The sequence below is a fragment of the Salminus brasiliensis genome, chromosome 2 (genome assembly GCF_030463535.1).
Source record: "Salminus brasiliensis chromosome 2, fSalBra1.hap2, whole genome shotgun sequence".
Lineage (NCBI taxonomy): Eukaryota > Metazoa > Chordata > Actinopteri > Characiformes > Bryconidae > Salminus > Salminus brasiliensis.
In genome coordinates this window covers 12,343,836-12,465,731 of record NC_132879.1, presented here as the reverse complement: position 1 = coordinate 12,465,731, position 121,896 = coordinate 12,343,836, and the positions used below count along the sequence as shown (strand labels likewise).

At 40.9% G+C, this 121,896-nt stretch overlaps 2 protein-coding genes across 5 annotated transcripts; one reads left to right on the top strand and one right to left on the bottom strand.

Annotated features, from left to right (window-relative positions):
- Window positions 1-418: 418 nt before the first annotated feature.
- On the top strand, window positions 419-64,780 carry LOC140544271 (sodium bicarbonate cotransporter 3-like). 4 transcript variants are annotated; one of them, XM_072667732.1, is made up of 26 exons: window positions 419-807; window positions 21,673-21,754; window positions 25,189-25,338; window positions 27,386-27,521; window positions 31,473-31,633; window positions 31,785-31,937; window positions 35,666-35,971; window positions 41,898-42,010; window positions 42,206-42,363; window positions 42,595-42,682; window positions 42,999-43,145; window positions 44,101-44,204; window positions 48,179-48,353; window positions 48,702-48,835; window positions 50,676-50,921; window positions 51,433-51,538; window positions 52,749-52,910; window positions 53,074-53,187; window positions 54,536-54,697; window positions 55,244-55,495; window positions 56,292-56,360; window positions 56,477-56,650; window positions 57,594-57,728; window positions 57,912-58,015; window positions 59,691-59,783; window positions 61,995-64,780. In XM_072667732.1, the coding sequence occupies exons 1-26, from the start codon at window positions 727-729 to the stop codon at window positions 62,077-62,079; spliced, it is 3,690 nt and encodes a 1,229-aa protein (XP_072523833.1). In that variant the 5' UTR covers window positions 419-726; the 3' UTR covers window positions 62,080-64,780. The 4 variants fall into 4 exon arrangements, with proteins under 4 accessions (XP_072523833.1, XP_072523825.1, XP_072523851.1 ...); XM_072667724.1 differs by having other exon boundaries at window positions 31,785-31,976; XM_072667750.1 differs by lacking the exon at window positions 53,074-53,187 and having other exon boundaries at window positions 31,785-31,976.
- Window positions 64,781-67,657: 2,877 nt separating this feature from the next.
- LOC140549814 (homocysteine-responsive endoplasmic reticulum-resident ubiquitin-like domain member 2 protein) lies at window positions 67,658-82,163 on the bottom strand. The gene is made up of 9 exons (XM_072673555.1): window positions 82,010-82,163; window positions 77,698-77,906; window positions 75,067-75,144; window positions 73,516-73,614; window positions 72,089-72,210; window positions 71,163-71,288; window positions 70,271-70,534; window positions 69,923-70,034; window positions 67,658-68,506 (listed from the first exon to the last, which is right to left on the bottom strand). Exons 2-9 carry the CDS (start codon window positions 77,842-77,844, stop codon window positions 68,339-68,341), a joined length of 1,116 nt encoding a protein of 371 aa, XP_072529656.1. The 5' UTR covers window positions 77,845-77,906; window positions 82,010-82,163; the 3' UTR covers window positions 67,658-68,338.
- Window positions 82,164-121,896: the final 39,733 nt, after the last annotated feature.

The window sequence follows — 121,896 nt, the reverse complement described above, 5'->3', positions numbered from 1 at the left end:
CTGACCCGACCTTAAAACTGTCCTCTAGAAGCCTTTTGCCGTTGCCCATGTGGTCAGCTGAAAATTCTAGTCCTGCTAGAAGGTGTTGATTTTGGTGCCTGTAGACACTAACACAAACATGTGTCCAGCCTGTGGTGTTTGGTGGTTCTGTGTGTGTGTGTGTGTGTGTGTGTGTGTGTGTGTGTGTGTGTTCTCTGTATATTTGTCAGTGGGGGAGACTTCACTTCATCCAGTGCAACACTGTGTGCATATGTGCATCGCTATGCGTCTGTTTTGGCACACGTGCCACCGGCCAGGAGAATGAAATATAGCCACGCGCAGTGATTGGCTGGTGAAGGGAGAGAGAGGGGAGGCGGAAAGGGGATGTACAAACCCACAAAGAGATGTTCCAGCATCCCACAGAGACTCTCCACTCTCTCACACACTCACCCTTTTCCTGCTCTGTTGCTCCCAAAGCATCTCTCTCTCTCTCTCTCTGTCTCTCTCTCTCTCTCTCTCTCTCTCTCTCTCTCTCTCTCTCTCTGTCTCTCTCTCTCTCTCTCTCTCTGTCTCTCTCTCTCTCTGTCTGTCTCATGCGCACATGCACTAATTCTCCCTCTCTCTCTCTCTCTCTCTCTCTCTCTCTCTCTCTCTCTCACTCTCTCTCTCACACACACACACACACACACACACACTCACACACGCGCGTGCACACAAAAATACACACTCACACGAGACTAGCAGGGCATGGAGGCAGCTGCTGCCTCCACTAGTGCCGTTTTAACTGTCATGGACGAGCGGCATGAAGAAGGAGAGCACGTGCTGACGGTAGGACTGTGTACCTGTGTGTGTGTGTGTGTGTGTGTGTGTGTGCGTGCATGTACGTGATTCTGTATGATAAGGTCAGGGAGACCTGCTGTGTGTGTGTGTGTGTGTGTGTGTGTGTGTGTGTGTGATTTTGGATTTGTGTTATGGTTATATACCTGTGAGTGTGTGTGTGTGTGTGTGTGTGTGTGTGTGTGTGCATGTACATGGCTGTGTGTAAAGGTTGGGCAGATGAGTGTGTGCCTGTATGTGTTCTGTAAGAATTGGGGATTTGGGATTTCTATTTTTCTGATTATTTACCTGTGTGTGTGTGTGTGTGTGTGTGTGTGTGTGTGTGTGTTCTGTTTAGTTTTGTTAGTATACCTGATGGGGTACACACAGTACACACATACACACAACTCTATAACTGTGTGTGTGAATTCAGTTTGTGTCTGTTTGTTTATTTATTTATTTATTTATTTATTTTATTTAGTCTGTGTACTTTGTCTAATATTAATAAATATCCTGATCATTTAAATGAGTTTCGCTTGTTAATTGTTATGCAAATTACACTGGCAGTGGTTGCAGTGGTGGTTCAGCAGTTAGCGCTCTGGGCTATTGATGACAGGGTTGTGGGTTCGATACCCGGGCTCGGCAAGCTGCCACTGTTGGGCTCTTGAGCAAAGCCCTTTACACTCTCTTGCCCTCTGCTTTGGGTGTGTGTGTGCTCACTGCCCCTAGATCACTAGTGTGTGTGTGTTCACTACCACAGATGGCTCAAATGCAGAGGACACTTTTCGCTGTACATAATACAGTGACAAATACTTGCACCTTAAAATGATTGCTCTTTTATTCTTTCACACCACATGTGATTTTTTTCACTTTGCTATTTTAACCATTTTCTTTGTACCACCAGTCCCGTTTATGATTAGCTTCTAATTATACGACACACAAGAAAAAGATTGGACTCAAAGCAACATTATGCAGCAATTTTACCATAAACAGCTTCAGAATCATGCTGATGCTCCACTGACTGTAATAGAGAGAATGGTGTCTCTGCTATTGCCACTACAGATTGGAACGCTGCTACTGCACTATATAACACGGTGTAACCCGAATCATGTTTGTGTAAAATCCTGTAATATTGCTCAGCCAAGGTTTGTGAAGTGAGTTTGGGACCAGAAGGTCACTGGTTTGATCCCCAGGACCGGCATTCATGACTGAGGTGCCCTTGAGTAAGACTTCTGACCTCCGACTGCTCTGTGGGCACTGAGGTGGCTGCCCACTTCTCTGGAGGTGTGTTCTCACTGCCCTATTCATGAGTGTGTTATTCTTGTTGACAGATGCATGAATAGGGCTGTCTATGGAGGGGTGTGATTTGTATTTATGGCAGTGAGGAAAAATGATTTACACTCCACACCTGTAGGGGGAGCCCAGTAGCAAAATGCTTCTTTTGTTGGTTATACCAACTAATTAACTCCACACTTGCACTGCAGATCCAGACTATAATGTACACTACCAGTCAAAAGTTTTAGAACACCCCCCTTTTTTAATTTTTCGATTGTTATTTAGGTACTTCAGATCCAGAGTGGTAAACTTGCAGAGGGTCAGGGTGACTATACAATGAAATACATTGCAAGGTTCCCTATTTTTAGGGACGAGGTCATTGGTTAACAACTTACTTATGAAGTAAATGAAGCTTTTGCTGATTTCTTACAAGCCCTTTTGCCTGTGTAATAGCAGTGCTGGAACAGACTACTGCAGTATTTACACAGCATGGCACGTCTGGATAGCTACCATAATGTCTAAGAAAAGACACTCAACAAAGAAAGCAAGTGAGACCAGTATAGCTCGTAAAAGTGGAGCTCTGTCCTTTAGAGAAATTACAAATACAAAACTGAAGAGGTCTGACAGACTCAAATCCACAACAGCATGAGAAGACAAGTTTCTGAGAGTCAACACCTGCTATGATTGACGGCAGCTTTTCCACTGCTGTGGTCTTTGCCATTGGTTTATTCAAGCGATACACAGACAGTACAGGTATTTTGCTATATTTTTCATTGGCCATACCTCCAAAGTGACATCACTCTCCTCTGGTTTGTCAGTGGTGAGCAAAGTTTGTCTTTTTTTTGTGGCTTTTTTGCTGGTCTGAAACATGATCCGATCTATGACTGACCTATTATTAATTGAGTATGTTGACGCTGCAGGGGCGAGCGGTTCTGAGCACGGAGGGTAAGCCTTGACACAGAATGTTTTCTCAGCATAGTTAGCGAACCGTGGGGTCACAGAACCATTCAGTCGGAGGGCTTAATGCTGCAGAGAGCCGCTGATTTGCTCCTCATTTGCTTCACCTTTATGCCGCAAGATCCGGCGTCCTAATACTTTTAATACAGAAAATGACAGAGATCGTATCTTATCGTTTAACCTGTTTCTGCTGTTCCGGACTTGCTAACTACGTGAAATTAGGGTGGGAATGTGAGACTGGACACATCCAATAACAACAAACTGTTGCTTAATTGTTACGAGACCCTGTGCACTTCCTGATCCTGATTTAACAACACAGCAAACAGGTCCTTACCATTTACCATTTGCCATTTTTCTAGCCTTTGTGTGTGCCGGTTCTATGGTTATGGATTTCTTTGTGCATGTATGCTTGCACATGTGTATTGGGTGCTTTACTGTCTATGGCACACAGGCATACACACTGTGTCTAAGCATTCACAGTGAGTGCACGAGTGTATATGTAGTGAGCTTATAATGTGTATGTAATGGAGTTTTGGGTACATGGGTTTCTGACCTAACTGACCGCATACTGGAGTCATTACAGGTAATTCAGAAAACTGTACCTTAGGACTGATTTGTGTAATCCTGTGTACAGGATTAACTGGTGTATTCCCCCCTGTTCTGTGAGTGTGTGTGTGTGTGTTTTGTGAGTGTGTACGGTAGAATCACACATTATATGTCTTGGATCAGTTTTGCGGAGAGATTTTGTTGGTACGAGTAGGGAAAGTCTTTTGTGAACCAGTGGAGTCGCAGGCTTCTCAGGGAAGTGGGACAGAAAGGGGGGATACTGTAAATAGTCCTGTTATTCTATATGGAAATAGCTGTGCTTGTTTTAGTTGTGTGTGTGTGTGTGTGTGTGTTTGTGTGGGGATGTGTGTGGGTGTGTTTAGGACACCTGCCTGCAGAAATGCTGCTCCCTTCCTGTCTTTAACTCAAAGCCTAACTGTCAAACAGAGCAGTGAGTCACAGATAGGCAGGAGTAATGAGGATCTGGCACCCGGCCTCGTCCCCCAACAGCACGGATATGTTCTGAAAATGTTCTACTTGGTTTGATGAAACTGTGTGCTGTGTGTATCTGTGGCAGCAACTCTCTCAACCTCTGAATTAGTGGGAACGGTTTATTTTGGGGCATCAGTGGCTTTCATGGACATATATGGGGTATGTCTAACTTGTGTAGTGGCCAGTTTTGGGAGAACCTTCTGTGCCATACACACTTAAAGCTGCATGGAAAATCTGCTACTGCAGAACCTTCTTGTGAAGGAAGAGAGAATCAAGGACACACGTTATAAGCAGGCCCAGTGCTATGATAGTGATTTTCATTAAAACACTGATGTGTATTAGATTATATATTCATACACACAACCCATACACACAACCCTATAACCACACAGCATACAACACCTGCGGTAAAACAAGCCTCACAGGTCCAGGGCAAAACCAGCAAAACAGACTCCAGGCACTAAACTAATATTGTATTGGCTGGCTGAATACATTTGGGGTTTGGGAATTCACTATAGGGCCTATAAACTGTGCCATACTGTTGTTCTTTAAAGCAGGACCACATATGCTATTACTATGTCCAGATGTTTGTGGACACCCCTTCTAATGAATGCATTCAGCAACTTTGAGTTGCACCTAATGATGACACATATGTACAAATGCACAAACACACACACACACACACAGCTTGTCTAGTACTTGTAGAGCAGTGTTTCTCAAGGCACCCTGCCCCGCACATATTAGTGGACTCCCTGCTTTACCACCTCACCACAATTCTGTTAATGTTAATGAGCTGAATCAGTTAAATCAGGTGTGTTGGGAGCAGGAAAAGCACTATAGTATGCAGGGCAGGGTGCATTTCAGGACCAGGGTTCAGACACACTGTATGTCCAATAGAATAGGAAGCTCTGGAGCATGCCTAAAGCCAGACATGGGCTGGAGGGCTATAACCCCACTCCAGCATTGAGCTGTGGAGCAGTGGAACTGTGTTCTCTGGATTGATGGATGGTGCCCTGTCCAATACTTTTGTGATGAGCGGAGGATTTGGGGGTAAGATGGAGTGGTGATCATTGAACATCCGGGCGGTCACACTAACGCTTATGTCGCTGAATGCAATCAAATGCTTCAGTGTGCTTCTGCTACATATGTACAAAAGTCTTGCTGCTGCCGCTGCTTCAGAATTTAATGAAATGTCATGAAATTGCAATTACGCATCTCTACAGGGGGCTTGTAATTTCAAACGACGGATACAGGAAGTAGAGACCCAGTCTTTCAGTCTCTAAGCACCTGTCCAGATGGAAGCAGAAATAAGAAAGACGTGATAGAGACACGAGAGAGCTGTAGAATAAACTAGCCAACATTAAGTCAAATAGGTTTAACAGTTGAAAAGACTAGAAGCCGCTGTTTATATAATGCTGACAACGTGCCACTCAGCAACATGACTGTACGACAGTACATTAAAGCCATATTGAGACCACAGAAAGCCACAGTAGATCACATGTGAATTGAAATTCACAGAGAAAGGCAGCCAGACGTTTGGCAAACAAGCAAATGCTAAGGCCATCTCATGCTAAGGTTACCTCAGCAAGCATTACTATCCAAGCCCTGATTCTGACTCTGATGCTGAAGAAAAATCCTAGAGGAAACACTGAAGTCCCCACAGCAATGTCCCAAAAATTCATAGAAAATCTTCTAGACAGTTACTCCAACAAAAGCAGGATCAGCTCTTTTTTTAAAAAAAACCCTTTATTTCAGAAGAAGCGCTGAATTAACAGGTGCCCCAATATGCAAAAATATGCCATAGATCTGTGGTGGGCAATATGACAATATTTTACTGTACTGTGATAAATAGTTTAGGTTATAATGATACACATATGCTTCTCTGAGCATATTGTGGATGCTGTTAGTACTCAACAACAACAAAAAAAAAAAATTACAAAGAGTGTAATTGGTCCTGTGTAATTGGATGGAGTGCAGCAAATAGTAAATAAACATTACTGTACTAAGTAAGGGATGGTGTTTGGATACTCAGTTACAGTGAATGCCGTCTACACAATTAGTAGTAAGTTCTGCACTCCTACCACTTCCAGCTACATATTTAACTTCTTAAATCAGTGGTTGGTACTGGAACAATTTCTTTTTATTTGTAGCAGAGGCGTTTAGGATGACTTTATAAAAAATGGGAATCTTGCTGAGGTACTTTTTTAAAGTATTAGGCTGTTCTCTCTACTGCATCTTCTGTAGATCTTTTGAAAGACCACAGCTAAATGTATCGTTGCTGTTTTTAGAGCAGGTCAAGGCTGCTGAATTTGGTTGTGCTAGAATGTGTGTGTGTGTGTGTGTGTGTGTGTGTGTGTGTGTGTGTGTGTGTGTGTAATGCTACAGGTGTCTCCTTTTGGAGTGTGTGTGTTGTAGTCTGCTTTCAATCTCAGATTGAAATCTGCAGTTTGAGCAGATTTAAATAAAATAAAAGGCCCATATTTCACATTTGTCTTTGGTCCACTCATAACCGTTGTCCAACCTTTTAAGGGCTCTTTTTCAACTACCTTGTCTGGTTCAAACAAATCAAGTTTTTCTGCTACCTGCCCTCCACCCGTACTCGAGCAGGTAACAGTTAACTGCAGATTTGGATTTGCTTAAGGAGAACCCTGACTGAATTTGCTACTGGTGGGCACAAATTTCTATGGTGGTCTGCACTGAACAAAGGAACTGAACATTAGAGCATTTTTTCTCTTCTTCTAACAACTCGTCCGCACTGTACTGTTTGCATAATCTGCCCGTTTTAACATCTGACTCTTGGCAAACACTGGTATCGATTCTGCAGCACAAGCTGCTGCTGCTGCAGCAGATGAGCAAAACCAAACCGAACCAGTGTGTTTGATTGTTACTACAATTGTTACTTGTTCTACATTTACACTTACAGCATTTAGCAGACACTCTTATCCAGAGCGACTTACAAAAGTGCTTCGTTATTTAAGAATACCCTTAGCTAGCTTAAATAGACTAAAATTCAAAGATACCGCTAAGTTTAGACACTACTAAACACAAGTCGATAAGGAGACCATAATACTCTACTCTTCTCCCAAGTACTCTCTGAAGAGGTGAGTCTATGTTTGAAGACAGCGAGCGACCCTGCTGTTCAGACACCCAGGGGAAGTTCTTTCCACCACTTCAGGACAGAAAAAAGTGTGGACGCTTGTCTTCCGTGGATCTTAAAGGATGGCGGGTCGAGCCGAGCCGTACTCAAAGCTCGAAGGGTTCTAGGTGCGGATCGGCTTTTGACCATCGGCATCAAGTATGGAGGGGCTGGTCCAGTCTTGGTTTTGTAGGCCAGCATCAGGGTTTTGAATCTGATGCGGGCAGCAGCTACAGGAAGCCAGTGAAGAAAACGCAGCAGCGGCAGTTCTAAGACGGAGGGCATCTGAAATATTGTTGATAGATAGAGAGATAGATAGATAGATAGATAGATAGATAGATAGAAATTTGGAAATTAGGAAATTTGGCAGTCAGTAGCCAGTTGTTCTCTCTCTGGCCCCAGCTGCTGATGGAAGGCAGCATGACCCGGAATTCAAACCTGCGATCCTCAGACTGATAAACACTGTACAAAGTTAAGTCTCTGATTCCCCCCTACGTCATGCTTCCAGAGTCTTCTTTTATTAAACCAAACCAAAACACCTGAGGAGAACTAGAGAACTAAACTAAAGACAAAACACACGCTAACAAACAGGCCAGACACGTCCCTGAAGGCATCAGGGACATCAGGTGGCATCGTACACACCAGACACATGAGCACAAGCACAAGACTCCACAAGAACTGAGCGAAACAATAGGCTACAGAGTCAGAGACAGAACAATGAACACCTGGCAACGATAACAAGAGCAGAGGAGCTAGATACTGTTAACACCTGGACACCAAAAAGGAGGGCAGTGGGGCTGGACGAGGCACAGAACACGTAGATGTTAACGGAGAGATGAAATTATTGACATGAGGGCGGACATTAGGGTAAGCCAGGCTGTTACCGACACCCCTCCTCTACTACTACTTCTCAGTGGGAGACCTAATCAGGGTGCCTGCTGAGACAAGGTTAATTCACCCACACAGTGACATTATGATATTCTTGTTGTGATATGCAAATATCACCATTCCTAATTTCTTTCTGTAGGCACCTGTGTCGATCACGGCAAGAAGCCGCACTGGGTAATTTCCTATGTCGTTCATATCTATCCATTGAATCCGCAACTGGTGAAAAAACTAAATGAATTAGAGGAATCAGCTGTAAAAACAGACTAAGACTGCTCTGATTGGCTGTTCTGATTCTGGCTGAAACCCTTTTTTCGTACCTTAAATGGGCGGGGCTACACTGCTATAAGCTTAATAGGCAGATATATGCAAATGTGTGTTGTTCTTTTTTTGCTGTTTAATTTCCATATATGGACCTTAGGCTGGAAAGTGAACAGCAGGGCAGTAGGCTTTGATGTTAACATCGAATTACCATGATATGAAACCTTTAAAGTGCGTGTGTGGTGTGTGTGTATTTGTGTGCCAAGGCTCCATTTCATTGACGCTCAATAAGAGTGAAGGCTCCTTTTCACACATTTGTGTGTGTGTGTGTAATCCCTGAGGGCTGTATGTTGGCACTGCCAGTGTAGCGTTGGCATGGCTACAGGCGTGCTGGTGAGTGTGTGTGGGGGGGTCGGGGACAGCTTATCCTGTGCCACGCGGGCATCACATTCTGCCACCTCCCAGACAGGTGACACGCAGGACTGTTATAGAACAGTACCACACATACGCAAACAGTCTGCCTGCTGTGAAATGTTCCAGTGTGTATTGCAGATGCCCTTTCCTTGAAAGGGGAGTGTTTGAGGGTGTGTGTGTGTGTGTGTGTGAGTGAGTTCACTTACAACCAAGGGTGACCTTACTGTTTGCAGCCCAACCCCCTTACCCATGCACAAACACACACTAGCCATCTATTTCGAGACACCTGTGGTGTATTTTGGTAGAAAACACTATGGTGTATGTGTTGCGTCACTATGTTGATAAAGTAGTCCCAGTGAAGACAGTAAGCTCATCCACATCTTTAACTATGAGCACTGCAGACTCGGAGTGATTGCCTTTAATTGAATGCAACAATTAATTAGTAACAAGTAAGAAAGAATGAATATGTTACTAATAACATAATAATAGATGTAATACTTGAATACAGGGCTGCACAGTATTGGAAGAAACGGACATTGTGATATTATTTGAGATATGTATTGTGATATTTAAAAATATAGGAATTTTCACTGGATTTCTCCAGAAGTCAATGATCCAACGTGTCATGATATTAATAATGCCCTCTGTGTTTCCAATATTGGATGGAGGAAAGTACATTATATGGAGCAGATATAATCTGCCTTTGTGATCGAAAATGAGACCAGTGTTACATCAAGTTTGAGAAATTTGCCTTATATGACATATTGCACATGCGCACATTGTGATAATGATGCTGAAATTATATACCGCGCAGCCCTACTTCAATATACATATTTTTGCATTCAGAACATTTGGCAAGTTACTTAAGTGTATATTTGGAGTGAAATGAAGTAAACCCAATGGGCCTCTTTCATGAAACCTGATCAAATTAACCTTCCCAAGAACGTCACACCAGATTTACAAACGCTGCATACACACCAGATTAAGTATGTTAATGAATTGCAATGATTCACAAACTGGGCTGGCGTGTAGGCCTGCTCTTTTTTAGGACAATACATTGCTCCAAAAATAATTACAATAAACGATAATATTTATTAATTTTCAGTCATTTTAAAAGCATTTAATGTCACTAATACATTAATAATATAATATCGTATGTCATATTAATAATATGAATGTAGTTGCACTGTTTTAAGGAAACTTTAATTATTAAAAAGATTCAGAGATTGGAATTAAAATATAAAAAGTAAACATAAATAAAACATAAATAAAAATATAAATAGCCATAGTGTTATCATAAACCACACCCATGACCTACAAATGACCACCATATTAAGCAGCTCTTGGATTGAGGAATCACAGCAAAAGGCCAGCCTGTAGAACTGTACCTGCTCTGCAAGAGCTCAAATTTGCATGTGCATGACCACATGCAGCAGCATTTTGGTGCATGTGCCTTTGCACCAGTTGCAATGCCTCAAGTATAAACATAGCTTTAAACTGGGAGGATGCTGGGATGATTGAAATTCCTGACCTGACCTGATCTCCTGCTGGAATGTTCTGGTTTCCAAGAAGCAAAACACGAACAGCACCTGTACAGATACAGGAATAGCTTAGAATCTGTGGGACTCTCCTTGTTTCATTGTTGAGTGGTATTTATGTTTGATTTTATGAATATTTTTTAAATTCTTTAGTTGATATGTTTTAATGAATTGTTATTAAAGTGCAGTCATATCACATGGCAATTTCAGACATAACACATACTTTATGTGTGGTCTGGAGCAGGTGTAAATTTCATATGCATCAACATTTTGAGACTACTTTTAAAGAATGAAGATTTTTGTATTTAAAAATATTTCTTTACGTTCTGCACACATTTCATGAATGATCTCCAATGTCTGCAGCAAACTATAAAAAAACAACAACATTGTAACATTTGGCATGTGTTCACCCTACTAACTCCCAACTATTCAGCGGATTTCACTTTGCTCCATAGTATGTCTAGCAAGATCTTCAGTGATGAACTGTGAGTACCACTGCAAAAGCTCATGTTGGATTTTGAGGGATGTTTTGTATCATTGTCTTGATGTAGAGACTTGTCTCTTTTCATGTTTAGTCCCTTGTCTGACTGTCACAGCTGCTTCCAGAATTCACTGGTATTTGGTGGAATTGTTTTCTGGACCTCTGGCTGCTACACAACCCCAAAGCAAACAAGATCCACCTCATACCGAACAGTTGGCACAAGCTTCCTTTCATCAAACGCTGCTTTTTTCTCCAGATGTTGTGATCTGTTGTGACTGTAGCCAGGTCACCACTCCATAGCACTTGTTTCCAGAATGCCTCTGACTGATCTACAGGTTGTTTGGGGTACTTCACACAATGACTTTTGTGATGTGGCTGCAGGGAAGGTAGCTTCTGATGACTCAGTTTATGCAGATCATGTTGCAAAAGCAATCAGTGCTTTGCAGAAATACGCACCACCACTCCTATGCCAGCTACAGCAGGTGCTTTGCTTTGATTTGGGGGGTTACTTTTCCTTTGTTGTACTTGAGAGATTTCTTGGTTGTCCAGGTCCTGCCTTGTCTAGATCCTCCACAGTTCCTATTAATTGCCGTCTCTAAATGACAGTTTGGACAGTGGAAACTGTGAGCTGGTAGTGCTATATCTATTTATAGCTTTATGTGCCCTGCTTTGTAGGTATCAGTTAGCGTTGTTTTCAAATTTCCAGACAGACACAATGGTTCTTCAATTTCCACATGTCATAATTACTCCATTAAATACCATTAAATCTTTTTACTCAACAAAATATATTATTCCTTTACATACACCTATAACTATAAAGTCTTTTTTTAATATAAGAATACAAATAAATGAAACTACAGTATATTGTATTTAATATTTTAGTATTAATATTAGTATTCATTTAGTATCAGTATTAATATCTAAATAATAAAACATCGATACTGCTATAGTGGAGTTATCTCTATGAACTACTCTGTGCTCAGTCAAAGCTGTACCAGTAAAATATGAACCTACAGTCTTGGTCTTTTACCGTATTATGTCATAAGGCATGGGTTACAATACACTGCACTGTGTGTGTTCAGCTGCATTCAAATAATAAGCTGGCTTCAGACCGTACCTTGGAGACAACAGAACACACCAACACACCCTTTTCCTGAACCATTTTCTAAGACTCCAAGGAAACAAATGCCCTGAAGGCTCTGAAGGACGTGAGCTGTGTGTGTGTGCGCATGTGTGTGTGTGTGTGTGTGTGTGTGTGTGTGTGTGCTCTGCATCAAAAGTGAGGAGCTGTGACGTGATCGTGATCATGTTGGCTCAGTTGGAGTTCCACAGAAGCTCTGCCCTTTGGGGATCATGTTCATGTCATCCCATTGTAATGTTGACTTGGCTTCCTTCGTGACTGATTAGCACTATGTTTAAAACAGCACCCTCTCTGCTATTAATAGACTATAGCTGCTGTTGCCACCTTTAGACTTTTAAATACCAAAAAGCACCAGCGCTACAAGGTTACATTCTATCAGTCTTGTCCTCACCCACCTTACAGCCAATAATGAACGGCTGTGATGACTGCTGATTTTAAGAATGAACTGATGAATTTGCTTAGCGATTATTAACCATTTAAATGTTGAAGAGGGAAGCCGCAGTTCATTATAATATTTAAAAAAATGTGTGCTAAATTCAATATCACCAACAATCTATTCCGATTTCTCACATTTTGACATTAGGCTTGGCCTGGGTGATAGCTAAAAGTAATTATTGCATTATTTTCTTGTTTGAATTGCATTGTTGAAATATTGACCAATCTGGTGAGATCTTTAATGAGCCTATGTATAGGACATACAGTCATGCCCGAAAGTATTCATACCCCTGGCAAAGTTTGACTTAAATTTACTTTTATTTAACCAGAAGTTATATTTTTGCCTTGAAACGACACAGGCATCTCCCAGGAGATAACACGATGATGTACAAGAGGCATCATTGTGGGAAAAAGTATTTCTCAGCTTTTATACACATTTGAACAAAAAGTGGCATGTCCAAAATTATTCATACCCTTTGAAAACTGTCACAGTATATGGGAAAATCCAAAGTTCTATACCATTCCAAATAGTCCAAGCTGTTTTAAAGCATCCTAATTACCCTGATTCATTGGGAACAGCTGTTTTAATCAACTCAACAGGAGAAAAACAGCAGCTCTCTGCAGTTGGTTTGTGGACAGTCATGGCTAAGATAAAGGAGCTCACTAAGGACCTGCGGCTGTGCATTGTGGCCGCTCACAAGTCAGGAAAGGGCTATAAAGCCATATCAAAATGTTTTGAAGTTCCAGTGGCTACAGTGCAAAGTATTATTAAAAAATACAAGAAGTTCCGCACTGTGGAAAATCTCAGAAGATGTGGTCGGAAACCAAAAGTGACACCTGTGCTGGCCAGGTGAATAGTGAGAGAGGTGAAGAAAAATCCAAGGATCACCACCAAGGCCATCCTGGTGAATCTGGACTCTGCTGGTGGCGACATCTCAAGGCAGACAGTTCAACGGACACTGCACACTGCTGGGTTCCACGGACGCAGGCCAAGGAGGACACCACTTCTCCAGAAAAGGCACACAAAAGCCCGCTTGACCTTTGCAAATGCTCATCTGGACAAAGAAGAAGACTTCTGGTGTTCTGTTTTATGGTCAGATGAAACAAAAATTGAATTGTTTGGCCACAATGATGTGTGCACCATTTGGCGTCAAAAAGGAGAAGCCTTCAACCCTAAGAACACCATCCCCACTGTCAAACATGGTGGTGGGAACCTAATGTTTTGGGGGTGTTTTTCAGCCAATGGACCAGGGAACTTGATCGCAGTAAATGGCACCATGAAAAAAGAGCAATACATCAAGATTCTCAACAACAACATCAGGCAGTCTGCAGAGAAACTTGGCCTTGGGAACCGGTGGACATTTCAGCATGACAACGACCCAAAACACACAGCCAAAGTGGTGAAGAAATGGTTAGCAGACAAAAACATTAATGTTTTGCAGTGGCCCAGCCAGAGTCCTGACTTGAATCCAATTGAGAATCTGTGGAGGGAGCTAAAGATCAGGGTGATGGCAAGGAGACCCTCGAACCTCAAAGAGTTGGAGCTCATCACTAAAGATGAATGGGCAAAAATACCAGTGGAGACATGCAAAAAGCTGGTCAGCAATTACAGGAAGCGTTTGATTGCTGTAATAGCCAATAAAGGCTTTTCTATTAATTATTGAGAAGGGTATGAATAATTTTGGACATGCCACTTTTTATTCAAATGTGTATAAAAGCTGAGAAATATTTTTTCCCACAATGATGCCTCTTGTACATCATCGTGTTATCTCCTGGGAGATGCCTGTGTCATTTCCAGGCAAAAATATAATTTCTGGTTAAATAAAAGTAAATTTAAGTCAAACTTTGACAGGGGTATGAATACTTTCGGGCATGACTGTATATGTATAGGATATTAATCAAATCAATGCCACAATAACTATACTTATTTCATATTATTGACAAACAGGATTCTGTATCAGTATTATTTGAGATTTATTTTAATAAACTACTGTAAAGACAGAACACTATGCCCCCTATCTTACACCCTGCGCAAGGCGCTTCACAATGCTTATTGCTGTCTTACTATGCAAACCATGCAAACTTTTACAATAACAATAACAATAACAATGAAGTTATAAAGTTATTTAAAATTTTTTTTTAATAAAATAACATTATTCTAGAGACGAGGCGCTCCACCGCTTCAGCAAGTCTTCCCAGACCGTGTGCGATGCGCCATTGAAATAGCTATCCGCCAAAGTCAGGGTGAGCATTAAGGGGCATGCACTAGGCTGACACTAGCTGATGCCAGCTTTTGCCATCTCTTCTTTCCATCATCTACTCCCTTGAAAGCAAACTGGACTACCTCAGCTGACAACAAAACTAAAGCTATACACACATCAGGAGGGAAAGTACTGGCTTATTATTTTTTACAGGTAAGTTCTGATTAAGCCAAACCTGGGGAAGCGAGTGGGAGCAAGGCTAAAAGCTGACTGTTTACTCACAGCCTCCATCAACACAACAGGAGATAGAGAGGTGGATGAGGTTTGGACCTCTGCAGTTTCATAAGACTTCTGTTGCCGTACCTCTAGTCATGAGATTCAGTGTGCTCAAAATAGTAGAGAGAAATCAGTAGAACTAGAGCTAACCACTGACAGAGTGGATGCGAATGAGGGATCATCACCTACATTATGACCAATTAATGGGAGTAACCACCCTTGACTCAGACGACACTATCGAGACATCGTGGCATCGACTGTATTAGGTGACAGAAGGTGTTCATTATAGAGATCAACTGGTCCACAGTGACACATCAATTGCTCTGTACCACTTAAGTTGTTGTTGTTTCCCTCTGGCATCAATGGTCCGTAGGGTAGCATTGTTATGCTAATGGAAGGCACTCGATGTGTGAGAAGTCCATTCTTGGTACACCTTTACTATGATGGCTCTAGAACATCCCATGAAGTTGGCATTATGCAAGATGCTGCCACCCTTCACCCACTGTCACAGTCCTATCAGAATATCTTGACCTCCCCCGGTTTGGAATGAACTCGGCTCAGCGTGTCATGGATGCCAGGACAGTGTTTGCTGCAGGTATAAATATGCGAGCACACCAGTCAGTTGTAGCAAAATGCAAAACGATCGTAATGGGCAAAAGACGCTATTTGACTGATGAGATAGATTGACAGACAGGTGTATAGCTAGATAGACAGATAGATAGATAGACAGAGAGACAGACAAATGTATAGACATACAGATAGATACATAGATAGATAGATAGATAGATAGACAGACAGGTGTATAGCTAGATGGACAAATAGATAGATAGACAGAGAGACAGACAAATGTATAGACATACATATAGATAGATAGACAGACAGGTGTATAGCTAGATGGACAGATACATAGATACAAAGATAAGATACAAAGATACAAAGATAAAAGATTTATCTTCAAACTACGCAGAAGTAAGATATGGAGTTCCGCAAGGCTCAATTTTAGGACCGCTATTATTTACATTATACATGTTACCACTGGGCTCAGTTATAAGCAGACATGGCGTTAATTTCCATTTCTATGCAGATGACACACAGCTCTATATATCAGCTAAACCTGACGATAAATTTAGATTACAGAAAATGGAGGACTGTGTAAAGGATATAAAACTCTGGATGTCACATAACTTCCTTCTTCTCAACAGTGACAAAACCGAAGTTCTCCTTTTAGGTCCAAAAGACTCTAGAAATAAACTATCAGACTTAATGTTAGACTTGGCTGATTCTTCCATCATTCCTGGTTTAGCAGCTAAAAATTTTGGCGTCACATTCGACTCAGATTTATCATTTGAGCAACATATAGCTAATATTAGTAGAACAGCCTTTATGCAGCTTAGGAACATCTCCAAACTAAGAAACTCCTTATCACTACAAGACGCAGAAAAGCTAGTACATGCTTTTATTACCTCAAGGCTAGATTATTGTAACGCACTACTGTCAGGTTGTTCCAGCAGGAACCTCAATAAACTTCAGCTGGTGCAAAATGCTGCAGCCAGGGTCCTTACTAAAACTAGAAAATTTGACCATATCAGTCCAGTTCTATCAGCACTTCATTGGCTCCCAGTTAAATTCCGTATCGAATACAAAATTCTTCTATTAACATATAAAGCCCTACATGGCCTCGCTCCTGAGTACCTGCAGGATCTTATAGTATATTACGAACCATCAAGACTACTTAGATCTCAGGGTGCTGGCCTCTTACTCGTTCCCAAAATTCAGAAAACCTCAGCAGGGGGAAGAGCCTTTTCTTGGCCTGTTTGGTGGCCGTGCTGAAACCTAGATGGACTCGTGTCTGTCTGACACTATTAATATCACCACTATCAACTTTCTGTTGTATCTGATTTGGTAATTTTTATCATTAATGTTTAAATAGTCTGGCCAGAGGAGGATGGGTCCCCCTTGTGAGTCTTGGTTCCTCCCAAGGTTTCTTCCTCCAGCTCTGAGGGAGTTTTTCCTTGCCACTGTCGCCGACGGCTTGCTCACGGGGGTCTTTGACCCTTCATGTTATTCCTTCTTTCTTCTCTGTCTCTGTCCTTTATTAAGTACTAATTATGTAAAGCTGCTTTGTGACGACAACAGTTGTAAAAAGCGCTATACAAATAAATTTGACTTGACTTGACTTGATAGACAGAGAGACAGACAAATGTATTGAAATACAGATAGATAGATAGACAGACAGGTGTATAGCTAAATGGACAGATACATAGATAGAGAGACAGACAAATGTATAGACAAACAGATAGATAGACAGACAGGTGTATAGCTAGATGGAAAGATAGATAGACAGAGAGACAGACAAATGTATAGACAAACAGATAGATAGACAGACAGGTGTATAGCTAGATGGACAGATAGATTGATAGACAAAGAGACAGACAGACAAAGTCTGATGCACTAACATATTTTGCATTGTTATATCATAGACAGATAGATAGATAAAATCTAATCATTTGCACAATATCTTTACACATTCAAGCTGTGGCAGCTAAATATATATATATTATATAATATAATCTCCACAGTGACAAAGGTACATATTTTATTCATTTTCATTAGGTTTCAAGCTGGTTTTGACTCTCTGGTGCTTTCCCTTTTGCTCTCTTCTTGCTCTTCTTGTAGTTGTATTTAGTAGGTATTATCAAAAGTTATGTGTTTGTACTACAAGTGTACAAATGATCCTGGATCATAATGTCATGTTTATTTAGCATGTTTATCACTGTCCCTGCTGTTAGTAACAGCTGTATCCTTCTAATGTTGGTCTGCATGTTATTCTGTAATGAGAATCAGTGATACAGACTTTCAGGTCACTGAAAATGCACTCTGAAGGCACCTTCTACCTCAGCATCTCAAATGCTTGAAGAAATGAACCCAGCCCCTTCTTTAATCCTCACTTTCATGTTCATTTCAGGTCAAAGAAAATATGGCCTGAAAGCACCTTCCACCTCAGCGGTGTAACAAATGCCTCAGTAACTAGACTGAGCCATCAAAGCCTTGTGAACTGAGAGAGTGGTCAGAGCACTTTGGCTGTTCTCAGGCTGTTAAGAGCTGGTGTTTGAGTGCTAGTGATGTAACAGGCCGTATAATGCTTTCACTGGCCAGATTATTAGAAATCTTGTTAGTGTACAGGTTGAGACTGTAGTCATTTGTTTTGGCCATCCTCCAGCCCTTCTTCACTGGTGAGAACTTCTTTAGGCTGGATGTTTTTGTGCCTACACCACACATACACATTACTATGCAAGTATCACTGCAGTGCACCTAAATAAAAGCTGGTCAGCAGTGTTCTTGTGGTCAGAAACCGATCAATGATGACTGTAGTAAAAGGGATGCTGATGATGATACAGTCTATAATTGTATAATGCATGTGTTTAAAATAAAGTGGCCAGTGAGAGAAAGTGAATGGTAGGGGTTCCTAATAAAGGAGGAGGGCAGTGTAATATTGATGCTGTGACCTGATATAGCCTGCAGCGCAAGACCGGACACTGGCAGACTGAGAATAGGCACAACAGCCACAGGCAGGTTGGACATGGGCAGATCCAACACAGCCAGTTGCAGAAGAGGTAGGTCCAGCATAGGCAGGCTGGGCCAAGGTAAGTCGAGTAGCACAGGCAGGTTGGCCACAGGAAGACTAACACAAATGCCTTAGTGGCAGCCTAAGAATAGGCTGTCATGCAGGCAAAGGCAGGTTGGACAAAGGCGGGTCCAGCACAGCTAGTGCCAGCAGAGGCAGGTCCAGCACAGGCAGGCCCAAGCCCAAGCAAGTAAAGTGTCAAGAGGCTGGCTGGGCCCAGGCAGGCAAGGCACAGGCAGATCGGATATAAGCAGGCTGGCCACAGGCAGGCTAGGCAAAAGCAGGTCGGACATAGGAAGGCTGGGTACAGGCAAGTCGGCCACAAGCAGGTTGAGCACAGGCAGGTCTACCCAGGCATGCTGAGCACTGGCAGGTTGTGGGTTAAGCTAGCTAGTACTTGCATGTGTGCAGTATGTGTGTAAAGGAAATGGGTGGTGAGGAATGATACGAATTAATGAATGACAGGATGTTGAGAGAATCAGCAGGAGAAAAGGAGTGAGAGAAAGTGAGTGAGTGTGTTACGTTTAGGCTCGTTGTGATACAGCTTTAAAAAACGCTATATTCAGACCCCATGCATGTATGCAGTCACTATGAAAAGGGGGAAAGGGCGCGTGATTGGGTGTTGTGCAGTTGGTATTTTTGGATGCGGATGTAATTATTATGAGCTTCCTGTTGTTTTCTGATACCCAACATGCCATGGGAGTGTATAAAAGACTGTGTGGGTGTGTGTGTATGTGTGTGGGAGAGAGAGTCCTTGGGCTCACTGCTCTGAATGTCTCTGGAACACCCAAAAGCATGTGATGCTAAAATAGGATACAATTGTTTTACATTATAGATCTTAGATTTAATTGATCAGTTTAAAAGACTTAATAAGGGTGAATCCACCTTAAATCACCATAATCTAGACATATATTATGACTGACTTTACTGTAGGGGTGTAACGGTACATGAAAGTTCACACCAAAGTTTGGACATCATGTTTTGGTACAAGTGTGGTACAACAGGAAAAAGAAAACCCTTTTTATTTATTGTGAACAGAACGTCATGCAAGTTTCCAATTGACCCTGTTCACACCTGGTAACTTCATCCCTTTCGAGTAACAGGATTATATCTGAATAAGACCAAGCCACGAAAAAATTCAGGTGTTAACACACCCAGGACTCTAAACCAGATACAAATCCCCATCACTCAAAACACTTTAGGAGGAGGTCTGAGACACATTTGAGCCACATACGTCTCTCCAAGACACATTTTGCAACCGAAACCCTCCCAGTACAAACGAAACACCAGTAATAATTGCAGTGCAGTGAGCAAATGTGCCTTTTGTGTCCAACACACGCAATCGGATTGTAGTGTAAATGCCCAGTTTAAATGCATGTGGCTAAAATCCAATCCATATACTAGTCACAAGAAGTGACTAGGTGTAAACGTGGTCTTGGTTCCACCTGATGTCTTATAGTGCTCCCTTGATGTAGTCGATATAGCCTGTAGTGTGTAACCATTAGCATGTTGGATGTGTTTTAAGACCAGACACTGGCAGACTGAGAATAGGCACAGCCACAGGCAGGTTGGACATGGGCAGGTCCAGTGCAGCCAGTGCCAGAAGAGGTAGGTCCAGCATAGGCAGGCTGGGCCAAGGTAATTTGAGTAGAGGCTGGCTGGACAGCACAGGCAGGCTAAGCACAGGCAGGTTGGCCACAGGAAGACTAAGACAAATGCCTCAGTGGCAGACTAAGAATAGGCATGACAGCCAAAGGCAGGTTAAACTTAGCCGGGTCCAGCACAGCTAGTGCCAGCAGAGGTAGGTCCAGCACAGGCAGGCCCAAGCCCAAGCAAGTCAAGTGTCAAGAGGCTGGCTGGGCCCAGGCAGCCAAGGGCCCAGGCAGATCGGATATAAGCAGGCTGGTCAAAGGCATCAGATCTCATCAGATCCATCACAACGTCATGAGTGGAAATAAGGGCTTAAGGGCTTAAGCACTGTTGGTGCAAGTTCCACTTCCAGCATCAACATTTAAAGAGTAATAGCTTGTAGTATCATTTTCAGTAACATACACCTTTAATAGTCTCCAATATCACAGAAAGAAAAATCGATTTGCCAATTATGACAGTTCATTGGCCAGTTCAGAGATTTTATATGAACTGACCGTTAAAGCTTTCCCTGCCAGACGAGTCCAGAGATGCTGAGCTTGTTGCCAGGCTTCACTGGAGGTCAGTCACACTTTGACTAAGCCTGTCTCAGCTTACTGACTGTAACACATTGGGGCTACACCAGGCTGGGTTGTCTCAGGTGACTTATCCACTCAGGCTGTGCAACATCATTCCAAATCAAACTACTGAAAGATAAAAGGTGTGTGTAGGTGTGTGATACAAAAATACATATATGGCATGATGTGACAACTTATAAATTATAGTACACACAAGTGCAAATATATAACCTTTACATGAATGAAGACAACTGCTTACATATTGTCGCTGTCACACAGAGTTTTTTACAGGAGAAGGGAATCTTCTTAACTTTTAATGAAGGTCAGTGTAAAACATTTTGAGGCATTTGGAGCAACTGCCAGATTAAAAGCCTATATCACCTTTAGACATTATGTCGAAAATGTAAATGTGTGAGTAAATCAGTAAGGTAAATCAGGCTAAATATTCTGTGGAATGAACAAAATAGGAACAAATACAAAAATAAAACAATTAACGTAACTTAAAAGTAAAGGATGGGAAGAATTGTAAGGCATTAATTCTATATAAAGACTTCTCTAGCTTTATGAGTCTATATGTGTATGTTTGAAAGTGCAGTTGCTGAAGGTATAGTACCTCTATCAGAGCAATAGCACCATCACCTTTACCCACTCCAAAGTGCATGCAGCATCAATTATTCACTCTGCCCTACATTACTGAATGAATATGTGTGTTGGCGTGGGTGTTTTCTTTATAACTGTGTCTGTGGAGGGGTGTCTTTAAGTGCATGGCTGTGTTTGTGTCTTAGTAGGTTAGAGGAAAGGCCCAGTCAGTATGACTGCTACTGGTAGAACATCAATTTGGTTAAAGTATCCAGTAACTCCAGTAAAGACTTTCTGAATTTTGGCAGGTAGAGTCTGCAGTTGGGGTCTACAGAGGTGTCTGAACTGAACTGTCTATTACTTTGTGATATCTGAAGAATATTTCAGTGTGATACTAACTCTCTCTCTCTCTAACTCTGTATGTGTCCTAGAATAACAGTGAAGAGGCTATTGTTGACCATGGCAAGACCAGCTCAGCTACACACACCAACTTTGAGAAAGAAGAACTAGAGAGTAAGTATGTCCATGTTCATGTATGTTTTCCTTCCACCAATCAGTCGTCCTGTCAGTCCACCCATTTATCCATCCATCCACACAGTAAGCCATCCATTTATCCATGCGTCCATCCAAACATATGCTTATCAATTCACCCAATAATCGATCCATACATTTCTGCATCAATTCACCCAGCAGTTGATCCATTCAAATATCCATCAATCCGAACAGTACACCGTCCATTCACATAGCCATCAATCCACCCATCCAAATATCTGTCCATTAGTCTGCCCATTTATCCAACCATCCAATGATCTATCCATCAATCCACCCAGTACCCCATCCATTCATATAGCTATGAATTCATCCATCTATTAGCCCACCTATTTATCATCCTTCAGTCCACCCAGTACTCCATTCATTCATATAGTCATAAATCCATCCATCTATTAGATCTATTAGAATCCATCCAAAGATCTTTCCAACCAATCTATACCCCAAACCATTCCATTCATTTATCCATCAATTCATCTGTCTATCTTTCCATTGATTCATCCATTTGTCAATTTATTTCCTCCATCCATCCAGCCATCCATTCTTCTTTAAGCTATCAATCCTTGTCCATCTGTCTGTGTTTTCTGTGGGTGTTTCCTGTATTCAGTGTCTTTTGGTGCATATTTACTTGTTTGCTTGGCCCACTCTTTAATCTGCAGTAATTATGAAGGATTTATGTACTGAACCCAAAACTAAACCTTTGGCAGACAAACCAGAACAGACAAATAGGTCATATTTAGCACACTGAGGTACTATGTACACAAGCCTCAATATCTAGGGGATATGATATGAATTCATATTGGAGCAGAAAACAGGATTCGGCAGGGGTCTACTTGCTTTAGGGACTTTTAAGGGGCAGACTATCTGGACAGCTTCTGCTGACAGTGATGGAAGCAATAACAAGCAATCAGATCTCCAATCTGTAGTAACAGAGTTATAGTGACAGTCTCAGAGGAGCACTGATGAAGTACCATTCTGTCACTGTCCCCCAACAACGTATATACGATAAACCTTGTATAGGAGAGGGAAATCATCTTCTTAGCTTTAATGGAAGTGAATGTATAAAGCTTTTAAGCTGTTAATGAAGTTATTTCTTTAACATTTTCATTGATTAATTCATGATTACGCATTATAATTCATGAGTCATTACACATTATAAAAAACTGCCAAATTCACCTTATAGAAAAAATGTTTTTGCATGACAGTGATTATTTATTAATGCAGATTATTAGTGCACTGTATTCATAAATGCATTTAACCTGTTTGTTACACAGATATTATACTGTGATAATATATTTCAGTTCCTCAAAGCCCTTTTTACCATTTTACATTCTGTATTTGCAAGACTATTGATCAAAGCTTTCAGCACCTCGTCATGAATCCATTATTACATTATTCATTATTCATATCTCCAAACCTAAATTAGCTCTATTGAAATGTATTACCTCAACAAGTCACACAGTTTGCTGACAGACTCCACCTGTGTGGAAAATTAATGGATCACCTGCTGTGAGATCATCTGTGAGGATAACTACACCTCTCCCTCTGTCAGATCCCACAGTGTAATCAGGATTTAGCAAAGGACATATTCAAAACGAAGATAAAAGAGAAGAATCCCAGGGTCAGATTATACAGAGAGGCACTCTGCTGAAAGGGTCATCATTATTATTTCTGAGATGTTGAACATGTTAGGTTTGATATGAGTACAGGAAATGTTCAGTCAGAGCACAAACAGTATTTGCAAAGGATAGAGCTAGAGAGAAAATGCTTGGGGAAGAATACTGCTGTTGTTTCAGAATGGAAGGCTTGTTTAGAGGACACTGTGAGATACAGTGTGAGGAACACCTGACTGTAATTTTAACACAGCAACAGAAATTCCTAAATGAAACTCCTCCCTGTCGCTGGAACTGCAATGCACTTTACCCATTGAATGCTTAAAGGTTTACTCTGTTTGGTTAAATGGTTCTTTACATACAAGGAAAACCTCTTGTAGGTGTTTTTAAGGTGCACCCATTGCACTCATACACAGCTTGTATAATCTCTGTAGAAAAGCACTGCTAGTAGAACAGGACTCTCTGGAGCTGCCACACATGACCTTAAGGCCACCGGGCCCAGTTTCAGAGCATAGGTTAGAGGGGGATAATGCTGCGTTCCATTTGAACTGGGATGTTGACATTTCTAAGTTCCAAGTAGGACATTTTAACTGGAATGCCCCAGAAAGTCAGATTTCCTACTCAGAAAGTCAGAGAGCCTCAACAACCCATAGATCAAAACCCAAGAAGGCAGCGCCACACATCAACAGTAGTAAAATCAGGAGTCTTATACAGTTTATTAGCACTTCTATCTATTTCCGTCTCATTAAATCAGTCATACATACGTACAACTCTGTTTTTTAGACGTTTGGATGCGCAAAATAATGCATTACCAACTGGTATTAGTGGTCTTACAGTGCTAATCTCAGACAATGCTAACAATGATAGACTGGAACATACTTTGGATATATTGGATTCCTCATGTAGCACTGATAGATGATTGTCAGATCAGTCTTAGCTTAGTCTTTTGAAATAGTATGTAATTCTCTAAAAGTTTAACTGGAATGTGGTCCACTCGGGTGTGCTGGAGTTCTTTGGAGTGATGGAGCTCCATCTAATATATTTGGGATGAGTTGACCCCAGTGTGACTGGATGCAGTCAAAGGGGAGCTCAGACAGGTCAGACATCTGTGCTAGGCTAAAAGCTACCGCTAACCAAGTGATATAATAAGGTGGCTCTACCAATGCTTGTCAATGTGTTTTAGTGAAGTTTGTGTTTTGATGTTACTGGATTGGACTTCAGTTAGGGCTATATATATATATATATATATATATATATATATATATATATATATATATATCAGGCGATATGGTAATCCTATATCATGATATTTAAAGACTTTCTTTGCAATAAACAATATTTATCATAAATAGATTAAATAATCAAAGATTAAATACATTAGTAGCGACAGATTAAAAACTACGATTCAGATCCTTTCCCGTACTGAATCGAGTTATTTTCATTCAACATCTGCTGCTCTTCATCTAATTAAACCAGTCTAATTACACTGTTTGAAATGAAACCTGCAGCTTACAGTATCTTTGATATGCTTGAAAACGATAACAGAATTTATCACAATACCATAAGATAATATCATATTGCCCAGCACACCTTCAGTATTTAGCATGTTTTCCAAAAAAACCTGTTTATTCCACCACGGTGGCTTGATTGTAAAAGTTGGGAAACTTGGGCTGGAGGTGTAAGTTCAAATGCAGCATGAAGCAGTGTAAAGAACACCTGATCATTGCTTTAATGCACAGTGTGGAAAACTTGGCTATAGCTCTGACTATGCTCTCTCTCTCCCAGGCCACAGGGCTGTCTATGTAGGGGTCCATGTCCCTCTGGGGAAGGAAAGCAGACGCAGACACAGACACCGAGGACACAGGCACCACCGCAAGAGAAACAAAGAGAGAGACTCTGACCAGGAGGCCGGAGAGAGAGAATCTCCCACTTATGGTAAATCTCATCTGCACGCAGTCTTTCACAACAGACTGGCCCTGGATACTAACTCTTTAAGACTTAATGATAAATAGCTACAACTGTCTTTAAGTAACTACCTTGCAAGTTATGTAGTTAGAAGAGTAAAGACTTGGAATTAGGCTCATATGTGGGTTCTAGAGGTGTAAAGGGAAACTGCATCAGGCTTTGATAGTTACATAGCTGATAGCTAAATCACACCATCACCTGGACTGCAAATGAAGTAACACAGTTATCATCTGTAGAAAAACCACCATAAACTGTGTTATTGTGATCTAAATTAAGTGGCGAAACACCACAAGTGAGTACAAGTATCTTACACATTGTTCTCTAATGGTAACATAATTACTATAATTCTAATTACTACCTCACCTCATTAATTTCTATTACTGTTTTATTCATTTATAATAATAACTGAATTCATCTAACAATGTTAACATCCAGAGGTTCGTTCGCTGTCTTCAAACGCAGACTAAAGACCCACCTCTTCCGAGAGTACTTGGACGAAGTGTAGTGTTGAGTATTGTGGTCTCCATACTGACTTTTGTGTTTAGTAGTATTTAAGCTTAGAAGTATCTTTGGATCCTAGCCAATACAAACTAGCTAAGGGTATTTCTCTGAGTAAACAGCGAAGCACTTTTGTAAGTCGCTCTGGAGAACAGCGTCTGCTAAATGCTTTAATGGTAAATGCAAATCAGTCCACTTCACTCTTCTTCTTGGATGTGCTTTTTTCTTAACTTTATGCTTAAGTAAATTGTTATCCTTCTAAACTCTTCGTAAAACTTTCTTAGTTTTTTCTCTTAATCAGCATTTTTTTTTAATTTTCTTAAATATTTTCTAAACTTTACGACAGCCTCACATTAAGACCATGCCCAGATTGTTCTCAGAAAGGTCTGAATGAGTAAACTTTGGTGATTTTTGATGTGTGTTTTATTGTATTTCTGCTTTACTTAACACCCAAGTTTAGTATTTTACAAATTAATCAATATTAAAACGTGTTCCCAGGAACTTTACAATGCAGAATGCTTCTCAGCTCTGCTCTTATAATGATGGATCCCATTGTACATGTAAATTTAACAAATCCTACATAAGAAAAACACTGATGAATGTCAGGATCTTGGTGAAAACTGAATAAGTGGGTTTTAAGAGATTTCCGTTTAACCCCTTAAAAAGCCAATGTCCCGTCTGCAGGCTGAAAGTGTTATTACAAACTTCTGTTACCAAAGAATAGCCTGTCCAGTTTGTACAGTTTGAGGTCCCTGTAGTTACTGAGTAACACACTTTAGTGTGTAATTAGCCTTCCTGTGTTAATGGGTTAGGAACAGTTGATGAGGCCCATTCTTATGAATTTCTCAGTACGTTTCTTAAGATACCAGTCCCAGATCTCATGAGTTTCTTTGTATCAGTTAACAGCCCTAACAGGTACTGAAAATAAGTCGAATCAAACCTGCTTTATTGATATGACTAGAGTAAGCCACCTTTGTTGCCAAAGCTGTACTATAATTGATGTTGACTGTGAAGGATGTTCTTTTCTACAGGCTTACAGCTGGCTTATTGGTTCATTGCTTGTTGAAAACACATCCTTTTTTTAGTGGAATTATAGCTAAAAGCTAAAAAAAGCTAAAAGGTGAAAGCTTATTAAGATTTTGAACTGGATTCTGGATTCAAACATCATACCGGTTCAGCCTCAGATTAGCTGTGTTAAATCTAACATTTGACCCATAGTTCCTTCATCAAAATCCACTTCTAGACAATGGTGGTGTTCAGAAAACCTGCCGTTTTCCTTTTTTGTTAGCACCTTCCAGACTAGCAGACTTGGGTTGAGCTCAAGTCAGTGTGTGTGAGAGAGAGTGAGAAACCTGTGAAAGAGTCTGTTAATGGAAAACCTGGAGAGTCTCTGGAGGTAGCCAGGGCCTTGAATAAGACAAAATGAGTCACACAGGACATTCACACATACATACATACACACACACACACAAACGAAAACACACATCCACACTCATGTCTCTCTGCTTTTTCCCTGTAGACACACCGTCTCAGCGGGTGCAGTGCATTCTGGGTACTGAGGACGGTGATGTGGAGCATGTTCCTCATGAGCTTTTCACCGAACTGGATGAACTGTCTGTTCGCCACGGAAACACTGAGTGGAGAGAGACTGCCCGGTGTGTATTGCTTTGATAGCCCAGGCTAATTGACAGTGTGCAAAGGCCAACCTCAGCTCACTGCCAGCCTCATCATCATCCATCCGGCCAATTAGTTCACTTACAGGAAGGGTCAACACTATGAGAGACAGCAGGGATATGACGTTTAGCATGCACCTATTGCTGACACAGATGTGCAAATACACACACAGCCTGTCTAGTCCCCATAGAGAAGTATTGCACTTGAATAGGACTCTCTGGAACAGATAAACATATACCTATTAGCACCTTGCCTAATGCCAGGTGTGGGCTAGAGAGGGTATAATGCCCTTCAGCATTGAGCTGTGGAGCAGTGGAACTGTGTTCTCTGGAATGATGGTGCTCATTTTCAATATTTTTGGTTTGTATTAGGGAGTTAGGGACAAGGTGGGGTATCACTGTCTTATTATACGTTTATTTCAGTTTCTCTATTGTCTTTCAAAGGTACCAGAGGATGCATTTATTATTTGTAATTTAGAGTATGGTATGTGACTAGGTTGGTTGGTAAAAATGCTCAGATGTGGCTTTACAAGCCTGTTTACCACCCTGTTATATAAAACACAGGGGTTTTTCCTTTTATGGAGGGCTTGTGAAAATCATTGCTATGCTCCAGGTTGGGTTTAGGGCACGAAGAAGGCTAACAGTAGCCACATAGCACAGCCTAGCCAAGAATAGCTTAGAAAGACAAATTCAAACAAACATATTTTTGTTATTATTCCTGAGTCTTAACAGAGACAGTGTTGCTGTCCTCTTTGGGTCCTCTCGGTGTCCAGTCAGCACAGTGCATGGGTTAATTAGCTGAAGAGCTTTGGGCCTACATTCACAGAGGCAAACACAGGTGCTACAGAGGGTCCTTTGCGGCCATAGAAGAAACACATTGTAAAGGAGATTAGTGAATGCAAATAACCTTTTAAAGGCTTTTAAGGCTTTATATTCTTCACCAGTATAAGGGATCTTCACACTCTCATCACACCTACTTTTTTTTTTTTTTACAAAAACGATTCTTCATGGAACCCTATAGGGGTTCTTCTGCGGTATTGCTCAAAAACCCTTTGTAGCACCTTTATTTATAAGGAGTGTAGCATATGCTTTTAGCTATTTCAGCAGCTTCAGATGCTTTTGTTAATGGACCTTCATTTACCACACACACACACACACAAAGGTATTCTTAATTATATGCACTTAGAAGAAGACGAACATCAAACCCAGAACCACTGTAAGTCTGTTATTAGTGTGTTTTGGGGTTATTTTGCTAATGGAAACGTCTCAAAATGATTGTCTGCGGTAAGCAGCCATACTGTTTCTTCTCCTTCTTTTGGGCCTTAGCGACGATGTGCAACTTGTAACGTTGTGCGTTCGAATCACTCCTGGTGTGGACTGAAGTTTCTTGTGCACAAGAACTGCTTAATTACACATTGAAGGGACAACCAAGGCCTTAAAGCATCACAACCTCTCCCTGGACACTGAGGTGGCTGCCCACCTTTCTGTGTGCGTATGTTCTCATTGTCCTCATCACCAAACTCCAGCTAACAATCGAAGGTGTTCTCTGCTGTCTGAGGCAGTCTCAGGCCTGGGTGAACATTGCTGTTGTAGTGAAGATAGCGCCCAGCTGGGCACCACTCTCTTGGGCAGGACAGAAGAGTGCTTTAGGCTGAGTGTGGTGTTTTGGCGGAGTGTAGACTGCACCTGCAGTACAATGGTGAGTCATAAGACTGATGTTTTCTCTCTGCCTGCAGAAAACTGGGATGGGGTACTAAACAGCCTTGTGTACTGCCACTGTTACTATTTCCATGACTTAGGTGTCTGCACTGAGAGGCTTGTGTGTGTGTGTGAGAGAGAGAGCTTACCTGTGTCTGATTGTGATGGCTGAACCAGACTCTGGAATAGAACATTTTCTTTATCTATCATTCAGGCCATTCATTACACTGCTAGCACACACACATGTACACACACACACACACACACACACACACACAGACCATACACACATAATTCACTGTACTCTCACAGCTTAGAGCTTAGAGGTTGCAGAGTGCAGTCTATGGCAAATTGCACCTATTAGAGAAAGATCAGAAAATTTAGAAACTCTCTCTCTCTCTCTCGTTCTCTCTGTGTGCTCTTCTGGGTGAGAACACATTGATTTCACACTTAAAGCAAGATCATCGTACTGAACAAGACGTGACGGATGCATGGTTAAATTATGTGGACTTACTAAAGCTTTCTGTGGAGGTTATAATAGTGCCCTCTAACATAAAGATTAGTTTTAATCTCTCTCTCTCTCTCTCTCTCTCTCTCTCTCTCTCTCTCTCTCTTTCTCACTGGTCCTCACTCTCTTTCTCTCTCACTTTCATGGGCTCTCGCTCTCACTGTCTCTCGCTGTCTTGCTCTCGCTCCCTTTTTCTCTGGCTCTCACTCTCTTTCTCTCTCGCTTTCATTGGCTCTCGCTCTCACTGTCTCTCGCTGTCTTGCTCTCGCTCCCTTTTTCTCTGGCTCTCACTCTCTTTCTCTCTCGCTTTCATTGGCTCTCGCTCTCACTGTCTCTCGCTGCCGTGCTCTGGCTCTCTTTCTCTCTGACTCTCGCTCTCTTTTTCTCTCGCTTTCATTGGCTCTCGCTCTCACTGTCTCTCGCTGTCTTGCTCTCGCTGTCTTTCTCACTGGTCCTCACTCTCTTTCTCTCTCGCTTTCATGGGCTCTCGCTCTCACTGTCTCTCGCTGTCTGGCTCTCACTCTCTTTCTCACTGGTCCTCACTCTCTTTCTCTCTCGCTTTCATGGGCTCTCGCTCTCACTGTCTCTCGCTGTCTGGCTCTCACTCTCTTTCTCACTGGTCCTCACTCTCTTTCTCTCTCGCTTTCATGGGCTCTCGCTCTCACTGTCTCTCGCTGTCTGGCTCTCACTCTCTTTCTCACTGGTCCTCACTCTCTTTCTCTCTCGCTTTCATGGGCTCTCGCTCTCACTGTCTCTCGCTGTCTGGCTCTCACTCTCTTTCTCACTGGTCCTCACTCTCTTTCTCTCTCGCTTTCATGGGCTCTCGCTCTCACTGTCTCTCGCTGCCGTGCTCTGGCTCTCTTTCTCTCTGGCTCTCGCTCTCTTTTTCTCTCGCTTTCATTGGCTCTTGCTCTCACTGTCTCTCGCTGTCTTGCTCTGGCTCTCTTTCTCTCTGGCTCTCGCTCTCTTTCTCTCTGGCTCTCGCTCTCTTTCTCTCTGGCTCTCCCTGTCTACACTAATAAATTAAGTTTACGCCTCAAATGAATTGTTTTCGAACTCCTCAGTAGTTTGTTGTTAAAAACACATGAACTCTTGTTAAAAACAGATGTTTCTACATTACTTTTCTATTAAAACAGCTGAGTTAACTCTGCCATAACTCAACCATGCATTTTTGCTTTATTTTTTCGGGGGTCCGTATGAACTTTCTTCCAAACCTTGAGCCAATAATCCTGCGGTAGCTCAAACATGAACACCACAGCACGTATTGGTTGAGTTAGGATTTAGGGTTGATCCAAGGGTAAGGTTAAGGTTGGGGTTGGGGTTAAGTTTAGGGTTACATTCAATAGATGGTTATTTACATTGAACATAGTGTTCAGTTGTATTTAATACATATTCAGTTAAATGTTAGTTTGATAGTCACGTGAGCATCTACAGGGCATCTACAATGGCCCATTCAAGTAAAGTTCTACCATTCTTGATTCTTGATTGAACTCAAAGATCCCATCTGAATGTACAAAATGACCACAAGGGTTCACCTAACTCAAAACATTTGAGGAATTTGTGGGAATATCCAGTTTTCCCAACAACAGACTTCATTTATTTGAGTTGAAATAACTTGTGGATTAACTGTATACTTCCTTATTCTCTCTCTCTCTCTCTCTCTCTCTCTCTCTCTCTCTCTCTCTCTCTCTCTCTCTTTCTCTCTTTCTCTATGTCTCTCTCTGTAGATGGCTGAAGTTTGAGGAGGATGTGGAGGATGGTGGAGAGAGGTGGAGTAAGCCTTATGTTGCCACTCTCTCCCTGCACAGCCTGTTTGAGCTGCGCAGCTGCATTCTGAATGGCACTGTGCTTCTGGACATGAGAGCCGACTCCATAGAGGACATCGCAGGTGCGTGAGTGCGCCGCATCTGGGCTTTTCAAATCACAGCTTTTTCATAAGGGGCTCTGAAAGCGCTAAATAAATCTGAGATTCAATGAGGATAAGTATCGGGCTTGTTTTGTCATCATATCTCCTCTCTCTCTCCTCTCTATCTGTGTAGATATGGTAATAGACAGTATGGTGGCGTCCGGTCAATTGGAGGACTCTTTGAGGCTGAAGGTGCGGGAGGCGGTGCTAAAGCGTCATCACCACCAGAACGAGAAGAAGCTGAGCAACCGCTTCCCGTTGGCCGTGCGTTCACTGGCTGATATAGGCAAGAAACACTCCGACCCGCTCTTGCTGGAGCGCAGTGGTGAGAACCCTCTCCGCACCCCCTGCCTCGCCCAGCGTTTTAATCTTGAAGTGTAAAACAACACCAGAGAACAGATGCGGTTTTATAATAGCACCTTGTCTAGTGCGTCCACAGCCATGGAAATGCATGATGCAGTATAATTAAAGGGACTATTTAATGCTGTTCTAATTGTATAGTATTACTCTCACATCTCAAGTCCACAGAGTCAGTGAAGATGTAATCTTAAAAGCTGAGTTATAAATGTATGTGTTTTATTCTGAGGAAAGTGGTCTCCAGGGGAAGAGTACTATGTAGTGAACTGTAGAAAATGGGCCGTTTAACCCTTTCACAGGTGAGTCATCTGCAGAACCAAAGTGGGGGTTGTTCACGACTTCCATGCTTTCAGTCACTGGAACTGACTGATTTGAAGTCTTTTAAAATATCATTGTAAAGAGTTAAAGGCACAGAACGTTTGCCATACGCTTATCTAGCAGCATTAAGCTGAACTTCTGGTGCCTGTAACTTCTGCACCATTTAAGGTGGAACGCACAGACAGGCTTTAACAAGCAGGGTAACAGTGTGCAGCCAGTTTGACTGGGAAATTTGCGCAGATTTACACTGATTACCAGTGTCACTCTGTTTTGGCAGTGTTTTATCGACACACTGTTGGCTGGGGGAAAAAGACAGACTAGATAAGACAGTTGACTTAGATCTGATTGGTGCGTCATGTTCGAAGTGAAATGTTCTGAACCAGAGCCGACCCAAGGCATACTCGAATTACATCGCCGCTTAGGGCCCCAATTCCACAAGGCGGCCCCTACTAGCATCAAGATATCATGATAAAAAATTATATTTTAAAAATAACAATGAATAATAAAATGAAATGGTATTACACGGGTAACAATTTTTATATTATAATTTTTTTATAGTTGGCACAGCAATACATGGTTAATCAATTCCTGCTGTGAGAGCCAGTATGATGTAAGCTAATTACAAATAATGCTAATGATAGTGTGCATGTTACACACACACAGTGTAGCCTATGGAAGCATGTGGTGCTGAGGTGGTGGTATGGGGGGCCCCAAAAGAAAATCTGCTTAGGGCCCTGTGAAGGCTTGGTCCGGCCCTGTTATGAACCTTCCAATTGCACGGGTGGGACCATGCCAAAACGTGGCAAATTCCATTGGTTGGACCACACTTGTGAAAGGGTTAACCCAACCACAATCACTTTATCTAGAAATATCTACAATATCTATTCTCCCATTCTATTGCTTCTTCATCCAGACCACCCACTGCATTCTGTTCTCTTAGACCATGCTTTCATTTAATTGAATCATCCCTTTAATTGCTTATTATTTTATATTCCCAAGTCTTTAAGAGAGTGTATGGGCAGTAGCTGGGATAACGTGGAGTCTCATGACCTCAGCTGTGATTGCTCACAGTAACGTGGCTGTACCACTCAGGCCTTAAAAAGTAAGTCGAGTGTGTGCCAGTGGGAAAGCTTAGGCTAGTCGATGCCGGCGTCCCCTGTGGGTGCGGATAGAGCTGCTCTGTACTGATGCCTTCTCTGCTGTTTGCCTGCACTGAAAAGCTTTGAGGTGGATTGGTGGAGTGATTAGCTTGGGGCTGACTTGATTCTCTACAGTGCATGGTTCAAGTGCAGTTCAGATTAGCATAACTTTCAATTAGCTTATGCTTAATATGATTAAGATCATTTCTGTCTGACTGTCTGTGCATGGTGTGTTCTTCTAAAATGAACATTTCATTTATGTAATTGCTCTGATTATGATTAGCAAGCTGTAATTAATGGGGCAGTAGGGGCATTTTATTTTTTCAATTATGACTAACACATGTATCTCTCTGTTTTATCAGCATCCCAGCCAATGAGATTCCTTTGTCTCTTTACCCAAAATGATGTGATCAGCATGTATGCGACTGGTTATGAGGATTTTGTTTGATATAGAAAGAAGCCAGTCTTTTGGCCCCTTTCCCTGCATGGCATACTTTCTATACCCAGGAGAGACATTGCAGTCTTTTTCTGTCTTGCTGTCTGTAGGCCATCTCTGCTTCCCATACTCAGAAACACAACAACACACTTCTTCATAACACTGCTAGTCGTCTGCATGACTCTGAATCCCTACGGACTTCCCTGAATTGACCTATCCATGTGTCTGTCTATAGGGATGTGTTCTTTTGTAGCTACCATTGTGAGGAAAAACAAGCCTTATTGAACACTGGCAAATAATCCATTTAACCTAATATAGATAATATAGAGATATTTAATGCATATATGGGTTCAGATCACATTCAGATTTCTCCTTTTACCACATGAAAAGTCAGGTGTAAACATGCCCAGGACAGATTGTAATCGGAATATGATCATATCACACCACATTCAGAGGTGGTCAGAGACACATTTACCAGAAGTGAAAGCGGAATGTGTTTTCCTCACCCGGATTCAGTTAGGCAAGCAGAAATGCGTCTGTCAAATAAGTGACCTGGGTATTGTTTTCTCTCTCTATCTCTCTCGCTCTGTGTGTGCACATGCTTATTTACCGGTAGAATATGGCCAAAATAGATCCAGATACTATCCAGGTATGAAACGCATGTTAGTGCCAGGTGTAAACAGCCTAGGAATACCAATTCTGTACAAGAGACTTAAAACACTTTATGTCACATTTGTAAGTCTAAGTTGTAAGTTTTAATGTTAATAGCTTCTTTTCAGATCAGTCCATAGCTCTTATATTCATTTATACAGTATATATACTGCAGATGTAACCAAGTCATAACATTTCCATCTCATATTAGCATTTTCCATGAACTTTCATGGAACAATTTAGTCAAATATGCCAAAATATGCATTAAAAAGGTGTACCATTTGCTGTTTTCATGTTACTAACACCTTTGCTAAGTTAAAGGTGGTCTTGACTAGTCTAGATTAGTTGAATAATGAGAGTTTAGTACATGAAAGTGACTAACTGTAAACCTCAGTCTTGACTATTATATGTGTGCCCCCAGACTTTACATAAACCCAGCCCACTAGTGAAAGCCTTTTGGGGCTCATCACAACAGCTACTTCAGGAAATATTTTAGCAAAGCTAAAAAGGCTAAAAAATAAAGCTAGGCCGAACAGAAAAGGGAGAAGTGCCGACCAGAGGAAGCGCTGCTGCAAGTTTCCACCAAAGTTGAGGGCTAACTCTAACTCAAGCTAACTCTAGCCCATCCGTAGCAAGATGGTGAAGCCAAAGCAAAACCCAGCCAACTGGATATAATCTCTTCAGCTCGCTAACCACACACAACACTGAGAGGACAGGAACATCATCCGGATCATTTTGTAATTAGCAGTAATAATTGCAAAGAATAATTTGCTCTTGCGACAGTGCTGAGCTAAGCTATGCTGGGTGTATACTGTACTATTTAATGCGGCTACTGTGATCTGTAAACCAGCCAATAAAAGCAACACGGCCAAAGCTGCTGCTGTTGCACACAATATGCTTCCTTGGCCTGTATAAATAAGTGAAAACGCTCATTGGGGTGAATGGGATTTTTTGCCAGCATTCTGTAAGGCTCGTGCAACCTAGCAACAGTACCTTTAAAAGAATTCAGCGTGGATAGATCAATTCTCAGTTCCCTGATCCATTCCTTTTATTCATCCTCCTGCCTCTCTCTCTACCTCCTTCCTACCTTCCCTCTCTTCTTTCATCCCATAGGTGAGGGGTTGTCTGCCTCCCGCAATTCCCTTCTTAAACTGGGTGGCTCCATTTCAAACCTGTCACAGAGACGCGAGTCCCGCGTCTCCATGCTCCTGAACCACCTCCTTCCTGGTCCCGCCCACGGCCATTCCCCCAGCCCCTCCCCCCAGAACACCCCACCATCCTCTCGACGCTCCGGTTCAGCCCACAGATCTCCGGTCCACCTGGACATCCCCTCGGTCGTGGTGTCGCCTCCGGCGGAAGACGAGGAAACAGAGGGAATTTCTGCTGAGGAAGACACACTGGACTTCACAGCTTGTGAAGGCAAATATCTGTGTAGCCTCGCCAGTGTGAGTGATGGCCAGAACAGAGACACGAGAGCACCTGCCAGCATGCTGCTATCACTCTTTCATCAGCATTGATTCATCTGTCCATTCAAATCATCACTTCTCCATTCTGGCCATGTGATTAAGCATTTCCTTTGCCACTTTTTTCTGTCCATACATATGTCCATTGGTCGACTCATCCAATTCATTCATTTTTCTGCCTCATTGGCTTTTTCCTTTGACCTTCTTGCATGCCCTGCATATATGACCTGCATGCTACCTATTCGCATGCTCTACATCATTCACACATTGTTCCATTTGTCCATCCAACCTACCATCCATCCAGCCATCCATCTATTCTTCATCCACATATTGTTCCATCCATCCTTCCATCATCCACCCATTGTTCCATTTGTCCACCTAATCTGGCATGCAAGCATCCAACCATTACATACATTACTTTGTTTATCCATGCTCTATGTATCCCTCTCCTCTCATTTTTCCATAAATGTGCTATACTCTGTTTGTGTGTGTGTGTGTGTGTGTGTGCGTGGGTACATTACTGTTTATGAGTCTGTGGCCCTCAGGCCCTGCTGTGTTTACTTGGTGATGCAGTAAACGTTCCCTTCGAAACTACAGTGAGAGATTCCCACTGTTACACTTATTTATTCCTACTTGGCATTTTTCACTTGCAGTCAGGGCCTGTTGTCCCAAGAGAGTGCTTAGAACAGAACTATGTTTACATTTAGAAAGTAAAAGCCTTGTAGAAGTAGAGGGTTCACACAGGGGAACTACTCACCTCACACAAATGGTCATTTTTTTACAGAAACCTCCCATTACTAAAATGGAAGTACACATTCACCAAGCATTTTATTATTAAGAATATACCAATACTAGGCAGAGCCTCCTTTTGCTGTCAAAACAAGTTCAGTTCTTCATGGCATTGATTCTGTATGTTGGAAACAAAGCTATGAGATCTGATCTACCACATCCCAAAGATGTTCGGCTGGATTCAAGGCCAGTGGCTGGGAAGGCCGCTGAAGAATGCTGAATTTATTTTCATGGTTATGAAAGCAGTTTGAGATGACTTTTGTTTATATGACATGGTGTATCGTCATGCTGGAAGTAGCCGTTAGAAGATAAATGGCCATGAGGGGATGCACATGGTCAGCAATAATACTCCTCCACCAGCCTGGACTGTTGACACAAGGCAGGTTGGTTCCATGGCTTTATGCTGTTGGTGGCACATTCTGACCCTGCCTGTGTGACCAGATTATTGTTTTCCAGTCTTTAGCTGTCCAGTTTTGGTGAGCCTGTGCCCACTACAGCCTCAGCTTTCTGTTCTTGGTTGAGTGGTTATCTGAGTTACTGAGTTAGCCTTTTTGTTGTTTCACAGTGAATCTCTCACAGCAACATGGTGTTTCTGTCTGCAGAACTGCTGCTTGGTTGCATTTTCTTTATTACACCATTCTGAGTAAACTCTAGACTGTTGGGCTGATCCCAGGAGATCAGCAGTTCTAAAAAATACCCAAACCAGGGGTAGGATGGAGATCACCCCCCCTTCCCCCCATTCTGAGGTTTTATGTGAACTTTACCTGATGCTCCTGACCTGTATCTGCATGATTTCATATATTGCACTGCTGCTACGTGATTGGCTGATTGGATAACTGTATGAATAAGTGATGAGTGCATATTAATGTAACAGAATTTTTCCCCATGTAATTTAGGGCCTATTCTATTAGTCCATTTGCCATGAAATGTTCACACAGTGGAAAGGGCAGCTGGTGCGGATATGAAGCTTTGATAGGGCAGAGACGATGTACTGTGTAATGACCGTACCTTAGACGACGCTAGACAGACTGGGTTACAGTGTTCTGCTCAACTGCCCTGTTTACTGTAATGGAGTGATGGAATACAGTGTTATCAGTCAGCATATCTGTGGCGCTCTACACAGGAACTATAAATGCTTCTGTTGGGCTGTTTACTGTCAGTAACATAAACAGAAGGAAAATAGCATTTGTCAGTGTGACCTAACAGTATGTCAGGAGACAGGGTGTTTTGGTTTAATGCGGTCATCTCTTTGTCTCTGCTTCATGTGCACTGTTTGGCTGTGACCCATCGTAACTCCAGGGTCTATTCCTGAACAGAACACCCACGTAATATGAGAGAAATGACCTTCCTTATATTGTCATTCTATGTGTGATTTTTTTGCCATATAAATGGTAAGTGTGTGACTTTATTTGAGGCGAAAAAAGTTCAGATGACGCTTAACAAGTCTATTTACAACCCTGTTATTTTACCTCACAATGAAACTTGTGGAAAAAACGACAAAAATAAAAACAGTAAGCTTTGCTTTTATTGGCTGGTTTACGGCACCAGCAAAGCTCACTAAAGCCACATATTATAGCATAGTTTTAACACTGTTAAAACTATCACGAATCTTAAAGGATAGAGTTGCTGTCCTCTCATTTTGTCCTCTCAGTGCAATGGCTGGTTAGCTTTTAGCTGTGCCCCTACTCCACCTTGGGTTTGGTCTTTTTGATTCTTACTGGTAAAAAAAAAGCCTTTCTAATGTGTGTTTAGCTTCAGTTTGGATCAGCTGAGGTAGTCCAGTTTGTTTTTGAGGGAGTGGAGATTGGAGAGTTTACCAAGAGCTGGTAAAAGATGGCTTTTAGCTTAGCATAGATTCTGTTTGCTTTTGCTTTGTCACATGTCAGATTCAAGCGCCCCTTCTGCGAACACTGGCAGAGGGAATATTGAGGCCTGGTTCACTTAGGAACCCCTATTCCTGTAACTAGCAGAGTCTGCAGGTGTTGAGCTGCTTTTTAGTATCAACAACACCACATTCTCCAAGTCGCCATCATGTTTTATCGTTTCTCCAGCTTTTACAGGGGCTTTCTTTAGTGATCAAGGTGTATGTACATTTTGGGGGCATGAATAAAATGTGTCAAGACTGTGGAATTGACCCATTTTCCAGCTCTGTTTTTCTTCTGCTGGATATTCTTCTCAAGGAGGAACAACAGTGTTTGAGGTTCACGGTTTGTCACTTCCATGTACTAAACTCTCGTATTCCACTATGCCAAAGAAAATACAGTTTTCCATTTTACAGCACCTTTAACATATGTTGTGAACTAAGTTTCTCCTATCTAGGCATTTTAGAGAGATATTTTTAGCTGTGGAACTCAGCCTCCTCTCTAAGTCTGTATGTGTTAATTAGCTTGTGTCAGCTTGAGTGCAGTGCATAGAGGACATGCTCTTTGACTAAGGAAGCTGTTATTTGCTAGAAATTTGTAATTAATCTCATGGAGTACTGTATGAGTTTTGGATGGGCTAAGAGTGTGTGTGTGTGTGTGTGTGTGTGTGTGTGTGTGTGTGTGTGATTCTGATGGTCTAGTATATGTGTGTATGCGCGTGTTTAGTTAGTATGCATTCCTGAGTTAATCTCTGAATAAAGGCTTGTTGGTATCTCTGGCATGCATTTTGCCCGTCCTAATCCTGCTCTAATCCCACACTGCTAAGGGCTATCTGAGGAATGCCAACCTGCCCAGGTGCCCATGGGCATCACCTCACATTTATTCCATTTACACCTTGCCAAGTCAGGCATCAGCTAGGTGGGGGTGTCTGTATGTGTGATAGAAAATGCACAAAACTCATAATGCATCTTGAGTCATAATACGGTTAATTTTCATGTCATGTATATTATGGTACGGCAAAGATAAAGACTGGCTCAAAATGTACCTCATGTTAATAATGTTAATGTTTCCATTTGCTGTTTAGTAGAGCATTCAACATTCTAATAGTTCAGTAATTTAAATTTTAGAGTTTTACTCAATTCAAACAGTCTGGTTTCTCAAGCATTGGGTACTCTACACAACTTTTCAAGTCATAGCAAATTATAAAGAGACTGGATCTCTCACATTTCCCCTTTGATGTTTGCTTTTCCTGATTTTACATTTACATTTAAGGCATTTAGTAGACACTCTTATCTAGAGCGACTTACAAAAGTGCTTCATTGTTCACTTAGCTCATTTGTATAGGCTGGAGTCCAAAAGATACCTCAAGCTAGATGCTGCCAAATACAAAAGTCAGTGGGGATACCTAGACACAACACTTAAGATACACAGCACTTCGCCTGAATATCAATATAAATATCAATATCAATCATAAGCCTTAATAAGGGCTAATAAGGATATAAGTACTCTTGGAAGAGATGGGTCTTCAGCGAGTGAGTTTGTTCCAGGTCCAGGTTGTGCCAGGACAGAAAAAAAACAACTGGATTTTACAGTCAAGACAAAGGACACTTGGTGCAGGTCAGGTTTTTGAATCTGAAGTGGGCAGCTACAGTGTAGAGAACGCAGCAAGTTACAGAACAGCAGAAGTTACGTGGCTGAACTTTTGAGACAGTACAGTCATGTCGCCGCATTCTGGATCAGTTGCAGGGGCCTGGTGATGCGCAAAGGAAGACCAGCCAGAAGGGAGCTGCAGTAGTCAAGTCTTGAGATGACAAGAGACTGAACAAGCACCTGGGTCGAATTCACCGGTTGTTGTAAAGGAGAAATCTGGACATCCCCGACTACTCCAGAACTTTATGCTTCTGCAGATGCAGTGACCAATGATTTCTCAAAGGAGATGGAAAGATCATGGTGAAGTCCAGTAGTTCCAGGCATGTACAGCAGCTCAGTTTTGCTGGGCTTGAGCCATCCAAGATGAGACGTGAGCGAGACATGCTGAGCTGCAAGTTGAAACCTGGGTGCCAGAGGGTGGGGAAGAAAGGATTTGAGTGTTGAGGAGTTAAGTGTCATCAACATACTAGTGGTGAGAGAACCCCTGAGAGGATATTTCTTCACCAAGGGAACAGGTGTAGAATAAGAAAAGAGGAGGACCAAGCACTGAGCCTTGTGGAACGCCAGTGGAGAGTCTACTTTCAATACTATCTACATGACTTCGACCTCAAAGGAGATGCAATTTAAACATGGAAGTACAACAGCTTTGCCCTGATCCATAACAAAAGAAATGTAAAAAGTGCTTTGGGATGAGGTCCTGAGTGGAAAGACAGAGTCAGCATGGTCTGCACAGATTTCAGACGTGGAGGTGGAGGTGAGCAGCACAGCACATATTGGAGGCCACCCTACTCATGAGCTAGATGTTGGCTTGGTGCTGCAGTCTTTGCATATGTCCTATTGGAGTGTGAAATCAAAATAAGAAACTGCCAAAATAGAAGCCAAATTAGACTGGCTGTTGATAGGACCTGTGCAGATGAATTACCGACCAGTATACACTCCTAGATTACAGTCAGAGCCGGTTAGACCAGATCACGTGGCTTTATCTGATTTTTGTGGCTTTATGTGTATTTTGATACACAAATGAAGATACACAACATCAGTAGATGGACCAGAGGAGGATGGGATCCTCTTTGGTGTCTTGGTTCCTCTAAAGTTTTTCCTTGCAACTGTCACACTGGCTTGCTGAAAGAGGCTTAGACCAAGATCTCTGTAAAGCTGCTTTGTGATAACGTTTGTTGTGTAAAGAGCTGTCTAAGTGAATCTGAATTGAATGAAACAGATGAGATCAGTGGATGAAGTTCTGAGGTTGCCTACAGTTTGTGTCACATCAGTCTCTGCTTCTCTATTCTTTTGTTTCTGCACTGTGTTTGGCCTTCAGCATGATTTTTCAATTTGATGAAGTTTGAAGAACCGACGCCATGCTGACTTTCTTTGACTGTGCATGTCTTTATTTAAGGTGAAGCTGTTCTCAAATCAGAGGTAGAGAACCATCAGCCAGTGCTCCTACACTTCTGTCTGTGCCGATCTGTTCTGAAGGCCACAGTTTACCGTGTTATTTAGAACAACTGCAACAAAGAGTAGAGTAGTAGTACTCTCAATAGCATCTCTCTCTATCTTTCTATCTGTCTCTGTTTCTCTCAGGTCCGTTGGTGTCTGCTTCTTCTCTCTCAGGCTCTCTGGATGCAGGCAGGCCTTGTGAAAACAGATCATCCAAACCAAACAGCAAAGATGGCAGCACTGTGGACCTTAGTAAGGTAACACACACATAAATCACTCCAGAGGACACTCCTTTACAGCCCAATGCTGGGGATTTTTACACCCCCCTAGCTGACAACTGGCATGGAGCATGGTGGGCTAAGCTGACGTCTCTAGTTGTGTCGCGATACGTTTGGACAGTAATGTATTACACCCTCACTAACACACACAGACTTCTCACCTCCCTCTTTTAGGTGGATATGAACTTCATGAGGAAGATTCCTCCAGGGGCGGAGGCCTCTAATGTGCTGGTAGGTGAAGTGGACTTCCTGGATCGACCAATCATAGCCTTTGTTCGTCTCTCACCTGCTGTATTGCTCACAGGACTCACAGAGGTGCCTGTCCCGACCAGGTAACACACACACACGCACACACACACACACACACACACGTGCACACATTCGATTATTGTAGAGCTCTACTATGTGGGATTGAGGCCAAAAGAAAAAATGATAAGATTATATTAACATAGTTATTCAGTTTAATCTTTACATAATATGTATTTGATAGTTAGATATGTATATCTCTAACTACTGGTAAACATGCCAAAGTGATAAAGTCATTGTGTGTGTGTGTTTGACAGGTTCTTGTTTCTCTTGCTGGGTCCGTATGGAAAAGGTCCTCAGTATCATGAGATTGGCCGCTCCATGGCTACTCTGATGACTGATGAGGTGAGACTTTATTCTAATTATAATGAACCATATGTCAGTTACACAGAGTTCAGTAAACAGTGTGGTGCTCACTGCTGCTGACAATAAGATTAGTGCAGTGCAACGATCGCACAGCATTTTTTTTTATCTCATTTAACCTTCAACATTTTTTCTTCTCTGGTAAGGCTGCCGTATTTGTCCAACAGTGACGACAATTCCATTAAATACTGTACACAGAGAATACTTAACACAGCAGTGTTGAAGTTTTACAAATGATCTGAAATGGTTCTGTTCCTGGTTACACTTCCTGCCTTTCTCTGTCTTCCTGCACTCCCAGATTTTCCATGACGTGGCGTATAAGGCCCGGGACCGAACAGATCTTCTCTCTGGCATTGATGAGTTTTTGGATCAGGTGACCGTTCTCCCTCCTGGAGAGTGGGACCCCACCATCCGCATTGAGCCTCCCAAGAATGTCCCGTCACAGGTGAGGTGGCCCACTGCCAAGTGAACGAATTACTTTTGTCTTGTTTCCATTTTTTCTCATTTATTATAGTATTAATAGTTTTTTATCCTGGGATATTTTTTTTTCAAGCTTGGTTTGAAGGTGATCTAAGTACAAAACACAGCAAAATCTCTTCTATTTAATTATTTTGTTATTGTCAATAAAATGTTCATATTTACATATTTCTTATATATATATTACAGTATTTTTACACAATTGCTGGGTGGCAATATTTGGATGAATTTGTGTCCGAATGCCAGGTTTAAATGCCAGGTTGCTGATATCCAGAGGAATGTACAGTTGGTGGAACCTCCATGTTTGTAAAGGTTAAAGGTATGTTAAGTATATTGTAGGTCATGGACCCACTTCTGCTGAAGAGTCTGTTTGTGTGCGATCATAATGGAAACTGTTTATATATTGGTTTCTGTCTCGACCATATCTCAAACATTAATACAGTATTTCATATTTTATTGATAAAGGCCATGACCGATTGGATCCCTATTTAGGTTCCACACTAATGAGTATGTGAGCCATTTTTCTCGGAGTGTGTAAATCAGAAAGTGGCATTTGAACAAGAATTTAAGGGCACTACAATCTTCCACAATGCACTAGTAATTTATAGTAAACATCGTACCTCACTACATCACCTGAATATGGACCAAAATGAGTCTCGTTACTAAGCAACAAACAGCCTAATTGAGTCGACGTTGTTTGCTCATACAAACAATTTTGATGTTTACAAGGCACTGAACACTGTAAATTTCAGCTATTTTCCTGTGTAGTTTGGTAGGCCTGGTGGGCTTATTCTAAGCAAAAACTTGTTCATTTAGGTGACAAGTGCTGAAGCATAATGATGATGAGGAAGTGTCTGAATCCATTTGTCTTTCTAGGGTTACTTAGTGAACTTATGTGCTCCTCTGTCTCCTCTGTGTTACAGATGAAGAGGAAGAGGCTGTCTCAGGCTAACGGCATGATGTCTTCTGCTGAAACAACCCAAGAAGAGGAACACCACACTGGACCAGAACTGCAGAGAACGGGCAGGTGAGACCACACACACTCACACACACAGAGATACCAACAACTGCAGTCAGTGTGGAGGTGAGGAAGGAACAAGCCCATGCATGCATGTATAAACACATACTACTGTCTCGTTACCTCTTTATTGGATACCTCATATCACTTTAATACTCATGACTGATGGATGGCTAATAATATTGTTCAACCAATAGCCTACATAAATAAATAAAAAAGCAATTTTCATTTTTATTTTTGGTTAAATTTTTGCTTGTGGGCTTGTGCATGTTGTGTGCACACACACACACACACACACACACACACTTTAGAATAATAATGTAGACATTACAACTATGATACAACACATGAATGAATTATGCAGCAAACCAAAGCTCCTATTCTAGATTCTATAGAGTAGCCCATGGATGCATTTATTCATTATACTAAGTTGTTGTTTAGTATATAGGTAGTACGTGGCTTTGGTTGGAGTGAAAAATGCTCCGATTTTTTACTCATTGATAAAAACAATCTGCTCTGGATTATTGGCTGGTTTACGGCCTGACTCACTTCACAGAACCCACATATTACAGCATAGTTTTAAGACTGGAACAAAAAGACTGTAAATATTCTGGATAGTGTTACTGTCCTCTCGTGGTGTCCTCTCAGCGCAATATGCTTTTAGCAAGAAGAGATTGTAGCCAGTTAGTGTTTAGCCATGCCCCCACTCGCTTCCCTAGATTTTTATTTCTCCGCTAAGGTAAATAAGCCGGTGCTTTCCCTGCTAAAGTGTTTAGCTTCAGTTTGGATCAGCTGAGGTAGCCTAGATTGTTTGAAAAGGGGTGGCTGTTTGGGAGAAGAGATTGTAATAGCGAGTGTAGGCTATGATCCTACTTCTCACCCAGATTTCACTTTGTCATGTGTTGACTATGAGCTCCCCTTCTGTAGACACTGAAACAGGAAAAGCTGCGGTCATGAGGTCTGGTTCACGTAGCGACCCCTATTTCCAGCCCTAGCAGAGCCTGGAGGTGATGTGCTGCTCTCTAGTATCAACAACACCATATTCTCACTAGGTCTCCATTACGTTTTGCTGACTTACCAGCTTTGACTAAAGCTTTTAGTAGTGGGCTGGGTGTATGTAAATATTGGGGGTGTAAATATATAGAGTCAAGACTGTTGCATAATAGTTTTGGGGTTTTGGAAACAGCCCTTTTGAGTCCTGCTGCTTTTCCTGGTTTGAGGTTCATGGTTTGTCACTTACTATTCAACCCTTCCAAAGAAGGGTTAAGAATTAAGGTTAAGAAAAACACACAGGTGGGTCCAAAGTCATAGGTCATCTGAAATACCCGGAGGAAAGCACATGTACATGAGCTTAAACCCAACCACTGCCAGTTTCAGCACTATCACTGGGTCCTCTCTGTGCTTCAATTGATCATTTCATTTCAGCTTTACATAAGACATTACATAACTGTAGGAGTGTGGTGAATTAACTAAACGAATGGGCACAGCACTGTCCTTTCATCTGCCTATACTGTTAAATATGAGCACTCCCTGTAGTCGGACGCTCCTGATAAGCCTTTTCATTCCAATTCGTCTCGCTCTGCTGCAGAGGAACACATAGGGTTTTCCCTCACTCTATACAGGCCTGCTGAAGCGAGATAGGGGTGACACACATACACACATGCACATACACCTCCCACAGATGCTGTCTTCCATTATTTACTGCAGTGGGTTCATATTCTTGAAAGCACTTCTTAGCTATGAAACCCCTCCACAGTGCCAGAGGCAGAGGAAGAGGAGGAAGCTAAAGTCTTTTTTCCTTCAGTAATGCACTATTAGCTGTGTGTGTGTGTGTGTGTGTGTGTGTGTGTGTGTGTGTGTGTGTGAGAGAGAGAGAGAGTGCGGAAAGAAACGAGTCCCTCTGCTTCGAATGGGATGAAATATAAATCACAGGCTCAGAAATAAACAAGTAATCAATCTCTTGGCTCTCCCGCCTGCCACTATGGATAAAAAGGCTTCACTTCTACTGTGGAGGAGTTTGAGCAGTGACCGGTTCAGTCATCCTTTACTGTCCTGTCTGCCTTTCCTGTCCTTGTGTGTCTGGCTTTTGTTACAGTATAAATGTTTGGCTAACTCTTAAACTCTTAAAGGCTAACTCTTAAAGCACAGTTTAAGACGCTGTAGCAGGAAGCTGTAATAGAGACAGTGATAAATCATGGGTAGACGTTATTGTTTCATGAAATATGTTGAATTGGGTTTGGAACTGCCCTAGAATTTTCCTGTTGAATAGAAGAAGTTGAATAATGAGAGTTCGGTAAGGATGGAATAGGCATAGTTGAATAATGAGAGTTCAGTACAATAAAGAGACCCTGAACCTCAAACACTGCTGTCCCTAGCAGAACCAAAGCAGAGCTGTATATCATGTCTTTTCCAAAACCCCCAAACTGTTATGTAACAGTCTTGACTCCTTATATTTACACCCCCAGAATTTACATATACCCAGCCCACTACTGAAAGCCCTAGTCAAAGCTAGTAACTAGCCTTTCACACTGCACTTTCACACTGTCAGATCAATGCTACTTACTTACTTACAGGAGACATTCTCCATTAGAATTTTCTGAAAGAGCAAAATTCATGGTTCATCACACTAAGCACACCTAGCAAGGCAACCAAGGACCATAAAAAACGTTCCACTAATTCCTCATCAGTCCACAGAACATTATCCCAGTCTCGTGGGTCGTCTACATGTTTTTGATAAATGTGAGACAAGCTTTTGTGTTCTCTTTGGTCAGCAGTCATTTGCAACTCTCCCATGGATGCCATGTTTGCCCAGCGTCTGTCTCACTGTGGAAACATGTACATTGACCTTAACTGGCAACCGACAAGTGAGGCCTGCAGTTCTTTGGGTTCGTTTGAGACCTCCTGGATGAGTCATTGAAGTGTTCTTGGTGACATTTTGGTTGGCCGGTCACCCCTGAGATGGTTCACCACCATTCCGAGATTTATCCATATGTGGATAATGGCACTCTCTGTGGTTCACTGGAGTCCCAGAGCCTTAGCAGAGGCTTTGTAACCCTTTCCAGACTGGAAACTAGATTTCAATGGGCTTGTTTGTTTCAATTAATCTGTATTTCAATCTCTTTAGAAAGAGATCTTCTAGCCTGCTTCCCATTGCGGGACAGGTTCTATTTAAGTGATTTTTAGATTAATCAGGTCTGGCAGTGATGAGTCCTGAGTGTTGCTAATACAACTGAACCCAATCGTCAATTGAATTTGGTTAACTGGTTGATAGATAGTAACTAAGGGGGCAATTACTTTCTCACATGGGGGATATACAGCAGATTTTGAATAATTATTATAAACTTCTATAAACAAAGAATAACCACGCCAGTTTGTACAGAAGTCCCCGTAGTTACTGAGTAACAGTGTGTAATAAGGCTTGGAATGATAATAAGTTCATAATAATAAGGTTCTTATGTATAAGGCATCAGCCTTTGGAGCTGAGGATTGTGGGTTCGAGTCCCATCTGGGTGGAATTTAGTGGATGGTGTGACGTAACAGATAACCCCCCTACCTGCCAGTGAGCTACCACACCATGTGGGAGACCAGGGTTCGATTCCCGGTCTGGGTGACTATGCTGCGCTACACAATTCCTAACACTACACTGTCCCACCTTACAAGTAACCTTGTACGTCGCTCTGGATGAGAGCGTCAGCTAAATGCCATAAATGTAATGTAAATGTTCATATTAAAATTAGATGGATGATCTGACTTTTTTCACATTGCTGTATGTTTGACCTTGAGGCAGATCTCTGACCGATAGTGGCACACCGCCGTGTACATGTCACCTTGGTGATAGCATTAGTGATCCTTAGGGGCAGTGGTGTTGCCAACTGTCACTATCTACTGTAGTGTTTTTAACATACTCACATACTCACTATAATACTGGCAATGCCTCTCTCTCTCTCTCTCTCTCTCTCTCTCTCTCTCTCTCTGTACTGTAGGGTTTTTGGAGGCTTGGTGAATGATATAAGACGCAAATCTCCCTTCTACTGGAGTGATGTTGTGGATGGGCTCAGTCTGCAGTGTGTGGCCTCTGTACTGTTCCTGTACTGCGCCTGCATGTCTCCAGTCATCACCTTCGGAGGACTGCTGGGAGAAGCCACTAAGAGCAACATTGTGAGTGTTATACACACACATTCACAGACAGACAGTAATTTATGGTAGAGTGAGTGTGTATGTGAGAGAGCTTGTATACACAGCATTGTGTGTGTGCGTGTGTGGACAGTCTGAGAAGTGAGTTATGAGAACTGACGACCTGTGCAGCAGCCTGGAAAAACAAAGCCTATTCACCCTGTGTATCCTGCTGTAAGTGCATGTGTCAGTCAGTGTGTGTGTGTGTGTGTGTGTGTATGAGGGACTGAGAGAAGCGGACCGTCTCCTTGATCATCCTTCAGAATCATTGATTTTTCCCTCCTCTCTGTCTGCCTCTCCCTCTCTCTCTCTCTCTCTCTTTGTCACCCCCAGAGCGCTATAGAGTCGTTATTTGGAGCCTCTCTGACTGGTGTGGCGTTTTCTCTCTTTGCTGGACAGCCTCTGACCATCCTGGGCAGCACAGGGCCTGTGCTTGTCTTTGAGAAAATCCTTTTCAAATTCTGCGAGTGAGTTGGAATTGCTCATGTTAGGCTGTTCCTGTTCCCTTTACAGTGGTGCCATCTAGTGCTGTTTTCAAGAATGAGCAAGGCCTGCACATTCATATTTAATATCAGAATTGCTATTCGGCCAATTTAAAAATTAGGAACATTCTGAATATTCGTTATATTATTAACTGTATAGTAATTAATTTCATAAATTAATAATAATTAATGAGAAGGAACACATAAACTCATGAATTTATTCAGTTCCTGAATCCAGAGTTTCTTGTTTCACCTTTAGAATAGATTTCTAGCTTCCTGATAATTATTTAAATCTTGTAACATTTCACAGCACTGACATATTAGAATTAAAGTAACTGGACTAACCACAGTTATAAATGTCATACGTCTGCCATCTTGAGGGTGTTTTTGATTTGACTAGATGTTGTAGAGGACTTTTCTTTACCAAAGAAAGAATCATCTACTGTTCATCTACTACGTTAGCTGTGATTATTGTCCAATTACTTTTGAACCTGTAATAAAAACAGGGTTAATATCAAAATGTCTGAAATTCCCAAATGATTAAAGCAATTTCTTTTTGGCTAAACCTTTTTTTGTCGCTAAGTCTACACTTTGATCTTACCTTGATTGCTTTATTTTAAATCCACTGAGATTTTATAAAGAGGTAGAATTCCAAAACTCTCACTCTCCAAATAATAATTGATTTTATTTATCTGTCACCATATTTTTGTTTATTACTTTTGTATACTTCTAATATAATATCTAATATGGTGTTCATATTAGATATTTATGCAATAATGCACTGGAGGTTCAAGAGAAAATGCCTCTGGTGTTCTGTGGTCTCAGAAATCAACACACCATTGCCAATATCTCGCATTATAACATGAACCTTGTGTGTGATTGCTTTTACACCACAGTTTCATTATTGCAGTTTATATTCGATTTTAAGATTTGAAACATTCTGCGGGGTGTTAGTTGCACCATGGTCCAGGAGGAACATTGTTTCGTTTCACTGTGTACTCTGTATGTAGCTGAAATGACAATAAAACCCACTTGACTTGACTTGAAATAGTTCAGCCCTGTGAGTCAGTTCAGCCTTGCTGCTAAAACATCATCAGACTGTGCCCTTCAGTCATATCAGTCGAGGAACAGCTCATAATTTCTCAGTCATTACAGGTTACATAATTTTCATGACCACACACACTGCTATACACGCTGCCAGAGCTGGTAAATATTAAGATCATGCTTCCTCTGATCGGCTGATCTAATTCCATGTCTCAAACCACATAATGTAGGGTACCTACCTACATACCTACCTACCTACCTACCTACCTAGCAACACCTCTGATGAGAATACTCTGTTTAAAGACACAGTGTCTGTGTTTAGTGTATTTATGTGCAGTTTGGGATGCCGTACGAATAACAGAGTGATCTCCAGCATGTAGCTTTTGTTTGATTGCTACAATAATGAATGGCGTCAAAAATGCTGTATGATTTACTGTGACAGTCTTTTACTCTACATATATCAACTTATATGTTTAATTATAACATTGCTGCATTGTTATGGCTGGTGTTTTTGTCTTGTAAGCGCCTGCATCGTCGCTAGTTGACTTGTGTATGTAGCGGAATAATACTTGAAGAGCAATTGTTCAATATTGGCACTCTTAGAACGTCTGTCAGCCAATCACATTGTGGGTTTGGATCTACCTGTGGTATACTGCCTGCTAAACCTTTACAGAACATTGCACAATGATATACAGATATATAAATAACTGTTACATAAGTAACTGCCCAAACCTCTACAGCGGCATTACTGGCCTGTCGACTTGTGTTTGTGTTGTATTAGGGATTATGGGATGACGTACCTGTCCCTGCGCTGCAGTATCGGCCTGTGGACGGCCTTCCTCTGCATAGTGCTGGTGGCCACAGATGCCAGCGCACTGGTGTGTTACATCACTCGCTTCACTGAGGAGGCCTTCGCCGCTCTAATCTGCATTATCTTCATCTATGAGGCTCTGGAGAAACTACTGCACCTGGGCGAGCATTACCCTGTCAACACACACAACAACCTGGATAACCTCACACTGTACAAGTAAGCACACACACACTCAAACAAACAGTTACTGGCATAGTCTGGGCACACCTGTCATCTTACCGGGAATAACCTAGTCCTATCCCCAAGGACGTGTCTTTAATCAAAGGGGGCAAGTAGTCAATGAATGGATTAATGGAGGAGGCAGTTAGGGATATGTTTTGCGGTGGGCTTTGCAGTCATCAGATCTCAAGCCATTTGAACACTGGACAATGGGTTAGACGGTGCTCTCCACCATCATCAAAACTCATGGAGGAATGATGTTCTCTGTTAGATGATGTTCCATTCAAGCTGTTCTGGTGACTCTTGGTGGCTCATGTTTTCCTTAATTTGCCACTCAATGGTTCCTCTCACTCAAACGTCTCTATTAAAACCATGGTTCTTTTTATGGCACCCAAAGAACCATTTGAAACACCTTTAATTTAAAGAGTGCACAAATATACCATATAATACCTTAATCTGAGTGGAGTGTAATGTGTGCCATATGTTTGTCTCTCGCCGGCCCCTGTAGCTGTCAGTGTTCAGCTCCAGATGAAGTGTCTAATGAGACGCTGTGGCTGTGGAACAGCACAGGACACAGTGCAGATTCAATACCATGGAATCATCTCAACGTGTCGGTCAGTAGACACACGTACACACACACACAGCTTTTTGCTTATGCTTATGCAGAGTAGGCTAATCACCTTATTCCACTTTTGTGTTAAAATGCCCTGTCATTTCGTGTCAAACGGTTCATGGCCATGTCGTATTCAGAGTGAATGCAGTCTGAAGTGAGCTACTGCTGTGGACTATGATCATAAAGTGGCTCACTATGCTACAGGCTATTTAATGTTATTCAGAGCTGTTTAGAGTAGAGCTGTCTAGCTTTCCAACGCAACACAGAAAGATCTGGAGTGTTGTGGGGCACCATATCCAAAGAAGAAGAGGACCTGTGTCTGTGGTTGAAGTGCTAAATGTAAAACATCCACCCAAACGTCCATACGTCAGCTCTTACCATTTTGTGGAGGGGAAAGTCTGTTATGAAGCTCCAGTGGAACAGATGTGACAGGTGGTAGTGAGGCTGTCAGGAAAGACGATGAGAGCTAACCTAAGAGCCTCACAAGCACCTGACACGTACGCTTCACAAGAGCTTCATAATTGAGCCATTTCTCTGGGTAAGGATGTTCTGGTGGTGGTGTCCCCTCCATAAAATGATAAGAGCTGACGTATGAACGTTTGGGTGGATGTTTTACATTTAGCGCCTCATTTAAGCAAAGGTGTCAAAAGTATTCACATTCGTTACTCAGGTAGAAGTGTAGATACTAGGTTTTAAAAATACTTCTGTAGAAGTTGAAGTATCAACTTCCCAATGTCACAAAAACATTTTTCTAAAAGCCATAATGACGTCATGTTCTATTACAATGTTCATGTTGAAAAATGTTGGGATGCACTAGGCTGCCTGTTCCGGCTGCGTATATAGCCATTGAAAATGAAAGCATTTTAGTAATTATATTAATATTAAAAGTTTTAAATAACCTTTATATTTATTTTAAACCTTTAAATTTATTCTCATCTACCCACAATCAACTTCACACTTTCCGGATGGCGCGATTTATGTGGATAGTTTTTTTTTTTAATGACGAGCCAGAATAAAAACAAACCGAAATGAAATAAGAGTAACGAGGCTATTTTTAAAATGTACAGAGTAGAAAGTACAGATAATTGTGTGAAAAAGTAAGGAGAAGTAAAAAGTCGGCTTTCTACTTAAGTATGGTAACAAAGTATTTGTATTTAGTTACTGTAGACTTAGTAAATGTAGTTTGTGTGTGTGGATGTGTTTGTATGTAGATGTGTAAGCTGCTCCACGGTGAGTTTGTTGGCTCTGCGTGTGGACATCATGGGCCCTTCATCCCAGATGTGCTCTTCTGGTCCATCATCCTCTTCTTCACCACCTTCTTCCTCTCCTCCTTCCTCAAGCAGTTCAAGACAGAGAGATACTTCCCCACCAGGGTGATCACAGCTTATCTCTGCTCAAACAAAGCACTTTATTTTATGCTTTATTTTAATTATACACACACAGACTGACACACAGACTGTGTGTGTTTTTGAGTGTGCTGAGATGCAAATGTTGCTTTGTGTGTGTATTTATTTGTCTGTATTTGTGTGTGTGTAGGTGCGCTCCACCATCAGTGATTTTGCAGTGTTTTTGACCATAATGGTGATGGTGTTGGTGGATTTTTTGGTGGGGATTCCATCCCCCAAACTCAACGTACCTGACCGCTTTGAGGTAGTACATACGCAGTTCTTTAGAATAATACTTTGTAATGTAAATAGTTTATTTAGCAAGTACACAGCCCTGGGTTTTGGCTTTCTCAAGTCTTACAGGAAAACCTGTGTTTATAAGGTCTGGTTCACATGGCAATCTGTATTTCCATAATTAGCCTATTTCTGGAGGTGATGATCTGCTCTCTAGTATCAACAACACCATATTCTCCTGAAAGTGGCGTCACAGTCAAGACTGTTACGTAGCAGTTTTGAGGTTTTGAAAATAGCCCGTTTTACAGCTCTGTTTTGGTTATGATGGATTATGTTTTGAATGCGGACACAGCAGTGGTTGAGGTTCACGATTTGTCATTACTACGTAATGAATCATTCTAAAAAAAGAAAAAACAGGTAGACATTCTAGTGCACCATTACATGTGTACATCATTTTCACACAAATAAAATGATGGTGCGCAAAGGAAGACCAGCCAGAAGGGAGTTACAGTAGTGAAGTCTTGAAGTGACGAGAGACTGAATGAGCACCTGGGTGACTCTCTAGAGAAGAAGGGTCGAATTCTCTGGATGCTGTATAGGAGAAATCTGCATGACCGAGTTACGTTTGCAACATGACTTAAGGACAATAACTGATCATCCATCACTACACCAAGGCTTCGAGCTTCTGTAGATGGAGTGACCAGTGAGTCCTCAAAGGAGATGTCACAATCATGGTGAAGTCCAGCAGTTCCTGTTATGTACCGCAGCTCTGTTTTGCTGGGGTTGAGTTTATGGTGGTGCGCTGCATTCTAAGAAGAGACATCTGCGAGACATACTGAGACACGGATAGAAACCTTTGTGTGTCACATGGTGGGAAAGAAAGGATGTGTTGAGTGTCATCAACGTAGGAGTGGAAAGAGAATCCATGGGAGGGTATTGCTTTACCAAGAGAGCTAGTGTAGAGTGAGAAAAGAAGAGGACCAAGAACCGAGCCTTGTGGAACGCCAGTGGATACATCACATGCACAGCCTCCAGAAGAGGATCCAGCACTATTTGCTGGGTACCTGAGTAACCAAAGGGCTGCTAATGGGCCTGAAACAAACAGAATGGCTACTGCGAGCGCTACTCCAGCAAACTCAGCTTGCATCTGCTCATTCACCCACTGTCAAACCAAAGAAACTGACAAAATGTAAACTTGCAATATAAAATATGTAATCAGCTATCCTATAAAACTTCCACTTATTTCCTGTGCATGAACAGTACATGGCTTTCTGCCAAATTTGTACACAAGACATGGGCAGAATACATCTGATTTGCAGCTAAAACTGGCACAGAAAGCATTATACACCAAACCCCTCTGTGTGTGTTTGTGTGCGTAGCCCACTTCTAAGCACCGTGGCTGGTTGATCTCTCCACTGGACAGTAATCCCTGGTGGACTCTGCTTTTATCTGTCATTCCTGCTCTTCTCTGCACCATCCTCATCTTTATGGACCAGCAGATCACTGCAGTCATCATCAACCGCAAAGAGCACAAGCTCAAGGTAGACTTGAACTGATCATTAATTATATACTAACATTTCAGCACCAGAACCACCAATGAGCTACCTTCAGGCAAAACCTTAAAGTCATAGTTTGTCCCTAGTTAGTATTCTTGTCCATTGGTTGCTTTTGTAGTTTTGCTAACGTAGCTGGTAGCCACCAGTCGGCACTATGCAAACTATGCAGGTGTCCTCCTATACTTGACCAAAACCAAGTTGAGTTGTTGAAATTGAAATCTCTAATAGAGTTGCTTATGTGATATCTGACAATGTATGGAATATAGTTATCTAAAAACAAAAGCATGGTCAGAAGTATGGACATAATTAAGGATTTAGGCTTCAGGATGGTGGCTGCTACTGTTTTTTACCCGTAATTACGTCTACGACTAGTATGGCACCAGTACATGTGAGGTCCTGTGAATTATGTAATTATGCAGTTTACACAATTCTGTTTGGATGCTGTAAGCTGTAAACTTTTTGGCCGTTTTGGCCAAATCCATTGTGTGTGTTGTGTTACTGTGTTTGTCTCACATATTTCTCTCCCTGCAGAAAGGCTGTGGGTATCATCTGGATCTGCTGGTTGTGGCGGTGATGCTGGGTGTGTGTTCAGTGATGGGGTTGCCTTGGTTTGTGGCAGCAACTGTGTTGTCCATCTCCCATGTGAACAGCCTGAAGCTGGAGTCCAGCTGTTCAGCCCCAGGGGAACAGCCCAAGTTCCTAGGCATTAGAGAACAGCGCCTCACTGGAGTCCTGATCTTCACTCTGATGGGATGCTCCGTCTTCATGACCTCAGTGCTAAAGGTCAGAGTTCTGGCGATGCTATGACTTTGAATGTAGTGCACTGGCAGGCACCTAGAAAACATGCACATGTAGGACCTGGTTAGCCCAACTGAGAACCAGAAAGCTTTGTCCATGGATTCCATGTTGGCCCCACATATGGATGCCCACCAGGGTCCCATCGGGGTCAGTAATGGGACCAGGAGGGGCCCCATCTGAGTTGTACCCTCCACATGGTGCCTAAATGAGACCCATGTGAGATAAGGTTGGGCTGTGATGATGAGGCCCATTTAAGAAGCCCAACAGGGTTGCAGTAAAAACACATTAACAAACCCACTCAGAGCCCATGCCCACCTGGAACCAACCTAGCTCACGTTCCACCCATGTGAGCAATTATATGGGTTATTCTAGTTACAGTTATTACCAGCAGTCATGCAGCACTTTGGCTATTGTTGCTCACTTGTTTAGCTAAAACAAGCAAAGAAATTAAATAACAAAATTCTTTAGCCCTTTATGATTGGTCAGTTTCTGACCACAGAGTTGGTCTAGATTGGATATTTGCACCATACTCAACTTAGCATACTCACAAACTGACCAGTGATGGGCAGACAGGTGGGGAACTGATAAGCATAATTGTACCCCTTTACAGTGAACCTGTATGGTAGCTAAAGCTCAAAAAGTGCCTAGCAAATGGAAATACAAAGCATGTAGTGGGGGAGTCTGGGTTTTTAATGATTCTGCATGTTGTGAATGTACATAATGTATATGTATATATAAATCATATCTTGTGTATTTAAAAAGCCTAATGTTTTGCTTCTAGTTTATTCCCATGCCGGTGCTGTACGGAGTCTTTCTCTATATGGGCGTTTCTTCTCTGAAAGGCATACAGGTATGACTGTTGTAGCACATCTGCTGTTCGATTCATTGGTTTTGTCATTGGTCCATAATTCGTTGCTCTTCTCTCTCTCACTCTGTCCCACTTCCCGTATATCCTTGTCTCCTCAGTTCTTTGACAGGATTAAACTGTTTGGCATGCCGGCGAAACACCAGCCGGATCTGATCTACCTGCGTTATGTGCCCTTGTGGAAAGTCCATGTCTTCACGCTGGTGCAGCTCACATGCCTTGTGCTGCTGTGGGTCATCAAAGCTTCCTCTGCCCGTGTCGTCTTCCCTATGATGGTATAGGCGAGCTTTTTACACTCTTGCTAATTCATTATTATCTGTGTGTTAAACTACATATATCAGCAATAAGAGAGTTTTTACAGTTAAATCTCCAGATCACATGCAGGGTCAGGTGCAGGTAAACATTAATACAGTAAAAACAGCCAAGACTTTATCACGCTGAAAAAGGAAGTTGAGAGCTAGTCTGAAGAACAAAGCTTGGTTCCAGATTACTTGTGGACTCCACCTACCAGCACAGCATAGTTGTGTTCAATTCTATCACCAGCTCACCTGATTTACCATCATTAAGCACTGATTTACCAAACCAGTTGTTGGATGATGACTATAAATAATATTAGACTCCCATGAGGAGCAATGAACACACATATATATATATATATATATATATATATATATATATATATATATATATATAGCCAAATTAGAATACCATGACCACCTCAGTGTGTAATTAACTCAACCCTTTATATAGTAGCATTTTGCACTGCAGTGACACTGACATGATGGTGGGGAGTGTGTTAGCAGTGCTGCTACAGTTTTTAAACAGTGCATCCATTCACTGTCCACTCTATTAGACACTCCTACCTAGTTGGTCCACCATGTAGATATAAAGTCAGACTGATGGCTGGATTTTTTTAGTTGGTGGACTATTCTCAGTACAGCAGTGATAGGGGTGTCCAACAGAATGGACAGTGAGTGGACATACCTGTATCATATCTATATCTTTAATTCCAGACTAGACTCCTTTCACCCTGTTCTTTAATGGTCAGGACCTGACAGATGGACCACAGTCTGCAAGTATAGAACTAGTGCTCCTATATGGTCAGTGGAGCTGATATAATGGGCAGAGTTCATGCCAAACCATAATGTTTTGATGTGACTGTGTAGAAACAAAATCATTAGCCTAGCCCTAATCCTCAAGCTTTCCTCAATATCTCAGGTGCTGGCACTGGTGTTTGTCCGGAAGCTTCTGGATTTCTTCTTCACTAAGAGAGAGTTAAGCTGGCTGGATGACCTGATGCCTGAAAGCAAGAAGAAGAAAGAGGATGACAAAAAGAAGAAGAAAGCTAAGCAGGTAAGGGAAAGCAGAGCACAACCTAATGCAGAGAAAAATGTGACATAGACTGTTATATGGATGCAAACCATACTGTGGGTGTAGAATCTAAACATACAAGTGCATCATGCAGGTATTTCCTCTTATACCTTTTCCTCTTATAAAAATGAATTAGTCAGTTTGATCTGGTTCTCCTCTGAAAAGGAGGCTGAGGAGTGTCTGGAGGAGGAAGAAGAGGCAAGACTGTCCTATGCAGGAGGAGGAGGAGGGAATATGCTAAAGATTCCTCTGCAGTCTCATACTGGCAGGTAAGTGAACATGTAAACCAGCCTGTAATATGACACCTACTGTATGTAGGAGAATCACTGACTACTGTAATGCAGCTGAATTAGTATGAGCGTTCAGCATCAGTTTACACACTACACTTTATGAAGACACTGAAGACACTTGGCCTAAAGTTGGCACAAATAGCCCCAGGTTTTTAATGGTGTGTTTATACTTGTCAGCTTTGGTTAGACTAAAATGAACCCTGGTGCAATTGCTATTAGCATGGTTCGTTAGAGTAAGTGTGAATGCTGCCTTCTGAGCTCTGGAGCTCACCAAAGAAGCAGGTGGGTCTTGGCCTGTTTCTAAATGAACTCTGGTGCAGTTCGTTTGAAATATAAACACAATACCAACCAGTTGTGCACAGACACAGGGTCAACCCTGCCCACTCCCTCCACCAAGGCCATGCCGTCCACATCTACCTACGTCATAATGGGGGAGTCTCTGTGCAGAACAGCCCACATTTCTGTGCTTTAACATCTTCTGTCTGACACTTTAGTTTAGCTGGGCTGTGTCCCAAACCACACACTACCACACCATAACACAGTGGTTCACAACTAGCCACCATTAGAACTGCATTCATTGATAACATCAAATTTCACAGCTTTAACGTACGTCGTCCCGTGACCAAATTAGCATGTGTACATTATCAAAATCATGGTTTAATGCTGATATCAAGATGACCTGATTTAACCAGCCAGGTTTATTGACTTAGTGGTGTGATCTTTAAGTTTTTTCCCTACTAGGTATTGTTTAGATCACACAGGACCCGTAACCACCCCCCCACCTTGTGCAGCCCTCTACCTGCAGCCTTCTATAATACATGCATTATGCATCACCTTTTCCCCTTTTGGTTTAATTATGAATACATCAATATAAACATAAAGCAAACCAGGACTGAATTCTAACACAGTATCATATTGTTTCTTGGTCCAGACCAAAGGAACCGAACTACAAGTAGAAACACACCCAAAAACACTGGTTTAAAAGTCATACCGAGCCTTGGTTAATGGTGTTGGTTGTAGAGAGAGAAAGAGAAGGAGGCAGAGAGAGAGAGAGAGAGAGAGAGAGAGAGAGAGAGGAGAGAGAGAGAGAGAGAGAGAGAGAGAGAGAGAGAGAGAGAGAGAGAGAGAGAGAGAGAGAGAGAGAGAGAGAGAGAGAGAGAGAGAGAGAGAGAGAGAGACAGAAAGACAGAGCACTTTCTATATGCAGTACTTCCGCACTCTGTCTTTGCTTCTGCGGCTGCACTACATGCACCTGTTTATCAGGTGTGCTACATGCTACGTTTGTGCAGGTCATACATGCCAGCAGCCTTCTCCTTCAGCGTGGATGAAGAGGAGTCAGAGTTTGGTGTAAGGCAGAACTGAGTGTTGATTTTAACCACAGCTGCCTGGTTTAAACTCACACCGCTGCTGCCAGCCTCACAAAGCCAGCGCTACTTTAACCAAAGCAAAATCAGGGCAAACATGTTTGGCTTTTTAAATGATCCATCCAGCTTTAATGAGCATATCGTGTGTTAGGCATTTCATTCATGCCATTCTGGAATATAATGAGTGTTTTGTGTCTCTTTTTTGTATCACTGCATCTGTTGTTTTTGTTTTATTATTATTGTGTGTGTGTGTGTGTGTGTGTGTGTGTGTGTGTGTGTGCTGCATGCAGTTCTGATCAGTCGGTTGTTAATATAACTGATGAGATGAACAAGAGTTCTGCATGGAAAGCTGTTGCATCAAACACCATGAAGAAGAGTGAGAGGTAGTTTGCCTTCCTAATAAATACTGTGTTCCCTGTTTGACTACAGTCCTATGAAGAAATGAGACATTCTGTATTTCTTAAGCATATTTAAACATATGGACATTTGAACAGTGTTAAGAGATGGAAGTCATGTAACTAAATAAATGAAAGAAAATATCTCTTAAAATTATTTGTAAAATGTACAATTGTTCAAATAATTAAAAATACAAATAATGTAAAATAGAAATTACATTATACATATTTCATGTGTTTAGTTAGAAACAATTGTCCATATTTATGTTTAAATATGTTCAAAAACACAATGGTTTCATAGGGTGTCCTAACTTTTCTACATGTTTATATGATTTGACTTGACTTGATTCTCACAGTACACAATATTTGTCACAAGATTTTGCAGAGCAAATATACTAGTATATCTTATGTTCAGATTATGGTCTCTGTAATGAGACATGCAGTTGTTCAGTGTGATTTAAAAACAATAATAATTATCTACAGTATGCTCAGACAAATTATGAAACATTATTATGATAATGGCAGAATATTGTCATATTGTCCATCATTCAACCCTTCTTTTGTCCGACCAGAATAACATTAGCACCACTGTTAGGTGAGGTGAAAAACATTGATTATTGACAGTGTCATCTGTCAAGGGGTGGATATATTAGGCAGCAAGTGAACAGTCTGTTCTTGAAAGATGTTTTAAAAGCAGAAAAATGATCAAGCATAAGAATCTGAAACAAGAGTGACAGGAGCCAAATTGTCATGCCAATCTCCAAAACATCAGACAGGTCTTGTGGGTTTTTACTGCTATGCAGTTGTCAGTCCCTTCCAAAAGTGTCCCAAGAAAGAACAACTGGTGAACAAGGCTCACTGATGCGATCCATGGAGACCCAACCTCCCAAATTACAAGACTTGCAGGAATGGATCTGCTTCTAATGTCTTGGTGCCAGATACCATAGGACGCCTTCAGAGGAGTCTCATGGAGTCCATGCCTCTAATGGTCAGATCTGTAGTGGCGGCACAAGGGAGGCTACTCAATATTAGGCAGGTGGTACTATTGTTATGGCTAATTGGTGTGTGTGTACACACTGCGTATATTTTTATTAGTCTGCAATAACTAATTTTTAACAAAGACCAGGAGGTATTTCCCCAAATTTCTTGGGGGATTTCTAAGTTTAGCCAGCTAACTAAGGCCAAAGTCTAGCCGGGACCAATAAGATTAGAGCACAGGGACATTCCTTATAGTTCCTGTCAACTTTGGACTTTCTTCATCTGGCTAACTGAGAAATCCAGCCATGTAAAATACCTCCTAGGATTATTTTGAGGGGAAACAGTCACAGAAATAAATAAGTTACAGAGTAACCTATAGAGTTATACAGCAGTCTATGGAACTTGTTTGTAGAGCATGTATAAAAGCCATCTAGATAATCACAACTGTTTTCTGCACACATTCTCCAGTTCAGTGTCTTTACAATTACAGTGGGACGCAAAGTTGGCACCCCTGGCTAAATGGCTACGTCTTTGGTGAAACTTGAAATAAAAAGCATCAAATAAAGTTAAACATTAAACATTATTCTAAAAGATGTATGTATTATGAAAATTATGAAAAAATATAAAATATCTTAATGCACACTTAGTTTACTTTTTATTCATCTTGAAAAAGAGAAAAATAAATGTTGACTGTGAAAAGGCTTGGACACTCTGCTGCTTGAACTCATCCTGCGTTCCATTTTTCTTGGAAGTTGGATGTTAGAGCTGGGATTGACGTCACCCAAGTTGACCGTGGTCCAGTTAAACATTCCTATAATATATACTGTTTAACATTTCCCCAAAAAACAGTTAGCTAAAGACTTCAGGGTGTAAAATGACTGGTTTCCTTTGCCGGTGTTTTATGGTAATTCTAATCAAATTACGTCCCACTATTTATGTCCCAGGTTAGCGATACCAGTTGATAACGCATTATATGGTATCTTGCACATTGAATTTTGAACTCGGGATTGGTGAGGCTCTCCTGACTTTCTGAAGATGAAAGTTAAAATGCCCCACTTTTTTGGAAATCAAACATCCCAGTTCAAATGGAACGCAGCATTTATTTGTAAAGACCTGTTAATATTAAGAATTGTCAGCTGATGATCTCTCTCTCTCTCTCTCTCTCTCTCTCTCTCTCTCTCTCTCTCTCTCTGTTTCTGTCTCTCTCTGTTTGTGGGGCAGTCAGGAGAAGGTGGCGTGTGTTAGGGTGAACATGGAAGGAGCCCAGAATGGGTGCGACAGCACGAATGTAGAGACCGCTCTCTAGTGGAGTTTATTCTACCCTTTTGGTGCAGTGGCAACCCCATCACTGATGCACTCCTGCTGGAGCAGAGCAGCCTGCACTGGGGCCTTGGCCTGGGCTGGACTCAGCAGCGCCCCCGCTGGCCTGGAGCTGAGAGTGACACGCAGATGAACACAAGTATCAACGCCAAACCAACGGGCCATAGGAAAGACCAGCAGACTTGTTCTATCTGATTATTTTGTTTGTTTAAAGTATTACTTTATTTCTGATCTTTATTTGCTGTTACAGCATCTTTTACCTTTCTAATTTAGAAGATTTCTGGGACTTCATTAGTGCAGTTGGCTGGGTGCAGTCACGCACCCCTAAGCAGCTGTACTGATTGCTTCAAATGAATGTGCTTTCACAGAAATTCATAGCTGTGTCTTCTGAATGATGCCATGTTTTACGTTCATACGTGCTGTCGTGTTGGACACCCTTTAAAATGTACAAGTTCTACTTCAGGTTCAATTATGTGTGCCTTGTACAAACGGCTGTTTTCATGTACAGCTATAGAGATTGAGGAGAACAAGCGAAAGAGATTGTTCCCCCAGAAGAGATGATCGTTCCCAAAGACTGTGATGTATCCGTAGTGTCCTGTCCCCTCACACCTCCACAGAAGAGTCCCCCATTCCTCTCTAGCAGTTCTGAAGTTGATCTCTGTATTTGATGCACACCTTTGGGGATTTCGCTGTGAAGTCCCTCACTGTATTCCCACACTGGTGTATGGAAGTGTTTCCCACACATTGCCGAGTCATTTTAAATGTTCTTTATTGAGTAATTGTCATTGGACAGATGTGGATGTACTGTTTTCAGTGTGTATAGTTTGGACTGTTGTGTTAACTGGCACCCACCAACTGTCTGGTCATAGTGCACAAAGTGTGTGTTTTATGTGTATCACTGTAACGTGTAACGGTTTTACTCACTATCACTGCTGTCTTGTGGAGGAGCGGTGTGGGACCCAGTGCCCAATCCAGGAGCCTTGAAGGAACTGAAGAAAAACACTTTGATGTAGTAGAATCTGAACACAAGTTCTAGACTCATGACTGAAGACTGAAATTGTAACTGATGTTTTAGGCGTCTAACTAAAGTTCTATAATCCTGACCGAAGCTCTAGGTCCCTGATTGAAGCTCTAGAATTACAGAGGATGTATAATCCTGACTGAAGCTCTAGGTCCCAGAGTGAAGCTCTAGAATTACAGAGGATGTATAATCCTGACTGAAGCTCTAGGTCCCAGAGTGAAGCTCTAGAATTACAGAGGATGTATAATCCTGACTGAAGCTCTAGGTCCCAGAGTGAAGCTCTAGAATTACAGAGGATGTATAATCCTGACTGAAGCTCTAGACTCATGACTGAGGTTCTGACTAGAATTAGAGCTGATGTTCTGGTATCCGGACTGAAGCTCTAGGATTAGAACTGAAGTTCTTAATTAGAGCTGGTGTTGTAGAATCCAGACTCCAGTTCTAGAACCCTGACTGATGCTCTAGGATGATAGTTGAGGTTCTACATTCTGGTGTGCTGACTGGAATTCTGAATTAGAGCTGGTGACTTTAGATGTAGAAATATAGCTGCTGTTCTGGGGTCCTGACTGAACTGTAATTGATGCTTTAAGCTTCAAAAACTTCCCAAAGGTTCTGGAATCCTGACTGACATTCTATAATCCTGACTGAAACTCTAGGTCCCTGACTGAAGCACTAGAATTTTAGATGATGTATAATCCTGACTGAAGTTCTGACTAGAATTAGAGCTGATGATCTAGAATCCTGACTGAAGCTCTAGTGTTAGAGCTGACTGAAGTTCTATCATCCTGACTGGAGTTTTAGAACCCTGTCTGAAGCTCTAGTGTTAGAGCTGACTGAAGTTCTTAATAAGAGCTGGAGTTTTAGAATCCAGACTGAAGCTCAAGTGTTAGAGCTGACTGAAGTTCTTAATAAGAGCTGGAGTTTTAGAATTCAGACTGAAGCTCAAGTGTTAGAGCTGACAAGTTCTTAATAAGAGCTGGAGTTTTAGAATCCAGACAGAAGCTGGAGACTGAAGACTGAAGCTCTAGAATAAGAACTGAAGTTCTTAATTAGAGCTGGTGTTGTAGAATCCAGACTTAAGCTCTAGTGTTAGAGCTGACTGAAGTTCTATCATCATGGCTGGAGTTTTAGAACCCTGTCTGAAGCTTTAGTGTTAGAGCTGACTGAAGTTCTTAATAAGAGCTGGTGTTGTAGAATCCAGACTGGAGTTCTAGAACCCTGACTGATGCTCTAGGATTACAGTTGAGGTTCTACAATCCTGACTGGCATTCTAGAATCCTGACTGAAGCTCTATAACACCGACTGATGATGTAGAATCTTGACTGAAATTCTAGAATTATAGCTGCTGTTCTGGAATCCTCACCAATGTTCTGGAACCCTGACTGATGCTCTAGGATTACATCTGAGGTTCTAAAATCCTAAAATGACCTAGAATCTAGGTCAGAACTGGTGTTCCAGAGCAGATGAACTGAATCCTGAACTCAACCTTTAGAATTCTTAATCTTGTAAAAGTGGTGGAGTTTGGGTAGTCAGAGCCTCCTGTCCAGGCCTGACATTACTGCTGCAGGGAGAGGAGAAGAGACACACATGTACTGCTATATATTTGTGCAATAAACAGTAATGTTCTATTTTGTAAAAATTATTGACAAAAGCAATAAAACATGTATTCCATGCAACTGAGGAATGTTTATGTACTACTGGAGGAAATGAGGATACTGGTTTTTATGGTCAGACAATATGAAGAAGGTAAAGTACATCACCCCTCACCTCCTCCTGCCAACCTACACCCTGTCCCCCCCACACACACCCACACATACCCACACCCCACCATCTTAATTTCTGTAATTGTACACATTTCAAACATCTCAACAAAGGGACGTCACATCTTACACCACAATCTATTGATGCATTAAAGAGACCTTGAGCAAAAATCACAACAACTTAATAGAAATGTACTAGTTGAGATATTTAACACCCAATACCTCCTGTGTGGAAAAAGTGATTGCTCCATTCAATAGCTGGGCCCTCTATATGTATTATATGCATTTTATAAAATTAAACACTAATTAATTATTCAATTAATGTATTCTAATATGCATAGAAAGCGTTTATACAGTTTAGCTATATGGTCACATCTAAGCCAGATTAGACCTTCATTTTATTCTTGAAATCAGATGCAGATCTCAAAATTGAAGATCTAGAATTACAGCTGATGTTCTATAGTCCTGATCAATGAGCGAAGTTTAGTGAAGTTGTAGAGTCCTTTAGCTGCTGTTCCTACGTTTGTAGTAATATGTGGTGTCCTGGATGAGGATCTCAAATTTAGCTTCTGTTTTAGAATCCTGAATGAAGTTCTAGACTACTTAGATATGTTTTCTGACTGAAGTTGTAGAAATTTAGCTGCTGTTCCTACGTTTGTAGTAATATGTGGTGTCCTGGATGAGGATCTCAAATTTAGCTTCTGTTTTAGAATCCTGAATGAAGTTCTAGACTACTTAGATGTTTTCTGACTGAAGGTGTAGAATTTTGTAGAATTCTGAGATATGGAGTAATCTGAGGTGTCATGGATGAAGATCTCAAATTTAGAGATCTATTTTACAATCCTGGATGAAGTTCTAGACTAAAAACTGTATTAGAGGTTCTGAAATACTCAGTGATTCCGTATCCTTTCTTTAGCTGCTGTTCTAGAGTTCTGACTAAAGTTCTGGAATTATAACTGATTTAGACGTTCTTCAATTCTAGAAATGGGAACGGCTTCGAATGATGCAGCCACCAAAACAATTTCCAAAGTCAACACCCACGTCACTAACTTGTATAACCCTGTTTATACCAACATCTTAACAGGACACAAATCGCAGTGTGGAATTTTCTCAAAATGAACTGCAGGCTGAGCAGACTGATTATAATTTCAGGAAAATGGAGCCATGCATTCAGGTTCAGTTTGACAAAAGCTCTGCTCCTCTGCTGCTCTTTTGCCAGCCTTGTGTGAAAAGCCTTTCTTTACTAGTGTGGATGGGTGCGAAAAACGCCAGCTATTCTCAAAGAGCCTCACTGGGTGATACCTCAATAAAACTACTATGAATCGTCCATCAGCAGGGGTTGTGTAACGAAATGTGGAGTGCAATAAATGACTCATGTAGCATTCATTCATGTAGCACCCACTCAGAGTGTGTTAATAATAATTATTTGTATTACATTCAACAGGAGCGGATAAGCCTACATTTGTCTAACCCATGGCTATTAACTGATAAAGCCTATTATTTCAACATAGGTCAAGTAGCCATGAAAACATATTGATGAGAACATTTATATGCAATATAGGTTCAACAGTGTGTAGACATCTGCTCACCCAACGTTTCTTCCGGGAAGGCTTTACACTAGATGTTGAAACATTGATGTAAAGATTTGATTGTCTTCAGCCATAAAAAGCTAGTTAGATCTAGTGGTGAACAGTTCTTTGAGATTCTAGTGCATCTTAACATGATGGCGTCACACAATTCCCAAAGACTTTTCAGGAGCACCTCATGCTATGATTTCCTGTTCGGTAACATCCCAAAAGTGTGCTGAATTCAGATCCGATAACTGGGAAGATCACTGAAGAACATTGAAATTATTGTCATGTTCAAGAAACCGAGACTTTTGCTTTGTGACATGGTGCATAGCTGTTGGGTAAATTGTGGTCATGAAAGGAGACACAGGGTCAGCAACAATCCTCAAATAGGCTGTGGAATTCAAGCAATGAATGATTGGTATTAACAGACCAAATGTGAGCCACCATTTTCATTTACATTTGCAGCATTTAGCAGATGCTCTTATCCAGAGCGACTTACAAAAGTGCTTTGCTATTTGCCCAAGAAAAACCTCAGCTAGTTTGAATAGACTAATAATTCAAAGATACCTCTAAGCTTAGACACTACTAAACACAAGTCAGTAAGGTAACCACTCTGCTATACGCCCAAGTATTATCAGAAGAGGTGGGTCTTCAGTCTGTGTTTATAGACAGCAAGCGACTCTGCCGTTTGGACACCCAGGGGAAGTTCGTTCCACCACTTTGGTGCCAGGACAGAAAAAAGCCTGGACGCTTGATGTGAACAGTTTCTGAAGCTGCTGACCCACACTATTGGCTAATTAGATAACTGCATGAATGTGTTGGTGTTTAGAGTGTCCAGTTGTGTTGCAACTGCTGTTTTATACAAGATGTGTGTGCAGTACTGTAAAATGGGGTGTCTGAATACTTTGACATTATGAAATCAAATTATGCTTGGAATGAAATTTCAGTCAGTTTTATGAGTTCCCACTTAAAAGTATAAAGCCCACAATGGTTAAAAAGCTTCATCAAAGATAAGAAAGTCTTTGTAATTGGCATGTATGTCCTTCTTCATCATGACTGTTTTCGGACTTTAATGTCCACAGTTCTTTTCATGTGTAGCTGAATTTCAAAGCCTTTCATCATCAAAGAACTGTCGCTTTTTACTGTTGTAAAAGAGTGATTTTTTTTTTTAGCCAAAACTGCAGCATTTCAGAAAAAAGGCAAGTGCTAGTGTTTAAAAGGAAGGAGAGCTGCTTTTATTAAGGTATTTTTTACACACACTCTTTTTATAAAACACAAAGCAAAGACTCCTTATTGTTCTCGGCCAATCGTTGAGGCTGTTTGTAAGAGTCCCCGTTCTGAGTAATAATGTTAAAAGGACAGTTTTACGAAACAGACCTATAAAACATGACTTACAAAGCCGTTTACAGGAATCGCCCGACCAGGCAATGCCAATGTGGCTAACTGTGAACGAAAGCTAGTTTGTGACCAGTTAGAATTATGTTATTTGCATGATGCTAACTGGTGGCTGTTGGTTTCCATGTGTTATTAGCAACATTAACTTTTTTCCTGACCGAGCTAGTTCTTTAAATGAGCTTACGTGGTGACTGAAATATTATAAAGGACCTTAACACTCTGCACTCGTCCAGTGAGGGGCACTGGGAGTCCCAGCAATCTGCTGGTTTAGGATCAGTCCTACAGCTGCATCGGGTGATACTTTGAAGTGTACATACAATACAAACTCACATCAACCTCAAATACTGAATGTGTACTGGATTTGTTTACTGTGTCCCATAACAGACCTGCTTCCAGATATGCTCTTCTCATGTTGAAGTGTTTGTCAGTATTGAAGGACTGTTTTTTTTTTTTACGTGTGGAAGAGCAAACAAGTGTTTCAGAGGCTTGTGATCAGGGTCAGTTCACTGCATTGGGGATGCCCTCAGGAATGAGGGAGGCAAAGAATGTGGTGATGAAAGACCAAGCAGAAGATAAAAAGCCCATGTTCATCCCTCTCTCTGCATCATCATCAGTAACATCTCCTCTCTGCTCATCGTCTTCTTCCCCTTCATCTGCCAGCCTCTCCTAGGGGGAAAGGAAAGAGTGAAAGAGTGTTTAAATGACAGCAGGTGGACCTCATAAATATTTGGGGTCTCTGTTTGAACAAAATTTGAAGGCTCATATCGCAACTACTGCTCAGTGTTTTTTATTTTTTAAATTTTTAATAGAGATTTCTAAAGAAATGTCCAAATGCACCCTTTTTACTGCAAGTCTTCTTGGTGATAAGCCCAGCTGTGAGCCACTGGAACTTCTGTGATGCTGGCAAACAAGCATTGCTCTTTTGCACATGCATGTCAGTTTACGAGCGTAAACTGTTCCGATTATGTCGGATACAGGTCATATTAGAAAGATTGTGTGAACACCCTTTTCTTATTAAACACACGCATGCACGCACACGCACGCATGCACACGCACGCATGCACACACATTGGATTTGTTGAGAAAATTGGATTTTGGGCTACCTAATGCATGGACACTGCCTAAGAGTCACTCTGGATAAGTGTCAGATAAATGCCATAAATTTAAACAAAAGGATAAATAATCTCTGGAAGAACGAAACATGAACCACCTGAACCATACACATACAGTGTACTCAAGTAAGAATACAAAGCACTTTCTGATAAAAAAACTTCATAATGTACCATTCATTCAAAATAGTTACCTAAATAAAGGCAAGAGTAAAGTTTTACAACCCATCTCTGCACAGGTGTTCTTAATAAACTATAAACTCAATGTATAACTAAAAGCATTGTATTATTGTCAATATAATCTTTTAACTTGCACTGCAAGCTATGTTAGATTTAAGTGCTGAGTAGTTAAAGATGTACAGGTAAAGGTAAAGGTACACTATATGTCCAAATGTTTGTGGTTAGTTCTTTCAATGAATGCATTCGGCACCTTTAAGCTGCACCCATTGCTGACACAGCTTGTCTAGTCTCTTGTCCTGTCTAGCAAATAAACATGAACCTATTGGCACGATGCCTAATGCCAGGCATGGGCCAGAGGGGTATAAAGCCCCACAGCATTAAGCTGTGGAGCAGTGGAACTGTGTTGTCTGGAATGATGGTTGGTGCTCCAACCAATACTTCTGGAATTTAGGGAGTTGGGGTTGAGGTGGGGTGATGATGGTAATGCTTTTGCTCTCGTCTCTCAATGCAACCGAATCCTCACAGTAATGTTCCAAAATCTAGAAGAAAGCCTTCCCTGAGACAGTTACTCCAACAAAAAAGCAGAATACACTCTTCTTTTTTTTTTAATACCCTTGATTTCGGAAGAAACAATGAATGAGCAGGTGTCCCGATACTTTTATCCACATAGTGTATGTAGAGACAGTTGGTTAAAGCCATGTATTTAAGGGTTAAGTATGATAAGCCTATTCTGTAGCGCTGGCTAATACTCTTGAGGTCATCTGAAATGCATTAGATGTTTAAAATTAGTTACCATGTCTTGGAGGTCATTTGGATTGTCAGCATTCATCTCATCGTGATTGGCTGGGTCAGCCAGGTCTTGGAGCTCATTCTCCAGGTTAAAGGGCAGCCAGCCTGCCTGATGCCTGTACATGAGTTAGAAGGAGATTATGAAGCACATATTCACTCACTCACACACACACATTCTTGAGAACTGCCTACACAAACAAAACAAAGAAATGCTGGTAAGATCTACATGGTCACTATAAAGAGGAAAAGCATTAAACGCTTTCCCTGTGTATCTGGCTCCACATACTCTGGCTTTAAAGGCCATGAGAAGAGGTTCAACACTGATTTAGTGTGGTGCCCGGTGGTGACTCACAGGTAGAGCAGCAGCATGCCTCCTGTTACCATGATGAAGCGGCTGAAGGACGAATAGAAATACACTATGCTGAGAAGAATCACAGCTCGGGATGCTGTATAGACCCAGTCCAGCCAATCACGGTTCAGATCTTCCTCATTCTGCCCCTCCCCGACTGGGGCATCCTGAGGCTGGTCTCGGACAGGTGCCCGGCCCTCTCTGGGAGGGGTGACTGAAGGTGGAGCGGACTGCAGGGGTGGCCTGTGGGAGCTGGCCCATGCTTGACTGGCAGAAAGAAAGAAAATAAAGTGAAAAAGAATAACAGTGTAGTACTACAGAATAGCACATGACTAAAATATACAGACAGCCCATGAACATCACACACAGTGCAGCTGTAGTACTTTAGCGTAGTAGTAATAAACTCAAATGGTGCTGTCTAGGTATTTATTAGGGTGTCTCAAGAGCTTGCTAAGTTTACGCTACATTCCTGCTATGGTGCTGTTTAATGGTTGCTATAGTTTGCCAGGGGTTGCTAGGGTATTACTAACTACTTATAACTTATTACTTACTACTTAATAACTAATTATTATGGCATCTGTCATTGTTACTTGAGACTTGCTAGGTGGTTGCTGTAAAGCTCCAGGTGCTTTCTAGGTGGTTATTATGGTGCCCAAGGTAGTTGCCATGATTGTTGCTAGAGGGTTGCTATAGCAATCACTCATTAGCACATTACTGTTGAATACACTTGTGTCCAAGGAACCTGCCATATGTATTTATTTAATTTTTATTATAAATGCACATTTTATTGGTTTTCAGTGACTGACTCAAGTGTTTAAACCAAGTTTTAGCCGAATGTATTTCAATCTGTAAAAGAAACCGGTCAAATCATTATTCAAGTCCACAGATTTCTTACTAGTTTATGTGGTAATGCCAGGCGTACAGCTGTTGCCACCAGAGCAGAGTCAGGGGGTTGTACATGGGGTAGTGCGGCATGCTTGCATTGGGCCCTTGCTGACCCAACCACTGGTCCCATGCATACCTGCAAAGAGCGCAAAACACAACACTCAACATAAGCGCCCAGCCTCTGCACACTTACATTCAGTGATAAGCACGGTTCAGAACAGCTGAGAGCATGAAGCATGTATGTGTATGTGGACACGAGATCATCACAGCATTTGTCCACTTAGCAAACACCTCATTCCAAAACAAGGTGTATTAACGAGGAGTTTGTTCTCATTCTCTGCAGTTAGACACTCTACCCTTCTGACATTTTACACTGGATGCTGGAACACTGCAGTGAGGATTTGATTGTATTTAGGCACCGATGTTGAATAGTGAGCCCTAAGTTGCTTTTGACAGTGTCGTTCATCCCAAACGTGATTGGATGGGGTTGAAGTCAGGGCTCTATAAACACCAGTTCAATTCTTCAGCATCAAACTAATCAATAGCCTTCAAGAAAGAACTGCTGCCACATTTCCTAGAATGTGATTTGTGATATTTCCCTTTACTAGAACTAAAGGTCTAATGGCCCAGGACCATGATTCCGTCTGAAGCAAACTCCACAGTTGGACATCAAGATTCCAGGCTCTGGGCATCAATCGTTATTCGTCAGACTGCCATATAGTGAAATATGAATTACACCACTCCAGCTGACACTTGGCTTTCTACACAGTGATCTTTAAGCTTGTGTTAAGCTGCTCAGCCATTGAAACCAAGTTCATGAAGCTTCCAACCCACAATTCTGCTGCTGATGTTGATGGTGTCCTACATACTTGAGGGCATGCATGGCGTTTTTCCATGTGTTAGACCATAAGGACTGAAAAACAAGCTTGTATTTACCCATGTGCAGATGGGTGATTATGGATGGGACCTGAATGCTGGGTCAGTCGATCAGAAGTTTCTTCTGAAGAAGCAGATTGGGTGTTATTAGCAGGGGTGGAACTTCCAGAGTTGTCAGGATTCTGTCAGAGAACAAGCATTGGAAATGAGGTTAGGAAGCCACAAATTAGGTCTGCATGATCTAAGGTGTGTCATACAGTGACAGTGATCTATACAGCAGATCACATTGATTTCGGAGGCTTGTATTCAACTATACAATATGCACAGATTTCAAACAATGCATTCACTATTATTGGGCACACTATAAGTATAATAAAAGTCCATAATGAAGGCAAACAATCCAACAATTGTAAGCGTATATTAGCTCAGAGCTACCATATTAGCTTGGGCTAATTCACTTTGATACAATATAGTACTTCTATAATGTTTTCGAAGTTGAGTGCTCTTAAAGTGAAAATAAAAACATCAGCATACATTTTAAAATACATTTACATCACATACATACTGATACTCTTATCCAGAGTGACTTACATTTGTATCATGTTACACAGGCAGGAAAATGTAGTGTTAGGAGTCTTGCCCAAAGACTCAAGAATCTGACTGTATTGGTGTAGTGTGGTGTGCTTGCCCAGCTAGAGAATGCAACCTTTGTCCACAACAAGTTGTCTGCAATGCAGTGTTGTTACCTACCATACTACACCAATAACATAATAACATCCACTTATAATCAACAATATCAATATCAACTTCTGTATTTTTGGTTTTACAAAATGTACTGAACTCATATTTATACGTAACCAAATAATTAATCTGAATTGTTATACTTCTAGCCTTGTCTTTTATCTTGTACATAACCTCTTTTTGTAATTGCATTGCTATCCTGTATTGATACACACCATTGCAAAATGTAATTAAATATAAATTAAAATCACATTCAATTAAATATTATATATACTTAAAAAAGCTTAGAAACCTAAAAAAACATGTCTGCAATAATTACAGACAAATACAAATTAGAAAGAATTACTTACTTACTTACCAAGAGTTTGCTAGCTCATGATGCTCTCAACACAATACAAAAATACAACACAATACATTGCTGCGGCGCCTAAGGAGCGGAGATGGTTAAGGTCAGCTTGTCGAGTTGAGGTACCAAACCAACAACCCTGTCATCAACAGCCCAAGACTGTAACTGCTGAGCCCCACAATGCATTTAGCTTCTTTAGATTGCACCCATTGCTGACACAGACATGCAAATGCACACACACAGCTTGTTAGGCTGTAGAGACGTACAGTCAATAGAACAGGACTCTTTGGAGCAGATAAACTTGACCCTATTGGCCCCATGCCTAATGCCAGGCGTGTGCTAGAGGGGAAGAAAGTTTTGTCCTTGTCTCTTTAAAACCATGTTTGTAAGAGTGTCTCACCACGGGCTGGTTCTTGTTGCTGTTTCTTCTGCGTGTTGTGGGGGATGGAGGTGGGCTGCGTGAAGCACAAACCAAATGCAGCATGTGGAACTCATCCTGCTGTAGAGGAAAACAAACACTCAGCATGGTTTTTAGGACATGACCAGAGTGCACAGTGATGACCCAGCGGCTGGAGATTTTTAATAAGGCACTTAACATGCTGCCTCGAGGGAACTGGGTCACCATGTTGCTAATGATGACAGGAAAGCCTAGAAACTTCAATAACTATTAAGCTGAGTTCCAGTCTGCTGGTGTTTTTTGCTCTTTTTGTTTACATCCATTAAGACATGTAGCACATCTAACTTAATTCATTTGAGTCTTTAATGAAAGATTTAATGATCCATTTTAATAAATTCTGCATTATAAATATAATACAAGCTGCAAAAACATGTTCTGTGTGGGGAACGTGACATATGTCAGCATTTGCAGTCATTTTCACATTACATTTATAACATCATAGGACAAAAATGACTAAATAACATATTATATATGTTAAATAACATAATATTTTTTTTATAATACTTGGTTACGCGATCACCTGCCTTAATAACTGCATCAGTCCTGTTAAGTAAGGAAAACCCCAGTCTCTGAGAGAGGTTCTGTCCACTGTTCCACTAACTGGGGGCAGGTTTTAGCTAGAGTTCCTGTGCCCCTATTTCAGTAATTCATTGGCTGATCCAGACTGATGATTGGGATTAAGGTCTGATGATTTTGCTGGTCAGTTTAAGTGTCCTAGTGTTCCATCATGTCTGTTGAGCCGGTCATATGTGACATGGCTCAGTGCCTAGTTTTTGTTATCAAGTGGTTTGACACAGGCGTGTTTTTGAAGCTGCAATGTTTTAATAATGCCCCAACACGCTGATGATGTTGTTTTTTTGTCCCCCCCCCAAAATGTAGTAATATAACTTTTTTTTTATATATAATTATTCTACTAATTGTCTGGAGACTTTTAAAAAGATAATTAAAAGCTTTTTGTGTTCATTCATTATTTGTACATACATAGAACAGTAATATATAGTTTAGGAATTACCTGGATATTATCGATATATTATCATGATCATAACATTATCATTATCTAAGTAACAACAACAAACACAATCTAAAATGTCCAATCTCATCTCCGTAATTAAGGTTTAGCCAATTAGCTCTTCTAGAAGTCTAAATTACATAGAGGTTCACTTACTTTTTCTAGCCTGCAGTGTGGATGTTTACTCTATGCATTATCCCGTGACTTTTGTATATCAGTGTAAAACCAAGGTTCCATAATGTTTAGAATGATGATTGTTTTTAAAGCAGGTTTTAGTAGGTTTTTGTTTTTTAAACCCTTATCTATATTGATGAATTGACAGTCAATAGATTAGCAGCAAATTATATTGCAACTTTGTTTGATCTCAGACAACACTAAGTCAGAGTCGAATTCAACTATATTGTTATGTAACTTTAGCACTCATCCCCAATTATGACATACAAAAGGTAATACTGCATCACGCAGCAAGCCAGCAGGTGTAATACCTTTCTGAGCACATCTCTGAGTTTACAGTGATCCTGGAGGAGCTTTCCAGAGTACACCAGCCTCTGATCCTTCGAGCGCTGCAACAAAGAACATTAAGCGATGAATAAACATAAAAACACTCCTTACTGCACAAGAAAAATAATAATAACAAAATATCTGGAAAATGTGTTCATGTTGTGAGTGAAATACAACTTTAAGAAGGGAACTGTGGCACAGCCTGGTTTACAAAAGCATCAACAACAATAATTTAGGTTGACGTATCTTTTTAACATTATTTTTCCATAACTTTAGTTTTTAGGTTTCTAAAAACTGTTCAAATAACAAATGCTTTTCCTCATTGCCACTACGTAACTGCTCCATAAGGTCAGTTGTTCTGCCTCCAGTCCCTTCGGCTCTAATCAACGCTACAAAGCCAAAGGCCAAAATGCTCAATGTTCATATCACAACACTGGCAACTGCGTACTGATGACATTTCATCCACAATTACGTCACTTTGGCCTTTATTAACCATTGGTAGGACAGCTTTTTAATTCTTGTTCTTGTAGCTGCTAAATGTGTGTGTGTGTGTGTTCATGCACTTTGGGCTGGAATGGATATAAACCATATGTAATTACTCTATTCTGTCATTCTGTATTTTATGCACATTTGGCAGCCCTAATCCCACCGTCCTCGTAACTGAACAATCCAAAATAAGAAAACACTGATGAATGTCAGAATCTTCGTAAAAAATGGAGTAAGTGGGTTTTAAGAAGGTATTTCTTCTTAAGCATGTCAAACCACCTTAGGCATGGCTCACAGGCCTCAGACTCTACTATACGCTACTATATTTTGCAATTATCTCTGTACTATAACTGTGACACTGAGGTTTTCAACTTGTGTATCACTGGATACTGCACTGGAACATTTCTTGGGGGTCACTGAATGCATCATAATGACCCAGACCAGTCTATAGACCAGTATTGTGGAACAAGGTTAGAAAGACCAGACTACAGACCTGCATAAAAGCCCAAATATAATGATCTCTTTAAAAACAGCTATGATCTGGGCCCACCTCATGCCCCCATTTTCCTCTTTCATAACTTTTCAGACTCTTTCACAAGCGCTGCACTTAACAAATTCTCACCTACTTTCACAGCCATAGCCCTACACCACTTCTTCACCTGGGGGTGAAAGCCACTGGGACAACAAGACATATAAATGGGACTGCAGTAATAGCTTTCTGGAGAGTGCACTGTGTCCACCAGGTCAACCTCTTTGCCTTGGTCCCTTCTTTCGTTTATCCATGCTGTTAGTTCAAGTGGTTGCTAAGGGTAACCCAGTTTCTTTCTTTGGCCGATGTCTTTGCTCAGGTTTGATCCATTCCGGTTACAATTCTGTTTAATTTCACTCCAGTCTAGCCTTCAAGCTTCATTAGACAGTTACTGGTGGTGTAAAACATTACATTTTATACATTATGCAGTATTTATATACTTCTGCACCTGAAAACACCACATGCAGCCTAGTGTTGAGTGTCTGGCAAGCTACAATATTGGGATGCTTCCTTAGGGAGTCTATAGTCAAACTGGGTGGGGTCTCAGTTTGCTCTCAAAACAGTCTTTGTGGCATGGATTCCACACATTCATTTGAGATTCTGGTCCATGTTGGCTTGACTGCATCCCAAAATTTCTGCAGACTTTTCAGCAGAACTTTAATGCTGTGTATCTTCTGGTCAACCACATCCCAAAAAGAATGTACTGGATTAAGAATCTAGTGGATTAAGATTTAGTGAAAATCACTAAAGAACACTGAACCCACTGTCATGTTTATTGAAAGAGACTATAAGTGCTCTTTGCTTTGTGACATTATGCACGACATGCAGGACGTAGCCATTAGTAAACTGTGGCATGTGAAATAGCACATCCACCTCAAGGTTCAACCTGGTGTCCACAGTGGTCATCTGAGTCACTGCAGACTTTCTGACAACTCGAACCAGTCTTGTCCGTTACTGTTGAACTCTCTCATCAACACGGTGTTTCTATCTGCAGAACTCACTGGATGTGTTTTCTTAATTACAGCATTCTGAGTAGGCTGTAGAGACGGTTGTGCTCAGAATCCCAGAATATCAGCAGGTCTAGAAATACTCAAACCAGCTCGTCTACCACCAACAATCATGCCACACTCAAAATCACTGAAACCACATACTGTCCTTGTTCTGAAAGTTGATATGAACTGTACCTGAAATAACTGCCCTAAATCTGCATGATTTTGTGCACTGCACTGCTGCCACACGATTGGCTTATTTGGGAATTGCATGAATGGGCAGGTGTACAGATGTTCATAAAAAAGGGCTTAGTGAGAATAAATACTCACAGATAATACGAACTGCTTATGAATACACATTCAGCCTTTTGAGCTTTTGAATACACTGCTACTGTATACTGGTTTAGTCTAAACTAAACGTCCTACCTTCAAAACGATTACTGTATATGTTTTCATGGGAGCTAAATGAACAAGCTATTGTTTTCACTTGAGTACGGAACATCTATGAGTTTATTCATCATGAAAATTTCAATGTAAAGACCAGGTCTTTAAGGCTTATGTTTACAAACATGCATAATTACGCACAGCTAACACAGCAGGTGTTTACTCACAGGTTTGCTTGGATAAACCTTGGAAAGGTGCCTCTTCAGTTTTTCCACCGTCCAATTCAGAAAACAGTTGATGGTCTGGTCATCGTACTTCTGATCAGGTGCTTTGATGACCAGGATAACAGGACTGTCCACCACGCCTTGCTCCATCTCGGAAACACACAGCCTCTGTGTGACCGTGTTACTCTCCTCTAGCCTGCTCAGACGACAATCTGGAGAGAACAACAAGAACAAACTGTAGCTGAAGTAAAAGGCCCTTTATAGTGTACAGGCTGCTTTCTTATACCACATGCAGAACTTGTGTGGTGTGATAGATGTGAATAAGAACAGACGTGCACAAGGTATCCTCAGACAATACCCCCTAACAATGATTTAGAAATGACTATAAACATTATTATTATTATTATTATTCTTATTATTATTATATGAACTCTTAGGAACCTCTACATGAGAAAAAAAATAATTAATGGTGTTTGATGTCCAAGGTGTGTTTAAAATAAGATTGCACCAAAATGGAAAAAGATATTATTTAATAATATAAAATATAATATAAACATTTATAAAACATTAGGGCTAGTGTTGCACCGATACCAATACCGTATTGGTATCTGCGTCTATTCTGGCACTTATACACAGTATATAAGACAATAGAGAGCACCAAAACCATGAAGCTTACTGACACCAACTTTATTTATTTATTTTGCAAATAACATTTTTGTTTATATACCTTGTAAACTAATTGTTTAAACCACCAGTAAAAGCCAGTCATAAATAGTACTTATCATTAAACAGACATTTAATGGAACTTTTACATTTACAGCACTTTTTGTTTCCATGTGTTGTTTTTTTGTTCTAAAACCAAAAGCTGAGTTTCAGCAGCGTGTTTAAAAGCCACACACTGAAGTTCAGTAGCTTTTTACACAGAGGTGTGTACCTGAATGTGTAATTGCTGCATAGGCACTTTCTGTTTCTAAACTGCCATTTTTTCAATGCTCTGAAATATGACTTTTAAGCACTTATTAAAATCCAGATTATGCTTCCCTACTTGCATGTGTTTCTGCATTTTGACAATTCTTATTTTTTCATAGCTGAAACTTTTCAAATGTGCAGTTACTCAACCAGTAAACGCTGTTCTTTCAAGCTTAATACATCTTATTTGACATACATTTTTAAAAAGGTGAAACCATTAAAAAGTGGAACACTATAAATATCAGGATTTATAGCAATCTGAGTATTTAAGTTGCTATCAGTACTGTAACTGAAAATCTGTTATCAGTACAGGAAAGGAAAGAGTGGTATTGGTGCATCACTAATTAGGCCTCTTAGGAAATTAGGACTAAGCGTACCTGGATCATCATTACCGTCAATACTACGCTACAACAACCTCTGAATGATCAGTAAATCATCATTTGAGATCAGATACATACATGTACTCTTTCATTTGTCCAGTAACTTACAAAAGTGTCTAATTAGACCCAACAATGTCAAAATATGTAGCAGTTTTAATCTACTGAGCCTAACCCAGAGGTAGAGTCTATTAGAGAGTATTAGAGACAGCTGATCCATCATCAGTGGGGTGATCTTATGTTTACCTCAGATAAATTAAATATCGAGATACTGGCGATGCATACTGTGAAAATGTCTAAAAGTATTAGCTAGCTATACATTATAATATTCATATATTATAGCTCACTTAGTAACGTTACATATGTTGTATTGTTTGCCATATCACCCTCCAATTTGACGTTAATACTGTTATTTAAGTTGCTATCAGTACTGTAACTGAAAATCTGTTATCAGTACAGGAAAGGAGAGAGTGGTATTGGTGCATCACTAATTAGGCCTCTTAGGAAATTAGGACTAAGCGTACCTGGATCATCATTACCGTCAATACTACGCTACAACAACCTCTGAATGATCAGTAAATCATCATTTGAGATCAGATACATACATGTACTCTTTCATTTGTCCAGTAACTTACAAAAGTGTCTAATTAGACCCAACAATGTCAAAATATGTAGCAGTTTTAATCTACTGAGCCTAACCCAGAGGTAGAGTCTATTAGAGAGTATTAGAGACAGCTGATCCATCATCAGTGGGGTGATCTTATGTTTACCTCAGATAAATTAAATATCGAGATACTGGCGATGCATACTGTGAAAATGTCTAAAAGTATTAGCTAGCTATACATTATAATATTCATATATTATAGCTCACTTAGTAACGTTACATATGTTGTATTGTTTGCCATATCACCCTCCAATTTGACGTTAATACTGTTATTTAAGTTGCTATCAGTACTGTAACTGAAAATCTGTTATCAGTACAGGAAAGGAGAGAGTGGTATTGGTGCATCACTAATTAGGCCTCTTAGGAAATTAGGACTAAGCGTACCTGGATCATCATTACCGTCAATACTACGCTACAACAACCTCTGAATGATCAGTAAATCATCATTTGAGATCAGATACATACATCTACTCTTTCATTTGTCCAGTAACTTACAAAAGTGTCTAATTAGACCCAACAATGTCAAAATATGTAGCAGTTTTAATCTACTGAGCCTAACCCAGAGGTAGAGTCTATTAGAGAGTATTAGAGACAGCTGATCCATCATCAGTGGGGTGATCTTATGTTTACCTCAGATAAATTAAATATCGAGATACTGGCGATGCATACTGTGAAAATGTCTAAAAGTATTAGCTAGCTATACATTATAATATTCATATATTATAGCTCACTTAGTAACGTTACATATGTTGTATTGTTTGCCATATCACCCTCCAATTTGACGTTAATACTGTTATTTAAGTTGCTATCAGTACTGTAACTGAAAATCTGTTATCAGTACAGGAAAGGAGAGAGTGGTATTGGTGCATCACTATTTAGGCCTCTTAGGAAATTAGGACTAAGTGTATCTGGATCATCATTACCGTCAATACTACGCTACAACAACCTCTGAATGATCAGTAAATCATCATTTGAGATCAGATACATACATCTACTCTTTCATTTGTCCAGTAACTTACAAAAGTGTCTAATTAAACCCAACAATGTCAAAATATGTAGCAGTTTTAATCTACTGAGCCTAACCCAGAGGTAGAGTCTATTAGAGAGTATTAGAGACAGCTGATCCATCATCAGTGGGTGATCTTATGTTTACCTCAGATAAATTAAATATCGAGATACTGGCGATGCATACTGTGAAAATGTCTAAAAGTATTAGCTAGCTATACATTATAATATTCATATATTATAGCTCACTTAGTAACGTTACATATGTTGTATTGTTTGCCATATCACCCTCCAATTTGACGTTAATACTGTTATTTAAGTTGCTATCAGTACTGTAACTGAAAATCTGTTATCAGTACAGGAAAGGAGAGAGTGGTATTGGTGCATCACTATTTAGGCCTCTTAGGAAATTAGGACTAAGTGTATCTGGATCATCATTACCGTCAATACTACGCTACAACAACCTCTGAATGATCAGTAAATCATCATTTGAGATCAGATACATACATCTACTCTTTCATTTGTCCAGTAACTTACAAAAGTGTCTAATTAAACCCAACAATGTCAAAATATGTAGCAGTTTTAATCTACTGAGCCTAACCCAGAGGTAGAGTCTATTAGAGAGTATTAGAGACAGCTGATCCATCATCAGTGGGGTGATCTTATGTGGGTTAATCCGCTCGATGTCCACTGATTGCCCTTGACTACTGGTGCCTGTTACCACTTATTAAACCTCAGATAAATTACATATCGAGATACTGGCGATGCATACTGTGAAAATGTCTAAAAGTATTAGCTAGCTATACATTATAATACATATGTTGTATTGATTGCCATATCACCCTCCAATATGACGTTAATACTGTTAAAAAATAACAACATAGAGGGGATAGAAATAGACTAAATAAAATATAGCAGTATTATACAATATTTAAAACAGAAACAACAACAACAACAACAGTAGGACTCTGGCACCTGCCTTAGCTAGCTTTAGTGCTATAGCTAGGTACACACCCTTCTAGGGACAAGTTTCATTAGTGTTAAAGCACTGAAAACGAAGCCAGACAGTCATAATAGCCAGACTAAAATAACAATAACTTTACATTTGAACTCAGTTAATAAGCAGCAGCTTATCTGTTTACACCCATCGTGTAGATCAGTAGCGTTAGCTAGCGAGCTAACTAGCTAACCAGCGAGCCGAGCTCAGAGCCTGTGTTGTTAGCCGAGCTGCTAGCCGTCTCCAGCCCGCTACACCCGCTAAGACAACGGGACACAGTCACGTACGAACACAAAAGCATACCTTAATATCCCTGCCTCAAGCTGCTGTGGTGGTACTTTCGCGTCATGTCTCCATTGCCGCTCTTTCAGTCGCCGAAAATCTCCGTTTTCCTCTCGGTCATGTCCACCTCGGCTGACCCGTCAGGAGCTGCTTCCTCGGCTTTCCTGAACGGAACACAGCAGCTCTCGCGCCCTCTGCAGCCCCGGAGAGGGACCTAGAGGCGAGCTAACCTCGAGCTCCTCCAACACACGTCCCCAGTTCAGCTATTAAGATCTAAATGTCAGGATTTATAGGCGTCTAACCAGTATTTAAGTCAGAGCTGGTGTCTGAGCTGAGTCCTCCAGAGCAGGGTGGAGGGGACGGCTCACTGCGGAGAAACCTGTAGGCTACAGTGGGGGTGAAGGGCACCAGGCGTAGCTATGACTGCCACACAACTATAGCCACTTAGGTAGGGTGACCATATTAGGGTTTTTAAATTCTTAAAAATGTTAAATTGCAAGAATTTATCAAATTTAAAAATATAAACAATTATGCATAAACAGCCTTAATAGTTTATATGGCAAATTAATCTCTTTTATTAAATCCTATGTGTCTCACAAGTAAAATTAATAAAAGATATACGTACATATATTTATCTCTGTTTATCTCTCTAATTATGACATCAGTTATAACATAAAAGCTTGTTATCATAAAATAGGCTGTCATAAAAGTGTAATTCTTGCAGTGGTGGCTCAGAGGTTAGAGTGCCGGGATATCGATAACAGGGTTGTGGGTTCGATTGTTGGGCCCTGTAGCAAGGCCCTTTACCCTCTCTGCTCCCCGGGCGCTGGAGTTGGCTGCCCACCGCTCTGGGTGTGTGTGTACTCACTGCCCCTAGTTCACTAGTGTGTGTGTTCACTACCACAGATGGGTTAAATGCGGAGGACACATTTCCCTGTACAGTGACAAATACTTGTGCCTTTTTTTTTTTATTATGAGATAACACATAAAAATAGCATTGTCATAATTATGACATAGAACATCTTGTAAATTATCATGTTAATATGAAATAACATGTAATAACATCTTATTATGAGATACCATATAACACATATAAAACACAGGACTATCTGCATAATTAGGACACTGCTGGCTAAACAAAAGCATTCAGAGTGGTTTGGAGTGAAAGGGTTTATTGTAAGGAAAGGAAAGGATGCAGTTGACCCCATTACTGCAACTGAAATATAGGCATTTTAGTAGGGTGACCATATTGTGTTTTTTTTTTTTCAAAAAAGAGGAAACTAGGAACACACAAGTATCTACTATGGTTAGTATGTTGTGACTGGGGTGCTTCACTAAAACCATGCAGCTATCTTAATAAACATTAATACATACATTTGTACTCATTTACCAACACTAATAAACAGCCTTAACAGCCTATATGACCAAACCATCTCTTCTTAAGTAAAATAAATAATTAAATAAATCATATAACAAATTAATAAAAGGTTGTCATAATTATGAGATGGGCATCTTGTTATTATGAGAAATAATATTGTCATGAAATATCTTATAAAACAACATTTCATAATTATTAAAAAGATATCTTGTCATTATTAGATATATGTTATGGATCAATTGAGAATGATGTTGCTTATTCTTCCAACCACAGATGCTTGTCTTAGAAGATACATGTACATATGATAAGATAAGATAATCCTTTATTAGTCTCACAGTGGGGAAGTTCTCAGTGTCACAGCAGAAAGGGATAGCAAGTTACAAGAAAAATTAGATAAATAATTTACACTATATACACAATATAAATAAGAATTTAAAAAGCAATAACAATATTATTTATATGTAAATATGTAAAAATACGATGTGCAATACCCCCCTTAAGAGTCATTTGCAATAATTTGTAAATAATATTGCTATTGCTTTTTAAATTCTTATTTATATTGTGTATATAGAGTAAATTATTTATAAATTATTTATTTTTTTGTAACTGAGTGTCTTGCTATCCCTTTCTGCTGTGACACTGAGAATTACCCCACTGTGGGACTAATAAAGGGCTATCTTATCTTATCTTATCTTATTTAAGATATGAGTTAACATTAAGGGGAAAGTTACTAACTGTGATTTTGTGTAAAGATACTGTTGTTCAACAGTTCATCACATGGTCTAGTTCTCATACACATAAACACATAAAACCTAATAAAAAAAGACCAAACTGGTCGAACTGTGCACCTTTCCCACTTTCCAGTCCAAGCTGGCAGCCTACAGTTTTACAACCCAGAGTCCAGTTAGATCCTAATCTAATATTCAGAGTCCAGATGCTCCTGAAAGCCTTGGTTATCTGGATCAGGTGTGTTAGATTAGGCCTGGAACTCATTTCTGCAGGGCTGTAGGTGTCCATTAGTGGTGTTTGGGAAGTCCTGCCACATGTCTGTGGTATACAAAAAGTTTCACCAAATATTTCTGTCTCAAAGCAGAACTGGATAATTACTGCGATGGTCTGCACTTTCTTTAGATTGCTCGCTCTGACAGCTGGTGCATAAAGCCTCGGCAGCTGTTTTATGTTACAGAAGTGATTCATCTGTGTTTTCTGCTTTAGACTGAAAATCTATAGTTAGTTATGTTGTTGAATATTTATGTTTTTTATGACATAATTGTTATTTATTTACATCGTTAAAAACAGCTTTGGTGTCAAAAAATAGAAATGTATGGCAAACGAACAAATTAGTCAAAATATTATCCAGTAGTTTAATGAGAGGTTTAATGTGAAATCCTGCTTTTTAGAGAAGCTTACACATCCAGGTGCTCACATTCGTACAATTAGTGCTTACAGTGGTAAAATAGTGGTAAAAAAGGGGGTTATTTGTAATTATACTGACTTCACATTTAATTTAAAGTATGTAAGCACTGTATGATTCTTTATATACTATAAAGTTATTGGCTCCTAACTGGGCTCCTGCATGGTGAAGCTGTCTCAGCTTTACACATCACTATACAAAGACTAGTTGTGAACACTTACCTGAAGACTGATTATCTTTGCTTTGGGGAGCAAAGAGAACTGCGTGGGTTCACCTGTACCTTGTCCACTTGAGGTCGTGAGAGCAACCCGCAACGCTCAACAAAAAGGAGGGTGCGCTCGTTTTTGGGTCTTGTTTTGACCAAGGCAGCAGCATTGACTGATTTAACGTAGAAGGACATGCCACAGAGAGTAAAGTAGACTCAGAAATGTGAAAATGCTTTTAATGAGCCCAAGAATGCACTGTGTGAGGAGTCAGCCCAGACTTTTCAAATCCTTGTATTGTGCAGACAACTGGGTCGGGTTCAGGGCTGGATGCAGTCTTATTACTGTTCCATTAGCAGTAGTATGAAAACATGTGGTGGCACCTAGCTATGCTTTCCCCTGTGATAGGGGAAAGCATAGCTAGGTAGTAAGAACTGGCCATGATCTAATTAGGGAGAAAATTGGTGAACATATATATTGAGGTTTCCTCTTTAATGTTAAACTGAGGCCTACATGTGAACTCTCCAACCCATTAGGTAATTTGCAAGCCCTTCCTTAAGCTGGATCAGGAATGTTTGAGGCAGAGAATATCTGAAAGCACAGGGCAGAGCCGTGGGTCTCCAGGACTCCACTGGTCTAGCTCACTACACTGAGCTTCAGTGAGCAGTTAGACAGGAGCTGGGCACTGTAGGAACTGGCTATTGAGCTTAACGTCTTGTGATTGGTTGTCAAGGTTCCTTTTTCCATCCTTGTGAAGTAGCTCCTCTTAAGGCATGGTCAAGTTGTCTGTTTAAGGATTTGTGAGCTGGTCCCGTCAAGCATTTGCGTTACAAGAGAGAACCAGGCTGTTTGTAATCTTCCCGTGTGTGACGCTCAGATATGAAATGAAGATGAGGTGTTAATTTAGCTGGTTTCATGTTTTTGAATACTACAGAGTGTTTTTGTATGTGTGGTGTGTGTGTGTGTGTGTGTGTGTGGCTACTGATAAATTAGGCGTTTAAATTAATACATCCTGCCGCTCATCCAAAAAGCACCCCCCACACACACTTTGTGCATGGCTGCAGGTTCCCATGACAACAGTGCAACAGTGTTTTTATTCATTCAAACAGATTTAACAACAAATTATAATGTATCTTATAATGTATCTAAGTGTAAGTAGCGGTCATTATTAAAGATCATACCAGGTATCAGTGTCAGGTCATGTGACATCAGGTTGATAATGGTGTGGGCTTGTAGAGAGTAGTCTGAGCTTAAGAGACAACTTTTAGATGCTCATCTTAAAGGATCATTTCTCAATCTGCATAGGTCAATGATTATTGTCCTATTAATGACAGTAATTTTATGGATGCAAATAAGGTCGTTCAGCGTGATAACCGTGTAAATACGTGAATAAATCCTCTACAGGAAGATTAAATATGGCATTATTCTGCACATTTAGACACAACATCTGCTTTAGAAGCATCAAATATATAATTTGAAAAAAAGAACTATCTAAAGAACTATATATATATATATATATATATATATATATATATATATATATATATGTATATGTATATGTGTGTGTGTGTGTGTGTGTGTGTGTGTGTGTTCACTATATGGATGAATAAAGGCAAAGGTGAAATTCATCATAATGATCATAATGATGATAGTGATGATGATTGGTAAAAGTAAAAGTGCCATTTAATTTGCTTGAATTACTTAAGGTTATCTGTTCCAGTTCTTTTTCTCACCTAAACACTGGATGGACTACCACCAAAGATGCTCTGTTCTGATCTGTTTACCACATCTAGATGTAAATATCATGCAAAAAAAGCTGAAATTCTGGTCTATTGCTTCATATCAAACCATGGTGATTTTTGTTTGTTTGTTTTTGAAAGCAATTCATCATTTGTAGTTCTAGACAGTTTTTTTAATAAGGCACAATTGCAGAGCAGCTGATCAGAACAAAGTAACTTACACTGCAGTATTTAATTAACTTTAAAGGATAATGAGAATTTTGAAAGTGGATGTGTAAAATGGATTATGACTGTTTTGCTACATAAAACCACATAATTTTAGAGCATGGGCCACTTGAACAGCTTTGTTATGGCACTCTTTATTGCCTCATGGTCTTTACTTTGAGAGCCCCACAGAAGCAGTCATATTCATTATGGACTAACTGAAGTCGCTATGAGTTCATCCCAGGAGACTGAATAGCTTGTTTTGCAATTTGTTCATGATTATTATTTTATCATCTTAGTTAGTTGTTCAATTTAACTTTTGATTGAACAACTGATTTGTACATGTAAATAAACAAGAGTTTGCTTTGGGCTGTAAAGCAACAAAAGGTAGTTTCACCTACAATGCAGGACATCATACGTTGTCTGTGAAGGCTGTATGTAGGTCAAAAGCAGTGTTATGTGATCCATCACCTTTGTAAACATGAGCTCATACTTACCCTGTTGTGTCATATCCGCTAAACACAGTTTAGTGCTTCGGTCTAGTGGTTGTCACAGTGAGAGGGCCAGTGAGAACTGAACAAAACATCCGGCCAGGGCCAGCTCTAGACTGTAGGGTGCTCTAAGCAAGATATGTAAGAAGTATTTCTTCTATTTTTGCATATTTGTCACAATTAAACGTTTCAGATCATCGAACTAATTTTAAGATTAGATAAATATGAGTAATGACACTCACCATAGAAGAGAAAGATTTATTCCATTCCAACGATTTATTATTATTTTTTTTTACCCATGTGACAAAGTAATAGCCTCCTTAGCTACTAACTATTAACAATTCAATTAATTCAAATTCAATTGACAATTGGGTTCAATTTCATTAGCCACACACAGGCATGGTCACTACCAGACCTGCTGAATCTAAACATCATTTTAATAGAACTTGTCTGGCAATGTGAAGCAGGCTAGAAGTTCTCAAAAAGCTGTGCATGCTGACACTTTCTAAAGAGATTTAAAAACAGAAGTCATCAGTGAATTCTACCTGTCTAGAAATGGTTACAACGCTATTGCTAAGGCTCTGGAACTCCAGTGAACCACAGTGAGCCATTATTGTCCACAAATGGAGAAAATTCGGAACAGTGGTGAAGCTCCCCAGGTGTGGCCAGCCTACTAAAACTCACCAAGAGCACATCAACAACAAAAAGGCATTTCACCTGGGAGGTCACATAAAAACCCAGACAAACATCCAAAGAACTGCAGGCTTGCCTCAGTTAAGGTCAATTTACACATTTCCACAGTAGGAAAAACATTGGGCAATCTATAGTTACAAGGTAAAAACTACTGTGGACCAAAAAGCACATATTAACAACAAAATGTCTAGGCTTTTGAGTTAATATTATGTGGACTGATGTGTCAAAAGTGGGTCCCATTACATCTGATGTAAAAGAACATCAGCCCAAGGTGGTGGTAGTGTGATGGTCTGGGACTGCTTTGCTTCTGCAGTACCTGAATGGCTTGAAATAATTGATGGATCCATGAATTCTGCTCTTTCAGAAGAACTGTGAAATGCCACTAGATAAAACACAGATAAATTTACCTTTCTGTTCTTTCTTGGACACAGATGTATACATGACAGCTCTATAGTGGCACATCTGTCTAACTGCCTGGAAGGCCTCCCCCCATGTGACAAGTGAGGTCCCAACCTGCAGATGAGAATAAACAGTAAACAAATAGAGAGTAAGGAACCCAGATTAAACATCTTACACATTACTTAAGCAAATTATCTTTAGCTCAGTTACTAATGTGTTTAAGGCTCAACTCAATATGTATTGCTGACCAAACTGATAATAATCAAGTACTGAAAGTAATCAGTTACTGTATCATTTTAAATTGGCCTGACTTTAGATTTTTCCAATGGTTGTTGATGTGTCCAATAATAAAATAATACAAATCAGGAGGCTTCTGCCAATGTAGAGACCTTGGCCTACTCTGCCTAGCTGAACTGACCATTTTACAGCAAAAACCCATATGTTCTCAAAGTACCTGGCTTTGGCAGGTAGGTTTAACAGTCTGTGGTATGTTTCACAAAGCTGGATTTTCTGGTGAATGATGACTGTCCAAGTTCAACTGGCTGGCTGTGTTTGGAAAGCAAAATGAGAAAATCACTGGGAAGCAGGTCACCTTGGATCAATCCTAATTATTACTATATCACTAATATTCATGAGTGCAAGAACAGTGAATTACAGCAGCCAGAGGGCACACAGCACTGGTAAAGACAGCTAATCTTCTAAGCAGCTTAATACTGCAGATTGTAGAGGAAGCCAATGGGGGTTTTGCCGTATTGCCCACAATGAAAAATCAGTGCATAGAACCTTGCTGGGTATATCTTCATCATTGCATAAGCCCTCTCACTGGAAGCATTCCTAATGGCTCTCTGCTTTGCATTTCCTCTTTTCATTAGCAGAGGCAGCATACGGTTGTTAGAGCAAGCGAGTGAGAGCGTCTCAGTGGAGTCCAGCATTCACCGCCAAGTCTATCAGGTTTAAGGACCAGCCTTGTGTATTACGGGATGTCCTACTTGGCTCAAGGCACAGTTGTATCACTGCAATTGGTGTGAGGTGAAGGACCTGAGGAAGTTTAAACAGCTAGAAAACTGGGGCAAGTGCAACGTATTCAGAGAATGACAGACAATAGCAGGTCTTTCACAGTTCAGGCTTCAGGTTGCCATATACTTGCTGATAAACACTGTGCATAAAGTGTCATTCAAAACATAGAGTTAAATTCAAGGCATAAAGTTAAAGAAACAATTAGATTATTACAGTTTCAAAATAACGAAATTGGAAAGGGCCTAAAGCAAAAGTTTGCATGGTTAGTACTTAGGCACGTATTACAGCTTCCAAATGCTTTTTGTAACCTCCACTGTTATAATTTAAGAACAATTTAGTAAGTTTACATCGCATTGCATGTAGTTAGTGATTAGTGTTCAAAGTCAGAAGTCTTTTTATTGTTTTTTGGGGGATTTTCACACATTCTTCCTTCCAAAATGCTTCCAGTTCTGTGAGATTCTCCGGCCATCTTGCATGCACTAATCTTTTGAGGTCTATCCACAGATTTCCTATGATGTTTTGGTCAGAGATTGTGAGGGCCATTGATAACCTTCAGCTTACAGCTTGAAGTAGTCCTTTGTGAATTTTGAGGTGTGTTTAGGTTCCATTCTTCAAACTCCCAAACTGTGTTTCCAAACTGTGCCACTGGCCTCCACACAACCAGAAAAGATCTACATCAATGCAACAGTTGGCTAAGGGTTCTTTTTTATTATTGCTTCCAAACATACCTTGGACTGAATGCTCTTTTAGATTCAGCATTTAATTCGAATACAGACAGGGCCTTCTGTCCGTACTCTGCATTAATTTCATCCGTATTTATGCACATTTACTGAAAGCTTACAGATACAGATGGAACGGTGCTGTACTACTGGAAATCGTAGGGGCAGTGTAGCCAATAGTTCAAGAGAAACATGACTACTGCCATACAGACACAACAAAGAAGAAAAGAAAAAGAAAAGAAAGAAAATAGAGACGCGTATGGTATTCAAGCCGCTGCCTCTTTTGCTCTTTTTTGTAGCACGTTATCACAGCCTCCTTCACCACCATCACATTCCTAAACATTTGACCCTGGACTAGCCTCTAATGGATATAATGCTTAACATTCATGTGAGCATAATGGATGCGTAGAGTTGATGGTAAAGTTTCCTTTTGATGACTCTTTCATGCAGATCACGTTTGTGTGGGCAATGCTGCACAAGAGAACGGTGCACCGTCACCTTTCTGCAGGTCCTGTGCTGCCATTTGCCTTTCTAGTGAGCATAAGAGCACAGTTTTCTAGATTTTGCCTTCCACAAGACTTCCAAAAATCTCCTTAACTGCCAGTTAGGTACAAGGTAGGTGTTGCATTTGTGTACAGAAGGTAATAAGAACATATTGGTTGTAGAGTTGGTGTTAGATATTGGGGAATCAGTGTTGGACAGATTGCTACTTGCATTGATAAAGATGATTAATGGTGGAGGACCATAAAGTCCTGCCTAGAACTAATGTAAAGCTTGGTGTAGTACTGTACTACACTGCTGTAACAAAGGGGCATGTGGCAAATCCATACACAACTAAAACAGGGCTGTCGTAAAGGTCATAAAAGGTCATAGAAAGGTAGTTTAAGGCATCTGTAAAGTTTGCATATCACTGTGTTTCTCCAAAAAGGCAGTTTTACAGGAGAAGGAAAAAGATATAATTTCTGATGGAGGTCAATGTAAAAAGACTTAATTCCAAGTCACTTGGGAGCGTTTGTATTGGCCCATTCATCGAGACAAAACAACACAATGAAAAGGAAAGCTGCTAGTTTCAAGTTATGCCTAAAATAAAAAAAAACCAATATGGGATAGCAATATATATAACCAAATCTCTATACTTCCATAACAGTTTCCAGAACAGCGGCGCTCTCTCCTCTCACCCCGCACACACACAGATCCTAATGGCTTCCTGCATTAGCAGGTCTGATGTCCAATTTCCTTCATCTTCGTCTCTCTGCGTGAATACCATTTATTCTCTCTCTCACTCCCTTACAAAGGGCTATTTCAGCTGCCCGCCTCCCAGTGTTACATGACCATTACTGACTTATCACACACTTCCTGTGTGTGTCTGTGTGTTTGATAGAGTGAATTAAGAGGAAAGCATTTTTTCTTTGAAACAGTGATTGAGATGGCGTACCAGAGATGGCGTACCATCGTTTTTACAATGTCTTAATATCTGCTTCAGATCGGAATCAAAAAAAGCATACTGTTAAATGTGGAATAACAACACAACATGTCTTAATTCTAGCTTTTTTAAGCCAATGCCAGGAGAATTGGGGCACTGATAGATTTTGTAGGTGCTGTCCTAGGAAATGATGGGCTCTGGGACATAGCCTACTTATGCAGTAGGAAGTCTCATTGAGCTTAATCTCTTTTGCAGCAGAATCTAACAGTGCAGAGGCTCTATTTCTGTGGTCACAGCACCAGAAGAGCAAGAATAATGCCTAAAAGTAATTGTAGAGCTGGTGCATGTGTATGTGACAAATATATTTTTGGTATTTTAATGACCAGCGTCCAAGGTTTTTTTTACCTGTAAATAGAACTGGAGTTCAAATACATTTATATTACCAGGCATGTTCAGGCAGTCTGGTCTCAATATTAATGTAAACATATGTGACTAAAAGACCATTTTCAGGATTTGTACAATGTTTACCCAATATAGTGTCGTACATATGCACAAAGAACTGATGCAACCCAGACATGCAGAAATCACCCTTACTAAAACATTTGTAATTGTATTATCTGAAACTATGACTAAGCCTAACCTACTACACCTAAACGTAACCTAACACTTACCCTAACCTGTGTAATTGTATTACCTTAACCTATATCTTGGCCTAACCTACTACACCTAAACTTAACCTAACCCTTAATCTAACCTGTGTAATTGTATTACCTGAACCTACACCTAAGCCTAACCTACTACACCTAAACTTAACCTAACCCTTACTCTAACCTGTGTAATTGTATTACCTGAACCTACACCTAAGCCGAACCTACTACACCTAAACTTAACCTACTACACCTAAACTTAACCTAACACTTACCCTAACCTGTGTAATTGTATTACCTGAAACTATGACTAAACCTAACCTACTACACCTAAACGTAACCTAACACTTACCCTAACCTGTGTAATTGTATTATCTGAAACTATGACTAAGCTGAACCTACTACACCTAAACTTAACCTAACCCTTACTCTAACCTGTATAATTGTATTACCCGAACTAACCTACTACACCTAAACTTAACCTAACCCTTACTCTAACCTGTGTAATTGTATTACCTGAACCTACACCTAAGCCGAACCTACTACACCTAAACTTAACCTACTACACCTAAACTTAACCTAACACTTACCCTAACCTGTGTAATTGTATTACCTGAAACTATGACTAAGCCTAACCTACTACACCTAAACGTAACCTAACACTTACCCTAACCTGTGTAATTGTATTATCTGAAACTATGACTAAGCTGAACCTACTACACCTAAACTTAACCTAACCCTTACTCTAACCTGTATAATTGTATTACCCGAACTAACCTACTACACCCAAACGTAACCTAACCCCTACTCTAACCTGTGTAATTGTATTACCTTAACCTACACCTTGGCCTAACCTACTACACCTACACTTAACCTAACCTCTACCCTATCCTGTGTAACTGAATTACCTAAACCTACACCTCAACCTAATCCTAAAACTAACCCTTACCCTAACCTTTAATATAGTAGAATGTGAAATTCTTACCATTTCTGACAGTCATTCCGTTAATTCATTTTTAGAGATCCATCACTGAGAGCTACAGCAACACAGTGTTCGCAGTTCTTCTTTGAGTATACGGCAGACAAGATGTGTATATTTGGCAAAACAGCGCCACCTGTGGACATGAGTTGCAGTGTCATAAAAGTCATTAAATATGTACAAAATGTCTTAGGTACACAGTTAGTCGCATGGTGCGCAGCAGTATCAGCTAATACTGCTAATTAGCTTTATTTTTTTGGCTACTACAAAATTATTTTGCAATATTTCCTTGTCGTACATTTGTCCAAACCTTTGGGTGGATACTCTGTCCATATGGTCAGAGCAATCCACTGTATGTACAGTACAGGATACAACAATAATACAGTGAACTTTATCCATAAAACAAGATTAGCCTGACGCTAATCACATTGTGCTTTAAAGACGACAGGGAAATAACAAATGCCAGATCTCTTCTTTCTGTTTTTGTTTTCCTTTAGACTCTGCCCTAGCCCCGCCTACTTTTTAGTGTTTGCACCTGTGCCTGCTTTGTAATCCTGTCCTCTCATTATCCCTTTCAGGTGTTCCTATTTCTGTTCTCATTAGCCCGGTCCTTTGTCTAGGATTCTGCGTTCTACATGTTGTCACATTGCCGCTTGGTATGCCTCAAGTTGTCTCAGTTGTTCTTCTGCACAGGTTTGTTTTGATCTTGACGTCCTGGTGATTTAGATTTTAATGAATTTTGATACTCACACTTCCACATTCAACAGCCTACCTGCATACTTGGCAATAAGCAGGGCTAAAATGATGTGGGCCAAACAGGCAGTTGTGTTTGGGTAAAGGCATTAGAGTCACAAAATTGGCCATTTTTGCTGCTTAGTTGACATCGCCATTGTCCTGTAAAACCTTGCATCTCCATTTTCTGCTGTTTTTCACTTTTTGACAGCTGTTCTTTACATTCTTTTAAAATTTCAGGATCAATGGACCAACAGAAATGCTCCAAAATGACTTGGAATACAATCTTTTTACACTGTCTTCCATTAAAGGTTTTGTCCTTCTCCTGTAATATTGACATTTTGGTACTGCAAGGTTTTTGCATGAAGTAATTTAACTGAAAGACAGATGTTGACAGTGTTGATGTATTCGTAATTGCTGTATTGTGTCCTTGTACAAATGATGTGCACATCTGAACCCAGCAAATGCAGATGCAATACATCATTTTTATTCAGTGTTTGTTTGGTCCATTGATCAGGACTGTAACGTAAAGCAGTGTGTGCTGCATTATACATGAGCTAGGCTAGTCACGCGCTCTCACATCACACACTGCCGCAGACTTTTAATAACAGGGCCCTTTCACCCGTGGCCTGTTACGTCCACCAGGAGAACACATTCACACATCTCAGCTCAGCCCACGTCAAACGAGCGTCTCTCAGAGTCTGGCCCGAGTTTCTTTTAATAATACATTTCCGCTTGCCCTCTCTCACACTCTCTCCCTCTCTCTGAGCTGATGAGTGCTGGCATGTTGAGTTCTGCAGTTCAGAGAAAACGCAATTCAGAAACCTTTACCTCCTAAAACTGCAGGAGCTGAGCTGAATCTTGTATAGACAACATGAACAACACAGGCTGTAAAGCACTGTGCAAAAGTCAGAGAGCACCCTTTATTTCATTTCATGAATATTTTTATGAATAGCACTGTACGGTATGGGAGTATGCATGTATGCACGCACACGCATTATGCTCACACAAACACTACTTGCATGGTATGGACAATTTACAATAAGGATGTGGACTCACACTGAATGAGAGAGAAAGTATGTGAACGAGCAAGAAAAGAATGTTCCTGAAGACAGCAGAGGCCGGGACCTTTAGGCTTTTCTTGCAGGAAGTATGCATGAATCACATTTCCCACCTGTTATCAGGTACAGAGCAAAACTGTCAACACTGTCTCCTTCAGCTCGGTAACTATACAGATGCAGTCTATCCTGTGCTGATTTTCCAGCAGGAGCCTTCAATAACTATGCCCTCATCCAGCTTCGAGCAGGCTTTACGGCAGTGAAACAGGCTCTCTTTAATCAGGACATAGGACAGAAGCTCGGCTTCCTAAAACCACTTGCCCCTTTCACTGTTTCACTGATTTCATGAAGAGTGGACGGACAGAAATTGCTCAGAATGACTAAATAAAATCGAATAGTTGTAAAGGTGCTCTAGAATGAAAGCTCCATAGTTGAATAATGAGAGTTCAGTAAAGGTGCTGAACCTCCACATTTTACCTATCTGTGGTAGTGAACACACACACACACACACACTAGTGAACTAGGGGCAGTGAGCACAGACACAGCCAGAGCGGGGAGCAAACATGGGGAAGGGCCTTAGCAGCTTGCCGAACCTGGGTATCAAACCCACAACTTTGTCATCTAACTGCTGAGCCACCACTGTACATGGAAGTGAAAAACCTTGAACATGAGACACTGGTTTTCCTCTTTCAGGGTCCAGGAACCCTTTTTTCTTATAGTTTCTTTGTATCAGGGATGATGGATTTTATTACAACAGCACCAGTTACAGGATTAACAGCACTAAACACACTGCATTCGAGCGTGACTATTGACTTATGAGGCAAAACTGCAGAAAACATGAATAATGCATGTGAAAAGTACAGCTGAGGCTGGTTTGAAAAGGCTGTCATCCTCCTCTCCGCATGGGGTGATTTGTACAGTAGCATGTACAGTGACAGCTTCAACTGCCTTAGTGCATTCATTTACACACCCTCTCCACTTTTATCTCCACAATTATGACATGTGACTACAAGAGCTTTTACTCGTACCTCCACCTTGCTGGTGTTCAGCCAGCGACTGTAGCTCATCTCTTGATGCACAGTTTGTGTTAGCCAACCCCCACCTCTTCATCTGTCCTCACTTCTGGCCTGGACTCTCAAACCAACAGTGACACTGACATCTGCAAACCCCCCCTAATACACTCGCACCAGCAGCACACAGTGAGTGACAGCACAAGGTAGATGTTTCTAATAAAGTGGCCCGTGAGTGAAAACTCAAGGTAGGTGTTTCTAATAAAGTGGCCAGTGAGTGGAAGTAAGAGGTAGGTGTTTCCAATAAAGTGGCCAGTGAGTGACAGCACAAGGAAGATGTTTCTAATAAAGTGCCCCGTGAGTGAAAACTCAAGGTAGGTGTTTCTAATAAAGTGGCCAGTGAGTGGAAGTATGAGGTAGGTGTTTCCAATAAAGTGGCCAGTGAGTGGAGGCACAAGGTGGGTGTCTCTAATGAAATGACAAGTGAGTGGAAGTAAGAGGTAGGTGTTTCCAATAAAGTGGCCAGTGAGCGGAAGCTCAAGGTAGGTGTTTCTAATAAAGTGGCCAGGGAGTGGAGGCACAAGCCAGGTGCTTTAGTAAAGTGGCCAGTGAATGAAAGTACAAGGCAAGAGGTAAAATTGGCTAATTAGTAAAAGTCCAAAGTTAGCAGTCCTAAAAAGTTTAACATGCACACTAAAGTAACAGCTTTTACCTGTAAAGAGTATGTATGTATGAAACACTCAGCAATTAAGTGTGTGTGTGTCTGTGTGTGTGTGTGTGTGTGTGTGTGTGTGTGTGTAGATAAAGCATAAGTGAATGTTCAGTATTTGGTCTAATTGCCTTCCTCCGGTCTGACAGAGATAACTACACCAGAGCACAGCTGACCTATCTTAATGCCATGCTTCTTTCTGTTGGAAGCGTTGTCCATTTCAGCCTGGCTCCTAAATTTACACAGCCATTCTTCACCCAGCTTCCTGTGTTCCGCCTATGACGCTGTTTCTGTTCCAGTGAAACTCTGAGCATCTGGACTGATGATACACTGTTTTTTCAAACCCATATAAAAAGAATGAATCCTTACAAGCTATACTTGCTACCGTCATTCGAAAGTAATTACATACAATTACAATTACATACTCAATTACCTAGTTTTGCGATGTGAGAACACAGTCATTCCCTGGTCTCCATCAACTAAGCCAACTGAAACAATACTTAGTAACACCACCTTTGGCAGAAATCACAGCTTGTAAAGTTTTTTTTGTAGCGGCTGAGTATTTTAGTTCCTGTAGTTGAAATTGTTCCCACTCTTCCTGGCAGAAGGCCTCTAGATATTCTCAATCTGCACCTAGACCTAATCTTAACCCACACCTTAATCTGCACCTAGACCTAATATTAACCTACCCATTAATCTACAAATAAACCTAATCTTAACCTACACCTTAATCTACACCTAAACCTAATCATAACCTACACTTTAATCTACACCTAAACCTAATCTCAACCCAATCATAACCCACACCTTAATCTACACCTAAACCTAATCATAACCTACACCTTAATCTACACCTAAACCTAATCTCAACCTAATCATAACCTACACCTTAATCTACAAATGAACCTAATCTTAACCTACACCTTAATCTACAAATGAACCTAATCATAACCTACACCTTAATCTACAAACAAACCTAATCTTAACCTACACCTTAATCTACAAATAAACCCAATCTTAACCTACACCTTAATCTACACCTAAACCTAATCATAACCTACACCTTAATCTACACCTAAACCTAATCATAACCTACACCTTAATCTACACCTTAATCTACAAATAAACCTAATCTTAACCTACACCTTAATCTACACCTAAACCTAATCATAACCTACACTTTAATCTACACCCAAACCTAATCTCAACCTAATCATAACCTACACCTTAATCTACACCTAAACCTAATCTTAACCTACACCTTAATCTGCACCTAAACCTAATCGTAACCTACACCTTAATTTACACCTAAACCTAATCTCAACCTAATCATAACCTACACCTTAATCTACAAATTAACCTAATCTTAACCTACACCCAAACCTAATCTCAACCTAATCATAACCTACACCTTAATCTACACCTAAACCTAATCTCAACCTAATCATAACCTACACCTTAATCTACAAATAAACCTAATCACAACCTACACCTTAATCTACAAATTAACCTAATCACCTTAATCTACACCTGTGTGAGTCGACTCCAGTAGGAGTGTGGACTCATCAAACCCAATGTTACTGTAACCAAGTCAAACCACAAAAGTATCAAATGTTATTAGATTAGAAATCTACACCTAAACCTAATCTTAACCTACAGCTTAATCTACACCTGTGTGAGTCGACTCCAGTAGGAGTGTTGACTCATCAAACCCAATGTTACTGTAACCAAGACAAACCACAAAAATATCAAATGTTATTAGATTAGAAATCTAGACCTAAACCTAATCTTAACCTACACCTTAATCTACACCTAAACCTAGTCATAACCTACACCTTAATCTTAACCTACACCTTAATCTGCACCTAAACCTAATCGTAACCTACATCTTAATCTACACCTAAACCTAATCAAGAACTAACCTTAACATACACCTAAATCTAACCATAACCTACATCCTAATCTACACCTTAATCTACAATTTAGTTTAGCATTAGCCTACACCTTAGTCTACATGTGAATTTACATCTTAATATGCACCTTAATCTACACCTTAAACTAACTATAACCTAACCTTAACCTACACATTAATCTACATTTTAAACTAACTTTAACCTAACCATATTCTACACCTTAATCTACAGTTTAACCTAACATTAGCCTACGTCTTAATCTACATCCTAATCTACACCTTAATCTACACATTAAACTAACCATAACCTAACCTTAATCTACACCCTAATCTACATCCTAAATTAACCTTAACCTAACTTTAATTTACACCTTAACCTAACCGTAACCTAACCATAACCTTACCTTAATCCACACATTGAGCTACATCTTAACCTACACCTTATTCTAACCTTAAGTCTACTGGGAAAACCCTTCCTTTGTGGGTGATTCCATATTAGATCTTTTAGAAAATCACTTAAAGTCAAGTCTCTTTTTTAATACTACAGTTGCAAATTACATTTATTAGCAAAACACGACTAATATAACAAGAGCTTTCTACAAATTCAGTACAAAATTTAAAGAGTCTCAGAATTATCCAACCCCTTCATAACAAGCATCTTTTCTTTGTACTAGCACTTAGTAGAGCACCTTTTTGCTATTAAGACCGGCTGCATAGGCAGACACCAGCTTCTGGCAGCGTTCCTGAGGAATTTTAGCCCATTCTTCATGGGCAGTGGCCTCCAGCTCACTAATATCCTTGATTTGGTTTCTGCTGCAGCCACCAAAGATTTTATATGAGCTTCAAGTCAGGCAACTGTGACAACTAGGACTTCTTCTAAAACCAGGCCTTGTTGGACTTTGAGGTATGCTTGGGATCACTGTCCGGTTGGAAAGTCCAATGATGTCCAAGCTTCTCCTGATACTTGATTGAATCCATATTGCCCTCCACACGCTGCAGGTTCCCAGTGCCTGTGGAAGAAAATCAGCCCCACAACATCACCAAGCCACCACCATCATTGATAGTAGACTGTTTTTTTTCTTCAGCATATTTTTATTTCTTCCTTCTCCAGACAAACCGCTGACCGATAAGCCCGAAAGGTTCCCAAAGGTTTTGGTTTCATCACTCCACAGAACAGAATCCCAAAACAAAATGTGGCTTATTTATTTGGTTTTGAGCAGATTGGAGCTGACTTTTCTTGTGCTTTGGGGTCAGTAGAGTTGTACGGGCATGGATACCCTCAGTGTATAGTAAGCCCCTTACTGTGCACACTGAAACCTCATTGCCTGCTGACTTCAGTTGATCACTTCTGTTGGTTTACAGCAGGTACGGCATTTCATTGCCCAGGGTTTTAAGGAGATGCTGTTTGTTACGTTATGCTTTATTGATTCATTTTTCAATGGAAACTGGTCATTTTGCTCCCCAACAATGCCCAGTCTGAGAGTAGCACAGTGTTGCCAGCAGAGCATCACAGCCGGCCCAGTGAGCACAGAAGCAGGCTGATCAATAAAGATGGATCGATGAAACAGCCAAGCAGGAATATCCAGGCAGTCCTGTGATTCATTCTTACGACTGAGCCATCAGCCACATCATTAAAACTAATCTGCAGTAATTGCAGATTACTGAGTTTCTGTTACCTCCAATGGCACAGAACATGAATTTGGAAACAAGCATTTATTGGTGTATTATGTAGTCCCAAACATTTTGTAAAAATGTCAAAATATGGACATTGCACACCACTGCTCTATCCTGCAGCAACTGTCCAGTGATGAATGAGGTTGAGGGGTCTGGCAAATATTGCTTGACAACACTATACAGTACTGTACATCTGTATTCTAATAAAGCGGCCAGGGAGTCAAAGTACAAGGTAGATGTTTCTAATAAAGTGGCCAATAAGTGGAAGAGCAACATTGATGTTTGTAACAAAGTGGCCAGTGAGTAGACATATAAGGTAGGTGTTTCTAATAAAGTGGACAGTGAGTGAAACTACAAGGTATGGGTTTCTAATAAAGTGGCCAGGGTGTGGAAGTATAAGGTAGGTGTTTCTAATAAAGTGGTCAATGAGTGAAACTACAAGGTACGGATGTTTTAATAAGGTGACCAGTAAGTGAAAGTACAGCAATGGTGTTTCTAATAAAATGGACAGTGGGTGGAAGTATAAGGTTAATGTGTCTAATAAAGTGTCCAGTAGGTGGAACTACAAAATGTGAGTTTCTAATAAAGTGGACAGGTAGTGGAAGTATAAGGTAGGTGTTTCTAATAAAGTGGTCAATGAGTGAAACTACAAGGTATGGGTTTCTAATAAAGTGGACAGGTAGTGGAAGTATAAGGTAGGTGTTTCTAATAAAGTGGACAGTGAGTAGAAGTATAAGGTAGGTGTTTCTAATAAAGTGGCCAATGAGTGAAACTACAAGGTACAAGTGTTCTAATAAAGTGGCCAGTAAGTGAAAGTACAGCAATGGTGTGTCTAATAAAGTGGGCAGTAAGTGAAAGTACAGCAATGGTGTGTCTAATAAAGTGGCCAGTGGGTGGAAGTATAAGGTAGGTGTTTCTAATAATGTGGTCAATGAGTGAAACTACAAAGTATGGGTTTCTAATAAAGTGGCCAGGGTGTGGAAGCCTGAAAATCACGTTTATGTGTTTTGGTGATAACAAACTTGTACTCTGTATCTTTAGAGATATTCCCATGTGTTCATATTTGACACCGAACAAGGCCACATGATATTAAGAACACAAATCCTAGCAATTACATGTTAGTGCTTTGCTCTAAGCTGGTGTTCCCCACTGCACTGCACAATTATTTGTTTTCCCAATAGATTTCTAGCCAATCACATCATCGGCTGGCATGATTGGCCAGGCTGTGTAACAGTGCTCAGTGAAGTCTATAGGTACTTCATACATGTGTGACAAAATTATGATTCTGCATGCAGATACATTTTGCATAACTGCTGCTTTATTATAACGTGGTCTCCATGGCGATGAACGGGGTGGTAAATAAGTGTGCTCTAAGTGGCTCATATCCACTGCGAAATGCTATTAGACTTTAAATGCAATGCCAAGGTACAAGCGTTGCTTTCCAGAAACAAAAAATGGGACACTCTCTTTCTCTCTCTCTCTCTCTCTCTCTCTCTCTCTTTCACACACACACACAAACACACACCATTTCACCTAGGTTATTGGATTCAGGTGGTATTTTCCACATATGGTCTAACTTCCGGTCAGTCCTAAAGTACAGCATCTACCGCAATACTCCATTAGACCACTGGGTGGCAGCACGAGTTTGCTTTGGTGCACCGGAAGTGAGATTCTGCCTACTGTTGAGCTGCCAACTTGTGTGATTTTCTTTCTGGGTTTTTTTTTTTTTTTTTTTTTTGAGCGCTCACATCATTTCATACCCTGCTAAGTTGTTTGATTTTAATTTTCATCCTCTAAAGCCTGGTACACAAAATGTAATTGCCCAAACAGCAAATAATTGGGGGTTGAGGGGTGTGGGGGGGCTTTGCCTAATGGTGTTGATATGGTCCTCTTGAGGCTAATGCTGTGTAGATGTAACTCATAGGCAAAATCAGCATTTTATTGATGACCTTGTGTTTTGTGTGAGCTACAGAGGAGGTTCCAGCGTAGGTGTTCTTTTTCTGTTCCTCTGTCAAAAGGGTCTCGCAGACTCAATCAGCCTGGAGGAACAAATGGAAAAACAGCGAGCAAACAGCCTACCATGAAGCAAAAAAGCGGCCGAGGCAGAAGCTGTGGAACGAGACGATGCGTCTGTCCCACATGCTTTCAGCCCTTAGATGCAGATTTGATGATTGAACCCTTGCTGGGCCGCTAACACTTAAAGCACCTACTTTCTGTAGAGACACTCTGTCAGGTTTATGCAACAGCGTCGATAACAAGGACTCTCTGCAGGCAGCCTTGTTTGAGAAGGTTTCTCGGACATAAGTGGATGCTTATGCATGTACAACATCATGATAATGATCCCTAGTCCTGGAGATCTACCTTCCATTCACAATCTTCTATAACAGCTCTAGCTAGCTTCTTTATAAGTCCATATAAGTCAGATGCATTAGCCTTAGGAAAGCCCTGTCTGGCATGGCAAGGGTGGGGCAAGGGTGTTCTTTCTAATTTCTCAATTTTGCCTTCAAAGAAATGCTTAAATCCTACTAATGCTCTTTTTTGCACATACAGTGGTTTAACCCCTCCCTTCCTTGTAGTAGCCCCTGACACTAAGAAGGTAAGGACCTTGCACATGTCTCGTCCACTACATGCAAAGCCATCCTCCACCTTTTTTTCGGAGGAAAGCACCGGGTCCCCAGCTCCGCCACTCCAGATAACAGAAGTCTGTGATGGCCAACATCACTTTAAGAGTGATACGGGGAGAGAGCGCCATCTACTCACTTGCCATCTACCCATCCAACCACAGCCAATTGTGCTCTCTCAGACTCTGGCTGCTGATGACAAAGTGGGATGCTTTAAGATTTAAACTTGCGGCCTCCCCCCGCCCTGGCCATAGTGGCAGCATATTAGACCGTTAAGCCACTCAGAGCCTCTAAACAACCTTTTTTTAAAATGTTTTTTGACTATATAGAGGTAGCAAAGTGTGTGGCCTTCAACGGGAACCACACTGAAGCAGACTCAGTAGTGACTTTTTTAGATTAAAATTCCTTAACAGAGAGAGTGACCAGCAGCTGAGTTTGAGAGGAGATCCTCTGATGTGAGCTAAATGCATGCGTATCATCACTGTTGGAACAACAATTTCAGCTTTACAGGAGAAGACAATTGGCAGCCAATGTAAAACGATTTTGGAGCTTTTCTATTGGTCCAATATCATGAAATGTTGAAAATGGCAAGAACAACTGCCAGATTCACATTTAAAAAACATGGTAACACACGTTCCTACTACATCATGCTACATTGTCTGAATTGAGCCACTGCAGATATGTAAATCAGCTCATTTTAATCACAATTTTGCAGAGTTCAGTACATGCAGTGCCAGAATTTCATACATGCACATCTGTCAAAAGTATACAATTCTTAGGCAAACTGCAGGGATAAGTGTGGTATATAGGACAAGGCTGTAGATCCAGGAACTAAATTCTACAGAAGTGGCCCACCTTTGCTCTGCAAGAAAACAGATCTCCCAGTTAAAGTGCAGTGATTGATGATGTGTGTAATCAGCCCATTGCTGTGCACATGGAAAGCCTGCAGTATTAACAAATCTCTCTCCATTTGAACTTTGCATGACAAAATGCTTGGGCCACCCTGCATTTTCGAGAAATTATGCATTCACATGCATTTGTATGCATTCACATGCATTCACAATCAAATGTGCAGCATGCAAAGTGCTGTGTCCTTTTTTTCAGAGTCCTTCAGGTCATCACTGAGACGGCTGAGTAGCTTGAGTTTGTTGAAAAGTGGGTGAACTTTTCCTCTACTTTGCAGGTCACTTGCGTCACAGAAAAGGAGAGAGAGAGAATGAGAGAGTGAGGGAAAGTTAAGCTTATATAATGGAGTCTAGTTTTCCTGCGTGTTTTGCAGATAGCCTGACTGCACAGACAGTCAACAGCTGGCAACTGTCTCCATAGCAACAGGTTGGTCTACTCCGCTAACTCCAGCTATGGGTTTCCTGTGAACGAGTGAGAGAGCTTTTTTTCTTCCCTTCTCTCTCTCTGTCTCTCACTCCAGTATATTAGTTAGGCGAGTGATGGGAGGGAGGGGGGTATGATAGAGTGACGGATTGTGAATGAAATTGATTAGAAATGCAGGGAAGGCATTAGGAGAGGCAGATAGTTAATGAAACAAAACAGAAGAGAACAAGAGAGATTACCAGAGAGGAGGGAGAGAGAGGGCGAGAGAGATTGAGAAATGGAGAGAGAGAGAGAACAGTGACAAATCAATACACAATACACTTAACTTTGTTAACCCTTCTGGTGGTGGTGGTGAGGGATGCCATTATCCAGTGGTGTAATGCTGTCTGGATAAGTGGGTACACTGTGTGTTCTTAAGGACCTCACTCTAACTTGTGTTGATTTTTCTACACACTCTGAACACACACCCTTTTTCTTATACAGTCTGTAACTTAAGGACCCTAATCTGAGTTAAACATCAGTAAAGTAAAGATAAAGAAGACATTTTTGTCTCCCCAATTACCCAACCCTTACATATTCGCCCCATCACATGCAATGCTCCCAACACTGGAAGCCTCCTCTGTCACATGGGCAGCCAGCATTGCACTGGAGTGATGTGGGGAGAAAGTGCCATCTACTCACCCTAGAGAGAGCAAGGCCAATTGTGCTCTCTCAGGGGCCCCTGCCCCCGATGGCTAGGGATTTGAACTAGCCATCCTCTGGGCATAGTCACAGCCAAAGAAGCTGTTTACACTTTGTTTTTACACTTTGTACACAATGTGTTTGGAAATTGGATCACTTTCAACCACATAAAAAGCCTAGTGTAAACAGGCCCGGAACACACTGTGATCGGTTTACCATCAGATCACTCATTAGCACATTTGGAGATGACCAGAGATGACCACATCTCTACACAGGAGTGTAAACAGAATTTTCAGTGTCGGGAGACAATTAGGAAAGTGGAAATATGTCTGTCTGAAAAATTAATATGGTAATTATTACTATTATGGATGCTGGTGATTCTCTCTCTTGCGCAATCTGTGTGTGTGTGTGTGTGCACTCATGCTTATTTACCAGTAGATGATCAACCCCGGCTGGTAGTATACCAGAGTTTGTTCTCCAGTGCTTTAAACAGTCCTTAAATGTTTCCATTACAGGAATGTGAGAAGTATCTTTTGTTCCACTGCATGGTGGAACCCACACTGTTCCTCCGTGGAACTGCCCTCAACCACCTTGATGAGAAACCATTTATCATGGGAAGTATAAGGGATCTCATTTGGTCAAACTGGGAATGCATTTTAGTGAAAAGTGGAATCTGGCCAAGGTAGATCCAGATACTATCTGGATATGAACTAGATGGCAGGTGTGAGCAGGCTTAAAGTCAATATAAATGTCATGGAATATCCTACAAGCCAGTGTAATGCTACAAAAATGATTAACTTATTTAACGTGCATTGATTTCTATATTAAGCCAAAATATCAACAAACGTATTAATGAGTGAAGCAAATCAATCATGTACTTTTGTGATTCTGGAGGGCTGGATTCCTCCACAGTTTTGTGCTTTTCCTGAACAAACACACCTGATTCAACTCACTGGTTAATTGCCAGGTTCTGTGCCAGGTCTGTGTGTGTTGGAATAGGGAAATGAGCAATCTGTGCTAGACTCCAGCCCTTGGTTTAAGCACATATTACAGACACACATGCATCTTTGGCTATGTTCAGGTGTGTACACAGAATATCACTCCCCTCATATACATCCATATACCCATGTATATGCAACACCACACTAGTAGCATTATTTCTGACATCAGTCGGTAGGGATTGAGCTGAGATAAACAAATGACCCTACATATAACCCAGCAACACATAATCTCCTACATTACACCTGTAGCCTCCCAGCTGGAAGTCTAGGTGGACATAGAGTGTGAGTCTACAACACTCAGAGCTGGTTTACTCAGCATTCATTTCCAAATCAATTCAATTTATTCATATAGCACTTTCTACAACAGACATTACCCAAAAGAAACTTGTACAGAAATGTCAACCCAGTCTCCATAATGAGCATCACAGAGGGAGACAGGAACAACAGGAGTATGAGGAAGAACCACTGTGAGGAAACAAGTGTCAGAAGGAAACCCTCCATAGGAGCATGAAGAATAACTACTTAGAGAAACCAAGACTCAACAGAAAAACCTTCCTAGGAGCTTGATGAAGAACTACTGCAGAAAACAAGACTCAAAAGTAGAACCTTTTTTAGAGTATAAGAAAGAACCACAGAGAGAAACCACAAAATAAACGGAAAACCTACTTGAAGAACTACTGAAGAGGAACCAAGGCTTAAAAGGGGAACTCTCTAATAACATGAAGAAGAAACTGAGAGAAACCGAGTCGCAGAAAGAGGACCTTCCCTCGAACATGGGGAAGAACTATTAAGAGGAAACAAGTCTCAGGAGGAAATCTTCCCAAGAGCATGAAGCAGAATCTCTGAGAGAACCTCTCTGAGAGCATGAGGAAGAACCACTCAGAGAAACCAAAGCCAGATCCAAAAAGGGAACCAAGACTCAAAAGGACATCCTCTCTACAAGCATGGGGAGGTCAAAAGGATAAAAAAAAGTTAGAGAAGGATTGTATAACTGAGAATACCTGATGAGACAAAGTTCTTCAGGTCCACTGAATGTGTTAGAATAATAACTACGAGAGTGCAGAATGAGTGGCCCTAGCTAAAGCGCAGCTAATTACAATTCTGCTACATTAAGATCATGAGCTGAACTAGACATATCTGTCATTCAGACTATCCACTGAAACTCATTCTCTGTGAATACAAATGCAAGACATAGTAGAGTTTAGCTCTGTTTGCCTGTGGAACTGAGTCTGTTTGATTGGTGGCACACAGGGATTAGGTTCATTAATCCCGCCCTCGTCATTTGTTTGAAGAAAACACTGACTTTGAATTAAAAAGACAAAGCCACCAACCAAAGAACCTGAATGCATTAAAGTCACATTAAAGGTAAATCCTGCTTCTTCTGTAGCACAGGACAGTCTGCAATGAAAACGATCAGGCTTTGACTCATAACAGTAGTGGAATTCTTTAGGTAGCATTTTTAAAAGGGTCTTTAAAGAATTGTATACAACAGCTTTTCCATTATTAAGAACTATTTAGCCAGACCAAGCATAATGTATGCATTCAAAGGGTTAAGGACCTTGATTGCCCTTGCCTTTCTACTTCTAATATCTCAACTTTGCAGACATGGATATTGAACCCACAAGCCACCAGCCACCACATTTTCTTTGAGTTGACACATTTTCTTTGGTTGGTGTGGTGCAACAGATAACACCACTACCTGCCAGTGAGTTACCACACCACGTGGGAGACTAGGGTTCAATTCCTGGTCTGGGTGCTGCGTTACACCAATAAGAGTCTTTGGACCTGCACAAATTGAAGAGTCTTTTGTCCATACAGTGTAGATAACTTTGAATAAGAGTGTAAATAAATGTACATATTTCCATATATCCAGCCTCCTGCCTTATGCGCATCTTTACTGAACTGCCTAGCCTTGTTGTTGTTATTGGAAACCTGTACCGTGTGCTGTTTCTTCTATTTTTATTAACTTTTATTAACATGAAATTGATCGCTCCAGTTCATTAAAATGTACTCAAATAATGGTATGCATTTTACATGTTCCTTATATGCTACACAATAGAGTTTTTATGGAACCACTTCATAACATTTTAGAGTAAATACTGAAGTATTGGATGTAGTGGATGTACTCCAGAGAGGCCATGAGGAGACCTCCTCTCTGCTAGTGTCATGTATGAGAGCCTGTTTTTTTGTTTTGTAAGAACTGAGGGATTTACAGAACATAACCCACATTGGACCTGCACAAATATTTAGTTTGAACTAGGCTGTCTGCTGGAGCAAAGCAGACATCACCAGCTGCCAGTACTGCCAGTACAGGGTCTTGGACTTTCTCCTTCTCTGACACAACTCATAGGGTGCTTATCAAACCCTGAATTACAACCTGAGTAATGTGTGGAGCAGAGAGATCTAGTATCTGCCTGATTTTAGCAAGTTTACACGTAATTATCTGGCTCTTTATGAGTGAAGGACAGTGCTGTTGACTTCCAGAAATGCAGTTCGGTAGTATGAGTCAACTGTGTCATTCGTTGTAACATAAAGGTGAGTCTTAAGGAGTACCTCAGAACTCATTATTCATTGTCATCCTTTTTCAACTGTGTTTAATGGAATTGCAATGATACAGAATCATCATCATTTACAGAATGAGCTGCATTTACCAGTAGATTTACACTCAATTTTCACCGAAAATCATCCTGATGGGGAACATCACAGCCTGGTTTGGGAACAGTACCAAGCAGAATACATATATAAACACATCATTCGGATCGAGCTCCCTGACCTGCAGTCCATCTATAACAAGCGGGGCTGCACCAAGACTGAGAAGTTAATGGAAGGATCCCAGCCATCCCAACAATGGGCTCTTCTCTGTTGCGATCAAAGAAGAGCTTTCGGGCCCTTAAAACCTACTAAGAATGAGAAGGAACTTCTTTCCACAGGCTTCCTGGATCTGGAATTGACAAGGTTAAATATTGACAACTGTAGTACTATTTTTTTAAGCTATACTGATTGTTGCTCAGCATTGCTAGAAGGTTGAAGGCTAGCAGATGCTTCCTCTGATACATGTGCGGTCAGCCACCACCTCTTTTCGAACTGCCCCTGATGCAGCATCACTGGGCAGCCACTGCACTCAGAGGAAGGTAGCAGCTCCCCAGCTCGGGTATTTCAGCTAACAGATGCCTGTGCTGACCAACATTGCACTAATAGTGATGAGGGGAGAGAGGTGGAAACCCCTACCTCATGATTCCACTCACTGGCCACTTTATTAGAAAACCATACCCTGTACTTTCACTCACTGGTCATCTTGTTTAGAAACATCTGCCTTGTGCTTCCACTCATTGGCCACTTTATTAGAAACACCAATTTTCTACAATTACACACCTACCTTGTAGATTCACTCGCTGGCCACTTTATTAGAAACCCCCACCTTGTACTTCCACTCACTGGCCACTTTACTTGAAACCCCTACCTTGTATCTACCCACCAAGAGAAAAGACCGGCCATGCTTTATGCTCCCTCAGGCTCTGGCTGCTAATGGCAGTTCCTTGGATTGTAGTGTCAGCACTTTACACTTTTTATTCTTAATCTCTATTTCTATGCATTTCTGAATATTTTTATTTCTGCATAATTTTATTATTTATATCTAATTTTCATATTTCTTTTGAAAGTTTATATTTTTCTTATATTTTTGACCAGATACCGGATGCATGACGTGCATAGCTTAGAAATTCTTCTAGTCCTTCCTTGGTGTGTCTTTAAAAGTGCAGTGCTTTTCAACCAGATCCATTCAATACAGTGAGCTGAAGCTAACTCTACGCTAGAGCGAGACCTTAGTCTGCAGGCCTCGGCGTCTGACTCATGTTTTCTTCCACCTCAAACGTTTCTTTTGCTTCTGATGGAAGAGGAAATCAATTAGTCTGCGCTATGAGGTCAACCTTCCATCCACTGACCCACAATTCCCTCCCAGTTTGAATCAGCGGGATAAATGAGCGGGTAATGGGGGCCTTTTTAGCTCTGCTTGGCTGGACTTTATTTTTAGCCCCTCTGCACAGGGTCATCTTCACCAGATGTAAGGGTGAGATGCCCTCGCCCATCGCCTACTCATCCACTCTCTCGTGCGCAGACACTCGCAGGCGGTTGCCATCTGTGCCCGTAGGACAATGGCGGCGGGCATATTTTTGGTGCCGTCTGGCCCATGTGATCAGTTTATGAATAGCGCCACCCAACGAGTCGGCCCCCTGCAGGCGCTCTGGCAAAAGAACAGCTGCTTCTAAATTTTCACCCTCGAGGAAATTACGGCTCCCGTCGGAGAAAATAACTGATCAGTCTTTCGCCTTCAACACACTGCTGGCTGAATGCTTGTTCCTGTTAGTTTTATTTAGTAGCAAAACAGCCCAAATTAGTTCTAATGGAGCATGTTTCAAACAAAGCCATTCATGGAAAGGCTCATTAGTGGGTTTGGGAATTGTAAGCACTAAAAATACAGTAAGACACCAAAAATACAATGACTCCGGAGTGTGGGAGCAGCCGATAGCAAACCCTGATTGAGTAATCCTTTTAAATAAAGACTTACTTTAGGGATAGAAAACCTCCCAGAGTGAGAGCCGTGAGATAAACCCTTTTGATGAACTCCGTCAGGACTTCAATAATGATCCTTTTTTTTGAGCAGCTTTACCTTTATACAGGGTATATTTGGTAATGGAGCAGAAGAGAGATTTGGCTTAATCAGAGACATGATTGTTATATAAGTTATAGAAAATGAGTCACAATTAAATGCAACATCAGCCTCCTTCACACACAACTGCATGTGCGTAAATCACACCATCATGAACAACTGATCACATTCCTTTACTGAACAGGCATCATACTGACCACACTGAGTGTTTACAGACACAACCACACAGGAAGTACTGGTGTCTGCTTTATGAGAAACACCTACCATATACTTCCACTCACTGGCCACTTTATTAGAAACACCTACCTTATAGTTCTACCCACTGACCACTTTATTAGAACCCCCTACCTTGTGCTTCCACTCACTGGCCACTTTATTAGAAACACCAACCTTGTGCTTCCACTCACTGTCCACTTTATTAGAACCCCCTACCTTGTGCTTCCACTCACTGGCCACTTTATTAGAACCCCCTACCTTGTGCTTCTATTCACTTGACACTTTATTAGAACCCCCTACCTTGTGCTTCCACTCACTGGCCACTTTATTAGAAATACCAACCTTGTGCTTCTATTCACTGGCCACTTTATTGGAAACACCAACCTTGTGCTTCTTTTTACTGGACACTTTATTAGAAACCCCTACCTTTGTGCTTCCACTCACTGGCCACTTTATTAGAAATACCAACCTTGTGCTTCTATTCACTTGACACTTTATTGGAAACACCAACCTTGTGCTTCTTTTTACTGGACACTTTATTAGAAACCCCTACCTTTGTGCTTCCACTCACTGTCCACTTTATTAGAAACATCTGCTAGTGGTTGGTGTGGCACAATAGATAACACTGTGGAAGACTGGGGTTCGATTCCCAGTTCGGATGCCTATGCTGCGCTACACCAAGACTCCTAATGCTACATTGGCCCACCTCTGTAATACGAGTAACCTTGTAAGTCACTCTGGATAAGAGAGTCAGTTAATGCCACAAATGTTAATTATGTAAATGCGTTCACTGACTGGCCACTTTATTAGAAACCCCTATTTTGTGTTTCCACTCACTGAGCACATTATTAGAAACATCTGCTTTGTGCTTTCACTCACTGGTCACTTTATTAGAAACATCAACCTTGTGCTTCCACTTACTGGCCACTTTATTAGAAACCCCTATCTTGTGCTTTCACTGACTGACCACTTTATTAGAAACCATTACATTATGCTTTCACTCACTGGCCACTTTATGATTTAAAATGATCTAAAATGTGCAAATAAATACCATATACATTTCTCATGTATTTTCAATGATAAAATCCACATCATTTGGGAAATATCCAAACGTTTGCATGTGCACATATATTGATCTGGCTTGGAAACACACTGTACTGCAGCCCACAGTTCTGCCATAAGCGGGTCTATATATGCTAAACATTTCATACAAAACCAGTACCTTCTGTTTTACTCTTAACATGATTGTTTCTCCTTGACAGTCCCCCCTCAATCATCTGTACACCCACCCAATCACACAATCACCCACCCCCCTACCCACCCCCCAAATTAAAACATTTCCTCTGATGAACAACTGCCATGTCATCGTCCTCAATCATATTTTAAAGGTCTCGGTGCTAAATTTATCCCTCCTGAGAAAACACAACACTCCGGGAAGCCGAAATATGACGCTTGTATTGTCATATTCATTCATAAATCCTCCCTGTCAATCTTCCAGCCCCCCTCCGCCTCCCCTGAGGGAATCAGCAGTGACTGACATTTAGTGTCAGTTATTGTCAGGCGCCATTAACGCATCACCACGGCTCCGCCCCCGTCACAGGGAGGTGGAGGGGGTGCGTGAGACAGAATTCTTGTGAACACACACATGCACACATTCCTTGCTTAGTCAAGGGCAGAGACAAAAGTGTTTACAGAGAAGCAGCGGCAGCCTGGATATTTCAACACAGATGAATAAAGATGAGCGCAGGCTGTCACATTCATAAACACATGAAAAACACAGTGAGGAAAAACACCCAGAGAAAAATAGCCTTCTGCTCTTTTTATAATGACAAACCCTTCAATCACATCTGTCACTGAAATGAGGCGAGAGTGACGGAACATTCCGCTTAAGTCGGTCATTCATCTTAGAAAAGAAAAAGCATGTTGCCGTGTCTTTTTTAGGTGTTGAGCTTTGTTTTTATTTATATAAGGCGTTTATTTTTACATAATTATATAATAACAATAATTTACATAATTTTTTTATTTAAACTTTTCTTAGTAAACTTCTGTTGGTAGTAGAACTTCATAAGGCTATATATAGCACTGTACAGACGTTCAAGAGACGTACAGTAAAAATCTCCAGATCACGTCAGAACAGAAGCAGGTAAACATAAATGCAGTAACAGTAACAAGAATTTCTCATGTTGAAGAAAATAGTTGAGACCTTCTGAGCTGGTCTGAATAAATAAGCTTGATTCCAGATTTCTCCTGGACATCTCCAGCCAGCACAGCATGGATGTGTTCAATTTCATCGCCTGAGAGGATCTGATTGCATTCAGCAACAAGAGCGTCAGGATGTTAGTGAGGTCAGGATGTTGGATGATCACCACCCCACCTTGTGCACCTCAACCCCCGACTCATCCCAAAAGAACTGGATAGAGCACTACCCATCATTCCAGAGAACACAGTTCCTCTGTCCCACTGCTCAATGCTGGGGGGATTTTTACCCTTCTAGTCCACACCTGGCATTAGGCACGTTGCAGGTTGTATAGGCAGTACTTCTCTACAGGGACTAGACAAGCTGTGTAGGCTTGTGTGCATTTGCACATCTGTGTCAGGGACAGGTGAAACTTAAAGAAGCCGAATGCTTTTATTAGAAGGGGTGTCTACAAACATTTGTAGACACACTAGTTTGTAATGATAGCAGGCTTGGGCTAGAGGGGTATAAATTCATTTGAAATGATGGAGCTCCATCCAATGCTTTTGGAATGAGTTGGGGTTCAAAATCTAGTAGAAAGTCGTCCATGGACAGTACTGGACAGTTACTCCAACAAAAACAGGAACATTTTTTAATAACTTTGATTTTAGAAAAAAACACTGAATAAGCAGGTGTCCCAAAAAATGTGTGTGTGTGTGTGTGTGTGTGTGTGTGTGTGTGTTTTGGTACATCTCAGCACTTGTGGTTGCAAGTAAACGAAATGTGTTTCATCAACAGAGCTTTTTATTCACGTACAACTACGTGTGTGTGTGTGTGTGTGTGTGTGTGTGTGTGCATGAGCCGGCTAAATGTGACATTGCTTGTGACCTACATAAGAAGCAAAGCCAAGACATGGTTTGGCTGACTGACTCCATCGAGGGTCATGTAAACAGGAGCTCTGTGTACAGAGCACTGCAGCTCTTCACTGTGCTTCGCTGAGGGGCTGTGAGTGTGCTGGTGTCTAGGCTGGAGGAGAAGGAGGGACTGGACCTCAGAGCTGAAAGTGCTTGTCTCTTCTGTCAACTGGGATGCCTCTGTTTCCATGGAAACCAGAGGCATGATTAGGTTTGATCAGAACACAGCACATGAAAGAGAGAGACAGGCCAAGAGGAGAAATGATGAGATAGATAAAGAGAGAGAGAGAGAGAGAGAGGGGGGGGGGGGGGGGGGGTGCTGTTTGGAGAGGTGTCTATGAATTCATCAGGTTAGCAAGAGCCAGACACTCCACAACACACCTGACCTCTCTATATGCTCTATCAGCCATAACATTACACATAACATTATAACCACTGACAGGTAAAGAGAATTACATTGTCTATCTGGGTATGATGGTCCCTGTATTAGGGAGCTAATGAACAGTCAGTTCTTGAAGCCGATGTGTTGAAAGCAGGACAATTGGGTCAGAACATCTCCTAAACATACGGCAGGTCTAGTGGGTTGCTCACGGTGTGCAGAGGTTAGCAGTACCTACCACATGTGCTTCAAGGTAGGACAATCGGTGAACTAGTGACAGGGACAGGGGCGCCCAAGGTTCACTAATGGGTGTTGGGAGTGGAGACCGACCCATCTAGCCTAGCCTAGGTCAGATCTCACAGAAGAGCTACTGGAAGACCTTCATGTCTCGACAGGTCAGAGCTGTTTTGGTGCCATGTGAAAGACCTACACATTATAAGACCGGTGGTTTTAAGTTTATGGCTGATTAGTGTACATGAACTGAGCTACAGGCATCAGCTTACATGCTTCACATCATCATGATTTAGCCAGGAGCACAGACACTGGCTCTACAAGGCTAACGTAGCTAGTCTAGTAGATTTATTGCTACCATGGATATTAGCACCACACACCTGCCTCAAACTGCGTGGAACTCTGTGAAACCTCAAACAGACCTGCTTATTTGGGCTCTAAAACTGTATGACACATATAGATATATGATATATATAAATATGATACCTATAGACATAGATTGCTTAGCTAAAACCAGTAGTAGCTGCCACCATGAAGCCTGACTTGTGTCTGTACTATAACCCATATTTACAGAAAACCACTCAGACAACTCTTTTTTATTAGAGACTCCTGAATGACCCCATGAGGGTTGAGGTGTGTGACGATTGAGGCATGTATGAAAGGTTCACACAATGCTCGGCTAATGTGGCTTGTAGCTCCAGTGCAAAAACTAAAGAAATGCACTTCAAAGGACAAACATGTCTTAAATTTATTCATTTTTCCTCTAAATTGCTGCTTTAAACTCTGTGTCACTGAATCTAATGTCTATGCAGATGTTCACCTATTGCTCACCCACTTTCCTCACCCAGAGTTCAGGTGCTGTTCTGAGTTCAGGTGAGCTGTTGCGCAGTGTGAGTAATAGGTGAGAGTGATAGAGTGAAGAGAGTGAAGTCCTCCAGCAGAGTGAGTGAAAACAACACGCATAATCACCTTTCCACAGTTAACGTGAAACAGCTCACCTGTGTGCACATGCCAGAGAGAGGGAGAGAGACTGAAGACAATGAGAGAATTACAGATAGAAGAAAACAGGAAAGAGAGAGAGAGAGAGAGGGGGGGGGGGATGAACACAGATAGAGAGAAACAGAGTAATAGAGAAAAGCGAGAGAGAGAGAGAGAGAGAGAGAGAGAGAGAGAAAGAGAATGACAAGAGTAAGTACAAAAGAGAGAGAGGGAGAGAGAGAATGACAGAGAAATGGAGAGAAAAGAAAGACAGAGGGAGAGAGAGAGAGACCAGAGACCGGTCAAGATAAATAGAGTGACAGATAAAAGAGAATGAGATGAAAAGAAAGAGAGAGAAAAGGAGAGAGAGATAGAGAGAAAGAGAGAGAGAGAGAGAGAGAGAGAGAGAGAGAGAGAGAAAGAAAGAAAGAAAGAAAGAAAGAGAATGACAAGAGTAAGTACAAGAGAGAGAATGACAGAGAAATGGAGAGAAAAGAAAGACAGAGGGAGAGAGAGAGAGAGAGAGAGACAGAGAGAGAGAGAGAGAGAAACAGTTGTACAGAAGACTGGAGGAGTGTGCTGTAAGTAAGTAGTAAAAATAAAAAAAAGGCTGCTTTCCAAATTCTCTTCCATACTGAGTACCATGATTTTTACTCCGCAGAAGACTGCATAATGAAATATGCAGATAATCAGTGCTATTTAAGCACTGACGATATTCATGATACACTCATAAAAGCATATTGTGCACCACAATAACAAAATTTATCACAATACGATAAAATATTGTCATATTGCCCAGCTCTACGGTAAAGTAAAATCTTTGGCACAGGGCTAGAAACTTATGGACCCTCGCAGATCCTGCCACATATGGAAGGCAGGGGTGGAGCCAATCCCCTGGGGCAACTAGCCGGGATGGTGACTGTCTGGAAGAGGTCTTAAAAAGACAGGTGGGAGAAAGACTGGCAGAGAGAAATAGAGTGAGACAAAAGGGAGAGAAAGGAAGGGAGAAAATGACAGATCAAGAAACAGGGGGAGTGAGAGCTACAGAGAAATAGACAGAGAAAGAAAAGAAAAAGAGAGCGGAGCGCGAGAGAGAAAAAAGAGGGAGAGAGAATGACAGAAATAGAGAGAGAAAGCAAAGGGGGAGAGAGAGAATGACAAAGAATGGAGAACGAGAGAAGGGAAAAGAGATAGGGGAGAGAATGAGAGATAGAGAGAGTGATAGAGAAGAGAAAAGAGAGAGGAGGAAGAGAAAGGGGATAATGAGATAAAAATGAGAGTAGAGAGACCTAGAGATACTGAATGAGTGAGTGAAATACAGACTGATTGCATAAACGGAGAGAGAGGGTGAGAGAGAGAGAGAGAGAGAGTGAGAGAGAGTGAGTGAGCGAGTGAGTGCATGATAGCAAGGTAGAGGGCCTGTTTTCCTGAGCGAGTAGCTCGGGGGTCCAGAGGCAGGAGCATGCCTGTTGTTGTTTTGATGTGCTCTGTGGAGATGAGGGCCGAGATGCAGCTGAGGGAATTAGAGCAGTCAGACACACGGCTGGAGAACAGGGAGGCCGTTCTTCCTGAGGTCAGATCGATATCTGCAGATGGGACGGCTGTCTCCTGAAGCACAGGGGCAGCGATTCTGATGTTTATTGGAAACAAGCACTTTGAAATTTTTCCTGATAAGGAAAATAATACAATCTGTCCAAAAGCTAATGTGATAGTCAATGAAAAAACAAAGCCATTATATGCACTGAGATGTGTGTCTGCACACTGAGAAACAGCCATGCACTGAATTTACCTAACGTCCAAAGTATCCAGACACCCAGACTCTATTAGCTTCATTACACAGCTTGCATAATCTCCATAGAATGCTGTTACCAACAGAATAGGGTGCTCTGGAGTGGCTGCACATGGGCCTAAGGTCACCATGCCCAGAGCCAAGCATCAGCTTGAGGGGTATAAAGCCACCCAGTGCTGGGCTGTGGAGCAGTGGACCTGTGTTCTCTGGTATGATGGTGCTCCATCCGGTACCTTTGGGATGAGCTGGAGTGGCAGAGCTAATCAACCACCTGACCTTACTAATGCTCTTGTGACTGAATGCCATTAAAATCCTTACAACAACGTTCCAACATCAATTGTAGAGGGCATTACCGCAGCAAACACCCTACTAATATCCTTCATTTCAGAGGAGATGCTGATTAAGCGAATGTACTAAACTTTTAGCTGTTTAGTGTGTGTGTGTGTGTGTGTTCAGAAGGAAATGCATGTTTAATACATTCATTCAGTCATTATTTTTCGCAGACTCTGCATGAAGTAGTAATGATGTATTTTCCCTCAGGCCAACCAGGGTACTGGAATAGGCTCTCCACAGTAATAGGAGTTTCCATTGCTATAACGACTGAATGGGCAGTGACTCAGAATGAACGGTGCTAGAGGCCAGAGAAGGGAAATTTGAGGTTAGTTGAGGTAAAAGAGAAACTATGAGGATTTCTTTTCTAATATCCTCCTCAAACGGCCAGAAGCTATCAGATGGGTAATTGAATAATATGATACACAAAAATGGGTTATGTTTTTAAGGGAATTTTTGAGATGGTTTCTCTAAGTAACCAAAAGTGGTGCTGACTATATTTGTCTTGTTTAATATTTTTGTTATAAAAGTAAAATGACTCAATACAATATCTGTATTCTGTATTAAGCTTACTACCCCCCCCCCCCATTTAATTAACAGTGAATAAGACTCAACATCTCAATGTAGGCTTCATGAGAACTGCCAGACTTCATAGTTCTCTTATTAGCATTTCCTCATTAACACCAGACCAATAAGATCCATTTCAGTCACAACAACCCAACAGAACACGTTCCACCATTTCAGTCATGCCTTTGAATCCAAGTGCATCATCAATGGGATGAAACAATTGTATAAATTGTATAATTGTATAAAAATCTATAAAAATATATATATATACAATAATGATATTTGACAATAACATAGAATAAATTACATAAATAATCATTTGCATAAATAAACATTTACATTTGCCTCCTGGTGGCAAATCTGTGCACTGCTTTTATGAAAAAATACATACAGAATTCTGTTTTAATTTACTTGAGTAACATTTTAAAGACAACTCAGAGTATAAGGGTTTGAACAATTTTATGTTCTATATTTTTTTTTAATGAAATGTAACCTGGTCTGAGCAATAATTCCTTATGTAGCAAACATAATTCAAAATAAAAGTCAAATGCAACGTGTTTTTATTTACTTTCTTCTTATTTTTTTATTAGTCAGAATGTCAAATAAACTTTATAAAAAGAATGACTTTTGATGAGTCAGGCTTTATATGGTTGTTTTACTTCCAACACGCTCTACATGAGAAGCTCATCTTTATCATTTTCCTCATTGATTTTTAATGGTCAAAACTTATATCATAAATGTCATAAGTTATTAATGGCTTGTAAATATACGCCAGTTTTGTGTAAATAACAGCCACACAGAACACATTCCACTGTTTCAATTATCTCCCACTCTCTGGTTTCAGTGAACTGCTCTCAACACAGGTCAACACCGTCCTTCGCTAATGATCGCACCAACTAGGCTAATCAATGCATTTGGTGACTCATCGCCTCATGCCTCAACATCGTTAGCATAATCGCATGTGTGTAGCTAAGACCTGGTGCAGCACCGCCTCTGTCGTTGGGTGACAAGGCTTCGCTCAGGCCTTTGTTGCAGCTGTGTGATTGCTCATGTGCTTCTCTGTGTGAGCCCCTGTAACACACCTGTGTGATTTCACACTCCGTCACTCGCGCACATTATGATTACATGAATCACAGAGCAGCTGGATCAATAGACTGAACATGTGGAGCCTACAAATACAGCTCATTAGACCTGCATTAAGAATTCAGCCCCACACCTACACATTCACGTATACTTCAAATCATAAAAGCAGAAATCAAAAGAAAACACCACTGGTTTCACATAATCCATATAATAACCCAAGGTGCTGAATGGCTTTCCTCTCTTAAATCCCCCTTCAAGTTGATTTTGAAGGTTGGGTTTTGTTGTTTCTGCAGTAATGATGCCTGACTAAGAATACTAAGGGGCTCTGTGTACGTCATCTGTGCTCTGCTCTGAGGACACGGTAGCCTGAAAATCACACTTTATAACAGGTCAAATTCTCCACTATCTAAGCTCTGAAGGGAAATCACAAATCCAAAAATCTTCAATCTCCAAAATCTCTACATAATTTAAGGGTTAAGATGTACACAAAGTCTTGGTTTGGTGTAAAAAGCTCTCTTCTAGAGTGAAACTATAGAAAAATAATAGTTTTATGATGCTTTCAAAATGTTATAAAAATTATATATAGAATCAAATGTAATTAGAGCACCAAGCTATTGATGACTGGGTTGTGGGTTTGATACCAGGGCCACTGTTGGGCCCTTTGGCAAGGCCCTTCATCCTCTCTGCTCCCCAGGCACTTCTGCAATGGCAGCCCACCGCCCCATGCATGTGTGCTCACAGTTACTGTGTGTGTTTGATCACTAGTGTGTGTGTATGTGTGTGTTCTCACTGCATGGATGGGCTAAAGGCGGCGGCCAAATCCTGTCTGTATCCAACACTAATTCAGAATATTGTTGTCCTGCCTTGTCACGTGTCTACATTTTGCCCTGCCATGTGCACATTAGCACAGGGCTCTGTTTATGTTTGCTCCTTGTCTTCGTCTTAACCCCGCCTTGTCATTAGAGTTCCCACCTGTGCTTCCTTTGTAGCCCCGCCCTCTCATTATCTTGCTATCGTGTTTATTGTCTCTGTATATGTACTCCCTTTGGTTCAGTGTTCTTTGTCTGGTCTTGTGTGTATTTATGTCAGTTCATGGTTTCTTTGCTTGGCCTGTTTAGCCTCTGTTTAGCTTAGCTTAGCTTGTTTGGGTCCTTATGTTGTAGATATGGTTTTATCATAGTCTCAAGATACAGTTGTGTCCTAAAATGTGTTTTTTGTTCATATAAACTTATACTTAGTGGTTTGTGGAAAAATGCCTATTTTAAAAAAAAATCAACTCTCCAAAATTGTTCACAGTGGTCTGATGTCTGAGACCTTGGTTTAATAGTTTTGAGTTACAAATTTGGTTGAAAATGTCCTCAATCATACAGAGAGTCACACAGTGTGGAGCGTTAAGGAAAGGGCCTTTCACCTCCTTCTGTGAGAACCTAACCACCTAACAGCACCATGGGGCACTGAGTGAACTGCCTACTGCTCCAAGTGTGTGTGCTTAATAGATATAATAGACACAATTTTGTCTAAAATAGTATTTATTCCATTTATACAGATCATACTGAGTGGTTTGTTGTTAAAAGATCCATTCTACAAAAAATATGATGTCTGGAAATTTGAATACCTCTACAGGCTACTTCATAATAAGTTGTAATATTAAATGGTATAATAAACAATGGTTATGTTTTGGTTATGGTTATATATTGCCTGATGTCTGAGATAAATAATAGTTAATAACAGGTTTTATCATGTGGAGTGGTTTGGTGTGAAGTGCTGTATTCTACTAAAACCTTCCGAAACTCTTCACAGTGGTGATGAAGGGAACTGGACCATGGGATGTGACTATATATATATATATATATATTACCTGTTTCTATATAACCATTATCAACATTACACATAAAGCTCAGACGACATGCGTACTGTAGGATCAGTAGTGGTTTTGGACAATAAAGAAAGTGGCTTTGTGTAGACCTAAAAATCCTGCACAGCCGTACAATGAACCATTTCACACCAATCTCTCTCTGAAAGACTCTCATTTTTCTTTTTTTAGCAGGTTCTGAACAGTAGCAGAAACTTTAGATTTCTTCTTTGTGCTGTAAAATGTTAACACTTGTCTGTGAAGCACTGGGAGCTGCTACCTGTATGAAAAGTGCTCTATGAATAAAGTTTATTATTAGCACACCTGTTTTTACCCGAGAAGTTATGAATTATTCCATGTTAAAATCCGACTTCCTGTCTGTTGACTCATGCGGTCTGTACCAACCAAGACTAGCGAAAAAGCCCTAATAAAAGAGGCTCAGCACTTACGCTTAACCACCCGTGGCTCCTGTTTGTCGCGGTACCAGAAATGGTCTGATAGTTCCAGCAATTTCTCCAAGGGTCTGTAAAATAGCCTACCCTTTATACACCTACAACCTCAACTCTAAAACCTCCGCCCTGGTGAAGTCAAATAACTGTTTCATTTATCATTACTTTTTATATGTCCATCGCTTCTAATAATGATTCACTAATTAAGCTTAATCTAAAATCAGAAACTAGAAGCACATCATATT

Coding starts and splice junctions, on each gene's coding strand:
- LOC140544271 (XM_072667724.1), top strand. CDS start 727: ATGGAGGCAGCTGCTGCCTCCACTAGTGCCGTTTTAACTGTCATGGAC. Junction 52,911..53,073: donor AGAGATACTTCCCCACCAGG/GTGATCACAGCT, acceptor GTGTGTGTGTAG/GTGCGCTCCACCATCAGTGA. Junction 56,361..56,476: donor CTTCTCTGAAAGGCATACAG/GTATGACTGTTG, acceptor TTGTCTCCTCAG/TTCTTTGACAGGATTAAACT.
- LOC140549814 (XM_072673555.1), bottom strand. CDS start 77,844: ATGGAGCAAGGCGTGGTGGACAGTCCTGTTATCCTGGTCATCAAAGCA. Junction 75,145..77,697: donor AGGTTTATCCAAGCAAACCT/GTGAGTAAACAC, acceptor TCTTTGTTGCAG/CGCTCGAAGGATCAGAGGCT. Junction 70,035..70,270: donor GGCATGCTGCTGCTCTACCT/GTGAGTCACCAC, acceptor ACTCATGTACAG/GCATCAGGCAGGCTGGCTGC.